Source organism: Aphelocoma coerulescens, chromosome 1 (genome assembly GCF_041296385.1).
Source record: "Aphelocoma coerulescens isolate FSJ_1873_10779 chromosome 1, UR_Acoe_1.0, whole genome shotgun sequence".
NCBI classification, from domain to species: Eukaryota; Metazoa; Chordata; class Aves; order Passeriformes; family Corvidae; genus Aphelocoma; species Aphelocoma coerulescens.
The window spans coordinates 120,279,224-120,405,804 of record NC_091013.1 but is presented as its reverse complement, the minus strand read 5'-3'; the positions used below and the strand labels follow the sequence as shown (position 1 = coordinate 120,405,804).

Genomic DNA, 126,581 nt, shown 5'->3' with positions numbered 1-126,581 from the left:
CCTCTGCCTCCCCTCCCCCACCCCCCTACACCCCCCCCCCCAACCCCCCCCCCCCCCTCTCCCCCCTAGCCCTCCCCTCCCTCCCCCCCGGCCCGGTCCCCCCCATCCCCCCCTCCCTTTCCCCCTACACGCCTCAACCCTGCCCTACCCCTCCATCCCCCCCCCCTCCTCCACCGTTCCTCCCCCCCCCCATCCCGCGTCCCCCCTGCCCCCTCACCCTGCTCCCCTTCCCCTCCCAATTTCCCCCACCTGCCCTCAATCCTCCCCCTCTGTCTCCCACCTTTCCTTCCACCTCCCCGTGTTCCTCTTCCCGCTTTCCCCCTCTGCACCTTGACCCCCCCCCCCACCTGTGCTCCGTCCTCGTCCTCCCCCCCCCTCCTTTCCTGTCCCCCCACCCCGCCTCTCCCTGCACACCCTGAACCCCCCACCTGCCCTCCTTCTTTGACCCCCTCTGCTCCCTTATTCCCGTCCTCTGTCCCGTCTTTCTCCCGCAGCCGCGGGGCTCGGGGCGCCGGAGAATAAAGCCCAGAGGGCCGGAGCCCGGCGCCCCTGCCCTCGCTGGAGCCCCACACGGGGCCGGACCCGCTCGGCGGGTCCCCTGTGCAAACAAGAACACCGCCGGGGCTCCGGCTTTCCACACACACACTGGGGATCCCCTCTTCAGGAGGGGGTCCCGGGGCGGGGGGGTGGGTTTCAGGGAGGGGGGTGTGTTGGGGTAGGGTGGGCCCCCTCCACCGGAGGAGGGGGTCCCGGGGGGGGGGGTGGGTGGGTTTCAGGGAGGGTGGTGGGTTGGGGTGGGCCCCCTCCAGAGGAGGGGATCCCGGGAGGGGTGGGTGGGTTTCGGGGAGGGTGGTGGGTTGGGGTGGGCCCCCTCCGGAGGAGGGGGGTCCCGGGGAGGGGTGGGTGGGGTGGGCCCCCTCCGGAGGAGGGGGTCCCGGGAGGGGGTCAGGGTGGGCCCCCTCCGGAGGAGGGGGTCCGGGGGAGGGGGGGTGGGGCGGAGGGGGGGACTTTCCCCCCCCCCTCCAGTCCCCGCCCCCCTCTCCCGGACCCCCTCCTCCGGACGGGGCTCCCCCCGGCCCCCCTCCCCGGGGACCCCCTCCTCCGGACCGGGGCCCCGGGGGGGGGGGGGGGGGAGGGAGGGGGGGGCGGGTGGGGTGGGGGGGCTCGACGGGAGGGGCTGTTGGTTTGGCCTGTGGTCTCTATGTCTGTTCATGCTGCAGAGTGACATGACCCCCTCTGCTTCCCCCCCACCCCACCCGCCCCCCCTCCCTCCCCCCCCGGGGCCCCGGGGGAGCCCCGTCCGGAGGAGGGGGTCCGGGAGAGGGGGGCGGGGACTGGAGGGGGGGAAAGTCCCCCCTCCGCCCCACCCCCCCTCCCCCGGACCCCCCTCCTCCGGAGGGGGCCCACCCTGACCCCCTCCCGGGACCCCCTCCTCCGGAGGGGGCCCACCCCCCCCCCACCCCCCCCCACCCCCCCCCACCCCCCCCCTCGGGACCCCCTCCTCCGGAGGGGGCCCACCCCCAACCCACCACCCTCCCTGAAACCCACCCCCCCCTCCCGGGACCCCCTCCTGAGGAGGGGATCCCCAGTGTGTGTGTGGAAAGCCGGAGCCCCGGCGGTGTTCTTGTTTGCACAGGGGACCCGCCGAGCGGGTCCGGCCCCGTGTGGGGCTCCAGCGAGGGCAGGGGCGCCGGGCTCCGGCCCTCTGGGCTTTATTCTCCGGCGCCCCGAGCCCCGCGGCTGCGGGAGAAAGACGGGACAGAGGACGGGAATAAGGGAGCAGAGGGGGTCAAAGAAGGAGGGCAGGTGGGGGGTTCGGGGTGTGCAGGGAGAGGCGGGGTGGGGGGACAGGAAAGGAGGGGGGGGAGGACGAGGACGGAGCACAGGTGGGGGGGGGGGTCAAGGTGCAGAGGGGGAAAGCGGGAACAGGAACACGGGGAGGTGGAAGGAATGAGATAGGGTAGGGAGAGGAGTCGGGGTGCGTTGGGGAGAACGAGGGGGGAAGGGAAAGGCCGGGTGAGGGCGAGGGATGATGGTCAGAGGAGGGGGAGAAGGGGAAGAGAGGGGAGTCGGGTTGGGGAGCGGGGTACGGAGAGGGGAGAAAGGAGGGCTGGGGGACAAAGGAGGGCTGGGGGGGTCGGGGATGCGCAGGGGAGCAGGGAGAGAGGGTGGGGGGCGCTGGGGAGAGGGCAGGAGGGGGGCTGGGAGGGAAAGGGAGGGTGTGGGGGAGAGAAAGAACTGGGGGGGTAGGAAAGAGGTGATAAGCGGGGGAAGAAGGAGGAGGATAGGGGCAGGAGAAAGAGGGGGAGGAAAGAGGGGGAGCCCGGCCCGGCGGCAGCCTCACCGACTTCTGAGCGCGCAAATGGCGGCGGGGGCGATTTCCGGGCCTTAAATCCCCTCGGCCCCGCCCCGCGCAGCCGCGCTGGGGCCCCGCGCACCTGTGCGGACCCCGCCCCGCGCACCTGAGCCGGATTAGGGGCCGCCCCTGAAGCCGCGCCCCCGCCGCCCCGCCCGGGACCGCCCCAGAGCCCCGGCCCCGCCCGGCCCCGGGGCCCGCCCTGCCCGGCACGGGGGCGGCTCCATCGCTCGGGGCCCCGCCTCTCTCTCCCGGGCCGGGCCCGCCCCGCGCACCGGGGCCGCTCCCGGGACCGGGGCTCCGGGTCCTGCCGGCGGCCGCTGCGGGTCCCGGGCGGCGCCGCCTCTTCCCCGGCGGGATTGGGGCTGGCATCGGGACCGGGAGGAGCCGCTCCGGGACGGGCGCTGGGGCCGAGCCCGGCGCTGCCGCTCCTGCTCCGGCCGGCTCTCCGCGGGGAGCCGGGGCTGTGCCAGCGCCCGGGCAGCCCCGGGATCCCGAGCCGGGCCCGACGCGCCGGGCCGGGCTCCGCTCAGCCCTGAGCCCCTCCCGGAGCCCGCCTTGGGCCCCACGACGCGGCCCCGGGCTCTGCCGCCAGCCCCGGACGCGGCGCTGAGTCGCTGCTCCCGAGCTCTGCGTGAGGCCGGGGAGCCCGGCTTCGGGCTGTGCCTAAGGCAGGACTCGGAGCTCAGGGACACAGACTCGCCCTGGCCCGAAGAGCCCGCTTTGAGCATCAAAACACGGCATTTAGGCTTTAATTCAGGTCCAGCAAAACGCAGCACTTCAGTTTCTCTTTGTGAGCCCAAACACACAGGACTCATTCTCTTCCTCAAGCCCTGAAAACAGGATTTAGTCACTGTTTCTGAGTCCCAGCTCTGGCCATACCAGCCTGCTCTCAGGACTCTTTAGATAGAGAAATGCTGTTAGCAAGGGTTCTCTTGCTATTTTCTAAGTCTGTGAGAGACTTCTCTCTCTCACAGAAGAGGTGGCAGGGAATGTAAACAACCAAACCACCACCTGCAACCTTGAAAAGTCTTGATAATGGTACAGTAGAAAAATATTTTGAGAGTGGATGTTTTAGGATTTTAGCCAATCACCCCCAAGGGGAGGCTGATCGTTTGTCCAATTAGACTATGAAGAAAAAAGTCTATAATAGAGTTTGTAAAATAATTAAAGAAATGAATCTTGCTGCACAATTCCTGCCTGCTGGATCTTCTCTCCTCCTCCTCCTCCCTGCGGCTGCGGGACACAGTGATATACCCTAGGGCCTCGGCCTGCGGTAATAGGACTCCACAATGCAGGATTTAGTCTCTGCTTTTAAGCTCTGCGCCTGCTTTTGAGCCCCCGAAACGCAGCACTGGGTCTCTTTTTGTGAGCCCAAAACCGCTCCTGTCCCTCGGGTTCGGAGCCCCCAGAAGTGCCCGGGGCCACAGCTGGACCCCAGCTGGGCACCAGCAGCTGCTCCCTCACCCCCCGTGGGATGGGGAAGAGACCAGAGACAAAATTCCAGCTCAGAACAGTTTAAGAATGGAAACCAAGACAAATACAACCATTTGAGATTAATGACAACACATAATAACAGTGAGAGCAACAAGAGCAGTGGTAACAATAATGAACAGGAGAGGGAGAAAAACCCCTCCACACCCCCCTCCCTTTAACATTATAAATCCAAAATTTAATCCAGAGCACCAGAATCTCCCACTGTGGGGGATTTCCATATTCCTGTTACTTTCTCTGTGTTCTGTCCTGGGGATTTGTGGACTGAGGGAGGCACTGGCTGCTCCTCTGGGCAAGGGGAAGGCCCCTGTGCTATTCCCATGAAGAGAACACCTGGAATTACTGCCCTGGGAGCCCAGTCCGGTCCTTCCAGTGACTGGGGGGCACCCAGAGGGTCTTTACATGAAATGAAAATGACATCCTGGTCCAGTGCATTGACAGCAGGATTGGACACTCCTGGCCAAGGTGACCAGTCCGTGGGAATCGCACCGGTGACCATCCAGGGGGGATTTTAAGTTGGATTCTTGCAGATTTCATCGTGCAGAAGCTCCAATTCTTTTTGGCACCTCTTGTTCAAATGTCTCCCCACTGGAAGAGGTCAATTAGTCTTTGTAATGACCTGACTGCCAGAGGCAGGGAAAAACAATCAGCGTTCCCTGAACGCCTCCATGACTTCCATGTCCACCTGCACCGAGTGGCCGATGGGCACGAGCTTGCCCAGAACAGGCTCAGAGATGGGGCTTTCAACCCAAACCATTCCATCATTCCATGACCTCCCCCGGTATTATTTTTGCACTGTTCCCTCTCAAATTTAAATTCCTAAATTTAAATGGTTTATTAAAGCAAGAATTTTTTAATTATTCAGGAATAAAAAGGGAAGCATCACACATACAAGAATCATTCCTACACCCACCAAACCATTCTTAACTGGAAGCCTATTCCCTCATCTCTGCCCTCGTTTTGCTTTCCTGGAAAACCCTGTGATCCCACAGTTTCTCCAAGAGATCTGCTGGGAGTACTGCAAGGTCTGCTCTGTCAGAGTGCCAGGGGGGTTTACAGCACTTGCTCCTCTGCATCTTCACCCTTTCATCAGCTTTCCCCTGGAACGGTGTTGTGGGAGAAGCTTGGAATTACCAGAAATGGATCAGGTTCACATTTTTTCCCCACCAGTTTTCATCTGGTTTGAAATTCCTGGAATGACCCTCAATTGTGCCCTGGAACAGTGCTGTGAAAGGATCAATCAGAAGAACAGCCTGAAAGGAGAAAACCACCTCCAGCAGCAGCCGGAATGATCCCATTTCTGTTCTTACCTGCTCCTGCCAGAGCTCCCAACAGCCATTCCCATTCCAAAACAAGAGCTATGGAAGACATTCCTGCTGTCTGTGAGGGTGAGGTGGCAGTTTTGGACGTTCTTTGCTGTGGAATCAGACAACAAACAGCATAAATAATCTTGGTGGTCTCTTCCAAGCCAAACCACCCCGTGATTCCATGCGTGGATCAGCACCTGACCCAACTCCATTCCAGAAACCTCCTCCCACTAACCCAGAACTTTCCTTTTTCCGCTCAACATCAGGGATTTGCTGCCAAGTGCCCCGGGCAGGGGACGCCTCAGCCTTCCATGGGACGCCTCAGCATTCCCTGGGGTGCCTCAGCATTCCCTGGGCTGCTGTTCCACGCCGATCCCGTGTCCAGCGCCGTTCCGGGCTGCAGTGCCGGGCTCTCCCCACAAGGCGGCAGCACCGGGAGCGAGCAGCCCCGGCCGGTCCCGCTGTCTCGGGGCAGCTGCGCCTTTAATCCGCCCGGAGCCGGCGGGGCCGTGAACACAGCGGGCAAAAACCCCACCGATCCCCTTTCTTTCACCCCCAGAGGCACAGGATCGCAGCATTCCCTGGGCTGGAAGGGACCCGCAGGGAGCATCGAGTCCAAATCCTGGTCCTGCACCCCAAGAATCCCACCCTGTGCCCGAGAGCCTTGTCCAGACCCAAACTCTGCCCCCAGGATCCTGAAAACACAGCGGGGCTGGGAGAAGGATGACAATGGAAGATTTTTTATATAGATCTCCTTGTACGATCGTTATATAATATCATTAGATCGCCCAGGAACCCATCCCTGTACCTGGAGAGCCAGAAGTGCACAAAATCCCAGCCCCTCCCAAGATGCAGCTCCTCACACCAAACCTTGGGAGAATCCCTGGTGCTTCCAACACCGCTGCAATCCCACCTGGAGCTGAGCTTACAGGGTGCTCTGCCTAATCCACATCCAAGCCTGGATAGCCCAAAGCCTGCAAGAAAAGAGGAGGCAAAGTGAAAAGGAGTGAGGGGGAAAACCCCAGAGTTTTAGGTTTTTCCCGAGTTTGCAACAGGATTGAAGGGCAGGATGGAGAGGTTTTGTGGAAAAGAAGTACCAAAGGCTGCTTCATTCCCAGCAATTAGCGCTGCTCAGGTTGAATCCAAGAGGCCCAATCCACCAGGTTTAAACAGGAGCGGCCGACAGGATGGGTTATGACACAGATCTGTGAAGCTGGAGCCTTCTTCCTTCTCCCGGGCTCTCCCAGAAATTCTCCATGTCCGGACGCGCTCCCGCTCTCCCCGCTGGGGAGGACGGACTTGGATAGCCCGGGTGACTGGTGAGCCTAAAACAATAAGTGATGCAGTGATCCAAGTGTTTTTCACAAGGAAATGACATATTCTCTGGACCTGGGATAACCCATATCCCATGGCCTTCTCCAGGAAGAGTCCCAGCTGGATATGGTCTCCCAGAAAGGATTCCATAGGGGCTCACCTTCTGCTTGGAGCTCGGCTGAATTCCTCAGCAATGCCAGGGAATGTTGCCATTGGAGGCTTTGGGCAGATTGGGCTCATTTGCCTTTTTAGGTTTTGTTACCGTCTCTCAGACTTCCCACTGGAATGTGGTCTCCAAGGAACATGTAAATCCCATTGGATTCCTACTCTTTCAGACAATTTTTTGTACCATTCCTGTACAAAACGAGGCCCCCTGTTAGGATGCTTTTCCCCACCGTTCCCCAGTAGTTTTATCTGCCAGTGCATTCCCTGTGTTGGTTGGGCTCTTCCCAGATCTCTGAGCTCCTTCACAAGGCAGGAGATCCATTTGGCCCAGGAACCGAACCCTCCCGAGGAATTGTCTGATGCCATCTCCACATTTCACAGCTGATCCTTGTGCTCAAAGGATCCCTCTTTCTTCCCTTCAGCCAATTCCAAGCCTCGCTGCCCCCAGCCGGGAACAGTCCCCAGGCCGATCCCTGCAGTCTTCCCTGCCAGGATCCTGCTCAGGAATCCATGGGCTACAAATTGAAGAATTAATTCTTCCCACCCCTGCCCAGTTCTAATTCCAAAGGATTTGGTGTCTGCCTTACCCGGCTGGAGCCTGCTTCCAACTCTGTTCTTGCTGCTTCTGCTGCTTTCCATTTCCCAGGAATTCCACCAACGGAGCGACAGCGTTTTCCACCTCCTCCTCCAGGATTCCCTCTGTCGTGTTCGGGTGCTGGAAGGATAGCAAAACCAGGGCCTCACTATCAGGAATTATATCCCCGGATTTGTTCCTTTCCAAATGTCACCTCTTCCCAACAAAGCACTGGCCATCCAAGGAATATAGAGAGCGATGTGCTGGCCACTGCTTACTCCTCTGGAATGTCAGAGCTTGGAAAAAAAGGGCAGTTGAGGCTTTTCCTGGTGCTGCCCATGAAGTGTATTTTACCTAAGTGCCTCTGCCCATGCCTTTGCCTGTATCCGCCAAAAATCCACCCGTTCATTCCCCAGCTGCTGCCTCCCTCTTTTCCTGGATCCAACAGAATTTTAACAGGTGAATATTCCCCTCTGGAAGAGCACCTTTCATTCCAAACCTAAGAACAAACAAATGAATCACTTTCCTTCGACCTTCCTTATTAGGATTCCACTGAGAGCAGTGGATGGAAAATGATCCTCTCCTGGTCCCTGCTGGATTCCTGGAGCAGGGATCCTTTCCCTCTTTCCCCCCACCCCCCGCAGTGCCCTCCTCCCCCTCCCGCCCCATCCCGCACCCTTTTCAGGCTTTGTTCCACAGCTTTTGCCTCCGGACCTCAGATCCTTTTGGTCTCCAGGAGCTCCCAGCAGCTCCACAGCCTTTCCTTTCCCATCCTGATCCTTTCTCCAGGAATGGAGCTGTGCATTGCAATTCCCTTCTCTTTTCTCCGACAATTCCCACCAACCCAGACCCAAAGCTGACACAAGGAACGCTCGGTGCCCACAAATCCAAATCCAGACCTGGCCATCCCTAAACCAGCAACTCCCGGACAATCTGCGTTCATTCCAACCTAACACTGAGGACTCACCTAAACCTTCAAAATTCCCAAGAAATATCCCGTTGCCTTCAGCTCCCAGGGGATTCTGCTTCGTGCCCACACGGATTTGGGACTTCCCTGAAAAACCCGTGCAGGGCACGCTGGAATCCCCGATCCCGTGAATCCGGGCAGTGTGCAAAGCTCGGTCCAGCCTGGGCCCCCAGAAATTTTTGCCAAATATCCCCCAAGTCCTCGGGACAACAGAACTCTCTGGTACTGCATTTTTGGCGTTGTAAAGCCTGGAATCACTTTATTCCTAGTGCTGGGCTCTGGATGTGGCCGAGAAAATCCCGGCCTCCACACAGACCCAGATTCCAAACTTTTTGATACATTTGAGCAAACCGAGAAATTCCCCTTCCCTGCTTCTTCTTAAGGGCATCCTTCTCTTCCCTTACCCGGCCTGCTCTCTCCCACTGGGCTGGGTTTTTCCCTTCCCATGCTAATTAGTCCCTACTTCTAGGAGCTTTAGGTACCTTTCTTCCCTGGCAGGGATTTCTTAACACAGCTACCGAGGCTTTGGGAGTCTTCTTTATCTTCTACTTTCTGGAAACACACCCTCTGATCCATAAATGCCACAATCCAGATGCCCAACTTCACCAAGACATCCTTTTCACCTAAAAACACTCACTCTCAACTCTTAGATCTTTTAAAGTTTTACCCCCGCAAAATTCCCCTGGTTTTCCACCGCTGAATTCCTCCGTCCTGATTCCAAGAATTTCTTGAATACCACGGGGCTTTTCTCAAGATTTACCCCCACAACCTTCCCTACGTGCCCACTGCTCACCACCTCATTTTTCCCTCAATGTCTTCGTTCTCCACCCCAGAGAGTTTGTCAAGTGTTGCCTCCAAAATGTTCCCCCTCTCTCCACTACTGAGTTCCCCATTTTGCCTTCAAAATATTCCTTCTGTCCCCTCCAGATTGCATCCACTTTTACCCCCAACATTTTACTTCCTCTACAATATTGATTAAACCTTTTCTACCCCAAAAATGTGCATTCCCTCCCTTAAACAGCACCTCAGCTTTTCCCTCAAAAATGCCCCAGAGAGAAACTCCGATTCAGCCCCCAAACTCCCATTTTCCTACACAAACAGTTCTTGTGGCCCCTCTCAATTCCCCCAGGCTTTCAGCTAAAGGAATAACTGGAAGCCTATTCCCTCATCTCTGCCCTCCTTTTGCTTTCCTGGAAAACCTTGCCATCCCACACTTTCTCCAAGAGATCTGCTGCGAGTACTGCAAGCTTTGCTCTGTCAGAGTGCCAGGGGGGTTTACAGCACTTGCTCCTCTGCATCTTCACCCTTTCATCAGCTTTCCCCTGGAACGGTGTTGTGGGAGAAGCTTGGAATTACCAGAAATGGATCGGGTTCACATTTTTTCCCCACCAGTTTTCATCTGGTTTGAAATTCCTGGAATGACCCTCAAATGTGCCCTAGAACAGTGCTGTGAAAGGATCAGTCAGAAGAACAGCCTGAAAGCAGAAAACCACCTCCAGCAGCAGCCGGAATGATCCCATTTCTGTTCTTACCTGCTCCTGCCAGAGCTCCCAACGGCCCTTCCCATTCCAAAACAAGAGCCATGCAAGACATTCCTGCTGTCTGTGAGGGTGAGGTGCCAGTTCTGGATGTTCTTTGCTGTGGAATCGGACAACAAACAGAGCGTAAATGATCTTGGTGGCTCTTCCCAGCCAAACCACCCCGTGATTCCTTGCGTGGATCAGCACCTGTCCCAACTCCATTCCAGAAACCTCCTCCCACTAACCCAGAACTTTCCTTTTTCTGCTCAACATCAGGGATTTGCTGCTGAGTGCCCCGGGCAGGGGACGCCTCAGCCTTCCCTGGGACGCCTCAGCATTCCCTGGGGTGCCTCAGCATTCCCTGGGCTGCTGTTCCACGCCGATCCCGTGTCCAGCGCCGTTCCGGGCTGCAGTGCCGGGCTCTCCCCACAAGGCGGCAGCACCGGGAGCGAGCAGCCCCGGCCGGTCCCGCTGTCTCGGGGCAGCTGCGCCTTTAACCCGCCCGGAGCCGGCGGGGCCGTGAACACAGCGGGCAAAAACCCCAGCGATCCCCTTTCTTTCACCCCCAGAGGCACAGGATCGCAGCATTCCCTGGGCTGGAAGGGACCCGCAGGGAGCATCGAGTCCAAATCCTGGTCCTGCACCCCAAGAATCCCACCCTGTGCCCGAGAGCCTTGTCCAGACCCAAACTCTGCCCCCAGGATCCTGAAAACACACCGGGGCTGGGAGAAGGGTAACAAGGGAGGATTTTTTTTATAGTTCTCCTTGTATGATCGTTATATAATCTTATTAGATAGTCCAGCAACCCATCCCTGGGCCGGGACCCCCACCCCTGTCCCGGGACACCCATCCCTGGGCCGGAATACCGATCCCCCGCGGCCCCCACCGTCCGCTCGGGACTGTCCTCGTTCCCCGCTCACCTCCGAGCCCGCAGCACCCGCCCGGTGCCCCCGGCCCGGCAGCGCTGCTCCCCGGACTCCCCGCCATTGCCGCGTCGGGCGAAGAAGGGCGGAAATTACCGGTACCACACCAATGTGGCGATGCGACCTTCTCAAGATGGCGGCGGTGGAGGACCCCGCTCCGTCTATTCGGCTGCCTGAATGCTCCCGCCTACCCCAGACGCCGCTGACCCCACAGTCGGTGTCCGCATAGCGGGAAACGCCTCAGAAAATTGCGTGCAAGCGCTGGGCTGGCGTCGGTGTCGGCGTCGCGTTCAGGCAGCCGAATAGACGCAGCTAGAGGGGGGCCTTCCCTGCCGCCATCTTGAGAAGGTCAGAAAACAGAGTAAACGACCGCCATCTTTAGTGTGGCGATGGTCTAACTTCCGGTTTTGGCCGCCATCTTGGGTGCTGGTAGAAGCCACTTCCGGTCGAGCCGCCATCTTTAGTGTGGCACGCACAAGGCCCCCGCCCCTCACAAGGGCTTCTGTCTATCCAGCTGCCTGAATCCGGCCCGGATTCCGACGCCGGCCCCGCGCTTTCCGCGCGATTTTCCGCCGTGGTCCCCGGTGCGAGGACACGGGTGGTGGAGTCACCGGCGCCGGAGGCGGGCGACGGCCCCGCGACCGGCGGCAGGCATCGGCGCGGACACCTCTCTCAGGGGCCTAGTGCGTCCGCCATCTTGAGTGTGGCGGAAGTGTCACCCACCCTCTGCAAGGTCCTGGCAGGTTCGAATAAAAACGCCACTTACGCCGTCCCGAAAGCGCCGAACTGCGCCTTCCTTTCCGAGCCGCCCCCTTGAGAGCGGCACGCGGGCGGCTCTATTCCGACCGTGCTCGCCCGGTGCTCCCCGCCCCGGCTCGCGCTGCGACCGCGCCTCTGCTGCCCGGCAAAACCGGCCCCGCCGGGCCGCCCCCCGCGCTGTCATTCGTCGCGGTCACCGCCCCGCACGGCGCCCGCTCCTTTGCAGCGCTCTGGCCCCGCTCATGCACGCCCGTGTCCCTTGGCGCTCCGAACCGTCCTTCGCCCCTCCCCTCCGCTGCCAGACGCGGCCCCGCTCGCTCCTTGCCCTTGCCACGCTCGGCAGCCACCGAGGCCGCCGCCCTCTCGGCTCCCCCGGCCCCGGGCGGCAGCAGCGCCGGGGCGCCGTGCCGGGGCCGGCAGTGCCGCGCTCTCGCCACCAGGCGGCAGCAGCGCCGCCCAGCTCAGCCCGGGGCCGGGCCGCGCTGCGGGGCACGGACAGAGCAGAGGCAAAAGCCGGCTCAGGGCGCTCTGCAGCTCCTGCAGCCCGAGCCTCTCGGCTCCTGGCGCCAGGCACTCGCTTCTTCCCTTCCTACAGAAAAACGCCGGCTCGTTATTCTCAAAACTTGCTCATCTCTAGTCCCAGCTTCTTATATTCCTACATGCAACAGAGTAGAGAGAGAGGGCTGGCTTATTTCAAAATGAATCTACATCTAAATCCATCGCCTTTGTCTATAGATGTAAAAACAAAGAACTTGACAGGTTTGGGGATTCCACACTGTCATACACACATCCCTCCCGGTGGACTTTCTGGCAGTTTTGGGCCCCTCTGGGGGAGGGCACCCAGCAATGGCCCCCCTCATTCCCCACTCACCTGCTCCTCCACTGCATCGTGGCTCTCCCAGGGACATTGGGGTGCCCCAAGTGACATTCAGAGCCCCCGAGTCTCCACCCCCGCCCCCAGCCTTTTTTCCTCACCCCCGAAGAAGGCACAAAACGGGACAAACTTTCATAAAAAAGCAGAACAGCACTTTAATAAAGCCATTTCCATGCATACATCCCCCAAAAAGGGGCTTGGCTGGAAACATGGGGAAGGCGCAGCAGAGGGATGGGGAAAGAGAGGGATGGGCAGCAGGACAGGGGGCCCTCAAGAGAAGGGCACCATGAGGGAGAGGGACCGAGCAGCCGATGCAGACAGGGACAGGCAAAAGGACAGTGAGAGGGACAAAGAAATACAGTCACACTGCAGCACAAAGGAAAAAGGAGAGCAAGAAAGAAGGAAAGAGAAAGATGCGGGCGGCGAGGGAGACAGAGAGAGACAGAACAGGGAGAGATATTGAGCAGAATTTATTCAATAAAGGTCAGTATCGATTTCTTAAAAGAACACCAGGACATCCCTATCACGGAACTCTGCTGTCTGCTTCAACTTCACAGCTGTAAGGGAACATTTCTCCCCCCTCTCCTCTCTGCGGTGTTTATTAAATAAAGAGTGAGTATTTATTTCTTAAAAGAAAAACAAGAGAGAGGAGGCAGTGAAAGGCAATGGCATGGGGAGCACACAGGACAAGAAAGCAACACAAAAGACACACTGGACAGAGAGAAGAAAAGAGCTGGAAAGTTGGATGCAAGAGTGAAAGAAAATCAGGAACAAATGCCAGGACTTTAATTAGAGAGTGTGGCTGACGAAAGTGCCAGTAAAGCACCGGCTCGAACAGAACCTGCTGCTGGCACGGCTCGGCCCGGCACTCACTAATTAACATCTGTCTCTCGGCAGGGCCATGAATCCCCTGCTGGAACAGGAGGGGAAAGCCGAGGGGATAATGCGCACCGGGGTTGGTGCCGCTCAGCCCTAATCCCAGCCCGTGGCGCCAGTGAACGCACCCCGATCTCCGAACCTTCTCTCAGGGAAATCTCGCCTTTACCCCTTCTCTTCCCCTCCCGGTATCTCTGTGTGCCCGGAACAAACACGAGGAGAGGTTTCTCTGTTGCAGGTTCTTTGGAAATCCTACACTGACTTTAAGAATGAGCAAGAAGAGCAGAAGACAACCAGGAAACTTTGCTGCCAACCAACATCAAACCCCTCGCACCGGAGAAGAACGAACAGCTCGTTTTTACGCGTCCAAATCCCTTCAATTTTCAGCATTGTCTGTTTCCCGGCCGGCACTGTGGGAACTGCTGCGCACGGCACCACGAGTAAAACGCTCTCGTGTTCAGAAGGCACAATTGCAGAGAACAGACAGCAAAGCCGTCTCAAGGCAATTTGGGCACACAAAACCCCCCTTTTTGCACCCTGAGCTTTCTGTTAAGCCACACCTGAAATTCCAAGTTTCTCCGTACTCTGCCCCAGTGCTTCTCTCTTCCGTCAGCACCATAGGCAGGACTGATTCCATACTCACAAACCCCCCTTGCCATGATTGGCGCTCTCTGCCCACCAAGGACACGGCACCGGGCAGGGACATTTCTCCCACTCCCCAGCAGAGACCTCCTCCCGCCACATCCAGGGAACTGCAGCCGCTCGGGGAACACCAACTTCGTCCTGGGCTGGGAACAGGACAGGGACAAGGAACACTTCGAAGTCATTCCCACCTCAACGCTGCCCAGACCTGGCAGAAAGCGCTTCCTACACCTCTCCTGGAATTCTCTTTCCCGGCCCTTCCAGCTTCGGAAGGCTTCTGTGGGAGCCTCAAGTTGCGGTGCAGCTCAGAACCTGCACGTACCTAAAGCAGCCCCACGGGAACACGAAGCTTCCCTCGGGCATTTCGTTTCTTTATCCCAAACATTCTCCCCACTCAGCCACAATCTAGAAAGAACAAAAGGGAAAAGAAGGAAGACCAATTAATTCTGACATAAGGAGTCTTGACTATCCCGACACACTGCCAGGTGAAAAAGCATCCCTGCCACTCTAACAAATCCCCCTGATACTGTCTCCATTCTGTATCAATTATTTAAATGTTGTATTAAGGAGCGTAAGGACACAATGCTTGGAATTCTCAAAAACGGCTCGGCCTGGCTACTCCAAGCACTTTCCCACCCGGGGAGCTGAGCTGTCCCACATTTAAACGCCACGTTTGATCCAAATCCCATAGAAATCTGATATTGTTTGGCTCCTGAGCTTTCCCAAAAGCTGTGCAGTCAAGCCTGGAAATCCTCACTGAAGCTTTGCCATGTCACATCGGGATTTACCCTTGGGAAAACCCCACTCTGAGCACTTGGGTTTCAAGAGGTTGCACCCAATGTTACAGACACAGAATTCCTGTGGGGTTTGGCATTTCCTGCACCTCCAAACACGTGAAAAGAAGGAAGTGCAGAGTCCCGAGGCTCCATTATTGCCATTCTCCTCACATCCCTTTCCTCAGCTGCACGTGGCTTTGTGCCTCCTCTGAAGGGCTGGAAAGGAATTTGGGAACCCCCCTCAGCTTCTTCGGTTTTCAGCTTTTTCTCTGAGCCGGCCCAAAAGGCAAAGAGGGAAAAAAACCAACCCAGAACTGCATGATTCTATGACCTCTCCCTGTATTAATTTTGCACTGTTCCCTCTCAAATTTAAATCCCCAAATTTAGACAATTTACTAAAGGAATAACTGGAAGCCTATTCCCTCATCTCTGCCCTCCTTTTGCTTCCCTGGAAAACCTTGCCATCCCACACTTTCTCCAAGAGATCTGCTGGGAGTACTGCAAGCTTTGCTCTGTCAGAGTGCCAGGGGGGTTTACAGCACTTGCTCCTCTGCATCTTCACCTTTTCATCAGGTTTCCTCTACAACAGTGTTGTGGGAGAAGCTTGGAATTACTAGAAATGGATCAGGTTCACATTTTTTCCCCACCAGTTTTCATCTGCTTTGAAATTCCTGGAATTACCCTCAAATGTGCCCTGGAACACTGCTGTGAAAGGATCAGTCAGAAGAACAGCCTGAAAGCAGAAAACCACCTCCAGCAGCAGCCGGAATGATCCCATTTCTGTTCTTACCTGGTCCTGCCAGAGCTCCCACCAGCCATTGCCATTCCTAAACAAGAGCTATGGAAAGCATTCCTGCTGTCCGTGAGGGTGAGGTGCCAGTTCTGGATGTTCTTTGCTGTGGAATCGGACAACAAACAGAGCGTAAATGATTTTGGTGGTCCCTTCCAAGCCAAACCACCCCGTGATTCCATGCGTGGATCAGCACCTGTCCCAACTCCATTCCAGAAACCTCCTCCCACTAACCCAGAACTTTCCTTTTTCCGCTCAACATCAGGGATTTGCTGCCGAGTGCCCCGGGCAGGGGACGCCTCAGCCTTCCCTGGGACCGCAGCGTTCCCTGGGACGCCTCAGCATTCCCTGGGATACCTCAGCATTCCCTGGGGTGCCTCAGCATTCCCTGGGCTGCTGTTCCACGCCGATCCCGTGTCCAGCGCCGTTCCGGGCTGCAGTGCCGGGCTCTCCCCACAAGGCGGCAGCACCGGGAGCGAGCAGCCCCGGCCGGTCCCGCTGTCTCGGGGCAGCTGCGCCTTTAACCCGCCCGGAGCCGGCGGGGCCGTGAACACAGCGGGCAAAAACCCCAGCGATCCCCTTTCTTTCACCCCCAGAGGCACAGGATCGCAGCATTCCCTGGGCTGGAAGGGACCCGCAGGGAGCATCGAGTCCACATCCTGGTCCTGCACTCCAAGAATCCCACCCTGTGCCCGAGAGCCTTGTCCAGACACAAACTCTGCCCCCAGGATCCTGAAAACACAGCGGGGCTGGGAGAAGGGTAACAAGGGAGGATTTTTTACATAGTTCTCCTTGTATGATCGTTATATAATCTTATTAGATAGCCCAGGAACCCATCCCTGTACCTGGACAGCCACCCCTGTACCTGGACAGCCACCTCTGTCCCAGGATAGCCACCCCTGTGCCGGGACACCCACCCCTGTACCAGGACACCCATCCCTGTCCCGGGACACCCTCCCTTTGCCAGGACACCCATCCCTGGGCCGGAGTACCGATCCCCCGCGGCCCCCACCGTCCGCTGGGGGCTGTCGCCGTTCCCCGCTCACCTCCGAGCCCGGAGCACCCGCCCGGTGCCCCCGGCCCGGCCGCGCTGCTCCCCGGGCTCCCCGCCATTGCCGCAGCCGTCAACAAAGGACGGAAGTCAGCGGTACCGCAGCAATATGGCGATCGGGCCAATGGCTATTCGACCTTCTCAAGATGGCGGCTGAGAAGGACCCCGCTCCGTCTATTCAACTGCCTGAATGTTCCTGGCTACCCCAGGCGCCGCTGACCCCACAGACGGTGTCCGCATAGCGGGAAACGTCTCAGAAAACTGCGCGGAAAGCGCGAAGTTGGCGTCGGCGTCGCGCTCAGGCAGTCGAATAGACGCACCTGGGGGGCATTCCCCGTCGCCATTTTGAGAAGGTCAAAAACAGCGTAAACGACCGCCATCTTTAGCGTGGCTGTGACGTAACTTTCGCCATTCGACGCCATCTTGGGTGCTGTCAGAAGCCACTTCCGGTTGAGCGGACATCTTTAGCGTGGGTTTGACGTAACTTCCGCCCTTTGACGCCATCTTGGGTGCTGTCAGAAGCCACTTCCGGTTGAACCGCCATCTTTAGTGTGGCGATGATCTAACTTCCGTTTCTCGGCGCCATCTTGGGTGCTGGCAGAAGCCACTTCCGGTCGAGCCGCCATCTTTAGTGTGGTACGCACAAGGCCCCCCCCCCCCCTCACAAGGGCTTCTGTCTATTCAGCTGCCTGAATCCGGCCCGGACTCCGACGGCGGCCCCGCGCTTTCCCCGCGATTTTCCGCGGTGGTCCCCGGTGCGAGGACACGGCTGGTGGGGTCAGCGGCGCCGGAGGCGGGCGACGGCCCCGCGACCGGCGGCAGGCATCGGTGGGGACACCTCTCCCAGGGGCCTATTGCGTCCGCCATCTTGAGTGTGGCGGAAGTGTCACCCACCCTCTGCAAGGTCCTGGCAGGTTCGAATAAAAACGCCACTTACGCCGTCCCGAAAGCGCCGAACTGCGCCTTCCTTTCCGAGCCGCCCCCTTGAGAGCGGCACGCGGGCGGCTCTATTCCGACCGTGCTCGCCCGGTGCTCCCCGCCCCGGGTTGCACTGTGACCGCGCCTCTGCTGCCCGGCAAAACCGGCCCCGCCGGGCCGCCCCCCGCGCTGTCATTCGTCGCGGTCACCGCCCCGCACGGCGCCCGCTCCTTTGCAGCGCTCTGGCCCCGCTCATGCACGCCCGTGTCCCTTGGCGCTCCGAAGCGTCCTTCGCCCCTCCCCTCCGCTGCCAGACGCGGCCCCGCTCGCTCCTTGCCCTTGCCACGCTCGGCAGCCACCGAGGCCGCCGCCCTCTCGGCTCCCCCGGCCCCGGGCGGCAGCAGCGCCGGGGCGCCGTGCCGGGGCCGGCAGTGCCGCGCTCTCGCCACCAGGCGGCAGCAGCGCCGCCCAGCTCAGCCCGGGGCCGGGCCGCGCTGCGGGGCACGGACAGAGCAGAGGCAAAAGCCGGCTCAGGGCGCTCTGCAGCTCCTGCAGCCCGAGCCTCTCGGCTCCTGGCGCCAGGCACTCGCTTCTTCCCTTCCTACAGAAAAACGCCGGCTCGTTATTCTCAAAACTTGCTCATCTCTAGTCCCAGCTTCTTATATTCCTATATGCAACAGAGTAGAGAGAGAGGGCTGGCTTATTTCAAAATGAATCTACATCTAAATTAGTAGCATTTGCCTATAGATGTAAAAATGAAGACCTTAACAGGTTTTGGTATTCTGCACACATCCCTCCCTGGGAGGAATGGTAAAAAGTTAAAAACAAATGAAATTTAAACAGTAAAAAAATTTGTTACAACGGCAGAAATTTAGAAACAAACAAAGAGGAAAAATACAAGAAACGAACAAATTTCTAAAGGTAGAAAGGTTGGAAGTTAAAAACAAAGGTAGAAACAAAAAAAATTAGAAACAAAGTTAGGTAGAAATTTAGAAACAAAGTCAAAAAGGCAAGTGTTGAGCTTTTGACAGGGTACCCTTCCTTCTCAGACCAGGGTGAAAGAGCAGAGGAGGCTGCTGTTCTGCTAAGTTCTTGATTTCACAGTCTCACAGCTGTCTTGAAGGCAGAGCTTGAATGGGGTTACATGATAAAGCCAAGCAGCAGCAGCAGGCAAAAACAGCTTCTTCTATATGCTCCATACACTATATTTTTTCTTACAGAAGCGTGGATTATATTTGTTAATTGACCAGTAAGATTAACACACAATACTAGTTTTCTTGTTCTTAAGCCATCCTGGTCTAATTCCAACAGTCGTAAGCCTCACACAAGTGTTACATCTGTGTTACACAGATTTGCATCTACAGTTTCTATCAGCTCTTAGTGTTTATGTGAACACTCCATCTAAAAAATGGCAACAGTGCCATTCAATCTAGATTTTGTCTAAAGTAAAGAATTCTGTGAAAAGGTAACACTGCTGAAGCAAGAGCTGTGTTGAAGATCTCTGCTACAGCTTTTTCATGACTAAGGCACTTGGCATCTATTTCTACTAAAAGTTAAAAATCCGTAGTTCTATTGCACTTTGCTGTGGCTTCATGGATGCCAGCTTGTCCAAAGGTTTCAATTCAAACCTAAGGCTTTGGCTTCCCTCTGGGCCTGAGGCCAGAGGAGCCTCCACTCTAAGAAGGTTAGAAACAAGGTTAGAAAGGTAAAAGTTAGAAAGCAAAAAATACATTTAGAAAGGCACAAAGTTAGAAATGTAGAGTGTTAGAAACAAACAAAGGCAGAAAGGTAGAAATGGGGAGAAAAACAAAGGTAGAAAGTTTCAAAGTTAGAAGCAAACAGAGGCAGAAAGGGACAAATCTAGCAAGTTAGAAACAAACAAAGGTAGAAAGTCAGAAAGGTAGAAATGAACAAAGGTAGAAAGTTGGAGAGGCAGAAAGTGCAGAGGCTGGCAGCAGCCATTCCAGCCTTAAGGAGAGCCCTGTGGAGAAGAGCAACTTGTTCCATTGATCTTCACTTCGAGAAGGGCCTTCTGCTCTCTTGGGAAAGATGCAGACCAGGCCATGACTCCAGCTAGAAGCAGCAGGTGGGAATGCTTTTCCTTCACCTCCCAGAAAGCTGGGAGCTTTCATGTTTGAGTCAGTGGCCTAAAAGGGGCAGAAAGTCTGCCCTGACAAGTGTGTGGGCATGGATCTGTTTGGTCTTGCCCTGTGCCCATTCCCAAAACTCTCTTCAAACTTGCCCAAAATAGCAACACAAAGCCTGGGGCAGATTGTGCCTGAAGAAAGAATGGTCTCTGTTTTTTTCCAAGCTGCTACAGAAACAAACTAAGGTAGAAAGGTAAAAATGAACAAAGGAAGGAAGGTGAGAAAGGTAGTTTGAAAGTGAGAGGCAGGCAGAGAGGCAGGCAGAGAGGCAGGCAAATAGAGAGAAAAAGGAATAGAGAAAGAGAAGAATAGGGTTTGAGAGAAAAAGAAATTGTGTTTAAAAGAGAATTAGTGTTGAAGAGAAAAAGAGCAACTGAGAACTAGAGTGACAGAGACATCCAGAAAGAGTTAAACAGTGAGAAAAAGAGAAAGAGTAAAAAGTCAAGTGAGGAATAGACTGAAAAGTAAAGCAAAGGAGAGTAGCAAAGCAAGAAATAGGGCAAAAAATTACTAAAGCACACCAAAGGAAGAGAGCAACCAAAAGGGGGGTGGGGGGGTATCTTTATTAGGGTTTCTTCAACTTTATTGAATAAGGGTTTTTTAGTTACACTTCAGCAAAGCAAGTGGAAACAACAATGTGCACAAGCACAAATCCAATCCATCTGCACACTGGTCAAAGTCCAATTGACATCCAGAGCAATACGTGCAAGTGCAGCGGCAAACACGAACACAGAGCAACACAAGCCAACCCCATCACAGTACAACCTAACAATTGTTCTATTTCTGGAAAATGTATGACATCTTATTGGTCCAGGAAACCCAAAACAACAGCAGCAGACAGAGAACAAAACACTCACCCACCACCCACCTCCTTCAGCTTCCACACAAACCCACCCTCGCTCTCGTCTCGAGAGCACCCCATGGGAAGGCGGTTCCCGGGAGCCCCAAAATCATCGCGCCTGACAAATGCCCAGCCCCGGCACGGTCAGCACCCAACCCCTGGCGATGAACGTCACCTCACAGAGCGGCCGGGGCCCAGATAAAAAAACCCAGCTGGGAGGGAAAAAAACCCCAGACAGCAGAGCTGGGTTGTTTTTACTCTAAGTTAAAAAGTAGCTGAAAAGCCTGAAAGGCAAAACTCACACCCACACAAGGTTAGAAGCATTCCACACACGCACTCTTCTCTCAGAGACCCCCGCTGCCAATATGGCTCAGAACAATGCTGATAAAGCATTGAGACATAAGAAAGCCCTGTGACACAGAAGACAACAGACACAACATCAACACAAACTACCTAACACAGACACAAGCTGAAACTGCCCAGCAGGTTCAAGTGACAGATCCAAGATTCCTAGTACAACATGAGCCAGAGGCCGATGATGCCAAAGGAAAGAAGACTCTATGGCAGCAGCATTTGACAGTGAAAGATAACTCCTTATGAGAAGTTAGTGCCAAAGCTGTTAAGACGATGCCTGAGAAGGTTGGAAGGCCTAGAGACCAAGGCCATGACTGCCAGGTGATAAAGGGATCCAATAGAGAACAACTCTGCCGGCAAAGGCCAAAGTGACACCGCAAAATGTGACTGACAAATGGCTGAGATGCACACATGCTATGCTCGGAAGCGCTCCAGGGTGGCTACGCCGATGAGCAGGTAAAACAGAGCGTGGCAATTGCGCCAGACCCAAAGGCAAGCTCCGAAGGCGAAAAGATCCACGACGACATGGAGACTCAAAGAAGATCAATGATGCAAAACTTAGGAGAACGCAGAGATGGGCTGGAACTGCTGACCAGCAAACACATAGGTGATGCTGAGGAGAAACCCTCTCCCTTTCGTTCCAATGGGCCCATCCCACTACACCCCTCTCCTCAGCTAACTTCAAATTGCCTCCTGCGATTCCCAAGGTTTTTCCCTTATCCCAACCACTGGTCCCAACACTTAGCTCGCTGAAGACAAGTGAAAAAACCCCATCCTGAACAGAAAAGAGTGCATCAGCACCATGGATATCGATACGTTCTTTGCAGTCCACTTCGGCGGCTGCAGAAGATGGAAAACGAGAAAATTCAGACTGTGACAACACATGCCAGAAGAGACCCCTTCCACAATGCTCCCCTCTCTCCTAACTGCCGAGGCTCATTGCTTACCTGCCGCTTCCAAACTTCAGCTCCACACCTGCTCACAGTACCTAAGACAACAAAACAGAAAATGTCACTAATCACCCTTGAGAAGAGCAATCCCCAGACTACTCCACACCACTGCCCTGGGCTCAGCTCATATCTTCATCCAACTCCGGAGGTGGCCGGGACAACACCTACAAAACAAAAAGGGACACGCTTAGCACGCTGCCACACACCGCTCGCCTATTAGTCACCCTGCCTAAATGCCGACTCACCTGCTCACCTCTGCTCCTTGGCACCCCTAGGGCAGCGGCAGCACCTGCAAAGCAACAAAGCAAAAAAGCCTGCTGAGAGACTGTGAAACCACAACCTCCCCACTCCAATTGAGGTACACTACCCCTCTACCTTAAGCTTGCACCCTCCTGGCCTCCAGCATCTGGGTCAGGCCATCTTGTGAGTGGATCACCTGAAATACACAAACAACAATGGATGCTTAGAACTGCACCAAAAATTGATACCTGAGCAATAACAACAGGTTCTGTCCACTGGTCACCGCTCACCTTGCTCCATTGACCTTGAATGCTGATATCTGGCATTACTTCCTAAAAACAGACAAAGAACAATGCTGGAACATAGCCACCACTTACCCTGCAAAGACAAACAGTGACTGATCTTCCTGTGGGAATCCCCTCACCTGGTACAGGGCGCTCTGCCACAGATTTAATCCATCTGCATCTGAAAGAAACTTATGACAAAAGTCAAAGTGCTGCATCATAACTTAACAGCTCCAAACATCTTGCATCAATCTAGAAATACCATCTTGAAGTCCAACTACACCCTACATCACAAATTTCAAGTCCGCAGCACACAACTCTCCCACTGATCACAAGCATAAGGCTGTTGACCAGGAGGTGTGGGATAACTGCAAAACTGTGGGCTGGACAAATTAACAGTATAGTTAGTTCTATTACACCTACACACCAGACTATGTGGCAGGGCAGAGCAGCCCCAGGCCAAATACACCCATTACACAGGAGATGACAAACAAGGGAATGCAAGGAGGAGAGAAAACCCTCAACAAGAACAACCGCAAGGAGTGAAAGAATGCAGAATGAGATGACCTAGGTGAGACTGATGGTGAGCCAACGAGGCTCGAAGAACCCTAGCAAAAAGATGCTAACAGAACAACTTATTCCAAGAACCGCAAAACTGCAAGGATGGATGCCCGAGAATCATACAGTCAGAATCCTCTACCTATCTTCGCATCTTACAAGCCCTAAGCTGCTATAAAGGATTATCGTGGTGCACAGCGGTTAATACAGCTCAGAACAAGACCATAAAAGACACCCAAATGAACACCTCTAAAGAGAGATGTAATTCTGATACATGTCCAAACTCACTAGTCAAAGGCTGGACAGTGTTGGTACCAGGCCAATAAATGCAGAGATCAGAGATGCTAAGGGTGATGCCCAGCATTTCCTATAAGCCCCTCGAAGGGGTAAGACAAAAGCCACAGAACACACCAAAGACACCACACACACTGGGACTGCTCTGCCCTGCACACCTCGGCACTGTGACCAAAAGCAAGACTGTCCCTTTATGTGGCCTAAGGGGCCCCTTCTTGGATATCCCCATCTCCAAAGCTGATTTAAAAATCCCTCCCAGCAAGCCTGACCCAGCACCCCCCTTTCATCCCCTCTGTGGGTCGTAACCCTCGACTTATCTCTTGGACAACTGGGGATGTAAATCTGCATCCAGCGCAAAAGAAGATTCCCGCCTCGCCACCTGGGAAGTTCATGCTGCTGCCAGGCTGTTCTCAGTCGGCTACAGTAAAGAGAACCAAACATCAGTGCATGAACTTATTGGCACATCGACCAAAACCCGACAATTGTGCTACTCTCCATCTCCTAAGAAGGCCCAGGTCCTTGGGCCACACACTTCGGCTGCGCTCCGAGGCCGCCGTCACAGGGTATACCTGGGTTAAGAGGGGACAAGGTGATGCAGCACTGCTGAAACTTGAGTGGACCCTCGCTGCTCCTCCCTCCCTCCCCGACTCACCGCAACTCCTCAGCCGTTGCTGAAGGCTACCCGGATGGTACCTTCTAAAGGAAAAGGTAAAGGCTTCATTGCAGAGTCCTGTAACACTTCTGGAGGGCTCACAGGGGCAGCAAGCCAGGTCTGTGGGCCAGCTGGCAAGGAGATTCAGCATAGTAAAAGTGGCCCACTAAAATACACAAACAACAACAGACTCTTAGAGCCACACCAGAACTTGGCACCCAAGGCATAACAACTCATTCTGTCCATCAGTTGCCACTCACCTCGCCCACTTGACCTTCACTGCTGATAACTGGCTTTACTTCCTAAAAATAAAGAAAAAGAACAATGCTGGAATATAGCCACCATTTACACCTCTCCTGAAAAGCCAAATAACAACAGACCTTCCCAGAGACAAAGGGGCAAAACAAAATGGAAAGGTGTGTACCCACATAGGCAGCTGTGAGACAATACCATGTTCAGAATGCTCCCTATATCCTTACAATATTACAAGCCCCAGAACATTACAACTCACAGCTAGAAACAATGGATGGCAATACAACGAGGAGCAAGGCTTCAAGAGACCTCTGACTCAATGTTTCCAAGATGCAATTCCAAGACATGGCTGAACCTGCCAGTAAAAGAACGAACTGTACCGGTGTCTTGCTGAGAAATGCAAATGTTAAGAATCTAGAGATGATGGCTGACACTTGCAATAAGGCCCATGAGGAAAAAAGGCAGAAATATCTGATCCAAAGGATCCCAAAGACACACTAGACAACACGAGATCGACTAGAACTGCTCTGCGCTGCATGCCCTACAGTTACAGTCAAAAGGAGAGCTGCTCCCTTTAGCTGTCTCAAAAAGCCCCTTTGAGGACATCCCTTTCCCCTCTGCTAATTTTTAAATATTTCCTGGGAATTTCCAACCTGCTACCTTGCTATTGCCCCATCTCCAGGTCATGGCCCCCAACATGACTCCACATTGCACACAAAATGAGTCCACCTCGGCCGTTTCAGAGAAAGATTGCTACATTAGCCTCTCAGCTTGCTACAATAAAGAAAATCAAAATGAATGCATGAGTTTAGTAGCACATGGGCCAAACCCCAACAATCCAGCTACTTGCTATCTCTTAAGTGCACCCAGGTCCTCAAGTGTCTAGCTTTGTCCCAAATCAAAGACTGGGGCCATGATCATGATGGACCCCTGCATTAGTAAGAGACAAACCAGCATTTCTGTGAGTGCAGTGGATGCATTCACATGCTTTAAAACACATAAAGACATAAACACATCTGCTATGCTGGTAGAAAAACCTTAGGGGGCCACCCAAATGGATACTGTTTCTCACTGTGCTGCCTTCAAAACCCCTCACAGTAATTCCTAACCCAGTACCCTGCTCTTATTCCCTGTCCCAATCACAATCCTTGACTTACCTATCAGAAGCCTGAATTTCAGACACCATCTTTGCTATGGGTAAGGTCTGTTTTGTGATACGATGAATCTGCTAAAAGAACTTAACGTTTTGTACTTGACACAATCTAGAATTTCAGGAACCTGGAACAGTCATTAAAAAAAACTAAGAACAGAAATGGAAATTACAAAAGCACCTTGCTGCCCCTAAACATCCAACCCAAAATTGTGAACTTAAATACTCCCTGTGCTGAATGTTATCTTCTTCACAATGTCTTCAAAGCTTCTACTACTTTAGTTACCAAAAGCATTTTCTGAAAAAAATCTGCAATAACCTGAAAGATTCCCTTCACTAACATAACATAAAAGCTCTTACCCCAGGCAGACCCAGAAAGGGAATAAGTTGCTTTGTTGAGGGCTGGAGTTAATATACCCCTGGCCGGGTCCACCTCTCATTCCCACAATGCCTGGGAAAAGGGAGGTGGCAAATCTCACTAGGTATAAAAGCTCTCAGAGGAAGTGTAGCTACTTGGTTCTTCTGACTTAAATTCAAGGTGAGTTAAATACTGAATAGAGAAGAAAGCTCTTTAGGGGAAAGAAATAACACCTTCTTTTTTGCTACAACTCTGTTATGCAAAAGGGCAGGGACTGGGTAAGAAATAAAACTTTATGTTTTAGTGGCATAGGTAGATAAGTGAGATAACTTGTTGTTAATTTGCCTAATTGGTCCTTAGTAGTATTGCCAAGTAGCACTGTGTATGTGGCTAAGGAGGGTGGAGAACAATAGTAGTTATATGAATGGTGTCACTTTCATAGGAGTTTCTAATTAGGGCTATATGCATTATAAATAAAAATAAGAAAAATAATAGATTCCTGGGTAGTATTAGAGCTATATATGTGCTAGGGTTGCTCCTATACAAGATATTTGATACTGGGACATGGGTAGAAGTGCCCTAAAATGCAGGTTTAAGCCCTTAAAATACCAAAAAAAGGGGATCTTCCTTCAATTGACCCCCTTAAAATGAGGGAACAGGGCGTGTTTGCCTCCACTTAGATGAATATAATGGCAAATAAATGGTTTCTCCCCTTTACTTTAATCCTCTAAGCTATTGAAATAAGAGGGGTGTCTTGGTTTGAAAAACAGGTGGCTGTTAAGGAAGGCAGGAGTCTCCCTTGGAATAGCAGATGTAACCCCCTTCCCTCGGAGTTATTGTAATTTTGAAATCAAAGGGCTTTCAGGTAAAGATGTGGGAAATAGGAATAACAGTTCTTTACTACTATATACCTATATGTGTATAGCCAGCTAAACAAACAACAAAAACTCTGGCAGTAACAGCAAACGATCACAAACCCAGTCCCAGCCTTCTCGGCTGTCACGCTATTTCCCCTCGGGTGCAGTTCCGCTCGCAGCCGGCTCCCGGTGAGCAGGGCAGGTGCGATGGTTCCCCCGCGGAACCAGGGGGAACCCGGGGGCGCTCCGGAGCGAGCTCGGGGAGCACGCGGCACCGGTGCCCTGGGATCCTGGGAAGGAATGGAACAAAAAAATTTTCACAAACCCCTGGGCAGCCGATCCCGGCGGTGTCCGGCCGGACTCTCAGGAACGGCAGGGACGACCACAAATCCCGGGTGGCTGACGAGATGTATCCAAACTGCCGAGCTGCGCTGGGAACCCCCCAGAGGCCTGGGCAGGCAGGGCGTGCAGGGCTACAGAGCAGCGAAGGGTCGAAGCCACGGCCCGGCTCCCAGCGGGGCAGGGAAGGCCGGCTTGGGATCCCGGGCCTTCTCTGGCAGAAGGAAAAGCAGCCGACGAAACACCTTCCCTCTCCGTCCCAACTCCAGGAACTGATCATCCACACACCCAGGTGAAACAAAAGAGTAGCCAGATGCACCCCTCCCCCAGAGGCTAGGTCCTTTGTCTTAAATGCCTAGCAATTTGTCCCCCTAGCAACACGAATGGAGAAGATTCCTTTAACAACAACAAAAAAAAAAAAAAAAAAAAAAAAACCAAACAAACAAACAAAAAAAAAATAGGAGAGCTCCTAAAACGCCAACAAGGGGTGTGCCTTACTTTAAATCTCTCAAATGCTGGAAAAAGAGGGATTTTTCCCCCTCAATTCAAACCCTTAAAAAGGAGGGACAATTGGGCTTCCCCCTCAATTTAAGCCTTAGGATGATGGAAGTGTGGCAGTTACCTTAATTCAAACTTATAAAATAGTATTATCAAGGTTTTCCTCTTAAATTTAAACTGGAAAGTAGGGATTCCCTGTCAACTGATATCTCGAACAGCACAGAAAACGTGGGGTTTCCTTCAACTGATATTATTAGAATCGCTGGGGAAGTAGATTCCCCCTCAAGTTGAACACTGATAATTATGGAAAAGGAAGTGTTTTCCCTCAATTTAAACCCCTTTTTTCCTAGTAACCCCTTTCTGGGGGCTCTGGGGAGGGACTGACAAGCTGAAAGGGGAAAAGTTGAAAGTTTCCCCCGGGACCCTACATGCTGCCCCACCTGCTCAGGTGCTGCCCCTTGGCAAAAGGGCTTTTCCCTGGGCTTTTTACTGAGGCGATGGTCTGTGCCCAGGTGCATTTGGCTGCTCCCCAGCCCCTGCTGGATGCTCCAGCCATTGTTCCTGGAGGGACACTTGGGATGCCTCCCCCAACCCCTCTCAACTAGCAGCTCCCTGCATAGGTATGCCCAGGAAACCACTGAAAGCAGCCTCTGGCAGGATTTGCTCCCTCCTCATCCTCACTGGTTGCACCTGGGGCTGCTGCACCTTGGGGTGGGAGGTGAGGTGTGGAAAGGTACTGCTGGTTGTTCCCTCCCCTGCATGGCCCATTGTCCACCCCTGAAACACCGGGATCCAGGCTTTCCTTTCTGTGGAAAAGGACCGACCTTTTCATTTGGGTACCTGTGGCCAAAATTGGGATTCTGTCTCAAACGTCCCTATGTCCTAAGTTTGTAATTACTGAAGAAATTCCCCACAGATCATAAGCAACTACTGGTAATTTTTCCTCTGTAACCATTACTGAATTGTGTTTCTGTGGAAGTGTTTGATGCACTCCTTAAGGGGTCAGGGGTTTAGCTGGGTTGTTTATGGCTAATCCTGACAGGCCCAGACTGAACCTGAGCACCCCCATTGCTGGTCCACCCTGAATTTCAGTGAAATAAATATTGATATCATTTATAAATACTCTCTCTGCCTGCTACTCAGTCTTTCCCCGTGCATCCAGGGAGCAGCTTTACTCTGCCCTTTGATCCCACCCGCAGCTCTCCGGCCCAAATGCCGGTCCTTGTGGACACAGTCTAAGCAGAAAACTACTGCGAGAGTTTGCTTTTGAAGTAAAATTCTTATTGCATCTGGCTTATAATTAAAATAAATACCTGTGTTGATGGTCATTGTGGGAAAGCTTTTCAGAGGAGAAAATATCCATTTTGGTATCACAGATCCCATTTTGACAGTATTTCATTCTTTTGGGTTTGGAAATCCTGCCTGTGTAAGACATCTAAAAGTTAGTGGTTTGCAATTTGATCTTTTGAAATTGAGTCATTCTGGTACTTTGGAACTTGGTTTTCTGGTATTTTGAGCCTGGGTTACTTTGGTATTATGGAACTTGCTGTTCTGGTATTTTAAAGCTGAGATTTTGAAACCTGGTTTTCTTGGGTATTTGGAAATTTGGTTTTCTATTACTTTGCAACTAGGTTATTCTGGTATTTTGGAACCTAGTTTTTTGTATGCTCTTGGGTTTTTTTGTAGTGGTGATTTGTTTTGTTTTGGTTTTTTTTGTGTGTGTGTGTATTTTTGTAACCCGGGGATTTGGTATTTTGTAACGTGTGATTGGCAGGGGTCTGGGACATCCTAGATGAGCCTCTTGGCTTCATTTGCCTTCTTCCAGTACAATTAACCTGGCACAGGAACTGTTAAATCACAGACTCTACAGTGAGATGCTTCCTGAAACAGAAATAAATTTCAGCTGCAGCAAAGCCCACGGCCACATTCAGAAACCCTTCAGCAAAGCTGCTGGAAAAGCAAAGGTGACATGAGGTGACCTTGGAGCTCCAGAGGACTAAGGCAAAGATAGGGAACCAGCAGACAGTGAACAGCTTCCACTGCTTCTCACTCCAGCCACTACTGCAATTGCAGCTTTCCTGGAATTTCATGTCCAGCGTGTGTCTCTTCCAAGCTCAACAGGTGAACAAACAGGTACTCCAGGATTTACTTCCTTTGAACTGCACAGATGCCACCATGAGGAACTGGAATCCAAAGGCAGATTTAAAAATGGTCCTTCCTCCTACTTGGCACTGTCTGTCTCCCCACTTTCTCCTTCCAGCAGGATGTGGGTGCTACTCCCTAGAGGGAAGAAAACCACCTTTAAATTCAATACCTTCCTGGAAAAAAAAAGGACACTGGGAGCCAGCAGCAATTCCTTGGTGCTTCTGCTCACAGCTATTTTCCTTCTACCAAGGTCATTCCTGTAGGATCTTATCTTGACAAATGTTTTTTTGGTACAGACTCACTGGAATTTAGCCTTGTAAAAAACATCTGGCAAGACTTAACATCAACCCATGTGATAAATGAGTGAATGATGAATGTTGTCTTTCGCATATTGGATTTTAACATTTTTAAGTGGTAATGTACTATGTAGAAATAGTGCTAAGGTAAAATGTACTTAAGTAGAAAGGAGATTAAGGTAAATTGTAACTTCAAAATAGTTGTAATATGTTAAGAAATGTAGTAATAAACACATGGTAATAAATGTCTTTTGAGTTGAGAAACTACGGAGCCAGGAACCAAGACCTCTCAGAGGAACAAAGAAGATAAACCGCATGTATCCCAGGAAGTCTGTTATCAAAACTTACACTTCCCAAGGAAACTGTCAGCTACAAATTAGGCTGGAGACTGGGGAGGCACCAGAGAGAGGGTGCCTGTTTTCAATGCTGACGGAAGAGAGCAGAGACCGGAGAGGGGGGGAAAGGTGAGTGAAGTGTAAATTACTTTCTGGACTTAATGAATATGCAACAGTTTGAGAGTACTTAAGCCCACAGTAAAATGAATGGAGGGCGCCTCCGGTAATATTGCCAAGCGCTCCAGCGCTGTGATATACCTTTGTTCTACTAATAAATGTTCAATATTATATTGCTAAAAATTCAGCTCATTAATTCTTCTTTCTCACCCAGAAGTTCCAATGCGGCAATGCACAACTGGGATTCCACCTACTGTACAAGCAGCGAGAAGCAGTGAAGAAACCAGGACCTTACAGGTGAATCAGCGGCACGTGTTCAGCCAAGAGCAGCAGCTCCACCGCGCGGCCGGGACACAGCGGCCCGACCGCTGCCTGCCGCCTCCCGCCCGTCCCCGGCGACGCTGACCCCACCACCCGTGCCCCCACACCGGGAAACGCCGCGGGAAATCGCGCTGAAAGCGCGAAGTCGGTGTCGGAGTCGGGTTCAGGCAGCCAAAACCACGCCTGAGACGCGGGCTCGTTCCGTGGTACCGCACCAAAGACGGCGGCTTGGCCGAAAGTGGCTCCTGCCAGCACCCAAGATGGCGGGGGCGGTCGAAAGTCACGTGATACCACACTACAGATGGCGGCATCCGCCCCTTTGGAATAGGGACAAAATGGTACCCGGAGGAACGTCACTCCTCAGAAAAGCGTCTATTTGGCTGCCTGAACCCGACCCCGACTCCAACGCAGCAGACCCCGCGGTTTTAGCGCGATTTTCTGCGCCGTTTCCCGGTGTGGGGACGCGGGTGGGGGGGTGAGTGGCACCGGGGGCGGGCGGGAGGCGTGCGGGCGGCGGGACCAGCTCTGTCCCGGCCACGCCGCGCGGCTCCTGCACAGGACCCCCCCCGGCGCAATCCGAGGCATCTCAGCGGGGCGCGGGGAGTGCAGGGGCTGTGGGGATGATGCAGCGGAAGCTGCAGGCGGTACCCGCAGGGGCGGGGCCCCGCGATAGGCGCTGCACCGGCGGCTGCGGTTCCGCCCCCGCCCGCCCCCGTGTCCGCCTGAGCGCGCCCCGTGGCGCGGAACGCGTGGGTCGCTCTCCTTCGGCTGCCTTGTTCCCGCTGTGCCACCGGCAGCTGCGCCAGGAACGGGGAAAATCCCCTTGGCTTGGGCAGCTCTGGAGTCTGCCTCCGCAGTAGAAAACTCCGTGCTCTTCACTAAGACCATGTTGAGCCATACGAGCGGCTGAGGGTACGGGTCTTGTTCAGCTGGAGAAGAGATTGAGCTGAGAACTCTTTAAGGGGTCTGCAGCTTCCTCCCGAGGCACAGCTCTGATGTCTGCTTTCTGTGACCAGTGATAGGACCCGAGGGAACGGCTGGAGCTGTGTCAGGGGAGGGTTAGGCTGGATATCGCAAGAAGGTTCTTCCCGCAGAGGGTGCTGGGCACTGGCCAGGCTCCCCAGGGAATGGGCACGGCCCCAAGGCTGCCAGAGCTCCAGGAACGTTTGGACAGCACTCTCAGGGATGCACAGGGTGGGATTGTTGGGGTGTCTGTGCAGGGCCAGGGGCGGGACTGATGATCCTTATGGGTCCCTTCCAACTCGGGATATTCCATGGTTCTATTCCACGACTGCTGTCGGGAAGACGCTGGCTCCAGCCGGCTCCCACGCGACCCGAGGCGATGTGAGTATCGCAGCTCTTTGCCCAGCGCGGTGACTCAGTGGTGGCTCGGTCTGCACGGCTGTTCCTGAGCCTGTCCCTTAGGTTTTGTTCCTCGTAATAATCCCGCAGCTGGGCTTACGGTTAGCTGCGCTCAAGGCGCGGCTCGGTTTGTTTAAACCACAGCTCCGTCCCACCGCGGCCCCAGTGCCCGCCCCCGTCCCCTCCCTTCCGGGGCGGGCGGCGCAGTGCGGAAGGACGCGGGGCCGGGAGGGAGCGGATCCCGCCGGCTCCGCGGCACCGGGCGGGGCGGGCGGACGGACGGACGGTGAGCGGGGGCTATCGTGGGGCCGGGGGGAGTCTCCTACGGGCTCGGGTGCCAGGCGCGATGGAGCGGGCGCTGCCAGGCGTGTCCCGCTGCGCTGTGTGGGAAGTTCCGGCCCGGCGGTGGGAGCCTCCTGGCTTGGCCGTGTCCGGAGCCCGCCCGGGCGCGGAGCGGTCGGGGAGAGGCCGGAGCGGGAAGTGCGTGTCCGCTCTGGAGGTCAGGGAGCTGCCGGGAAGGGAGGGCAGAAAGCCCCGCTCCAGGCGCTCCGGAGCAATCCTCCTTCGCTGCGTTTTCCCGAGCCTTAGCACGGAAAATTTGGCTGCTCTCGCATTTGTTTATGGTTTGTTGCAGTGTGCGAGTTTCGTGGGTTTTTATTAAGATCTCACTCGTGTGTCGCTGGCGGGCAGCGTCACCAGTACGACACTGCGATGTTTCAGCCGCCGCAGGGCAGGGTTTAAATCCAAACCAAACCCTGCTTTCGTTTAAAATGAAAAAAAAAAATTTAAAAAGCGCCGAAAATAGGTTGACATTTTTGAACGATCCTTTAAAACATCTTGATGGCTTCAGTGTTTAAAATATACTGACCTTCTGTACAAAGTCAGAATTAGTAAAATATATCTAAAAAAACCGGAAGGCTGCCCCTCTGCTTTTGGCATTAGTTTACCATGAAGGTGGTTGCTTCTCTTCCATATTGCTGGTAGCTGGAAAACCTTCTTTTCTTTTTCTATTTCCCTAAGAAGGAATTATATTTATTAAATATTGGGAAAGAAATTGCTTTAAACTAAAAGAGAGTAGGATTAGATTTAGATATATTCCCTGGGAAGGTGGTGAGGCCCTGGCACCGGGTGCCCAGAGAAGCTGTGGCTGCCCCTGGATCCCTGGAAGTGTCCAAGGCTAGGTTGGATGGGGCTTGGAGCAAGCTGGGATATTGGAATGTGACCCTGCCCAGGGGCAGGGGGTGGAACTGGATGAACTTTAAGGTCCCTTCCAACAGAAGCCAGTGTGGGATTCTGCAAAATTCTAGTTGTCTCCAAGAAGCTTTTAAATAAATCCATATTTTGAAAGGTGTTTCTCTGTGTAGTTCTGGTTTTGAAGCACTGTTATGTCATCTTTAGATAATCCCTGTATTTGTTTTGGAACGTAGCTAAACTAAGTCTCATGTGGTAGAAAGAGGGAGCGGAGGTTTTTGTTTTTGTTGAGCACACAAAATCCCTAGGAAAGGATGTGAGTCAAACCCGCTTTGCGGGAGGTGTCTGGAAGTACGGGGAAGTTTCACTAACATCATCTTGTGTTGGGCAGGGCTGCCTGTGATCGAGGCAAAATGGCTTTCAGTAAAGGATACCGTGTCTATCACAAGCTGGATCCACTTCCCTTCAGTGTGATCGTGGAAACCAGAAACAGAGAAGAATGTCTCATGTTTGAGTCTGGAGCTGTGGCTGTCCTCTGTAAGTCGATCTGTTTTGATAACTACGGTGTTAGAAAGGTGGCAGATTGACACTGTGAGCCATTTATTTGTGCAATGTAAAGAAGCAGCAGTTCTCTTTTCCTATTTGCTAATGGAGAGGCTTCTGATTTAAATGAGAAAAGGAAAAGAGACATTTTCTTATCTTCATCAGTTGAGAGAGAATTTTACACATTTAATTGCATTTTATTATGCATGTATGTTTTCATGTCCACTAAATTTTCTCATAATAGCTTCCAACAACATCTTATTTCTTTGTTTCTCAACAACCGCATTTTGAATACATGGGAATTCACTTACAAGCTAACTTGTGTTGCATTTCATAATAATAAATTCTATATTCTTAAATGTTATATCATATTTTGGTTTTATGTCATTTTGTATGATTTTTGGATGGCTTTTTGATTTTTGCTTTATTTTGTCCCTGTATTTTTTTAACCTAGGTCAAAAGTCTCTATTGATTTTTCTCGTAATAAAATGAGTAATATTTGGAGCAAGGCGTCTTGCACTGCAGAGTTATTTTTACATGTTCTAAGTGAAAAATGCAGGAGATATTTCCCTTAAATTCTTGGCCCTCCCTTTTTTCTTTGTTGGAGTACGCTAAAATGAGATGTGCAGAAGAGAACCATAAGGCCTGTACATAGGCTTTTAAAATACATAAAATGATGAAATATGTTTGTGTTCTTTAGGAAGTCAAAGCACCTTGTTGCACAGCATTCCTGAGCTTGATTTTGGCTCTTTTATAGAAAGTTTTCATACCATGAAAGTAGTTTTCTCTTTAGCCAGCACCTGTTAGAGGCCTGGCACTGACTGATGTGGTTGCTGCAGCTTATGTTGGTCCAGGTGAACAGTGGGTGCTCTTCTCCTATTTTTGAAATTCTCTTTTTTTTTCTGGCACGGTTTCTTCTTACTATGTCTTTAAGTAATCTCCTTGACTTTGGTAGCAGTATCCGTGTAAGGCACTGTTGTGTGGGTTGGGAATAAGTGTCCAGTCATAAAGGTAGTGAACAGGTTTAGTGCAAGCCATAAAATGTTTTGAAGATTTGTGGGAAAGGTTGTTTTAGCCTGTGTTCAGTAATTACAGAACTTGCATAAGCTACTTAAGGGCCAACAGATGAAAAATTACTTGTTCCTGAAGGTTATGCTCAGAAGGGGCAGTAAGTCACTTCTCGTGCTGGAATACACTGCAGGCACCTGGATAAACGTCCTTCCCTAAACATAAAACCCATGTTAAAGTTCTTGCCTTCTTCTCTGCCTTGTTACCAAGCAGAGGAAGCCAGACCTGAAGGAAATTTGAAAGCCTCTCTCCCCCTGGGTTCTGTACTTAGTGATAGCTGGTTATTAATCTGCAAAGCACTGTCCCTGGAATTCTAATTGGAAGGTTACACCATAGAAAATGTTCATACTCAGGTGGAAGTAGTCACTGAGTATTGTTTTCAGTAACCTTAATCAAGATACTGCTTACTCTTTCTCTGTCTGGTACATGGGCATAGTTTTCCAATGAATATTCAGCAGTGGCATTTTTCTTTAATTCCTTCTATTTTATTTCCATTGGATTCCCTAAATTCTTTAGGTTCTGATACTTTTCTTAATGGTTGTAAGATCACAATCTTAACTGACAGCAGGAAATGCCCAGAAGTTCCCTAGGTCAGGTTTTTTTCCTTCTCTTTTTCTGCTTGCTGTTCCCATCTGGTATCTGTTCTTTTCAATGTGTATTTAAAGGAGTACAATTATTAGTACCCAGGGAAGATCTGTGAATTGCTACTTCTCCGTCTCGCTAGTCATGTCACAGAATCCAGCCAGAAGATTCCAGTCTGTCGCTGTACAAACTTCCAGGTATTGGTACAGATAATAGACAAAGTTAATTAAATACTGTCCCTTGGGAAAGATTTCCCATGTTTGTAAAATCTGTGTGGATAGATAGAAAAATGGTCAGATGAAGTATATATCAGTTTAAATCCAGAACAGCGGCACTTTAAACTGTCAAAAACTTCTGAGTTTTGATGATGGTGCTACTGCTTTTTAGACTTCAAAAATTGACAATACTGACCTCAAAACTGTTAGACATTTTTCCAAATATTTTAATAAATACTGGAGATTAAATAAGGTGTTTATACCTGATCATAGTTCTTACCTGTATGTAGAATGTATAATGTATGCAGAGCCTAGTGAAATACACTTTAGCATTAAAACTGATTCATCTCACTTGGTTCTGAGAGCCTTAGTGAACTGCACCTCCTGGAATATCCACGTACAGAAACTTGTCTTTGAAGTGGGCTAACAGAAAGGAATGAAAGCTTATTGATCCTTTAAACGTCATCTTAAAGGAAGCACATCTGTCATTTTGCTGAAGAAAGGATAACTGCATTAACCTTCCTCCCCTGTGCCCTCGGTGAGGCACTGCAAGATGATTCAGAGGATTTAGTTCAGCCTTGGTAGGAAATGCTGCACAGCTCAGATGGTGGGTGATTTTCGGTCTGCGTGCCATGTGCTGTTCCAGTCAGCCAAGTTGGAGGGAAGCAGGGAAAAGGGTCGAAGGGATAGTTCAGAAGTGGTGGTTGTGTAGCTGTTCAGTCTGAACGTGGAAGCAGCCCAGGCCATGCTTCTGCTGGAAGTGTTCTGTGTGGATTGACTAATGTTGCTGTGACCAAAATACCTTAGCAACACTTTGCTTTCTTTTGTACATTCAACACCTCTTTGGTCAGCACGGCCCTGGTAGCTGGAGTCTGAGGGGATCCTTCTCAAAGCCTGGTGAGAGCACCTGGGTTTAAATGTCAGCAGCTTCACTGCTGATTTGTTTAGAATTGTTTAGAATTTAGAGGGAGGATGTCATAGATCTATTTTTCTTATATTCCATATGAAATAGGCAGTATATTTATTCTTTGAAATAGGACTCTCTGAGATGTCTTACCTGGAAAGATTTCCCTGACTGGGCAGGAGTGTGTTCTTTCTCCCTCTTCCTGCTGGTGAGTCATCCCAAAATGAGTGGGAAGCTGTCTTTACTCCTGTCGGCTGCCGTGGAGAACATTCTGTCTGGGAAAACACTGAGCCGTGAGCATGCCGAGCAGGAGCATCACGCACATCATTGGACTTTGGTGTCAGAGGAAAGCTGAGGAGAGAGTGGGTGGGAGCAGGAGGAGGCACAGTGCCCACCTGGCCTCTCTGGAGCTGAAGTAAGAGCGGTATTAACCTGTGTGCAGCAGGCACCCTGGTGCCATGGTTAGCAGTGCTACTCAGACCACTTCTTAGTAAGAAAGTTATTCCAGGAATTTAAATCAAGGTGATCTCACCAGGCCTTGAAAAGCAATCTCGTGGCGTCCCCTCATCCCCAGCATCCTGATGTGAGCCAGTGTGAGGGGTGTGTCAATAAAAGAGGTATCAAAACTAATTAAACAGTTCTTTGGTTGGTTAATTTAATAAATGAAAGGTGGCGACGCCATTCTGATTTTAATGTCACCTCTGTGGTAATATTTAGGTGTTAGCTTTAATTTAAATACCAAAAATTTCACTGTCCTAATTTGTCAAAATCCTTGAAAGCCTCAAAACCAGATTGTGTTAATAAATTTTTCAGATTTTTTTTCAGATTTTTCAGATTCTACATCTTTTCAAGTGACAGTAGTGTGGACTTTTTCTCGTCTAATGTAAGTGAGAAGTCTTGGATCTGAAGGAAATGCACATAATTTCAGGATTGGGGTTTTGTTCCCATCTCAGAGTCCCATATTCTACCCGGAAGCTGTAGCCACTAACTTGGAATGTGTTGTCTCATGGCAGCCTGGGAGCCCACCAAGAAGAGAACCCAACCGTAGAAAGCCTGCATGGTGACTTTTAATGTGATCTGAGCCTTTTAATTGTTAAAACTGGGAAACTGATTTCTGGATCTGGAATGAAGCAGGATACATGTTGAACCAGATTGTCCTGCAAACAGGATTGTTGATGGGGTTCCATTTGGGTCACCCTGGGAGGGTTGACATACTGCCTTCAAAATAATTGAATCGGTCACCTTTCTTAAATGACTCTGTGATTGATAAGGTGTGCTGATTACAGATGACATTTTTAAATGCTGTTATCTGTTAATCCTTAATAAATACTGACTTGAAATTTTGTTGTTTTTCTCTTGATACTGCAAATGGGGCTTTCTGGCTTTTTTCAGAGGTACATTACAAATGGATTTGAAAATCACTTCATAGGTGTTGTGGTTTTGTGGAGTTTTTTGTTACTTTGGTTTAGGTTTCTTAATATTGCTTGATAGTCATCATGAAAGCATAACATTTTTCCATTTTTGTAGGACTAAGGATAGGGGTCAGTAGGACTGGTGCCTTGAGCTTCTGGAGAGCAGACTTTGGCCTGTTGAGGAGACTGCATAGAGCCCCTTGGGAAGAGAATGGAAAGGAGTGTGGTGTAGCTATGTCTTCCTTATTTCATCTTGGTTTTCAGAAATTTCTAGTGCTTGTTCTCGGTGTTGTAACACTCCCGACCACTGAAAGTTCCTTGTTGTATGCTGCCCCGAAAGCAAAAGCCTGGAGTCGGTGAGCAAGGACCAGGGCAGGATGGAGGAAGGGATGCCATATTTGCCATTTTCCCCTGTGAATCTTGGCCTTAAGAAACAAATCGAGGTGGGAAAAGAGCAGGCAGTGTAAGATGGAAACACTTAGATGGTCACTGTGGAAAAGCTTGGAGTTCACACTGAATTAAGTCCAGTGTAACTGAAAACATGGCATAAAATGCTTTTGGTTGGTTCTTGGGCACTTTAAGAAAATAAGAATTCATTAGCCACGATAAGTTTCTCTATTTTTATTTGGTTGGTTGCTTTTGCAACCCTTTGCTGCTTTATTAGCCTTTGTTGGCCTTTCTTGTTGGTCTGAATTTGCAAAGCCCATGTTACTTCATTTACTTTGGGTGTTTACTTAGTAGGGCTTAATGAGGATATTCAGCATTCTCTGCAATGGAAAAAGAGAATAAATCCGTAGAAGACAGAAAAGGCATTGTTCTGACATGTCATTAAATCTCAGCAGGCACCTTTAAGAAAAATCCTGCAAGAGGTTTGAAACAAAACCTGATATTTCCATAATAGTTTCAAATATGGAGGAAGCTCACGGCAGCTTTTTGGTTATGGAAAGCTGAGTTTAGAAGAGTACACTGGCATCTTTAAACCCTTTCTAAAAAACAGATTGAAAGAATCAGGGTCTGAAGTTAAGAAGTTCTTTCCAGCCCAGTGGTTTTCTGGTTTAGAAAAATACGGTTTGGTGATGCTGACGAAATGTTTTTAGATTGGCTGCAGGTTCTTAACACTTACCCTGAGTGAGGACTTTGGAAATAAATCCTCCTGCTGCTATAACTCTTTTTTATTACATCTGTATTACAGTAATATTAGTGCAATAGGTATCAGTGCAATAAGGTAAAGAAACTTTTTAAAAATCCACTTACTGAAACATTGAATGGGGTTATCAAGCTGTGGTTAAATAATTGTTTGATCTATATTAAATTGTCTGATCCACTTCAGTAAAAGAGCTGGTGGAACAGAAGGGGTGGGCTTGTGCACAGGCAGGGCTATACTGAAATTAGGGAATACTTGTTAGGAAGAGAATTCTAAGCAAAAGAGTACTTTTTTTATTCTAAAGAAAATATAGGTTTTATTCTAAATGACATAGCTAGTGTGAGAGAGAGAGAGAGCACAGCAGAATGCCAGGGCAACAGGCATTTCAATTTACTCTTCTTCATGTCATATTCTGCAGTTTTTAGGGTCAAAGGGAAGTGGTGCTGATTCTCGGTACCCACAGAATCTTGATCCCTATAGATCCAGTGGCAAAGCTGAAATTGTCGGTCTTGCCCTTCTGGTGCAGTCTCGGTCACGAGAAGAAGCTCAGGATGGGTGGGATCCTGCTGCTCTCCAGCGTCTCTCAGCTGGCTCTGCAGCCAAGCTTGCGGGCCGGGCTGTTCTAGTGTTGATGAAAGGGCTAAAATGTACACTTTACTCCCAGGAGAGCAATGGCAGATACACTTCAATTTCTTCTACAATATGACAGGGTTGTTTTGGGTTTTTTTCCCAAAACTGTGAAAATTGTTGTCTTTCTAATTCATCTATGACATGGCTTTTAAATATCAGTTTTTGTGAACCTGAAAGAGTTTGGATTTGCTTGGAATGTATCTAAGATAGTTAAAATGCGCTTGTGATAATGTTTTTAGAGATAATACTGCCACATCATGGTTTTATTCTTGGAGAAAAAGGGTAATCTTTTCAGGAAAAAAGCAACATTTAGCACTAATTTTAATTGCAGGAGAGCATTCTCAGGCATCTTATTTGTCTGTGTTGTAGATCCTTTTTATAGGAGATGATGATGTTAAAAATGCCAGTGTACTTCTTTAATACCACTTGGAGTTTTTTGCAAGTCCTTTTTTTATTGCTTAAAGAGATAGCGTGATCATACTGTGTCATAGAATCACATCCTCATTTCCCATTATAAAGTGCCATATGCTCATACATTTTGATTTTTTTTTTTTTTTCCAGAAGCGTCACGTAAACACTGCTTTCGAAATCCCTCAGGTTTTCAGTTTGAAGTGGCTCGTTCTTGGTGCCATAGTATCGGGGCTTTTACATCAGCAAATCTTACTGTGGCTTTCTCTCCACAGCTTCTGCAGAAAAAGACACAATCAAGAATACATACTCCAAAGTCATGGATGCGTATGGCCTCTTGGGGGTGTTAAGATTAAACCTTGGTGAGTCAAATATGTAGAACTTGAATTTTTCATTTGGGGAAGAATACTGTGCTGCTCCTGTAAAACTGGATCTTTGCAACAGGAACCGGGCTTATTTTTTTCTATTTGGTTTTTTGTTTTGGTTTTTTCTTTGTAGAGTAACTTACAAGTTTGGAGCCCTCCCACAAATGAGGTAGTGGACAAAAATAACTTTTGGTTTTGCAATCCCTGTTCTTTGCAGTGTAGTTTCTCCTTTTCTTCTGTTGTACTTGGGAACATATTCTAGGTGTTGGTTCTTTTTGTACTTTTTTCAGGCAAACTGAGGTGGGCTTCCGTGCCTTTAGCACATAAATGAATCAACATCATACTATGCTAAGATCCATTCTCTTACCTGTGCCTTTCCTTGTTTTGCAGGAGACACACTGTTACATTATCTGGTTCTGGTAACAGGATGCATGTCTGTGGGAAAGATTCAGGACTCTGAAGTTTTCCGAGTTACTTCCACTGAGTTTGTGTCATTGCGAGTTGACCCAACAGATGAGGATCGTATTTCAGAAGTGCGCAAAGTGCTGAACTCCGGGAACTTTTATTTTGCATGGTCTGCAACTGGTGTCAGCTTAGACCTGAGTCTCAGTGCTCACCGCAGCATGCAGGAGCACAGTACTGACAATAGATTCTTTTGGTGAGTTCAGAGTTGGTTCAGCAGATGTTATGTAGAGTAATGAATCCTTCTACAAAGTAATGACTGGCAAGTTTTTGTCCTTGTCTTTCCCAGCTCTTACATGTACACTGTGGAACCCTTCTCCCACAAATCTTGAGGAGATAGAATAGCATTACTTGAACTCTTAAGGGCAGAAGTATGGTACTAATGACAGGATGTTTCTGTGACTGCTTTGAGTTTCTTAATTGGAAGACAGATTTTTTTACTGCTTATATTGTATTTTCATCTGAACATCTGCTGTAGTGTTTCAGTTTTGGTGCCTCTTAGTTCTTCATCAGTCGTGCCAGTTTCTTAAATGGGTGTGGTAATGAAGCGTCAAAGAAAAAAAAATACTGTTTTGTACATTCTGGATTCTAAAATGGTGGTATTTATAGGTAGGTTCCAAGGGGGTTTTCAACTTATGAAAGCACTTCAAGAGTTTTGTTACTCAGAAAATTGCTGATTTTATTGAGACGGCAGGTAGGCTCTGCTACAAAGTGCACTTTGCTTGGCTGCTGCACTCACTATTCTTTTACTGGATATTTTTGAATAAAGTATAAGTTTTCACATAAAGAGTTTTTGGTAGAAGGAATCCTGCTGTTTCTGCCAATCAACAGCTTAAATAATGCCAGTAATGCACACTGTCATGTCAGAAATTCTGGTCCCTTCAACCTTTGTTAAAAACACTCTGTGTGTCCAAGAACTTCAGAAGGGTGCTGAAGGCTTGGCTCTACACTGTTAGAACAGGTGAAAAGCTACATCCTTCCCTCTCTTCTGGCCAAAATACACCAAGCCAGCTCTGGCATATGAGCCAATGCTTCTCTAGTCTTTGCCGCTATTTCAGTCAGGTAGAGGAATCTGATCAAGTATAAGACAAAATTATGAAGGTAGAAAGTAAGCTCAGGTCTCTTGTAAACTTTGCTATTTCAGGGACATTTAAATGAGAGTTACATCACAAAACTATCACATGCCTATTTTCCTGTTCTTATTTGTGCTAGTAGATGTAAATTGTAAGGAGTTAGTAGTTGGCTTAACAGTTTGAGCTGGATTGTAATTCCTTCCACTTATTTGATGGTTGTTTTCTCCCTGATAGGAACCAGTCACTGCATTTACATCTGAAGCACTATGGTGTGAATTGTGATGACTGGTTGTTACGTCTCATGTGTGGAGGAGTGGAGATCAGGACAATTTATGCAGCTCACAAGCAGGCAAAGGCATGTCTCATTTCACGACTAAGCTGTGAACGGGCTGGCACCAGATTTAACGTCCGGGGAACAAATGATGATGGTCACGTTGCCAATTTCGTTGAAACAGAGCAGGTATGTTATGCTCCAGTGCCCATGGCTTGGCTGATGAGCCAGTATAAGCCTGCGTGTGGTTAGATTTTTTGCTCTAAATTGACAAATCTCAAGTCAAGCCTGACACCAGCAGATATTGGAATCGTTTCTTTGGTGCTAAATTAGGAAGCTAAGTAGGTTACATAACTTGATCATCTTGGTTTTTAGTGTGGCTTATGGTCAGGGCATGCCTGGGTCTGAGTTGCAGTAGCTTAAGAAGGTGCTGAACTCCTGTGGGTAGCCGTGCTTCCCCTGAGCCCCTTGAGCCGCATGGCAGCATGTGCTGCTTCTGGCCTGAGCTAATCTAAAGTAAAAGAAACGGGCAAAAGGGATTTTTGGCAAATACCAAAACACTGGTGTCTGGTGGCTCGGGAAAGATAAAAGCGTTCCACTTAGCACAGCTCCTCTGAAAGGCAGCTTGTAAAGCCGCTGTAATTCTGCTCCCTTGGATTTCATAGCTCTGCCCTCATTATACAGAAATGGGAGAACCTGCTAAATCTTTCTTTGCTGGCCTTCCTTGGCTCACTTTCCATGATAACCTATTCCCGAGGGGTTGTTCCTGCAGCCGTATTCATGCTTCTAGGTTTCTTTGGCTGACTCACTGACTCCTTCCAGAACCCAGGTGACTGAAGGAGGGCTTTGTCCAGGAAGAGCTCTGCTTCTACACCTCCAGTTTAAGGAGTTTAGTCAGAACGCTCTTGTTACACTTTCTCTGCCCGAGTTTCCTGGTGTGCCAATGTCACTGAGTGGCTGTGGCGTGTTATTCCACTTCAGGTGTCCTTTCCTGGATACTTCATGGACAGTGATATGTTGGTTTCTGATGCAGGAAATCTGTGCAAGTGTTCTGAGTAGGCTGCATGGTGATTTTCTGTGCATTGGTGTTTATTTTAACTGTTCCTGCAGGAAAGTCTTGCCAAGTTATTTAAAACATCTTACTCCTAGTGCAGAAGTTACTCAAGCCCAAATAATAAAAGCTGTATTTCCTTACACGTTGTGAATTGTGATTCTGCAAGGGAGCGTGAGAGCGATGGAACTTTTTGTAGGAATTGTTCAGAGAGGATGAAGACAAGTCTCGGAAACGCAGTATTTTAGCTTGTAGTGTGGAATGTGTAATACGTAAATATTTTATTTGCTCCACGTTTAGTTAAGGCTAAGAGGTCTAAAATCTTACACTGTGATAATTACTAATACTATGCTTTACTTCCCTTAACAGGTGATATATTTAGATGACTCTGTGTCATCTTTCATACAGATTCGAGGATCTGTTCCATTATTCTGGGAACAGCCAGGGCTGCAGGTAAGCAGGAGATAGATTTAATTATACAGATAATTCTTATTCGTGTCCTTTTAAACATCATCTTCTAGCCTTTGGGCTCTTCTTCACAGTTGCCTGTGAGGGTGAGGTGATTCTTTGGGAGCACGTTGGTGCTGTTGTGACTCACCAAGCCTGCTCTTCTCAAATCCAAAAGTTGCTTTGCAAAAAGAATGTCCATTCTTTTTTCCATGTCTTCTCTTTGAAGTTCTGACTTTTTCCCTCTTTTAAATGGATTATCTAAGGGTGTCCAAAGACTGTTTTCTTCTGAGTTGTTCTTGAGAAGAAGTCTTTTCAAGAAGTCAATAAGGATCAAGACCTACTGTAGTAGATTTTCATCACAATTTTCTTGAAAGAGGGACTGGTTCAGCAGCTACTACGATGACTCATTTTTTACAGGAAGGGTTAAAAAAAAGTTTGTGCCTTACAGGGACTCTAGGTTCTTTAGACATACCAGTATTTTGCAATAGAACTGCTGAAACGTTTACATGCCTTTTATTTAAAATTACAATTTAATGTCATCTCGGTGTCGTAGGTGGGATCCCATCGTGTCAGGATGTCAAGGGGTTTCGAGGCGAATGCACCAGCTTTTGACAGGTGAAAAATGTCTAAAGCTTTTGTTAATGCACTGCAAACCTCTCATAAGTTCTCCTGCATCACAGAGATGGGATACGTTATTCCAAAGGGGAGGCTTTGTCTGTACAAAAGTGGGATTCAGCAAAGCTGGGAACTGCCTGGGGATTGCTTATGCCTTTGAATGCTTCATTGGAAAGTGTGAATAAAATTTATATTGAATACTTTGCAACATCTCGCTCAGTGTTGCAGGTGTTGCTGTTCATTTTCTGCATGCCAGAAGATGACTGTGGAATTTTTCTTCTGTTAACAGGCATTTCCAAACCCTTAAAAATTTATATGGCAAGCAAATTATTGTAAATTTACTTGGGGCAAAAGAAGGGGAGCACATGCTCAGCAAAGCTTTCCAGGTGAGTGTGACAGTTCTTTCGCTGTACATATCCTTGGAATTTGCTTGTTTGCAATGAAGCTTTTACATAGCGTTTGGAACCAAATCCCAGGTATGCTGTGCTCTGGGAGCTAAGATTGGATTTATCATAACAGCACTGCTTAAGATACATGATGTGAAATGAATTGTTAAAAGCTCTCTACATGATTCCTCTTTGATTCTGTTCAGATTGGTTACTGTACTGAAAAACTACTAACAGCAACATAGACAGTGTTGAGGGATTTTAAGTTATTTTCATATTTCATGCTTACTAGTGTCTTATTGAGAACATAAGTCTTTTTTACCCTATAAAATTGATGAATAAATACATTATACTTTATGATATTTAATGCTGTGATATTTCTTTTAAGGATATTTCTTTTGGAATAAATGGGTAAATCCCTTAATATTCTTTTAAAAACACAATCTGTCACCTTAAACATGGATGCTGCTTTGTGATTAGCAGGAAATGTTGGTTCAGGAGATGTTAACTATAAGTGGCCGCTTTCATTAAATCCCACTGGTTAGTTTAAAAGACAACGTCGGAACACTCTTGTTACGCTTTCTCTGCCTGAACCTTGCAGTTCATAAATACCAACCATTTGAGGAGCTCTGTCTGAAGCCAGAGAACATGGCAGTAGCCATCCTTCTCCCTTTTCCCTCTGTGTTGTAGTGATTGAATAGCTTGGGGCATTCACTGGGCTATTTCCTGTATCCAGCCCTCCTGGTAGGATACAGGAGGGTTCCCAGATGTGCATCGATACACAGGGCTTTGCCAACACTGTCTGAGCACTTAAGGGTTTTTCAGGAAATATTAGGGAAAGCTTTGCTCAAGCCACTCTCCACAGCAACCTAAATAATTTGGGTGGGTTTTTTATCAGTAGTAGTTGTTGAAGTGTTTACTTAATCCCCATTGCTGATAGGCATGTCAGTGACTGTTGGTGAAAAGGGGTTTCACTGAAACAACCTTGTGCAGGTGAAAGCATTTGACGGCAGAAGAGGCTGTGGGCTGCCTTGGTGACCCCTGGGGTAGTAAGGGAAAAACCTGACTTTGTGACAAGGGAAACAAAAATACACATGGAATGTTAATCAGTTCTGAGTGATTTGTTTCAATGGTGGTAAAAATGGTTTCATTTTACCTAATAGAAAGCAAATAAAACAACTTTAAAAATATTTGTAGTCTTTTGTTTAGCTCCTACTTCTGTATGTTGAGGTACTGGTATATTTATACTTTTTTTTTCTGTTTACAATGCCAGAGCCATTTGAAAGCATCTGAACATTCAGCTGATATCAAAATGGTGAACTTTGACTATCATCAAATGGTTAAAGGTGGAAAGGCAGAAAAACTACACAGTGTGCTTAAACCTCAAGTCCAGAAATTCTTAGAGTGTGGATTTTTTTATTTTGATGGAAAGGAAGTGAAAAGGTTTGTGTGTATAACTTCCGTACATTTCCTCAGATTAAACTGTGGTGCTGGGATGTGTTTCACCCCTCAGCAAGAAGATAAGAGAAAGAATGTTGCTTCTGTTATTGTGGTTTTAGTGTATCCTGGATGATGCTTAACAGCTGAAATATGAGTCACTTATTTTACTCTGGTAAGATCTTGTTTCATTCTGTGTATGCTCTAAAAATTTTCAAGGAAGATCTCTGTGAGACATTCAAGGAGCAAGAATTAATTTCAGGCCTTTGACCTCACAATTTTGTGAAAATGGTCAATTGTCCTTTTTCTGGCGAGCAGCCACATGGGATTAATGACTATTTTTCTACCTTCCTGTATAACATGCTGAGTATTCCCCTCAGTGATGGAACATACCGTTTTCTGTGTGTTGTGAATGTTCGTGTTCAGGGCAGTGTTTTTGACTTGCACCTGGATCCCGTGCTTGAGAGATTCCTTTCTCTCAAGGCAGGATTGAGATGCATGTTTCCTGCTCTGCTCTGTACTTGTTCCTGATTCCTGGAGCAAAGGCTGTGCTTATCTTGACAGGAAAAGAGAAGCAGGGCAAGAAATAGGCAACATTCCTTCTCTTCTCCCTTCCACACCCTTCCTCCTTTTAACTCGTGCGGAGCAAAGTGCTGAGTGAGGTTCTCCCTGAGAAAGAGTTGCTGAATGATGAGGGGATGAGCTCCAAACAGCTTTAAAAGTGGCATGTGTTTTTTTATTGGGCGATTCAAATAATGCCATCATAAATCAAAATGCAACAGACTGAAAGCAAAACAAAAAATGGTGGCTTGTGACAGCTCAAAGACTTGTGTTTATAAAATATACAGTTAAAATGCTTGTGAGTTCATGGACCGTCTCTTTTGGGAAATGTCAGGCTTTTTGCTTTGTACTTCAAATCAAATGCAGAGATAGTAATGCCAAAGGAAAAAAAAAAAGTCTTGAAGAAAGTTCTTCAGAACTTGCTGCAGCTTGTGGTTAGTTCTCCAAGTAAAGGTGCTGAAACCATACTGACCTTGACGCACGAAGTGGGTAGTGGGAGTGACAAAAGTAAGGGATAAGTGTGTGTCCTTGGGAGAGTCACTGGAATTTTGTACTCCTGGCTGAGCAAGCAGCACATGGATGCTGATTGACATGATCCTTTTGAGAGGTTTCTAGCAGGAGTTAACTGGGCTTCTCCCAAAGGAAGTGGAGCAGTTCTGAGTGCCTGAGGGCCTCAAACATCACTTGAGCTAAAGGGGAGAGGCTTGTTTTTAATTTTTGTGAGCAAGTAATGAGGAGTTGGAATTGGCTTTAGTTATATCACAAATTCTTGTTACTTTTAGTTAAACAAATTTGATAGCTGTTTCAGTAATTTTTTTTCCATTTTTGTTGTAACTTAAGAGTTACTTCTCTCTGAGGTTCTTTGTAAGTGTGTTAGTTGAATTGTTTGAAAAGAAAACTTAATCCTGCATAACACTTAAACCAACCAAGCAAGGAGGATTGGGAGAAACTGAAGCAGAAGGACTACTGTTATTTGCAGAAAATGCCTGAGCTGTGTTGAGTGAGCACTTGAAGATCACCCTCTGTTGCTGACACGTTTTTAAATATCCTTGTGGGGCAGGAATGTCGCACTGACAATGCCCTGATTTACTGCTCTGGTTCAGATCTCCCTGTTCCTGCCTCTGTTGAGGAGATGTGTGTTAGATGAGTTGTTTCAGTTGTTTTCCCTCTCCCGTTGTCCTTGGCACAGATCCCAGAGCGGCACTGTCAGGACCAACTGCTTGGACTGTCTGGATAGAACAAACAGTGTGCAGGCCTTCTTTGGCTTGGAGGTAGGAAACTCACATCCAGCTGCTGTTTCTGGGGTACTTAGGCTGTAAAAGTAGTGTCACATTCCCTAGGAAAGGTGAATGAACTTTTCATGGGTGAATTTGTAGAGTGAGATGCTCTGACTTCTGAGAGAAGACTTTCAGCATGTTTGAAAGTGAAAAAGTATGGGTGCTGTAAGGCCAAACCTAGAAAAGTCATGATTCTTCTGTTTTCTGAATTTTAGTTATTTAAAATGCTCTTTTTAAGAGGAATTTCTGTGAGAGTTGTACAAGGCATTGGTTGTAAAACAGACATATCTGATTCTGGAATATGTAGTGCTTGGCTGCTGCATTAACACAAGCTTTCTATGGCATAAGAATAAATCTTTCTACACTCTTGATGTGTGGAGTACTTACACGTCAAACTTAGCTTTGTAGGTCTGTTTTTTCCTTTCTCACCCTTCTAAGAACTGGATAAAGATAACTTTTTAAACCCATTGTGCCAGATTTTTCAGCAATGAGAATTAAAATATGATTTCAGCTAAAGTATGAGAGCTAAAAGCATAAAACTAATTAATAAGAAGGGAAATGGTTAATCCTGAAGAACTGCTTACTTAATTTTAAAATTCTATTAAATGAGATATATGAATTCTTATTTTATTTAGTACAGTTAGATACTTAAAATAACAGTACTGAACTCTGGATGACCCCCTGAAATAAGAGCAAGCACCCAATTTCTAAAACGTCTTGCTTATTTCTTCCTGTTTTTGTCTTGTAAGTTTCCTTTTGTATCTTTCGTTGATTCCTGTCCAGCCTTCAGAATTTTGCTTTCGTGTGTCCATTCTTGCTGTCAGACACCCTGAGGTTTTAAAGATTTTTGAAAGCTCTTGAAAATAGCTTTTGTGTTTAGTTTGGTGAACTTTAAGATGAAAATATGTACAAATCCGCTAGATAATTATTTTCCTTTTTTACTACCTATCTTCAAAAGAAAATGAGGTGTTGGTGCTAATTACATGTATGATGCAGCCTTTCAAGCGTGATATGGTGACAGTTTGCTTGGAATGATGCATATAAACCCAAGATTTGTGGAGTTTTATGCATATATGCTGAAAAATAGGATGTGCCTTTTAACAAATATATTTAAAGATTTTTTTTTTTTTTTGCTGATGTTGTCTTCACCTGTTGCAGATGCTGACAAAACAGCTGGAGGTATTAGGATTAGCTGAGAAGCCTCAGTTAGTTACTCGCTTTCAGGAAGTTTTCCGATCCATGTGGTCTGTGAATGGTGATTCTGTCAGTAAAATTTATGCTGGAACTGGAGCCCTTGAAGGAAAGGCCAAGGTAAAGTACATCCTTTCAAATGTTTTAGCAGTGTTCACTCTGGGTTTTAATAAATTCTGCCATTAATATAGCAATGGTGAGATTCTCTCTTTAAAAAATGTGTTCTTTGTAATCCTAAAACAATCCCAAACAAAAGGCAACCAACCGAAAAAATTAACTTCAAATGGTTGGTTCTGTTGATAAGCAGGTCACGTTCCTGTACATCCCTTCCTAGGCGTGCTCCTGCCTCCCAGATAACACCATTCTGTGTAAAGGATAAGGCTCAAATCTTCCATTTCTTTAGAACATAGTTTGGAAAAGTGTGTATTCAAATCGGCTTTAGTTTCTTTTGATCCTTTTCACGTGTCTCTCTGTGCCTCTGCTGTTATTTCATTCACTGTATCTCCTTTTCAAGTGTGTTTGATATGATGTTGTTTGTGTTTTTAGTGTTTAATAGTGTTAATGCTAAACAAGTTGTAGCTGGTGGGTTTTGTTTGAATGTTTGTCCAGCTTTTTCTTTTTAGTTCTGCAGTTACTGAAAAAAACCACAAATTTCGTTTCTACCCTGCTTTCTAACGCTGTGACAATTCTGTGTTCCATGACAGTGTAATGTTTCTCTTCAGCTTGTTTTGTCTTGGTTGATGCCTGGGTTGTTCCCATGTTCTAATGCTGTCTTTTGGGTTTTTTTCCTCAAAATGTTGCTTTTTTGTTTCCCTAATCCTGTCCCTTGCCAAGTGATACGTGTCAAGACAAACAAATGTTGGACTGTAGCAATTTTTGCCTTTAGTTACTTCAAAAACATCTTTTCACACTGTTCTTTCTGCTGAAGAATGTGCTGCTTTTCATTCCATGTTACAGCCGATGTACCCATAGCCAACTGTTTTGGATTTTCCATCATTTGTTCATTCACACTGTGCCAGGGTCCTTCTCTGCTCATGTAGGAGGTATCACAGCAAAACACATAAGAACAAAAGAGCTCAGATAAACTTGTTGCTTATTCTGCCCCTTGACTGATGCATACAAGACTTCTTCATTTGGGAATTGCTTGTATTTTACTATAGAGTGGAATTTGGTTCAAGATGTTTAGTTTTATTTTCTCACAAAAATGTCACCCAGACTGCCAGGAAAACAGCAGTAAGTATTTTATGGAGTGTCTCCCCTTGTCTTGACTTTCCCATTCAACCTTCTTCATTCCTTTTCCTAAATTAATAGTTTTCTATTTCATCTAGTTCATTTGGCTATTTTTTTTTTTTTTTTACTTTTAAAAATGCATTTAATGTATTTACATTTCCATTTTTAATGTTTAAAACATAGAGTAGATGTCCTGGTTCCAGACTGTTAAACCACGACAGTACATTTACTCTGCTGTCTTTAGAATAATGCTGGATCCCTGCCCCGGGACACCTCTAATTAGTACCACATCTCATAAATCAGACCCAGCATCTCTGACACAAGTCCTTTCTATTCAAAGAGGATGTTTAATGCTTGCAAAGCCATACAATACTTGCTCTTGTTTCAATGCACATGATGCAGTATGTTTTTGAGTACTCTCAGTATATACTTCAAAATGCAGTTTTTAAATTGCATTCTCGTTTCTCAGATGAAAAGTTTGATACTTGAAATTGTTCCATTTCTTACTTGTCAGTTTGATTCTTCAAAGCCCATGGGTACTTAGAAGTAAAATTGCAGAAATTTCACATAGGAGAAAATTATTTTAACCCTAAACATGTTAGTATACATTTCTATACTGAAAACCAGTTCTTTTTAAAGTATTTCAATGCTTGTTACATCTAACTCCTTACCTGCTCTTTTTTTTGCTTTCTCTGGGTTCCTTTCAATTAATTGCCTGATATGTGAATGGTGAGTGTGGTTTTGGATCATCAGTTGTATGTTGTCTGCCAGGAAGGGAGCACATCCTATCAAAATCCTGTTGCAGTAGGGTGCTCTCTGCACCTCATCCCCATTGTCTGCCAAAGTCGTGGTGTCAATTTACTTCCACTTAGCCTTGCCAAAAGAGTAGCTTCTGTCTTGTCTAGCACAAGTCATAGAACTAAATCCTATGGTAGTTTTATTAAGCTTTTGCCTTCTTTTCACATGCATTTAATAGGCTTTCATGGACAATGCAAGCTGTAAACTTGGGAGTATTTTTTTATAATGACACAATCCCATGCAGCATCCCTGATGGATCACAGTCTGTATTTCATGTACCTGCAGTAGTGTGTGTTTACAGACACCTCACAGGCAAAGTACATGCAACAGCATGTGTAATCAGAATGGTGCTTTTGTGTGCCCACGTCAACACTGTGAGGTTTGGAATTGAGTATGAGGCTGCATTACATGTTAGTTACGTTATCCTTTAGGTCTGTGTGACCCTCGGGTACATCTGCAGCAGCAGCACATTTTTCTGGAGACTCTTGTTTAGCCCAGCTGTGGACACTGTTCCTCTGCAGTGCGAATTAGTCAGGCCAGAGTGTGCGGAGACGGTGTCCGGGTGTGTCTGTAGCCATGGATTAGTGTCTGTGTTCCTTCTGGGATACTGCATGAGACTTTGCATGTTATTTCAACAAGGGGTTTTAAGTCGAAGCTCTCTCTGTTTTTTTTAACATGGTTATTCCAGAATGTGACTTCCGAACTCCTATGTGCATAAACATATACATTCATGTATCATGGCATTTGGACTTGAGCGCTTGCTCATCTCTCACTATTTGGGAAAAAGCCCAAAATCCCTGTCGTGGTCTAAACATAGCACTGTATCAAATTAATTTTTAAAGACCATGGGTTTAGGAAAAAAAAAAAATTCCCCTCCCTGCAGTATTTTATTTTATTTAGTTTAATTTAAATCTGCTTGTTAGATACCCCTTGTAGGTGTTACTGTGTTGTTTACCATTTGGGGGGGGGGGAAGCACATGTAGCACAGTAGGCTCAGACAACTTGATTTAACACTTAAAGAAGAAAATTACCTTAGCCCTTAAAATCATTAACACAGTTTACATATATGTGACTGAATATTGCCAATGTATTATGAGCAGTGTCCAACATAAAATATTTTATACGTGTTCCTCTCTAACAGGCTGGAAAGCTGAAGGATGGTGCTCGTTCTGTGACCAGAACGATCCAAAATAACTTTTTTGATAGCTCCAAGCAGGAGGCCATTGATGTTTTGTTATTGGGAAATACCCTAAATAGTGATTTAGCAGATAAAGCACGGGCTCTCTTAACCACCAGCAGTTTACGCGGTATGTGTCTTTCAGGATTTTAATCTCTGATAACTATTTGGTGTAAAAAAAGCTGTATAGAGTTTGTTTTCAAAGCACTGTTGGAAAGTATAAATGCTATTTTATGTTTTCTTGGCTTACTAAAAGACGAAAGTTACTTCTGCTTTACTAATAGTGGCAAACTAATGTGCTGCAGAAATTTCTTTACCTGTGTATGATTTGCAGGTGAAGTTCTGCATCAAAACCAGAGATATTTTGATGAGAAACTCTGCTTGTGCAGAGCAGCCACATGAGTCTTGAGGGTTTGGTACCAGGAAGGTGGTTCCCCTCCTGAGAACAGGGTACTGAACCAGAATCCTACATCCCCAAAGAGATATGTAGCCTCTGTGGTCCCCCGGACTGCAGTCAATCCCATCTTCGGCAGGTCTGGTGGACAAGAAGACAGTGGCTCAGTTGTAGGGCTGCGTTCAGTCCTCTCCTGGGACATAAAAAATACAGGAGCTTGTATTTGGGCAAAGAAGGAACTTAAATTTGAGTCTTGTTTCCAAGATCCCGAGTAATAATGTTCTGGGTTACTGCAATTTTTAGGGGTTAATAACGTTCTTAAATTTTCCTTTTCATTTTTTTTTCCTTCCCCCTGACCCATCTCAACCTAGAATGAGGAAGAGCATGTCAAAGCGTCAGTGAAAATCTCTGTCTCTAGAAGCAAATCATTGCCTAGTTGTAGTCTTCATCTCGAGAGTCCACACCTTCATCTGATGTGGAATCTGAGTGGTTTTGTCCCATTTGTTTAGCACAAGGTTTCGTGTTATTGTAACTTTTCTTATATCTGAAACCTGCTAAATTGACCTTACCTCAAAATTAGATAAAATTTGTTTTCATTTCTTCTCACTTTTCCTGCGAATGTGAGCTACCCTTTCCACGTTGGCAGCTCCTGACAGCTGAGGAGCGTTAATCCCTCTTCCCTGAGATGTCTCTGCATTCTCTGCTAGGTGTCAAGTTAACTAGTGGGGTACTTCAACATGTGTGAATCCATTATTAATAAAGAAGGAAAAGAGAATTTGCTAATCCTGTTGTGAAACACTGTAGATTTTGCAGCATAAAACGTGCTTTAACTGATGCAAATGGTTATGTGTAATAAACTGTGTATTAACAGCATGTTTTCTCACACACTGCTGGAAAATCCTGAAAAGCAATGACTTATTTGACTAATCTTTTCTTGTTTCCCTCTTACTGCATCCGTAGTTTCAGAGCAATCATTACAATCAGGTATAGTATAGTACAGTAAAATAAGCTGTAAATACCTGACTAGCAGTCGTTGTCCTCTGGCTTTTCTTGTGTCTGTGTAATATTTGGCTGTGGGCTCACATTTTCCTGGTGGTGTTTGGATCTGACATTCCTGTGTCGTAACATCCTTTAATCCAAGAAAGTGAGAATCGAGGAGCTGAAAAATGTTGCAGTTGAACTTGGGTGCAAGTTAGGAAATGAGGTAACCAATTTGCAGGGGTTTATTTTTGCAAATGCTCTGGCCGTAAAGGAATTTGCCTTTTTATTTGGAAGCTTCTGTATTTTTTGCTTTGTTTAGGGTAAGAGGTAAAATTCTTCAGTACAATTCTTTATTTCATCTTAATTGCTGCTAGAAGGCTCCACATGCACGTATTCGTGCAGGAAACTAGTCAGCTGTGCAGCACCTCGTGTTCTTGTTCCCAGAACACATTATTTAAAATAAAATATTTCTAATGCTCTTCTATTCACATTTTATTGTGTGTTGAGCAAATTTAAATGGCCTTTACATGTGCCAATTTTGCTTTTCCTATATGTGTTTTACTCTACCTACTTAACTCTTAGAGAGTATCTAAAGAATGAAATCTGAGTCACAAGTAATGTCTGTCTGAAATTGAGTGATTCACTGGCATTTTGTCAGTGTAACCAAGTGTTTATTGGAATGACCGGCCACACTCTCACTGAGGGTATTACCTTCCAACTCCGAAAGAGGAGTCAACTATTTTTATTCATTTATAAATCATTATTGTTATTCTTATATTTTTATTATTTATTAGAATACCTATTTTTGTAAGATTTATAAATCAACTGGTTTTTAGCATTTCAGGGTATCACCTGGATACAAATTACATATATTGAAATATTCCTACAGGAATTTGGATGTAGCAGTAAAACAGTTCCATCAAGTTCAGTTGCATGGAATATCCCAAACAGAATTTTAAATTAACGTTCCCTTTGTAGAACTGATTTCCGAATTTCTGCTTGCCTAGTAAGAGCAGCAGCCGAAGTATTTTTGCTTCAGAATAACAGAAAATGTAACTGATTGGATTTCTGATGTTGGAGAGTGAGGCACAATTTAGCTGAAGAGATAAATAACTAGAAATATGTAGAAAAATCATGGTCTCAGGAGCCCTGAAAAGCACTTGGTTCACTCGATATTTTGGAAAGCAGTAGAAATTTTTCTTTTTGATTACTCTAATTTATAAAAAGAGTCATTCTACAATTTAGGAAGACTGCTAGTTTAAAGATATCAATTTTTTGTTTGTAATAAGCTTGTTGTCAGTTCAGTTCTAAAGTTAGAGTCTAACCCGGTAAGGCTTTTCACATTAGGGTCTCATAACAACATCAGGAGTTAAATAGGCAATAATTCAGTTTTGCAGCTTTTCTTAAAGGCTTCTGTGTAGCAACTGAATGATTTGGAGTAACTAAAAGGAAGCTGAAATCTACTAAATTTTCAAAAGAGAAAGAAGGAACCAGAGATGAGAAACCACCAAGCTCTGCTATTCAACTTGCTTAGAGTGCTGCAAAGGCTCATCTCTGCAGGCCTGCACAGCTGCCTACGACACCAGTTTGGGTTCCTGGGGTTCAGCCAGCCCTTTGGATGATTTGGGTTCTTGGATGTGTTGTGGTGACAGCATTTCTGGGATTGTTTTCCCTTCAGTGGCCGGGTGCTGAGGTAGCTCCTGTCCTTGATGCTCTGTGGCCTTTTGGGCATGTGCTGCAGTTCCTGGCTGGAGTCACCTGGGGTGTGGGTCAGAAGCAGATGTGGTATTTGGCTCTTGCCTGAAGGGCTCAAGTATCCTGTTGGCTCCTTACTGTCTTCTAGACTGCATTTCCCTGTATTTTCATGAGGAAAGCATGATCCCAAGTATGATCTGCTTGGAGCACCCCAAGGAGACACCAACCAGTTCACTGTCTTTTCTGTGTGATTGGCCCGTTTATGGGTGTATGATTTGTTCAGCAGGGAAAGAGTTCACAGCCAACACAGTATATTTTCCCCTCTTGCTTCCAGTTTTTGTCAAACCCAATAGGGAGAGAGAATACCTGATTTTTGTTTTAACCAGGTAGCCAAGATGATAAACTTAGAAAGAATAACTGAAAAGACAACAGCAGCTCACTAATCATCTTATTTCAGGGATTTAAATGAAAATACTGTTTCCAGTAACTGAGTATTTTTCTAGACAGTGACAAGTGAAGGGAAGAATTCCATCTAATATTGTTTATGTTGTTCTTTTGGAGTCTGATAACCATGAGAACGTTCAAAATAGGTAAATTAATATCACTTAGGTAAAGTACCTGACCATTGAACCAGCTTTTTTCTTTCTGTGTTTCTCACAATGTCCCGTACAGATGGATTGTTCCTCTCTCTCCATCTGGCAGATAAAAACAAGGCACAGGTAAAGGCTGATGGGACAGAGAAGTGAGTTTAATTATTTTAAATCCCAGCCTACTGTCCTCACTAAAGCAACTCTTTAGGAATTCAACTGACCTAAAAATAATTGAGATTTGTGGTTTAAATAGGCATACTGTGATATGATGAAATAATGTACCTTCTCTATTTTGTTACTTGTAGTGTATCAGCCACTTTTACACTTCCAAAAATGAATATATCTGCAAGTTGGCTCTGTAACAGAGATTGGATTTCATAAATTTAATCTGTGAAAATGCGGTAGATACCCTTGTTGGTATATACGAAAAATTATGGTTTCCTTAGAGAGTCACAGATGAGGTGAAAGAACAACAGATATTTGTAAAACATGGAGATTGTTTCCTTCATGTATTATTTCTCTCTATATAATTTTGAACAAATCGCTGCTGTTTTTCAGTCAGTGTCTTACCCACACAAGTAATGTGTCTCTAAAGGTATTTTGCCCTGGGAAAGCTGCATTCCATGTGCTTTCACAGTTTAACTTTGTGCACTTACTTTGGAAAGATCTCACTGCCGAGTTTTCTGAAGAATCATTCACTATGAAAATAATGTCTTTTCAAATGTTTTTGCAGCATCTGTAAAAGTACTGAAGAGCATGTGTGAGAACTTCTACAAGTATGCAAAACCAAAAAAAATCCGAGTCTGCGTTGGGACGTGGAACGTCAATGGGGGGAAGCAGTTTCGAAGTATTGCCTTCAGAAATCAAACCCTCACTGACTGGCTTCTGGATGCACCAAAGTTGGCTGGGATCCATGAATTCCAAGGTAGGATTTGTGTTCTGTCATGAGTTTTTCTTGAAAACTCTCATTTTTCTAAGTAGATCACAAACATCGAAACAGATATCACAGAATTGTAAAATTGTGTAGGAAGGGACCTTAAAGATCCAGTCTCAACCCCTGCCATGGGCAAGGACACCTTCCACTGGCCCAGGTTGCTCCGAGCCCCGTCCAACCTGGTCTTGGACACTTCCAGGGATGGGACAGCCGCAGGTTTTCTGGGCAGCCTAGGGCCTCCCCACCCTCACAGGGAGGAATTTTTTCCCAAATAAGGAATTTCTTTCTTAAAATGAATATGTATGTGAGGTCTTCATTCTTAAGTTAATTGGAAACAAGAATTAACTCTTTCTGTATTTACCTCGAGATCGCAAAAGCAAACCTGTGGACATATTTGCCATTGGATTTGAAGAAATGGTGGAGTTAAATGCAGGAAACATTGTGAACGCCAGGTGGGTGATCCAATCCACACAGTACTAGTTTGGCTGATAATCACCTTTTTTAAGTCACATGTTATTTAAAATTTTGGTTTCTCCCGTGCTTACAGTATTCTGCAGTTCCTGTGTTTTGTATTGCTGGGAACAACAAATCCCGTGAAAATCTTCTCAAAAGCACGTGTTGTTGGTATGCTGTTCTGTATCAGATTGTGATCTGTTTAAAGGAAGGCTTCCTTCCACACTGTTAGTTTTCACTGCCATTCCATATATTGCACGGATATGTTATTGTGGAGTTGGGATTTTTCACTCCTAGCAGACTGGGTCATGGAAATACATTTTTCTCAGTGGTGGGTGATACCAATGATAAATGTGTGTGTAGTCCTAGCACCATATTCCCTTTGTCCATTGTTTTCTCTGCCTGTTTTGCATTATTTCCTGGTGTTAGGGAAGGTTTAACTCATTGGGAAGAGCACCTGAAGCCTATAATGCTGTAGCCTTTGTGTGGATTTTTGTCTTTTGGGTACCAATTGTCAGCCTGTCATGCCCTGATTTCACCGTACATGTAGTTAATGCTGTTTCCAGGCCTGATATTTTTCATTTCTGTCCAGTGCTGGCTCTGAAAGCCATAGTCTGTTAGGTCTCTAAGGATGTTTCTTCTTGATCTGAGACTGTGGACACCTGTTTTATTGATTGAGCTCTAGGCTGGGAAGTAACTCCCTAAAACAATTCTTAGGTTTTGCTCCTCTAGTCTAGGCTCATAAATACAGGAAAGATAGCCATGGCTCCTAAAGTTGTCTGTGGTGTTGGGAAAAGTGAGGCAGCATTTGTAGAGGCTGAATGTGAAACAATTACGTCATGACAGTCTAGAACCTGTGTCTCTGCTGGGGAGGGATTTGAGCGCCATTCGCAACTTGGCTTTGGTTTACTTCCTCAAGGTTTACTTGAGGTTCTTGAATGTAGTTTAGTCAGCTCAATCACCAGCTAGAAACCTGCTCAGTTTTGTTTATTTCGAACCTGGTGTTTTTAATCTCACTGCCAGCACCACCAATCAGAAGCTCTGGGCTGCTGAGCTGCAGAAGACCATCTCCAGAGATTACAAGTACGTGCTGCTGGCTTCAGAGCAGCTGGTGGGCGTCTGCCTCTTCGTGTTCATCAGGCCCCAGCATGCTCCCTTTATCAGGTCAGTGAGCACAGCTGGCTCCAGCTTGGGTCACCGTCAGCTTGCTTTCTGTTGCAGGATAACACCTAAATGCCCTCAGAGCCATGTGGGGCTCTAAAAGAGCTGTTCCACCTTCTGGTGAAGTAGTTGTTTAAGTTCTTTTATCTTAGTTTTTAAATGCCTCATTGGTTGCCCAGGGAGCTTGAAAAGCTGAGGTTTTATCCTGTTACTGCTCAGTGGCTGTTGGAACACGTTAAAACTAGCCCTGTGGCTGGAAGAACGATGTGTCCCTCCCAGCCCACTGTCACACTCAGAGCTGTCTATGCCAGGTTACTGGAAGGTTTAATAGTTGTTTCACTATTTCAGGGACGTTGCTGTTGATACTGTCAAGACTGGCATGGGAGGAGCCACTGGGAACAAAGGTGCAGTGGCCATTCGGATGCTGTTCCATACCTCCAGTCTTTGCTTTGTGTGTAGTCATTTTGCTGCAGGGCAATCCCAAGTCAAGGAGAGAAATGAAGACTTTGTAGAAATATCTCGCAAGCTTGGTTTTCCGATGGTAAGCACAGTGTTCAAATTCCATAACAAATGAGAAGTGAAGTGCTTGGAGCTCCAGAAGTGTCATCCTAAAGCTCCATTTGTATTTTCTCCCCTCCCCAGATTCCTGTGGAAATCAGATTTCCTTGGGTTAGAGATCTCAGAGATAATTGAGTTCCCACAATGTTCAGCAAAATAGAAGACTGCAGAAAGAATAGACCTTTCCAGTGTAATGATGGAGATGATGGAACATGAGTGGACTTGCATTTGAAATCAAGGACTTAGCATAGGAAAGAGACCTTGTAGATCCTTGACATGCGGTAGAACTTTTGTAGGCCCAGGAGACAATCACCTATGAGAAAAAAATCGCTGGGAAACAGCCCTGTTCTTAGTACACAGGAGTGATTCTATGCCGTGTTCTCATAAACACCAAGTTGAAGATTCTAGCAGTGCAACAAAATGCTTCCTTGAGACTTAAAGCTGTTTTAAATTTTGTCATCAAACTGTTGTTTGTTAATTTCTGTGGCACTGTGCAGGAGTCTTACATCTTATTTTACAGGGGTTTTTTATTTCCTAAATTTGTCCCCACTGTCGTGTTTCAGTTTTCCTAGCAAGTACCGTATCCAACTGTTCCTAAATGCTGCTATTTCAAGCTGCCAGTGTATCTGCTTGGTTTTACTTATGGGCAGTGAAAAAATCAAAACAAAGGGGGATGTAAAAGTTCTAACTCTAAACCCTGGAATTATACATGCTTCACAGCTAAAAACTGAATTTCTGAATCTGGAAGTAGTAAATTTGTCACTCGGTTGTTTTTAACTCCAGTGTGTGCTGCTGTTGTATAGGGAAGGATGCTCTTTTCCCATGACTATATTTTTTGGTGTGGGGACTTCAATTATCGAATAGATTTGCCCAATGAGGAGGTGAAGGACCTAATACGACAACAGAACTGGGATCCCCTCATAGCAGGAGACCAGCTTATCAATCAAAAAAACTCTGGACAGGTATGTTCAAATGTCACCATGCTTGAGAATACTTCATTTTTCCTACTGGTTTTAGTAATTCTATGATGTTCCTGTAAATCTCTATCCTCAGCATGGAGTTTTCTAATTACCATATTTTTCTTTTTATCAGATGCAACTATTTTAAAAGAATATTTGTCATGTGTGGCAATGTTACTCTTTAGTTCAATTGTAATAAGTCTAATGCTGTTACTGTTGGGAATAGTCCAAATGGCAGCCTTCTTATTTGCAAAGAAAAAACAGTAACAAAGTCTGAAGAAAGCTACAGCTTTTAGATTTGTAGGGTTTCTTGTTCTCTCTTTGCAGCTCTGTGTGGGAAGGCTGGAGATGGTAAAAGGAGCGACAGTCCTCTATTGTTGGTTCAGTCTGCTCGCCAGCGCTTTGATCACAAGCAGTGCTTTTGCTGGTTTAGAGTTCCCTTCCATTTGTGCTGGTATCTTGTGCACCAGAACAGGAGGCAAAACACTGGATATTTTTATTCTCTTTCGTTTTGGTTTTTTTTTTTGGTAACAGCTGTTTCCTAGAGAAAGCAAGATGTACGTTCACATGGGCAGACGGCATTGATTGTCTGTTAAGTGGATCAGAACAAGAGGTGTAAAGGTTTTGGAGACACCTCCAGCAGTTATAAAGCTGGAGAAATCTATGGAAGCTACCAGAATATGAAAAGGACTCCTGCCTGGGGAGCAGGAATAGCATTGCACTGTTGGGGTGATATTCCATGATTTAGAAGCTGCTGGCTGGGTAGAAGCAGCTCCCTGGGGGAGCTCCATGGCTGTGGCAGATTCACCCCTATACCTGCTGCTCAGGAAAGGTGTTTACATAGCAACTTGCTCCGTAAAAGTAGGTTAGAAAATAATTACTGAAGGCAAACAAATTAATTGTCTCAGAAGTTGTGGAACTCCTCGCATTCTGACATTGATCTTCTGACGTTGGCTTTCAAATTCACTGGATTTCAAATTGTATTTCTGACAAGAAAAGCAGGTTAGCCTGTCACTTGATGCAGATTCGACTGTAAGATCCAAGTTAGATTTCTATTTTACAGATCTCTGAAGTGAAGGAAAGCTGCTCATACAAGGTTGAACTCAAGAATGGAGCTGGCTGAGTTAGCTAAAGGGTTTTATCTTGTGTCCAGTTTAAACACTTAATGACTGAGAAGCTCACTTTGAATACATTGAATGTATTAAGGACTCCATTTTTTCCTTTTTTTTTTTTTTTTTTTTTTTAACCTCCTACTTATTTGAGGGGGCATCTTGTGTCAACTTCTCCCTGGAAGTGTTCAAGGCCAGGTTGCGTGGCACCCTGAGCAACCTGGTCTAGTGACCCCATGGCAAGGGGTTGGAACTGGATGATCTTTAGGGTCTCTTCCAACCCAAACCAGGGTGTGAGTCTGTGAATTTGCGAGAACATTTGACATGTTCAGATAGATAAAATATAAACCTTAATCCCCAACTTTTGCTGACACAGGAACATCTAAGCACCAGATTAAAATGCCGTGTTAAAACATGGGTGTTCTGGGTGACCTCCAGTTGGTAATGACATTGAAGGAACAGTAGGTTGCTTGTGGGCCTGGGCTTAAAGATGTAACTGCCGGCATACTTCTGTTCATTGGTGATTGTCTGGGTCACTATTTAGTCATAGTGTCAAATGTTTTAAGGTAGATAAAATGTGGAGAAGAATCCATATTAACAAATAACAGGTTTTTTTGTTTTGTTTTGAGGTGTTTATACAGGTTCTCAGTGTTAGAATAGAGAATTCTGATTCGTTTCAAGCTGTTTCCCATCTGTTTCTGTCTTCTGTTGCTTACAGATTTTTAGGGGATTTCTGGAAGGGAAAATCAATTTTGCCCCTACATACAAATATGATCTGTTCTCTGATGACTATGACACCAGTGAAAAGTGTCGCACACCAGCGTGGACAGATCGGATCCTTTGGAGGAGAAGAAAATGGCCGTTTGACAGATCAGGTTTGAGGGTTTCCTTCAATTGTTTAAAATGCTCTTTAAGTGACTTAGAGGATCCATTTAGTGATGTTAACAGTGCCGGTGATGCTGAGCTCCTGTCCCTGACTTGTTAGGAGACAGAACACTTGTAACAGACCTTCAGTAAATGCAGTGAGGCTGAACAAAGGGCCATGAATCAGATCCCAATTACTGTCATTTGAGGACTGCAAAAGGAACTTGGGGTGGGGAGGGGGGTTCTGTAGGAGGCACTCAATTTGGATTTACTTCCTATGTTTTTGCTTTTTACAAGTAGCACATCCTTTCAATCTCTGTATTTTTCCTCTTTTGTTTTCACTGCTGATTGTAGCTGAAGACCTGGATCTCCTGAATGCAAGTTTTCACAGTGACAGTAATGTCCCTTATACGTGGAATCCTGGCACTTTGTTGCACTACGGAAGAGCAGAGCTGAAAACATCTGATCACAGGTTCCAGTTTAATTTTATACATTACTTCCTAAGATTTAATCTTTGTGCTGTGTATTTTGTTGCTCAGATCCCCTGCTGATAGGATTTTCTTGTCTGTTTTTTCCAAGGCCTGTGGTTGCACTGATTGACATCGACATATTTGAAATTGAAGCAGAAGAGAGACAAAAAGTGTATAAGGAGGTGATTGCAATGCAAGGACCACCTGATGGTACTGTGATGGTCTCCATCAGAAGTTCTTCAGCAGAAGAAAACTATTTTGATGATAACTTGATTGATGATCTTCTTCAAAAATTTGCAAGCTATGGTGAAGTTATTCTTATAAGGTTAAAAAAGAACTTCTTACTTTTAATCTCTACTTAGAAAATCATGGAATGTTTTGGGTTGAAAGGGATCATCCAGTCACACTTGCTGCCATGGGGACACCTTCCACTAGACCAGGTTGCTGCGACCTGGCCTCAGACACTTCCAGGAATGGGGCAGCCACAGCTTCTCTGGGCAGCCTGTGCCAGGGCCTCCCCACCCTCACAGGAAAGAATTTCTTCCCAGTATCCCATCTTACTCCCCCTCCTTGTCCTATCTGGACTTGGAACTGCTGGAGCAAGTCCAAAGTACATCTTCACTGTTCCCACCAATATCCTGAAAACAGTTACTTCCTTAGATGATCTCTTTCATTTTTAACATTTGGATTTGAACTTAAATGTCTTTAGAATTCATTTTACATACCTGTATGTGTCTCAGTTTTCAGACATGATTCTCCCAGGTACTCTTATTTTTGAGAAGTTCATATAAATTTTGTATTCTAGAATTAGGTTAGTAGTTTCAAATGAACTGAAAATGAGGGTGTTGCATTTTCACTAAGCTGGTAATTGCACTATTAAGTGTTGTGATACTTTGCTGGTTATTGTTTCCAATGAATTTTGCAGGTTTGTGGAAGACAAGATGTGGGTAACATTTTTGGAAGGAAGCTCTGCTTTGAATGTTATGAATTTGAATGGCATTGAGGTAACGTAAACATGACTGAACCTTTGTATAGCAAGAGAAAATCCAGGTTTTTTAAGTCTTCTTGTGTGGACTGGATTTTTTGTTTGTCTTTAATTCTTAGAAGTTTTTTCTGTTCTGTACTAGACTGTTGCATCTTTTTTTTTTTTTTTTTGATAGCCTCATACCAGTATATTGAGTTTCGAAAGCCATATAAAAGAAGTATCAAACTCAATTTATTTTTAGGAGAAGTACTGTTAGACAAATCAAGATCTCCTACTGAGGGGTACCTTCATCAAATGAGGGGTGTTTTTTAAGATTTAAAAAAACCTGAGTCCAGTTTCTAGAATGAACCAGTTTAACATATTCATAGCCTGCAGTTACTAAAAACTTAGCACTTCTCTACTGCAAACTCTGAAAAATGTCAAAATTTCAGCTCGCATGGATTTCTATGGGGCCAGGATTTAATCTTTGTGAAAATTTAACTTCTGATGTTCAAATTTTTACTCGTCTGTGGCTGGTAGACTTGGAACGTGTGATGTTTACACATGGATCCTTGGATGTGCTGAGGTGTCACTGGCAGGCTCAGAAAGGAAGGGGGCGCAGGGTAGAATGTCAGTTTGCAGAATGAAGACCTGCTCTGTGCCAGCCTCTAAAAATGACTTTATTCATGTTGTTTATAAGCAAGTCGGTTTTTCATTATGAAGAATAGTGTTTCTGTCAGAGTAAAGAAACCGGAAGCTTCCTGATGAATTGAAAAAGAGAACCATAGGAGATGAGTTGTTAGTTTTTCTACAAAAAAAAAAATTAAATGGTGGTAATGAACAGTTTAAACTACATAAATGTAGTTACTTACCAAAATGAAGTGAAAAGCAGAATGATTTTTGTTTAGTTGCAGGAATTCTGATAACCTTATTTGTGATATTTTCAGGAATTTTTTTTTCATTTTAAATCTAAAATGCTGAGCTTTAATATTCCTACTCTTAAAAACTTCTATTTTGTGCATACCTTTTTTGGCAATTCAGCTACAAGGAAGGATTATAAACATTAACTTGAAAAATCCAGATTGGATCATAAGTTTGGAAGATGAAATGAATCTAGAGAAGATTAATATTGGGCTGCCTTCATCAACAAGCTCCACTTTGCTTTGTGAAGATGCTGAGGTTACTGCAGACTATGATATGGAAGGTTTGTTGAGATAAAGCACTCCTTATTTTGAAATGCTTACAGTCCTAAATAATGTGGTTAATTTAATGCATATATAAATACCTAACAAGTTTATGCCCATCTAAAACAGATTAGAAATCACATTATTTCCAACAGTATCTTGACAATCTGCTTCACTCTCATCTACATTTAAATATATTCTTAATTGACAGCTTACTCTTCAAAAGCACATCCACGTTGAGCCTTTTTTTCAACACCATTCCACCTTTTGCAAGTAGAAGTTATCAGAAATAGCAGATATCTTGCAATCCCCTGCCCAACCTTGTGAAGAACAAGTGAAGCTTTCCATATTGCAAACCAAGGAAATAACCTGTAAAGCTGATTGTTTCTTAGATTAATCAATTTCACAGTTGCCACTGTATATATTATGCATTTGACGTATTTTCAGCTGTTTTGAATACATATGCATTCTTCATGTGTAATTTTGGGATGCAAGAATCATACTTTGGTTGCTGAGCTAATTCCTTGGAACTCTGGGGCTTTTTTTGCATGAAATCCCATGCCCAGAATCAGTTTTTACGTACTTTTCTTTTCTGGGGCTTGTTCTTCAGGAGACATCGATGACTACAGTGCTGAAGTAGAAGAAATCCTTCCTCAGCACCTACAGCCAGCATCAAGTACAGGGCTTGGAACCTCGCCGAGCTCTTCCCCACGTTCCAGCCCCTGCCAGTCCCCAACGCTGTCGGACGGACCCGCGCTCCCGGTGAGACCCAGCCGAGCCCCAGGAAAAACTCCAGGACCACCTGTTTCCACACATGGTGTGTATTGCATGGCTCCACTGCCTCTGGAACTCCTACACACAAGTTCTGTTGCGAAGTGTCTGTAGAATCCTGGTTCACTCCAGTCATGCTCCCAGAATACAGACCCTTGCAACCCTTGCTCTTGTCAGCTCCAAGATATAAACTGTAATCAGCACATTTGTAAATTGGGACCACCATAAGAAAACTTCTGTTTAAACACAGCCTTTTTTTAAATGATGAAGTGAACCTGTGAACACAATGATGGTGTTTGGAATGGCTTCTAATTGAGTTTATTTTAACTGCCCAAATGCCTTGAGAATTCCGTTTGTAGCACTTTTTTCCAGAGAACGTAGTTCACAGATAGGGGTCAAAATCAAAGTTTGAGATGCTGCAATTGGTAAGATTGTTCAGGATTTCATGAAAAGCATAAATTTATTAAAACACACGAGACAAAAATTTTGGTTTAGGAAATCTGCTTCTTTTCATCAGTGGTTCATTCCTCGTTTTCCCTCTCTCAAAAACTTCTGGATCGTTGTTTCCAAGGCTGGGGACTGCCTGTCCTCTCTGTGAGAAGAACTTGCTATTAGAAAAGCTTTGCTGGGATTAGAATGTCCAAGAGATTAATTTTTGTGTTGTTGTCTGTCATATCCTTCAGCTGAATTCCAGATTGGTGCCCAGCAGAAGGAGCCTCCCCAGAGCCTGGAGCCAAAGCGTCCTCCGCCTCCTCGCCCCGTCGCTCCTCCTGCACGTCCTGCTCCTCCACAACGGCCACCTCCACCCTCAGGTAATGTGGGGGCCTTTTCAGGTACTCAGGAAGATTTGTTTTCAAGTCTGTGTGATGAACTTGAAAAGTGCAAACCCAAACTGCATATTACACTTGGGGCTCACTGTTTTTTAACTGAAATGTTAAATTGGTACATTTAAAAGCAATAACAGTATGAGAAATAATGGCATATTTACCATTTAAATATTGTTAGTTGGATAAGTTTATAAAAACTTATTTTCAGTTTTAAAAATGTGAAGTTTTACAGCAGATTTTACTCAACATTTTCATTTTTTATGGCATCTAATTTGAACTAAAATAGGAATAAACTTGTGCATTCATTGATTCATTGGTGTTCCTTTTGGCATCAGTCTATATGCGTTTTATCATGTCCAAGTTTTTAATGTAGTCTTCATTTGGATCATCTGACGATGTGAACAATTGAGCACTAAGAGAAACGGGATATTCAGAAGCATTTGAGCAGCTTAGTTAATAACAAACTGACCCTTGTGATTTTTAACTTTCTCATTCTTTTTCTTCCCTCCTACTATATTGATATTTTTCATTATTGCTGCATTCATTTCTTAAATACTGTCAGGCGGTAGGAGTCCTGCACCTGCTAGAAAAGAATTTGGAGGTAATGCTTTTAATTGTTTTTGAATATGACTGCATAGCAAAACTGCTGTGGGGATCTGTTCTGGCAATACTTAACGTGATGATTTCCAAAGGTATAAAAATGGGCCATTCTCCAAGTTACAGAATTGGATAATTCATGAATGTCAATATCATTTCTTTCTTCCCCCTCTGAGCTATGTTTGACTTTTCAGTGAAATAGTATTTCTCCAGAAGTTGGTGTTTTAAAGTCAGAGGTGAAAGTTGTTCCACATTTTTATTACTTTGTCCTGGGTGAATACATTTAGCTATCTTTCCTGTAAAGTGCTTCTTCATAGTAGTCTTTGTCCTTCTCTGTCATATGTTTTGCTGATCTGCTTGGACTTAATTCAGTTCATCAATACATGAGAGAGGATGAGAATTGTTAGTGGCTCTGAAATACTTCCAGGCACTGCCCCTCAGTTGGTAGGAAAGAGGGTTTTTTGACAAAATGCTTGAAAAGTTTTGAGAAATCTCAGAAAATACATAAACTATTTTAATTTTACATTGTCTGTTAACTATCAGCTAACTTTGGTGTCAGGCAAAAATGCACTTGGCTCTCAGATACTGGTGAGACAAGGAGTTTTCATGCCAAAAGTGTAATATTTCAAATGAGTTAAAATGCAGAAGCTTTAGAAAGCAGTTGATAGACCACACTCAGTGTAGCTGAGATTTAATTGTGTTCTTCAGTCCTGTGTAGTCTTCTGTGCACTGACACAATCCTGTTTGCCTAGTTTGTCTCAATTGTGCAAAGACTAGTCATCTTCTTTTACCCTCTTCCCCAACATAGCTTTCCATAGAGTTGTAACTTGCATAAAACTTGCTTTTTATGCAATCATTTGAGACTGGAGTGTATTTTTTCATGTATTACTCCAACCTAAAGCTCTTCACTTTTTTTCTGCTCTTCATTTTCCACTCATGGTGCACATGTATAAGTATGAATACTTTGCTTCTCAGGGGTATCTGAGCTCAGCTCTGAACAAGGTAGCACAGGGCTGGAACCAAAATAAATGTCCTTATGGGTTACTTTAGTGGGGAAAAGGCACCTGTTTCTCTTCCCTAGAAGGAAGGCTCCTAAAGCTCTGTGAAAATATCCCTGTACAGTATGTAAGTGGATCAGACTTTGGGTTTAGACTTCCATAGCACGTGCAAAGGGACATTGATTGTGTCTTTAAAATGTTCTGCCTTTTAAATATTACTTTTTCCCCTCACATGTTTTGACCTTTTTTCCTCCAAGTGCTTCAGTCCCTTCAATGCCTATGGCACTTTTTCTAATGGCTCAGTATGCTTTGAAGATGAGAGGAGGATTTGGGCATCTAAGTGTTTTAATTTGCTCATATTTTGTATCAGGAGCAACTCAGAATTCAGGTGAACAAGGCTCTGCACTCGTTGCAGGGCTTTACAAAGTGTAGACCTTTTGTATGCTAGTAAAAAAAAATTTTACTGAGGGTTCCATAAGCTCCAGTTGTTTTTAGTTAAAAATTAAAATGTTGCATTCTGTTTACACAAGATATTTCTAATACATTACAGATTAAATTTTCAGATAACATTAAAAACTATAAAGGCTGCTAATTTTCAATTGAAGTTAATAAACCAGGACAATAACATTTGTGGGTTTTTTTTTCCTTTAATACTAGTAGTCAGAGTTTTCCTGATTGTTGTGGTAAAGGTTTTATCATCAGTTTAAACTATTTTTCATTGTCTGTAAGATTAAAATATTCCTCTGCTGCCCATTGTGATAGTATTATTGCAGCACGACAATTTTGCTTTATTACTGTTGAAGAGTATTATGAATGAGTAAAATCTCAGGTATTTACCCTCTGTGCTGTTTCTCTCCCATGTAGTGAATATTTTTAAACTTGCCAAATCATCATGCCCAGGGATCTTGCTCTCTCCATCTGGTGCCCCAACGTAGGAACGTGTCCCTGTGTCTCCCTTCTGCTGAAAGGAGCTGGCTGTAGTCATCATCCTGCATGAAACAAGAGCCAGTGGAATGTTCTTGGGCAGTGCCCTGCCCCTGTGCAGCTTCACTGCTGCTTCTCTCAGAGACGTTCATGGTCACAAACTTGTGATGGGAATTGGCAGAGGCTGGATCTCAGCCAGAAGAGATAACACATGCTAGGATTTAGCATCTTTGAAACAGATGATCAGCCAAAGCAGAGCTCTGACATCTCTGGAGACAGTCCCATTTCAACCTCATGTGCAGCCTTCACTCTGCCCACTCTGTGACAGAACTCACAGATCACAGCTCCTGAGCAGATCCCACACATGGGCACATGGTGAGAAAGCAGGAGGCTGTGTCATAGCTAAGGGATGCCTTCAGTATTTCTCTCATGTCTATGTCCTGCCATGTTTTTCCATATAGTTTTAGGAACCCAGTATATGCTTGATGATATTGCAGAAATAAAATAATTCATCATGGTTATGCATGTTTGAAAATCTTCTCTCAATCTGAACTGTTAAACCAATTGATACAGCTGTCCCAGGTGCACAGTGCTGCGTGGAGGCAATTTAGTGATACAGTTCTGCAGGATACAATACATTCTACAAAGTGGGAAGCATTGCTTGCATCAGATTGCTTATTCAGATGTACCGTGGCAGAAACAGACTACTCAGTGTTCTGAGTGACAGGGATCAGGCTTAATGTCACAGGGTGTAAGTGCCGTGCTCGTTTATTCCCTCATGTTTGAGTACCGGTCTGTGCTCTGCTTTATGAGAGGTTCAAGACAGGCATGTCAGATCACACTGGATAGCCAAAGGTTTGTGGAGAGTGAACATTTTGAAGAAATTAAATTCTCTTTCAGCTGTAATGTAGAATTAAAATAATAGATGTTACTAAACACAATGGTACTTGCTGATTTGTAATTCCCACTGGTCTGGTTCCCCATGCTGCTGCAGTTATTTCCTACAGGTGACTGTAATCTATCTAGACCAGAGTTAAAGTGTGTAAAGCTGTCTTGTGGCAGTGTTCTTTCTGGTTTTTCTTTCTCAATCTACTGCTTTTCTTATGCAATGTACAGCTTCTCTTCTTTCTCTGAAAAGGTCTTGGAGCTCCTCCCAGTCCTGGGGTAGCTAGGAGAGAAGTAGAAGGTAACATAATGATTTTTGTATTCTATAAATGGGTTTCTAATTTAACACCTGAGCAATATTATTACCCTTTTGATACTAAAGGTGGTTCCATGAAGGTCTTTGTCATGTAGGCTCTTTCTTCTTTTATTTAGTGTAGCTTTCACACAGCCAAGTTGCTTCCTGGTTTTCAATGATGGTGGGAATTGTTACAGAAGGCATTTATGAAAAACTAAGTGAAAACTTAGAGTGCCCTAATCCAGAAGGCTTTTAAGGCTGACCCTCAGAGGAGGCTGTAGCTGACTGGTCATCAGAGTGACTGTTATACCTGTAACTAAGTCAGGAATCTAGGGACCCTGGCTTTTCATAAAGAGCTACATCTTCTGGGGAGAGAAACTTCCATTTAAACCATTTGGTTTGTAATTTAAAATGTTGCCTCTTTCTAAAGAGCACGATGTAGGTATTTTGATTCTGATAGCCAGCTGTGTGTAACACGGTTATGAGGAGCATTTCTCTTGCACCATTCTGGTTGGAGTACATGGGGCTTTTGCTGGATGGGTCGTGCTTTAGCCATGCCAGCAGACTCACAGGCTTGGGTTTCTTCCTCATCCTTCAGGAATGCATCCTTCACAGCAAATAGCAATACAAGTCCTAGTAGAGTCACTGGCAGGGTTTCCTCCTCTATGCTGCAATTAATTTTGGCCACATTGCTGGTTCATTTTTCTAAATTGGCAAAATCACTCTATGCCTACAATATTTGAGGTTGGAAGGCACCTTTGGTGGTTATCCACTCCAGCTTCCTGCTCCAAGGAGGGTAAACCGGCACCAGGGTGCTCAGAGTGGGAGCTGCATCACTGAGAACAGTACCCAGAAACCCATTCTGACTGATTCCAGGGCAGTCTGATAGCTGGGAGCTGATTTGATAAATGGTGTGATGCACCACAGAGTTCCTTCAACTTACTGTCACTGACATGGTGACTTTGCCTTCCTGGGAAATAAGCAGCAGAGGCACAAGCCAGAATCCTGAACCTCTCTGCCTGTTAAAAATTGTGCACTTGTCTGAGCTAAAGCTAATTTTTTCATCTCTTGCACTTCCCAGTTTGAATATTGCATCTGAGGTTGTCATCAGTATGGCCATGGGTGAAAGCTGGTGCTCTAACAGATTTATCTCATAAACGCAGAGAGTGGGGTCAGGAAGTGTTACATCAGTTCCCTTTGTTTTAACCACTGCTGGTAGAACATCTACAGAATACACCACAAAAAAAAACAACTTTAGGCATAACTGAGAGCAGAGGGTACCTGTACAAGTGGGTGTCTTTAGCTTGCAACAAATAGGATGTGATTTGAATAATTTGTAATAAAAAGGGTCAAATGACTTCATGTGTGCCGTGGGTAAGAGTGTGTTAGTGACAGCTTGTGGGTATGTAATAACTTTTGAAAAAATCACTGGTATCTCCTTGCTTCCATTCTCAGTAGTAGTAATGTGACATCGCCATCTAATACCTATTTGTGGCTTATCTAACACAGATAATCTACTTTTTTTTCCATGCTTCAAAGCACAAAAAAGCCCTGGAACACAAAGAAAAGATAACTTAGGTAATAGATACATGCTTTGTACTAATTACGATACAGACAGAAGTTGATTTTTAAATAAGTGCTAAGTCAGTTATCTCTACTATCTGTTACAGCTCGTAATCAGCCTCCACATTCAGCGGGTACAACCAGACCGGTAGGTATTGCTTTCAAGTCATTTTCCTGCTGCGTGTCTGCTCTTTATTACATCAAGGTGTCTGTAAGTCATAACAGACGTTAGAAATCTGCAAAATTGGCTGGTCAGTTTACAGCTTCTCTAAGTTAATTACCTCAGCAATTCCTGTCTACGGGGGTAAAAAAGCAGCATATATGTATATGTATATATATATATATACACACACTGGATGTAACTTGATTGTTTTGCACTCTGCAATCACATAATAGGCTCCTAGGTAGACATTTGACATCTCCTTTCAAATAACTGCGAAGTTACTCTTTTTATTGTACATTCTTACTGATTGGTGTGATAAAATGCATTCTCTTCTGTACTGGAACGTAGATTGTGACAGTAGTTAATTGGTTACAGGCCAGATGGATTACATAAATGCGTGACATCTTATGATTACTTGGTGTGTTATGGAATTTTGTACCGTGTTAAAGATTAATTTTCATAAAGGTCTTCATGTAAAAATGAAACATTCAACTGTTTCAACAAATACTAGTTCTGCATTTCATTCCTTTATTTGTGGAACTGAACTGAAGGAAGGGAATGAAGGAATTTATGGGCATTCAAATGCTTCACTCCATGCAGGGAATCAAGAGATGGAAGATATCTGCCTAATTTTTCTTAACAGTAGCAAGTAGGAGCCTTGCGAGAGGGAAGAGGAAAATGTTTTAATAGGTACAGGTCTTCTTAAAGAATTACGGAGAAATGGGATTGTTTGGTGATAATTTTTTGACTTTGCAGCGTATTCCAGTATTGGAACTGCTGGAAACTACTGTTGAAAGTCTCCATTGAAATAAATTTTACTGATTGATTTTTCTTAAAGAGATTGATTCTCACAGTGAACAATTCGTGATCTTGGGTCTTTCTTTATTTTCCCGGAAGTGTAAAACGGCCTCTTCTAAAATTTGGATAAAGAAAAACTGGTGTGTATATATATATAGGAAAGAATGTATTCATTTATCACTGTGTGCTTCCCTTTTTTTCCATTTTTTTCTCCTCATAATGTGGAGCTAGCACAGGATTTGCCATTTTTAAATCAGAAGAAAATCTGATGTACAGAAGAGTCTTCACCAGTGTCTTGGAACTGGCATAAGAGCAGCATTTTTTTGTCCATATTATCAAAACAGAAAGTGCAAAACAAACCAAAAAAGGCTCCAAAACCCAAAAAACCCAAACATAATAGAAGGCCTGAAAAAACATCTAAGATGCCTTAGCTCAACCCTTGTTTGGATTTCCTATCTAACATTCCAGGACTTGAAGGGAGCTACAAGAGAAATGGAGAAAGAGGAACTGTTTCTGAGGGTCTGGAGTGCCAGGACAAGGGAGAATGGTTTCAAACTGACAGAGGGCAGGGTTAGATGGGATATTGGGAAGGAATTCTTCCCTGTGAGGGTGGGGAGGCCCTGGCGCAGGGTGCCCAGAGCAGCTGTGGCTGCCCCTGGATCGCTGGAAGTGTCCAAGGTCAGATTGGATGGGGCTTGGAGCAGCCTGGGCTAGTGGAAGGTGTCCCTGCCCGTGGCAGGAACTGGATGGGTTTTAAGGTCCCTCCCAACTCTAACCACTCGTGGATTCTAGGAATGTTTCTTTCCTTTGTCTCAGGTAATTTTTGGGTTTCATTTCAAGAATTTCAGGACCAGGGACAGTAGCTGCAGTGGGTGCTGCTTCCCACTGAGGGATCCTGAGGGCTGGTTTATACTTTCTTTCTTTCCTGTTCCTGTTTGATTTTTTTTTTTTTAATACATTTTGGTGTATAATCCAATCATCTTCCTGCCTACTATCAGAGTATTCAAAGAAATAACAAAACAGATCTTGGCAATCTCAGACCAGACAGGAATTTCTGAGATCAGGTGGCTGAAAGAGTTTGGAACATTGGTAAATGGACTCGGCCAAGTATAAGGAGTCGAATGATATACAAAGTCAGAGACATGTATCTAGTAAAACTAAGATCACAAATCACACCTTTTTTATAGTGGGAACGTTTCTTTGCTTGTTTCTAATTAATTTGCGCAATAGGATTTGCTCTGAAAACCATTCCTAGAACGTCTTCTGGTACACAACATTTTACAGGGAACAAATCTTACAAACTATCTCATCTTACAGTCTTTTTGCCCTTGAACTCTGGCATTTTTATCCCAGGGCCTTTTATTCAGCTTTCAGTGTGGTGTGTGTAATTTACTCTTCTTCAACTGTAATCTGGAATACCTTCCTGTGTCTCTTTAAGTACTGATATAGACTTTTAAATTTACGTTCTGAACATACTAACTTCTATTCCATCAACTTTAGGGAGACTTCAGCCTTCAGATGAGGCAGAATGTGTTTCATTAATAGTGCTTGTTGAGAAACAGGAGACCTCCAAATAAAGTAGTTGCTCGTTGGTTTTGTTGCTTACAACAATTCACAGACTTAGGTAAATTATCTTATTAATACTAGCAAAATAGTAACTGTTTCTAACATCGTTGCACAGGTAAATATTTCTATGAAGTTGAAAATGGTTGTAAAAATCCTTTGCTTTGAATTGAACCATCATCGTGTTTTGAAAATACATTCTTTGTTTTTGCCTGTGCATAAAAAAATTGGTTCAGTAGCTGTTACCAAAGAATTTATTTTTCACAGAATCCTGATTATCCTGAATCATTTAGCAGTAGATGACTAGAGATCCAAAGTAGAACTAAAATACTTTTTTTTTCACCAACTTTCCTGTCAGACTGTTCCTCCTCGAGCTGGAGTTATCAGCGCCCCACAAAGCCATGTCCGTCCCTCGGGGGCAAGGCCAGCACCTGAAACTCAGACCAAACCAGTCGAACCACCAAGGGGTAAGTTTCCTTTAGAAGTTAAATATAAATGTCACTATTCAGTCAAGAGCTATGGTCTGTGGTTTGAATGCTTTGTTTTCAACAGGTGTCTCCACTTTTCACTAGAAATTGAGATTCTTGAGTGTAATAACATTTCACAGTTTGTGTTAAGCATCCAGAAGTATTGCAGACCCTTTCTAGATGCTGATCTCAAGATCATGTGAGATCTTGACCCACAGATTTCACGGTAGCAGAGAAACTCTGCAAAGATGGTTTTGGTCTGAGCATGCCGGTGTGTGCCATTGTGGCTACTGATGACCAGACACTCTATGCACTGGTTGTTGATTTGGAATAGCTTTTATATCTGACTCTCAAAGCAGCTTCCTAAACTTACAGTTTAAAAAAACCCTTTATCTTTATAAACATATCAATACGCATTTTATAAAAGTGACTTCCAAAATACTTTTTGATACAACTGAAGTACATTTATGAGTGACGTGGCTTCTGGTTCTCTGTTTTGTGTAAAATCACAGCATGGTTTGTGTTGGAAGGGACCTTGAAGATAATTTAATTCCAAGCCCCTGCCTGTGGGCAGGGACATTTTCCACTATTCCAGCTTGCTCCAAGCCCCATCTATCCTGGCCTTGGACACTTCCAGGGTTCCAGGAGCAGCCACAGCTTTGCTGGGCAACCTGTGCCAGGGCCGCCCCACCCTCACAGGGAAGAATTTCTTCCTTAGATCCCATCTAACTCTGCCCTCTGCCAGCTTAAACTTTAGTAACAATTTTTAATGGAGATCTGCTGAGTTTTTGATGGTTTCTAGTCTTGTTGCCAAGATCACCTGCTGTTCTTACTGCCCCTTCCTCTGCAGTTCGCTCTGGTGCTTCCCCATCCTGCCATCCTTCAGATTTGTTACAATTAGTTACCCTGAAAATCACTGGAAATGTACTTCCAGGCTCACCATTGCTTCCTGAACCGCTAAAGCCTCAGGCTGCTGGACCTGCTCAGCCCAGCGCTCCCGTGCTCAGGATGCAGGAGCCCCTGATCCCTGTGGCACCGCATCCGTCTCAGGCAAGTGCCCCACAAAGTCTGGAGCCCCCCCAGCCGCCGCCCCGTAGCCGCTCATCTCACAGTTTGCCTTCTGAACCTGCTCCTTCCCAGCAGCAAGTAAGTAAAAAAAAAAAACCCTCGTAGATACATTCTTTCACTATGTAAGTTAACACAGCTTGTACTGAATGCTGCAGACTTGTGAGGAACCCTTAAAGCAAACACAGAAACAAAAATAAGGGTCCAAAGATTGGATTCAATGGTCATGGGGCCCTAGGAGAGTACTAATTGCTTATGTATTGTCCATGAATAACGTCTTAAATACTAAACATTGAATTAAGGATTTCTTATGATGGGCTTACAACTTATGGACAGCTCATTCTTAAAATTATGTTGTCATTTGGCAACTTTGAATGGAAAAACACTCAATCTAAAAAATTAAATTTTATAATGATATGTGCATGACAAGCTGTATAGTAAGTAGCTAGCACAGGTTTTAAATAGTTACTGCATGATGTGGTGCTTTATGTTGGTGATCATTCATTATTTATCACTGTATGATAAATAAATGAATAAATTAAATCAATATATTAATAAATACTTAAGACAAATAGAATTCTCCCCATTCCCCAGTGTCAGTTAAAATATAGAAACCTATCCAAATAATGTGAAAAATTCATACAGCAACATTAACATTGTGTTCTCTGGGACCATTTAGACTGTTAAAATAAAAAACCACCAATTTTTCCTAGGAAAAGCCATAGTTTCTTACTACTGCTTAAAAATGCAGATGCAGGTTTTCAGTGCTGCTCAGGTTTTTCCTTATGCCTACGTCTGAAGCCATTTTTTTGCTACAGCAGTTAATGCCTATTTTGTACCACAGGGAAGCAGCCAAATTCAGTCCTCAGTGAGCTGATTTTTGAATTCAAATTGAAAAATATCTTTAAATGCTTTTCCTTTCTTTCTCCTGAACCTCTTTCTTTGCCTGTGAACTGCTTTTCATTTTGGAAATTTAGACAAAAAAAATGCACTTTTTGAGGAAAGGTCTTTAAAGAAATACAAGGTCTTTTGAGAGGTAGTGAATTCCAAGCCCATCCTTCTGTGCAAATCTTGATTGTAATACTGAAGAACCTAAATCTCTCCTTATAAAAACAATTGCTTGTACAGTGTGAATATTCAGGACTCTGTTTGCATCCATACATTGAAAAAGAGAATTAGTTACTGTAAATAGATCGTCTTTATTGTAAAGAAAGCAGATTCTAGTTTTTCATAGAATGAGAGGCATTATGGTTTTTTCGGCTTGCAAAACAGTTACTACAGATGAGGGATCATACCAACACAGCTCCCAGAATGAGAGCTATGGGTTTTTCATGTTAACAGGTTACTAGAATGAGACCATGCCTGCTCAGATCCTTATCATTCGTCTCCAAAAAGTAGCACAATCAGCTGCACAATGAATGTCTGTATGGAAATATCATTAGAATGGACTTGAGTTGGATTTTTTTTATGACTCTTAATGGTCAAGCTTACAGTAGAATGCAACAGAAATTGAAAATTTTGTGTAGTGTGTGTAGTAAATACTTGTGGTTTGTGTTCATGGCTCAAAAAATGGCTTTGTGAAAACTTCTGAAAGTATTTTTAACATGAGGTTGCTTTGTTTCTTGGATTTTCTTCCTAACTTTCTTTCCTTTGATGTCTGTTTCTCTTTCACAAGCAGGAGCAACCGTCAGGGTAACAGGTATCTGACTATTTACCAACCTTGTATGTGGTCTCCATCTATTCAAGCAGAAAAGATGTATGAATGATGTTTTCATACATCTGCAGTCCCATCCCCGTTAAAAACCACCTGTCTGCATTCATGGATTGACTGTCATACCATAGTTTGCTTTTTCCTTTCATAATGCGTTTAAAAATGAGACTGCATTTATTAGTGCCAGAGAAACTATTTTGCATCATCATCTTTTGTGAAACAATTGGACCCTCACCTGTGTTGCTTACTCAGTGCTGAACCTCCTGGTCTCGGTCTGTTTGGGGAAAAAAAGATCAGCGTTGGCAATAAATGTCCTCTTGAAAGCAAATAAATCCTGATGCTATTGCACTGTCAAAATATTTTTCAAACTAAACCCCATATTTCACATTTCTCAGGGAACAGAGAACTTACTATGACCCAAAGTAAAATAAACTGTTTGTTACAATTCTAAAAGCATTTGGTTCCAGAATTACTGAGAACAAATTTTTACCTAGAATAAGGAGCAATTTGGATTCATAGTTTCTTTGGGATCTTGTGCTTTTAAATGGCCACAGAATTTAACCAGCTGGTGCCAGGCTGCATTTGATTTCTATTCCTTCTACAGTTCAATTTTTCACATTTTCCCTTAAGTTACTCAGTGCCTTTGTTTTAATATTATTTTGCAAAAGACTTCAACTATAGATGGCCATTTCAACTGTTTGGGTATATTAAGTTTATCTGTTGAAATCATAAAATCTTCTTGTAACATTTGAATTCTTAGAAGCTGTTTTAACTTCAGCTTAATTCATTTGATAAGGGGGAAGTTCCAAACTCTGTTCTGTCGGTGTGCGTACTGAACAAAGTAGGTACTCCACCTTTTTGGACAGTTCATACAAGGTAAAAAAGTTGCATTGTTGTTTGAAGCAATGTATAAAAACAGGAATATTTTGGTTTTAAAAGCTGAGAAATTAGGTGGAGAAAATGATCTTCTCCAAGGGTAACTTGTTATTTTAAATGTGAAACCAGTGATTGTCCCTTTCCATGCCAAGAAGTGCTGGAGATGCCTACGGATGCCTGTCTACATAGAAATGTCTGACTGCATATTCTAATAACACTAATGTTTCCTTTCATTGTGGTGCTTTAATGCTGCTTGTAACATCAGTATGATAAATTCCCAAACAATGTAACCTGGAGCTTTTCATTTCATAGTTGTGCTGGGCTATCCCTTGTTTACTGTACAGTAGCATTTCCCGAACATTTTCTTACCCAACTTTCACTTAGTGTTTTTTGCTGGGATTGTGACCTGCAGGAAGCAGGTTCCAGCTGCATCAGCCGCTGAGGGGAGGAAGTGGTGTTTAACAACTTACAGGCTTTTTGTTAGGCAGGGGGTTCAGGCTGTTGTTTCTGTTCTAGTTAAAGCAAAATTGGGTTGAAGTTTCAGCTGACGAGTGAGAATGGGGGAGGTAGGAATAACCCAGAACCAGCTGTGATTCCTGAGCACGTTGTTTCCTTTGCAGCTGAATCCCAACGGGACATGCATCACTAACCCTGAACCCCAGCTCAACAGTGACCCTTTTGAAGACCTGTCATTACAGCTGCTCGTGTCCAAGATGCAGACATCTGTCCGAACATCACCTGCTCCAACCTTAAACCACAAGGAGTTGATACAGTTGCCTTCAGCAACACAAACAAGTGCTGATAATTCGAAAACTGTAAATTGCATGCCAGCAATGCCTCCTATTCCAACCTTTCACTCATCCCAGGAGCATCAGCACAGCTCTCCAAATCCATTTATTACTGGGCTGAACTGCTCAAATCCATTCACTGAAAGAGCTCCTAACGCTGGGAACCCATTTAGGACAGAAGTGCGGGAGTCTGGGATAACCTCACAGGTACTGGTAGGACCTTCTGCTTCCCACCCATTCCCTTCTCTGCCCCCCCCCAGCTGTAACACAAGCAAGCCTGTATTTCCTGTAGATGTGACTGAAAACACATTTTGCTTGCGAAGTAAATCTCTCAAGGTAGAAAACATACAGCCCAAAGGGTGGGTGACATTTGATGAGGACGAGAACTTCAACATGAAGCTGAAGCCATCTGCGAGTGTTCCGGATTTTAAGCGACTCGGCTCCAGGAAGTCAGCTGGATGCCCAAGTTTGCTGGGAACTGAACAGAAGACTTTCCTTGGTTCAGACTTTAACTTTGATGGTGACTGGAATAAAAGTTCTACTGATTGCTTCTGTACAATGCCAGCAAGAAAACCACCTGCACCCCCTGTACCATCCAGAGCAACCAGCAACAGGTCCCCCGCAGACCCCTTCCCCTCCCCGGCACCCAAGGTGTCACCAACTCATGATTTTACAGAAAGATAGATGGTCAGAGATACATGAGGTAATATTTGTTGCTACATTTATCCAGTAGAATAATTGGGCATTTGAGATTATTCTGTGTGCAATAATTAATTGTTAAATGCACTGAAACTTAACTCTGCTCATAAACAGCCACTTCTGCTTGTGTATAAATTTTGAATGTGTATATATGGTGGAGCACAAAAAATTGTCTGAAGTTTATTAAAATCCCGATGTAATAGTATTTGAATAGACAAAAAGAGAAGGGTGAGCTACTGTCTCACTAAAATCTATCAATCCTGGACATAGATTTTGCTTAGGGAGCTCTTTCATTTCTGTTCCCCTTTGTGGAATTTCACAAGAAGAGGCTCCCTGCTGGTAGCCTCCCCCCCTCCCTTTTGACTGTTTTGTTAGTTGATATTTATAAGTATTTACCAAAGAGCTGCCAAAGTTTATTGAGATTTGAATGTTGACAAGTATTGTTTAGAAGCTGTTTAATTTATAACAGAGGCTATGGATATTTGTGAAGCTTATATTTGAATTTGAGGCACAACAAAAATAGTTTACTTTCAGAATAGAAACAAAACTTTGCATATTAATATATTCAATTACTCTCCTGCGTCAGTACATTTCAGTTATTAAATCCTATTGTGACATACACTCACTAGCACTAATTCAGAATAATTGTTCCATATCTTCCATTTATTCATTACTATTTTAACTATGCTTCTTTTTTTTTCCCACAAATTGGAAACAGCTGATACAGCAAGCTTTTCCTCAATCTCTGGAAAAAAAATCCCCTTGGCTTCTGAGATACAAAGCAGTATTTACCAGTTGCAGCCTATGTAGCGTGCCAGCCAGGGGGTGAAACAACACACTTGGATTGTATTTAGAGTAGTGAAACACCCCAGGGCAGCACGCTTTTTACATCCTCAAATGCTCTCACAGTATGATCCATGAAATAATCCACTATTCCTTCGGACAGCCCCTGGTCAGCCACGAGCTGCAGCCGCCTAGAGGAGTGACAGTGAGTTTTCTATTGCGCTTTTTTCCGTTCAGGTCATTCAAGTTGTACATTTGGAACAGCAGTGGTACTACTTGTGCTTCAGTGTGTGAGTTACCTTGTTTTATGCTGTTGCTGCAAACATCTGTGTGGTTGATGTTTTGGTATATTCTTACATTAGCAAACCAAATTGGGGGGGGAACTTTTGCTAGTGGGAGTCACGTGATCAGTATGTTGTCAAATATTTAATTGCAGTGATTAAAAACTATCTGTCTGAACTGTACCTGGTGTGCGGCACCTCTGCACTTCACAGGACTGTGGGGACCGCGGGGAATGCTCCAGAATTCCAGTATCTGTATAAATATACATATATATATATATATGAGCTGTAGTAAGGTGCTGCCATGTGTGGATGGGGGCAATGAGCAGCAGTAGACGCTGTGAAAACACAGAGGATGGAGGTGGGACCCACTCCCCACGTGTCCCTGGACTCTGTTCCCGGTGTTCCCTGTCCCGGTCCCACTCACCTGTCCATGGCTGTTTCCCCTGGGACACCCAGGTATGCGTGAAATATTCCTGCCCTTATGATCCCAGTGGTTCCTCTCTGTCTGTGCCCCTGTGTTACCAAATCCTCTAAAATTGTCAGGATAAATAAAGCCCTCTAAGACCGTCTTTTTAGTGTCAGTGAGTCAGGCATTACTTTATTCTTGGCCAGGGGATGTGTGGCTGACAAAATTCCAGCCTCCACACAGACCCTGACACAGAACTTTTGCACTTACTGATACATTTTAGTAAACAAAGACGTTAATTTATTGGTTCTAAATTACATAATTATCTTTCATTCATTAGTAATCTGTCCTTTAATGGTTATTGATTTCTCACTTCTTATGCTAATTAGTCCATATTTTTAGTCTTTTTCTATATTTCCCTTTAGTAGGGAATTTCCAATGCTGAGTCTTTACCTGGTAGTTTCTGCAGTGTCCTTGTGATCCATAAATTCTGCATTCTAAATGTCCAACCTCACCACTCCCTCTTTCTCTCCCGGGCTTTGTTCATTGGAGCATATCAGAGTTAGTTTCTCGAAACTGAATGTTTCAGTACTTTTCCCAAGCTGTTGCCACAAAAATAGCTTATGACAATTTTTCTAAATGCTGGCTGAGAGTAATTTAAGAATAGTCCGCTATTTGTAATTTATATACGTGTAGGTGATGATTAATTAAAATAATTAATTTAAGCGGCAATTAAACTCCTTAACTGCAATTATTGAGACGTTCTAGTGTTTCCAACACCGGGCCGGGCGCGCGAGCCCTTCAAGCGGCTCCCGTGCCCTCACGGGGTGGCCGGAAGCGGAAGCGGCCGCGGGACCGGCGGAGGCGCCGTTGCGGTGGCGGCGTCTCCGGAGCGTCCCGGCGGATCCCGAAGGATCCTGGTGCTGCCGGCGGGGGCGGCAGCGGCCCCACCGCGCTCTCAGGGCGTCCCGAAGCGCCGGGAGCGGCCGGTCCCCGCGTTCCCTCCCTGCCTCCGGTATCCAAGGACTCGGCTCCGTTGCTGAGGGGCCGCCCCGCCCCGGCCATGGTGCGGCTGCATGTGAAGCGCGGCGGTGAGAGCCAGTTTCTTCTGGAGACGCCGGGCAGCGCCCGCCTGGCCGAGCTGGCGCCGCTCGCCGCCCGCATCCACAACGGGCGGCTGAAGGTGCAGCGCCTGTGCTCAGGTACCGCTGGGGGGCCGCGGGGGGCGGGAACGGCCCTCAGGAGCCGCCCGGGCAGCGGGAACGCGCCGCCTCCGCACTTAACGGGGCCGTGATCGCACAGTGCCACCGCATGTGAATTCCCGCCTTTGGTATTTTAGTGAGGGCACTGCACAGCGCTGAAAATTCTCTCGCTGTGTGTGCCGGCAGCGGCTGCTTAAGTCACGGAATCGCGGAATGGTTTGGACTGGGAGGGACCTGGAAGCTCATGCAGTCCCACCCCCTGCCGTCGACAGGGACATCTTCCACTATCCCAAGGTTGCTCCAAGCCCCATCCAACCTGAACTTGGACGCTTCCAGGGATCCAGGGGCAGCCACAGCTTCTCTGGGCAACCTGTGCCAGGGCCTCCCCACCCTTACAGGGAAGAATTTCTTCTTCCTGATATCCGATCTAACCCTGCCCTCTGTCAGTTTGAAGCCATTCCCCCTTGTCCTGTCACTCCAGACCCCTGTCCAAAGTCCTCCTTCAGGGCACTGTGAAGTGCTCCCTTATGACCAGCAGTCCCCCAACAGGTGTGTGAGGTTACATTGGCCACCACATGCATCCCCTGACATGCAATGGAGTCTGTGATGTGTCTGAATTAGCACTGAGTTCACTTCTGAGGCAGCCTTAAAAAACCTTTCCTGCCCCACCGTAGGGCTGTCAGAGCAGAGATTCCTGTCAGGTGAGCCTGACCTGGGGGTGCAGTTGACCCACACCTGCTGTGCACCAGCCACAGTGTTTGTGGGGTGTCTGAGGCCCTACTGAGGCTGCTCTGAAATTTAAAAAATCTGACTAGGGAAATACCAAAAAGAAAAGGTTTATGGCTAGAAAGTACCATGCGGGTTTGCGTCCCTGCACATGTCATTTGTTATGTTGTTTTATGGGTATGTGAAATGTATACATTTCAACATTATTACAGCATCCGTATCTATATGTGTGTTTATAGCCCTCATTATTTATTCCCTGTACTTACTTGTTGAAAAACTGAAAGCTAGGGGCACAGTTTACCTGCACGTACATCGTGTGAAAGCCTTTTGGAAATGGACTATAGTAACAGAGACTTTTAATCTCGTTCTCTAAACACTCTAAAGAGATGGAGGAGCTAGCAGAGCATGGTATTTCCTTGCCATACAATATGCAAGGACTGGCAGATGAGCAGATCAAAGAGCTGAAGTTAAAGGATGAGTGGGCAGAGAAGTGTGTCCCAAGCGGTGGAAGCATCTTCAGGAAGGATGAAATGGGGCGAAGAAATGGATTTGGTAAGTCAAATGTAAATGCTTGCTTCTCTCCCTTCAGACACAGATAATCTGTAATATAACAGGGAACAACAAATCCCTAATTCTGGAATGGGATAGCCAAACTAATGGTCATACACACAGGAATTCTGTCTTGGGTTACAACCTGGGGTAATGCTGATTTACAAGCCTAAAGAGCAGTATCTCTCTTCAGCACATAAACAATCACCAGGAGCAAGTTTGACTGTTCCGGTTTAGTTTACTCTCCCCATTTGTAAATGTATACTTGAGAACTGGTTTTCTCCGGGGACTCCAAGATACATTAACAAGTTGTTTTTCTAATATTTCTCCTTTTCTCTCATTGCCTGGGGCTCAGATTCACTGAACATGTGTTTGTAAGTGGGAGGACAGCCTTATGATATTGATGAAGTTGGAGTATTGAACAGTGTGTATATGTAAGCCAAACCGAGTACTGTCAAATGATGCACTTAAGTGGGACATAAGCTGGGAATGAGTATGCTTTAGCTGTATTTTTGTTTTTGAGGACAGGCTTGTTATAGCAACTAAAACAGGTAACTGTGATATGAAATGTACAGTGTATTTGCAAAACTGTCTTTGCTATTAGATTGAGATTTTAATTAGAACAAAACACAACTGCAAGCTGTTACGCCCACTTAAAGCACATCTGCTAGTACAGCCCACAACAGGCCAGCAGGGAAGGAGCCTTGGTTTATGTTGTGGAGGGTATGGGATTATGTTTGTTGCTTTCTACTTAGTACCTGTGTCCCAAATGAAGTTCCAAGTCATAGAACCATGGAATCACAGGATGGTTTGGGTTGGAGAGGACCTTAAAGCTCATCCTGTTCCAGTCCGCTGCCATGGGCAAGGACACTTTCCACTAGACCACACTGCTCCAAGGCCTGTCCAACCTGGCCTTGGACACTTCCAGGGGTCCAGGGGCAAATACCAGTCACATATCTCTGGGGAAAAGTGAGTTTGTTTGTCCTGTGAAAAATACTGCTTGTTTCTTAAGTTAGTAAGAAGTACAGGAATGAACTATCCAACTGGCAAATAGGCTGTAGCGTAGTGGTGTTTCTCCTGCTTTACAATTTCATACTGTTTCGTTTGCTCACAGTGGGGTCTGGACAGGTTGTGTGCTTGGTTTCTTGGCAGTAAGTGTAGACTATGAAATATGTATCTTACTTTTAGCTCCAAATGAAAAAATGCAGCAAGTTATAAAGAAGACAATAGAGGAAGCCAAGGCATTAATCTCTAAGGTAAGTTTCCTCAAGTGGTGTGTGGGGCTTTCCTAAAAAGTGCTGTGGAGCTGGGCATCTTAAGTGAAACCAGACTTTTCAGTGCAAGGACTGACAGTTGTTGAGAAATGCCATGAAGTGAATAGCATAATAAAATCTGACATTTTGGTTAATGATTTTCTTTGAGGCTTTTGGTGAGTGGTTCAACAGGTTAAGGAATCAGATACTAAACTCCAAGGGAATGCTGGCAACCTAGCCCGTGTGGAATGATTAAAGCACGTTCACCCAAAGAACGCATCCACACAATTTGCTATCGATACGTTCTTTGGGTGAATGCTTGTCATGCTTTCTGGTGAAAAATTAACTGCATTCTGTGCTGTTCTTGGAGTTCATGAAGTTTTTTGACTTTTATGTGTAATTAATTGAAAAATGTGTTCTAATCTCTTAGATTATCACAGAATCACAGATGATTTGGTTTGGAAGGGGCTTGAAAGGTCATTCAGTCCCACCCCATTGCCATGGTTAGGGATGCCCTTCCACTAGACCAGGTTGCTCAGAGCTCAATCCAGCCTGGCCTTGAACACTTCCAGGGATGGGGCAGGGATTAGGCCTTGGTTTGACAAGCACTTGGACTCATGCTCAGTCCTGCTGAGTGTGTGCGTTCAAAGACAAGCACAAGGTTTGCCCTGATGGCATGGTGCTCTCAGGTATTCAAATTCACATTACTAGGTCTGTAGGTGCTCTGTGTTGTGTTTCAGCTTTTGTAGTAGGACTTTGCAACACAAATTTAGTAATTTGTGAATGGAGTTAAGGATAGTTTGGGAAGTGGTTTATTTGGTTCACCACTTGATAAAGACAAAAGAGAAGAAATGTGCCTGTGTATTTGTGGTTGCACTGGCCAGTTAGCCAGATCAAGAACGTCCACAAGGAGGCAACATTCCCTTACCCTAGTACTTAAGAAACTCTTAAATCTATTGGGAAGAACTTAATTTCTTCTCTTCCAGATGTGTCATGTTTCTTCTTTATCCGTGCAGTAGGATTTAGAATGATCTCAAGTACTTGGTCTTATGTGTCTCTGCATGAGCTGTGCAATTTGCCAAGCTTTACACTTCTCATGTGTGCTTTACTTTTTTCTCAAGTTTTAAGCCCCTTCTCTATCCCTTGCTTTAATTCTGCTGGCTTGAATCATGTTCATGAGTCACAAGTGCTTGGAGCCAAAGCATTCCTGTCTGGTATCTGTGGTCATATGTGTCCTGGTTTGAGTCCTGTGTCCCACAGGCCGTTGTTTCCTGCACAATTTAGTGAAGATGTCCTTTTTTTGTTTCCTCCCCCATCCCATGTAAGCAGGCTAAACAGAGGCACCAAAGGTGAGAGATGTACTCCTGAGTCAGTATTCCAATGAGGAAATTTGCACTCCTAATATCTTTGGGCAGCCTGTTAGCTCTGCTCAGATATCCCATCACTGAACCTTTGAACTGGGCACAAAGCAAAGTCTCTCTGCAGGTTTGTTTGTATTGCCAATGATCCTTGTCTGTATTTCAGAAACAAGTTCAGGCCAATGTGTGTGTTAATATGGAGACGGTGAAAGATGCGTTGGAGCAGCTCCGAGGGGCTGTGATGATTGTGTATCCAATGGGATTGCCTCCACATGATCCAATTAGGATGGAGTTCGAAGATAAAGAAGACTTGTCAGGAACTCATGTATGCAGTGATGTATTCCCTTTATATGTAGTCCCTGAGTTAAACATGGGCTATGCTGTTCTTCATCATATCAGTGAAGGCTGTTTTCACCTCCAATATGGAGAATTTGTTGCCCAAAATGTTTCTATTAGACCAAGATTGAATGGAATATAAATAAAAATGCCATAGATGAGTATGAGGAGAAAGATCTAGAAGTAGAGTGTAAAATTACACTTCATGTAAGGAATTCCAGAATGATTTTTTTTTTTTTTCCCAGAAAAAAAAATCTGGTTTTGGAAAATAGAAAGCAAGAAACAACACTCCCCAACTCTTCACCTTATTTATTTTGTCACAGGCTGGAACCGAAGTTATAAAAGAATCGGAAGCACAGCTGTGGTGGGCAGGAAAGCAGTTGGAAGAAACAAAGTTGCTCTCTGACTACGTAGGCAAAAATGAGAAAACAACCATCATTGTCAAGATCCAGAAAGTGAGTATTGCTTGGAGATTTCTCTACAAGTTCCTCACCCTTGGTTGTCTGTTCTCTGTGGGAGAGAACTATCCCTAGGAATATAAAATGGATTAGATTAGTTCCAGCTTGAGCATCTTAAAACTGTACATCTATTTTATGGTTTGAATGGATTATACTCTTGGGTTTTTCTTCAGTAATTCTTTAGCCTGTCAGTCATGTACTATAGTTGCTACTTCTTGCTCCATAGTGTTTTTGTCAGGTACAAAGAGGTATTTAAAGAATAGATGAAATACAAACTGAAAAGTTTTATGGCCAATCTTGCCACCTGCAGGTTCTGCAGTGCATCCCTGAGAGGGGGTAAGTCAGGTGATTTATGTGTTTGTCACTTAGAAGATCAGAATTGCTTTCTCTTTCCTCTCAGGGTCACTGGAAAATGGTGTGGCATCTCAGTAGCCACTAAAGTCTGGGGTCCCAGGAATGTTGTCTGTTTAATTAGCTGAAGGAACCGCTCAAAGAATGCGGTGCAGTACAGGAGTTTCTCTCTGCCTAAACTGCCTCAGACCCTGTTCATTCTTGAGAGCATCCACTATCTCCGTGCAAGATGCTGTGTTTGCAGTTGCTGACAGCAGGTGTTTTCTGCTTGGTCCATCATTTCTTCCAGGAGCCCAGTAGCCTGGATAAGCAATTTCCTTTTATATGTAGTGGTTTGTAACTCCCGTACTTCCCTGCCTTACTGAGTGCTAAGCCATCCTGTGTCTGTATTAGCAGGGGCGCTAAAGATATGGGCACATCCTGAAATGTCTAGAGTGACATTAAAACAGATGTATTATGTCTTTTAGAGTGGAAACTTAAGTAAAATAGACTCAATCCTGGTGGCATGTTCCACTGATGTCCACAAAATTGACAGCATGATTCAGATACAGAGATGAAAAAATAAACCTCACTTGAAAAAACAACCCTTACTTCCCTGCAAGAGTAGTGAGGCCCTGGCACAGGTTTCCCAGAGAAGCTGTGGCTGCCCCTGGATCTCTGGAAGTGTCCAAGGCCAGGTTGGACAGGGCTTGGAGCAATCTGGGCTAGTGGAAAGTGTCCCTGCCCATGGCAGGGGCTTGGAATTAAATGATCTTCAACGTCCCTTCCAACCCAAACCGTTCTGGGATTCTATGAATGCAGAAGCAGTTTCTCAGCATTTATTTTCCTGTCCTGAGGGACTTTATTAAATTTGACAATCCAGTTGTCTGAAGAAAGGTTTTTGATGTCTTTGTGTAGCAGCTTCTCCTTTGTATCACAAATGCCATCGGCAACGTTTACAATTTCCCTTCCAGAAAGGACAAGGAGCTCCAGGGCGGGAGCCTGTGATCAGTCATGAGGAGCAAAAAGAGATGATGCTGTACTACTACAGGAAGCAGGAGGAGCTGAAGGTAAGTGTTCTTTTGGAGCCTGAGAGCTGAGCTGCTCCGATAGAGCTCAGGCTGTGTCCCTCACCACCTCCCTCCCCTCTCTGCCACAGAAACTGGAGGAGGAGGACGACGACTCATTTCTAAATGCTGAGTGGGCAGACAACCATGCTCTGAAAAGGCAATTTCACGGTGTAAAAGACATCAAATGGGGTCCAAGATGAAGCTCTGCAAACCCCTTCTTAAGCTGCTCAGTTGATGCTCTTGTTTGCAGCAAAGACTTGTTTTGTGTGTGGTAGATTCTTCTGACAGCAGCTGAAATTTTCACTTCTGTGGCCTTAGGTGTTCAATAAATGTTCATATTTCTCTGTGACTGCAGCAGCACTTTCCTCTGCAAAGAATTGAACCAATTCTCTTGAAGTTTGGTATTTTATTAGAAACTTGTAATTTGGATATGGAAGTGTCAATCTATTTCATAGATAATAGGTCTAGTAAATATGCACTGGAATGTTTGGTGGTGTTCAGTGGTCTTTTTACTCTCTTCTCATTCTTACTGTTAGATGGTGTGCTCTGGAGAAGGTAATTTATTTTACAGGAAATGAGCTTCCCCCAACTAATCCAGGGAGAATGAAGGTTTTTTATGTGCTTGTTCACATTTCAACATAGCTGTTTCCAAACCATCATTTTGAAATGAGGTAGCCTCTTAATAATTGTTTAAAGGAAGTGTTTTTGTATAAACACAAGTAACATCCTTGTGGACTGCTTCATTTTCATTATTTGCATTTAGTTTTTATTGCTGGTATATAGAGGTTGAAAGAAATTTGTATACAAAAGTGAGCATCATTTGCAGGTAGATTGAATAAATAAACCCAAGTTTAATAGGACCAGATCTCTAAGATGGAAGTAAAAAAATCATCACTTTCCATATTAGTATGGTTGAAGAGACACAGATCAAGTTAAAAGTTGAGTGTTTGCTGAACTCGCAGCTTGAAGACTGGATGCAGAAAAGATAAGTAATGCCATTCAGTGAATTATTAATGGTGGTTTTACTTAAATCGCTGATTTTTTTATTTTTAGGGAAGTTTTGTGTCTGGTAGTTTTTCTTGAATCTCAACTTTACAGTAACGTGGCTTTTTACAACAAGAAAAATCAGCTTTTCTGAGTTGCAAAACTTCAAATATTTTTTATTTAAAATTTATTTGGAATTATTTCACATGGCAAAAAAGTTTTCTAACAAAACACTTGTTCTACCACTTCCTAAGAGGAAAATCAGTGTCCTGGAGCTTATAATATTCTCATCTCCTCTCTGAAAGCAAGGGAAAAGAAGGCGTAGGAAATATTTGACAGAGATTCTGCACTCCTTTGACTGCTGTTCTCTGCTCTAATTGGTGCTGGTTTTTTATTTGGCTGAGCAAACTTTCCGTAGCATTGATGCTTTTTGGAGTTCCCACAACAGTGTTTGTTGATCTGCTGGATTCATTTATTGTGACTGAAATTGAATGGACTCACTGGACAAAGATTAAAGAGTACAGGAGCCCAGGAAAGCCTATAGATATTTAACTATGCAAGGAGATAATGAGATAGAAACACCACACGTAGGTTTGCAAATTTGTGAGTGTTTTGTCTTTCTTTTAAACCACTTATTTCTAGAAGTTTAAGCCACGCCCTTCTAGAGGGAAAATCCATTCTCTCTCAGAGGAGATACACAGCAGAATATTGCTAAACCTTTTGTTTTGTGGCCTTATCACCATCCTGATGAGTGGAAATGGTTTCCACACCTGGTTTCATTCCTTTTCTCCTTTTCACGGTTTTGCTTTCCCACATTGCTCTGTTCTCTGCCTCACCCATGATTCTGGATAAATAAAAAGGACTTATTTGTTGCTTCCTGCAACCTCACCCAGCATTCCTGGCGACAAACTCGAGACTATTTTCAAGGCAGGAGTGAGGAGTTCAAACAGCTACACTAGCATTGCATGTTGCCTTCCAGCAAGTTCAGATATTGATGCTGGGTCATAATCATTTCCAGATGTGTGTCGTGCCCACAGCCTTGTGTGGGGCCCAAACCAAATAGTCCAAACAACTTGCAAGCTCTCCTTTGCAGTATTTTCTCCTTAGGTTGCTCTCCTGGGAAATTGCAGGGATTTTACTGCTGAAACTCCATCCCACTGCCAGCCTTGAGTGTCCTTCCCATAGCATCACTGCTGCTGCCCCATGGCACCCTCCTTGTGGATACATCAGCCCTCAGCCTAGAGGGGGAGTAGATTCCAGCTATGGCACTTCAGCTGCTGGCTTTTTCAGGGCTTGGGACAGGTAAGTGCATACCTCATTAATTTTCTGTTTTCTCTACTGGATACTTTTTCTGCAGAGGGTGTTGTTTCAGAAAGATCCAAATAATTCAATGTCTGTTTATCAGGTTTTCTCATGTTTTTTTTTCATTCTGACTTTCAGACTGCTGTGAACAGTGAATATTTTGGAATGAGGTGAACCACTAATTGACAGCTTTCCCCAATTAGACTTGGAAAGTTTATGCAAAAAGAATAAAATAGCAACCCAAATTCAGACTATAAATAGTTCAGTCAGAGGAACAGATCCTGAGTGAAGCTTGACCTCCCAGCCTGGAGCAAAAGCTGTTTCCTCTGCCCTGCTGACTTGCTCGTGGAGCTGGGGTTTGGACATGATTTGTCACTACGTTGGAGGATCCATTTAAATGAGTACGCATTATTAAGCACTGCACTTCTTTTTCCTCAAAACACATTCCCAGTGGCTGGGAAATGGGAAGCAGCTGGGAAATCTTGGGAAGCAGCTGCTTCTCTGGCACCTGCAGGAATTTTTTACTGTCTGCCCACAGCATGTGGTGGCAGGCAGGGAGGAAAATCAGGAGGGGATCAGGTCTGTTAAATCACTATTTCAATACGAAAGGTCTTTTTCCTCCGAGGCTGTAAAAGCAAGGAGAGGAATGGGAGTTGGGAAAAGTTAAACGTTTTGCCCCAAGGAAGGGACTAACTTCCGAGTTTGCAAACTGGTTTCTGCTGATCTGCTGCACTGCAGTTGTTTTGTCACCAGGAATGTAGACCCTGGTTTCATCTGGGAATCCCAAGGAGGGCTATCAGATGGGTGGTTGTGTGGATGAAGTGAACAAAACAGGGAGAGGACCTGTGTGCCCAGTGGCAGGAGCAAAGGCATTGGGCACAAAATGAAACACAGGAGGGTCCCTCTGAACATCAGGGAACACTTTGTCACTGTGTGGATGGCCGAGCACTGGCACAGCTTGCCCAGAAAGGTTGTGGAGTCCCGTCCTTGGTTGGACCAGGTGTTCTCCAGCGGGTCACCCCTAGGGCACACTGACTTTACCTAGCCTTGGGCAAAGTGAAGTCGGAAGGAAAGATAATTCCCAGCTTTTGTTAGGATGGCAGCTTCTGACATCCGAGGCTTTCCAATAAAAATGAGGGAAGAAAATGCATAAATTTTAGTGGCTATAAGCATTAACTGTCAGACAGATAACTTCCAGAAAAGATCCAGCTGGGTGTCAAGTGGCCTATGGGCCTCAGGCTCTCCAGGAGGGAGTTTCACCAGGACTCAGAGTTCTGGGTAGCCCACCAGAGCAGGGGGCCCTGGAGCCCCTGCCCTCAGCCTGCTCCAGGTCAGAGCCCAGCCCGCTCCAGTAAAAGAGGAGGATCAGGTTTTTTTCACTAGTATGGTCTGTCAGCAGAGGGAATTGTTGGGATGTAGATCAGTCCCTTCGTATCTGACCAGGAAATGGGTGGCACCTGCCCCATGAGTCAGGAGGAAGGAGCCAGCTCTGGCCCAGAGCCCTCCCCAAAGGCAAACTTGCGTTCTTCCACCCTCAGAACCAAGGCATGGGCTTCTCCAAACCAACACCTATCAATGTCGTGCATAGCACAGCTTATGACGACTTCCTACTGGAAAGGGGAGAGCAGTGTCCCAGAGGGAATGCAGCCAGGCTCCTGGACTGTGCCTGGCCTCTCCTGCAGTTTCCCAGTGCTCTGGATGACCTCAACCCTCTGTCCATCTCCTTAGCCTCTCTTCCTTCCGCTGATAGGATGCTAATTGGTGGTGAGATTTTTCCAGTTGAGCACAGACAGGATTGTGCCTTAGTCATCTGAGCAAGCTCCCTTCCTCCCTTTAAAGTTTTTCCAGGCTTAATTCGACTTTGTATCAGTAGGAAATGACAAGTCATGTCACTGTTTTCTTTCCAAGTGTTTCATACTACACTCTACCTGGACACACAGCATCTCAGTGGGGAAGCACAATGAACCCATGAAGTATTACCAATAGGAAGTGACATTTTTCCTCCTTTTGTTCAGTAAATTCCCTGTGGGCTGCAGCTAAAATATTGGAGACGTTTTTAAGACAGGAAGGCTGTTGTGGTTTCAGCTTAGATACATTACTGATTTCATTTTCTGTCCAACTGAAACCAAATCTGTCTAGTCTAAAAATTTTCAAGTGAAGATTGCGAACTGATAAAAAATCCTGAGAACATGACCTGTGTTCAAGTGCTGGCTCTAGCCCTGCTTTAGGATCAGAAAAATCAGTGTTTCCCTTAAGTGTTCTTAGCATGGGCCAGTCAGGAGTCTTTTATGAAAGCAGCAGCTTGTCATTCACAGATTTGCCAGCACAGATAGCAGCTGGAGCACACCTCAGGCAGGTCTGTTCTGATGGCTGAATACATCTGCTTAAATATTTTCCACCTTTTTTGATATTCCTGAATATGGATTTGGCAGTTGATCCCAAATTACAGTGAAAAGTAATCTGTAGCATGAATTAAAACTGTGGAGTGTTTTTCACAGAAGGATTTATAGATAGTCAAGGGTATGAAACCCTCTTTTTATTGCATATATTTCTTTTTATTTTACAAATATTATATTCACTGATACAAATGTTCCTTCACAGAAGGTACATTCTTTTTTTTTTTAAGGGATAGGGTGTCATCCAAAATAAGCCATTTATTGTTCATTAATATAAAATGTATTCATATTTCTAGGAGGTGTCATATCCAAACCGCTGTTCATCCAAATTTCCTGTATGATCTGCTCCCTGCGTTCAATCCTTTCGGCCAGTTCTGCTGCCTCTGCTGAGTTATAACCTGAGTAAGAAGGTCTGTAAAGTCCGTCTGTTTCACCCTGGGTGTTTGAAAGGGAGGAATCCTCCCCCTCCTCTTCCTCCTCCTCCTGTTCACTGCTTTCGTAGGCTCTGGCACTCTCTGGCACCAGCTGATCCCTCTTTCTGTGCAATTTCCGGATGTCACTAGCACACGACATGCGGATCACCAAGGCACACAGCGTGAAGAATAATCCTACACAAACACTGGACACAAACAGGAGAGCGGCTCTTTCGGGGTGATCTGCAGGCAAGAAAGCCAGGGCTTAATCACTTTATAAACTGCCAAGGCTGGCTACAGACCCCCAGCTGCCATTCCCGCAGTGTTCCATAGCCATAAAGCATCCAAACCTCCCAACACTCACAGCCCAACCCTGCCAGCTCTGCCTCTCCAAACTGCTGGGCAAAAATGCAGCTTGGTTATAACATCGTAAAATAACAACATGACCCCAACCCTTTACGACCAGCTCACTGCTGTTGTCAGCCAGCTACCAGAACTCTGCACACCTTTTTTGGTTTTTCCAGCCATCCTGCCAAAACAGGCCTTACCCTCACAAACAGGGCTCATGAGAAGAGTGACTGTGGGCTCAGCAGGGCCTTGGCAGCATCTCCAGGCCAGGGTGAGTAGGTAGCACTTTTCTTCCTTTGCACTTAGTGTTGCTAAGTCATGAAACGTGCTTTGTCGCACAGCAGAGACGGCTTGGGTTTGGGATGGCTTCCTTCCTTTTCCTTCCTTCCTTCCTCCCTCCCTCCCTCCCTCCCTCCCCTTGACAATCTGTGTATGTATGCAGCCCAACATTTCCAAAGACAGGTGTTTCCAATGCTCTCACAGGTCAGGGCCAGGTGTACAAAACTACTGAACATCCAACAGTCCCCATTGAAAATATTAATTTAAAAATATATTGGCTGCAGTTGCTTAGAGAGTTTGAATCCTCCAAGGCAGGAAATATTCCCTAAATATCAATTATGCTGGGATTGTCCCATCAACAAGACTCTGATTATATTGTAATAATATCATTACCATAAACGTGGGATTACTAGTTGTAACCTTCGTATTTGGTCCTCCCTTTTCCCATAATGCCATGATCTGGTGAGCCAAACAGTATCAGCCTCATTTTCCTACCTCTAATGTATGCAAATGTAGCCAAGTAGTTAGAGCTAACAATAGTTCCATCTTTCTTCGGAAGTCTTGATTCCCTTGGATCAAGGTTGACACCTGTGACACGAGGAGGTAAGGTAAATTCAATGAATCTACTAAACTCATATTCACCCAGTAACTTTCCAGCTAATGAGTCCACCCAAAACACAGGCAGGCCAGTGCTGTGCTGAAGGAGCTGCAGAACACTTGACCAAACAATGGTTGATAGGTTGAATAAAGTATAATGAACAAATTATTGAAAATATCAAACATCTAGAAAATGGCAAGTTCATTTAAAAGAGCCTATTGCCAAGTGAAACCCCTTGTGCCTATTCCCATTGGGTTTTCTGAAATAATTTTACTTCATGAAGCTTCACAGTTCTCCAATGGCCTTCCCAGCCCAACCATGCCATGTGCTCCTGTTACTGGGGATAGTGTACACACATCAGCGTCATCCTTAACTTTGTGGCCTTTGAAAAGAGCAGGTGTTGGCAGAACTTGTAAAAGATTCTTCACCTTGAAACAACTACAATTTCACTTTTGCTCTTCCCAGCATGCTGGCTCTGGGCAGGTCACTGTTCCTGCAGTGTTGCTGTGACTGCAGGACTGTGCTCACATCCCACTCCCAGCCTGTCCCCCTGCTCTCCAACAGGAAGAGCAGCTCTTTCAGCAGGGTTTCCACTACTTAATCCCAAACCCTGATTCTGTGGTGGTACATACCATCGTTCTGTTTGATGGAAGACTTGTTATCGGGGACCAGGGGGTTGACAGCCGTGAGGATAAGTTTCGGAACTGCAGAGACAAAAGACAAATTCTGTTCTGTTAGTTTTAAGAACCTTCTCCCCAGTTAATTACAAATCCCACTGCTAACTCTGGGTTTATTAACTGGGTTTCTGACAGTGTTATTGAAGGTTGGACTCGATCTTGGAGACCTTTTCCGACCTTAATGATTGTATGGTTCTTGCAAAGTCAGGGCAGCTCTGGGCCTGTGACTGGATTTACACACACCAGCCTGCTCCAGGAACATCCATGCAACTCCATACAGCCTGGCAACCTGCCCCTTGTTTTCAGCCCCTCAAGGGTGTGCCAACCAGTGGATGGAGACAAAATTGGCCTCTAACTTCAGCATAAATTGGGCTACAGCCAGGTGCTAGGTTGCATCTAGATACTGGGTTTGGATGAGGATAATTCACTGTAATTCTAAGATAAATGTTAAAAGTCTTGCATGATGTCATTTGCGAAGCCTCTGAGTTGCTGAGGAGGAAAGGGGGGAGGATGGGAATAAATGAGCTGCATCTCTCTCATTTCATTAATTTATTCCCTTGATAAGTGTTTACAGTCTTCTTCAAATAGAAGAACTACAAGCAGGTGCATTGTACAGACATTGATGGTTCACATATTCTGTGTTGGATGAATGGGCCCTTCTGACACCCAGATCTTGGCACCTGTTCCTGTACTATGTGAAGCCAGATTGATTGATTTTCAGACTGATTGTGAGAGAAAAAAAGGAAGAAATTTCAAGTATGACACTCACCTCTATCCCACATAGAAATATTTGCCAAGAAACAGTGTTGAGAGAATTAAATGGAACAGAGGTTTGCAGCTTAAACAGACGCTGAGGTTTGCAGCTTAGCATAGTTTTCATTTGGAAAACAACTAAAAATAGCACTTCTTTGTGAGCATAACTTTTCTTTCCTTGTGGGCTCAAAGTCAGAGCTGTTTCCTTTCCTCATGAAGGAATACTTTTGGGACTCTTGGCTCCTGTTTGCAGTGGAAGGCCAACAGATACAGGGGTAAATAAGCTCATTTCTATTTTGTCTTGAACCTCATGGTAGTTTATAGCTGTTTTCCTGTGGCAGAATACTTTCCTTGGTGTGTGGGGCAGACAGGGAGCAGGATTGTTTCCAGCCTGCAGTCTGCATTTGCAGGCCTGGCTGTTCTGCACAACATGCCTGTGTTGTGAACAATGTCCTGGGAGGATGCTCAGTCTCCAGCGCCGATGCAGGACCTAGAGCTCCTGTCGCATGGCCTGGGACTCCTTCACCTGTGCTGGTGTCCCTCCTGCTCCCCCTGCAGGGGGAGCTCCCCAAGGCTTTGCTTGCTCTTCTTCCCCTCTACCATTCAAATGTTTATTGTAGGGGAATGTTTAATTCAAAATTGCATGGACAGAAAGAGCTCCTGGCTCCTTGCAGTGCTCATTTTCATTACGGTGCCTTTCAGACACAAGGACCTTAATTAGGATAGGCTACATCAAGTTGCTGAACAGAACAGCTGCTACCAGCATGAGGAATTCTTATTAAGATAATCACATCTGTACTACAACTTGTGCCAGCACTGCTTTGGCAAGTAGGAGTCAGTCACCTCCTGCAGGCTGCCAAAGGCAGCACACAAAGGGACTCTGGCATCCAGGGAGTGCGGATCCTCGTGGGACCACAGGAGCCGTGTTTCCTGAGAGAGGATTCCATGATCCTGAAGCGCGGGCTCACCAAGAGCCACCTTGCGCAGACAGGAGATGATGCTGAGCAGATCACTGGGGGCACTGAGGCTTCAAGAAACTAGCACCTCTTGGCTCCTGCCATGTTTTTATACTGTCAGGAATGAACTGCAAATGTAAAAATGCAGCCAGACTCACTACCCCTAAATGGCTGCTGACCGCTGGGTGTGGCAGCATGGGTTTTTTTCACGTTCCTGACTATGATAGAAATACTTTGAAGTGTGACACAGCCCTGAGAACAAAAGTGCTCTGGTCTGCTGAGTTCCTGTCATTACAGGGGCAGGTCTATTTGCATTATCTTGGGAAGCATCAGACTAGCAGGCATCTTCTAGTGAGGAGAATGAATGTAAAATTTTGTGATTCTGGAATATGCCAAATTCTTCCCATGTTGATTAGATGATCTGTAAAATAATCAGATCTGCAAATCATTGGCTAGTGCTTCACATTGCACAGCCCAGTAAGATTTGGCAGAAGAAAAAAATCTTCCAAATGTGCCAGCAGCACAAAAGAACACTATTTGTTACCCACATGTTTTTGCAAAACCTCATCCCTAAATAACAGCATGCATAACTCCATAACGCTGCTTTTCTGATACACAGATGTGCAAAGAGGAATGACTTGTTGTAGTTATGCTCATGCTAACCAGAGAGAATTACATTAACTCATTCATAAAGGCAGCTGCACAATAATCTAATGTATTGGTGCAATTGGCAGATTCCTGTATCTCTCCAGTAATAGGAAGCTGAATTACTGCACCGCCTTTCACAGCTGACAACCAATGCTTGGGGAGACTGAAAATCTCTCAGGGCTCATTTTCCTCTGATCTTCAGGTAGAGGTGATCTAGCCATCAATCCTACACTGCTGTTCTCAAAAGCATGTCTCGGGTAACCTGTGCCCTTTGACCACTACTCACTAGGGATGCAGCCAAGGGACTTTGCAGTATGTAGCTGTAGAGCTGCTCCTAACAAAGTATTTTAGGGAATTCTGCTCGCCTCTTATGAAAATATATTAGTCTATAGCAAACAATATGAAAAGCTGTTCCCTCTTGTCTGAGGAATGAGCTGAAGTATGTTTCAATCCTGCAAGGGATGTATAACCTCAAATCTTTACTTTTCATAAACCTTCACTTCCCTTTCCATGAAAAGGGAAACCCCTCTGTGAGGGAGAAGCTGTAGATGTGCTCACATGAATCAGGTTTCAGGACTGGGCTTGTACACAGTGCTTCAATTATGCTGGACTGTTTTACCTGCACTGATGCCAGGCAATGCCAGGTTATTTTTCCTAGCTCTGTTGCAGGTGAATTCTGTGGAACTGACTCTTATCTGGATAGTCTTTCTCAAAAATATTGAACTGCATACTTAATATTTTATTGTAGGTTCCATTTTTTGTAGCAAAAACCCCTTAAGTCCAGAGTCTTTGTTAGGTGCCGCTGTGCCCAGGGGATTGTTCACATATTGTGTGTGTCTGTGTCACAAACTTCCTATGTCAAAGGGAAGTGGGTATTTAGGAAGGCTCAGTGCCCGTATGTGGACACGCGTGTGTCTTTGCAAGCAGAAATGAGGGCTTGAAAATGATTGTGCATTTGCTCTTACCACATGCATAGCTGACATTAAGGTATTTTGTCACTCCAGGTAGGCATGGACTTCCAAAATCCCGGCTAGTGACAATGATTTTGCATCTCTGCTTCCCATAACACCTTTTTGATAACACTTCCAGCGCAGTGTAAGACAAACAGTCTGAAAGAAAAACACATACAATAAATATACAACTCTGGTGTTAGCTGAAATGAGAGCTGCTGGATGCAAGACTAGAGATACAAGTCTGCATCTCATCTCAGGCATAACTTTGCCTAAGCAGGATTTCAGCATTAAATATTAAGATTTGTCAATGCAAGGAAGTCAGCTGCAATAAAAATGTGAACTTGCAGCAAGTTAACTCTCCCATGTTGCCGTCCAGGTGCATACTAAGGCTGCAGGAAGAGTCCTGTCGAGCTGCAAACAGGTGCCCAGTATAAGGTCTCGATGTACCATTCAGGATGTCTTGGAAACAATAAGCACATCCAAATCGCTCTCTATCTATTCCATCTCAAATCAAGAGAGATGAAATGCTGTTTCCAAGTCTGTCTCTCAGCCCTGGGTTACTGAGATGAGTTGACCGGACACCCAAGTTCAGTTCAAGTCAGGTGAGATCAATTTTTATGTGCTGCAACAGCTTAGGCTGCAGGGAAGTTCAGGGTATTAAAAAGCAGCTTTTGATTTACAGTGAAGGGGTCAAAATGGGCTCAATATTTAACCAGGGAAGCATGTGGCTTCCAAAAATGGGTTTTGCACTGGAGCTGAAATTATTTGACTGGGAAAGTGTGTGAGTCACATTCTGCTTTAAAAAAAAAGAACATCTCTAAATGTGGTTAAGTTCTCTGTATCCACATGTGCTAAACTCCAAGCCACAAAGCAAGAAACACCCTGTAGTTTTGGTTTGTAAATAGAAAGGATGCAGAATGGACAAGTCTGGATCAAGTAATACTTCTCTGAATCTTTCTGCATCACTGCACACACTGTGGCTTTCTGTGTAGGACAGATATGTCTCGCTCCAGGCTTCTGGGGCGAGGGCACTGTAGAGGTCTGAAACATATTTCTCTGGACATTAAAACAGTCCCTCTTCCTGCAATAAAGGATGGCACCCAGTCAGCTGCCAACTGCTGAAGCTCATTTGTGCCTCTTTAGGGGAAGGACAAACACTGTTTGCAAAGACACTCCAAAGGTTCCCCAAATCTGTTTGGAAAGAAGAGAAGGTTTGAGACTGAGTTCTTGACATTTAATGTGTGAAAATGGGGCAGATTTGTGGTTTTTAGAGTTAACTCCCTGAATAAGCACTGAGTAAGTCATATACATGGGCAGAGTCATCAGGAGATATTGGGCTCATCCGTCTGGCAAAGGGCTCGTGGGTTACTTAGGACATGGATTTTAGGAGACAGCTCTTCCTTTGACTTTTCAGAGACCTAAAATCCCCATACCTGTGTTTCCCAAGAGACTGCTGGAAGGCAGGGAAGAGCTGACCTAAAGCAGTGGGTAGTTCTGATTAAGTAACTCAGCAGTTTTAATTTCCCTCCCTGGCAATTTCAGATAAGTAAAGATATATTTAGATGGACATTTTAGGCAGCCAATAGCTTACTTTGGCAAGTACAAAACCAACTGGAGAATATCAGGAGGAATTACCGGGTGACTCATGAATGGATGGATTGGGAGCACAGCAGCAAACTGAATTATGTTTTCTACAGAATTTTCTTTTATAAGGCTCATGCCTTATGAAAACAGGAAGATGCTGTGCTGATGGTTTTCTACATATTCAGTGATATGGCAAGTGTGTGTTTCATTTCAGCTTTGGTAGGCATTTGCTCATGTTTCTGTGGGACTTAATAGCTTCTTATCATCTCTATCCATGTTGGATTTGGCTCCTGTACCAGTCATATGCCTGCAGGTTCTTGGCAGGCCAGTTTTTGGAGAACCTTCCAAGGCTTGCCTGGTGTCACAGGTGAGTGAATGCAAACTGTAGCTGGTTTCTTCTGCAGGACAGGACAGACGTTACCGGGAAAGACTTAAAACATTAAAAAAACCTATTTAAAACTTCCTGCCTTCTAAAAAGATTTTGGGTTTTAGTGGTTCAATCCAAAATCCTGTCTGGTTTATATGCATCCTTGCTACCTTCCCAGTAGTTCTCCCAGCAGCTATGATGGGAATAACTTGAATAACTTCTCCTTCACCCTCCTCCTGGTGAAACACCTTATTCCAGTGACTGAATGAGGAGAGGTCAGTGCTGTGTTTGGAGTAAAGGAATTCCATGGAATGGCCCCAGAGAAACCATTAATTGGGAGATGAACATAAATATGCAATGTGGCTTCTTTCTGGCTAAGTGCTGTTCGATCTGCACAGATATCCCTGGGGCTTGTTAGACTGGTACTGTACATTTTCAATAACCTGCTTCTGGAAAGGCACGTTCCCAGAGTGCTGAAAGGCTGGTGGCATCCAGCGGTGGCGGACAAGGCAGCAATGTGTGGCTGGGAAAACACTCCATTCTCCATGCCTTTCTCCCGAAGTTGGTTGTTCCACACCAAGACTGTCGGTGGATCTTTTGTACCAGACACTGCTATGGATGGCACAGGGACACGGGTGTCAAGACGACGTTCTTAATGCAGTAATAAACTATCCAATCTGACTGCAGCTATTTAACAGTTGGAGTACAAAGCCTTGTTTCTGCAGGAAAGGCTCTTTCAGCTCCCTAATTAGCTTTGTTTGGGAAAGTTTTGGCATGCAAATGACATGCCATAAATCATGCAGGCTTTAATGAGAAGTAATTTGTCTTCTGGTTTCTAAAACTTCTCTCAATTCAGACAGGAGGAGCTTTCCCTCCCTTTCTTTCCACCCTGCCACACAAGACCTGCAGGTGATGGAGCATCTTGTGCCAGGCTCCAGGGACAGCATCCTGTCCCACCCTCTCCAAACGTTTCCAGCTGCTTTCATCCCCAACTGCTCCTTATGCCGCTTTATGTGTCCTGGGCTGTGTTCACCCACAGAAGAATAAGGAGCTCGCTTTTAAAATCAAAGCAAAGAAATGCTTTGGTTTTAAACTGAAAGCAAAGATTTCACACCTTCAAATCAGGATGCCTTGTGCTTTGTGGAGCCCAAATATCAGCTGTGGGGACAAGAACTGACAGGGGGAAGCTATGGAGTTCGGAGCAAGCTAAGGCTGCAGGATCCTAAAGAAAGTTGCTGAAATAATATGGTAATTTATGCAAGAGCATGGCACGCAAGGTCCTGCCTATGCATCAGAAAAGGGCCACTTGAACTGCTGATTCCAGCAGAAACACACAATGTGATCAGCAGCACTTTTGTACAAAAAAAACCACCAAACTTGGTCTCTCTTTCCTCCTTGCACATGCATGTGCAGAGTGGGGGATCCATCGCACCAAACACCAAGGGCAAGAGACAAGTGGGGCTCTCCACTTCCTGGCAGCAGGAACCAGAATCCCTGCTCCTGCATGTGCACATGCAGGAGTTCCTTGGCTCCTTTTAGACTTGGGGGCCAAGTGTACTTTTCCAAACCTTTCACAAATTTGAGCCATGAAAAAATAGACCCAAGAAACTCCTGATCTGCTGGTAAAGAAAACATTACTGGATGAAGTGATGTGTGTCTCAGAGTGCTCCAAGCAACTTCCACCAGACAAATCTGATCTTCCCTGTTCATCTCAGAAGAAAGTTACTTGGACTCTAAAAGTGGTGGCTGGTCTTTTTTTCCCTTCAGTTGCTCCTCATCCTGCCACTGCTCTGAAAACCTCTCCTTTTAAGGGAGTTTGCTGGGGCCAAGGGGTGCAATGGCTCCTACTGGCACCTCTTGAGGCCCAAAGCACCTACTAAGCTTCTCCATTTTCTCAGGCTTACACAGGCAAGGACCTTTTCATATCTGGTGTCTGCACACGGAGAGAGCTGACTTAAGGGGTTTTGTGGTAGAAGGAAAACGGAACTATTTTATCCTTACTTTTGCATCCACAAAATTGATTTGACTCCTGTCTCCCACGCCCAAAGTGCCAAGGCTGTGAGGAAACATTTCCAGATCTGCCTACAGCTGCTTGTGCCATCGCTGCTGTTACTTCTGATCTCAAGAGACATTCCCAAAGGACTGGCTCACACCAGGCAGAGAGTACATCTCTTAGTAAGAGACAGAAACCAAAAGCTTTTCGGTCAGTGAATAAGAGATGTAAGGCCCTTTGAATTGGCTGCAATATCCAAACAAACAAACAAAAAAGAATCACAGCATCATAGAATCCTGTTACATTAAAAAATCATGACACCTAGTTGGACTGGAAGGAAGCTACAGGATGTTGAAAATCCCTCTTCCTTGACTTGCTCACCCTTTCCTCTTAGCTGAATTCCACTGGGAAGAGGAGACTACAACAAAGCCTAACCCCAGGGTATGTCATGGCTGGCACAGTGCAAGCTGTGATGAGAGTTGGTGAATTCTCCACCTCCCCTCTCAACCCTCCAAAAGTGGGGCCAGATAAAAGGGCTGCACTGTAAGGAACCCCACCTTCCAGCAATGAGAACCATGGCAGGGGTGTAATTCAGGGCTGTGTTGGTCCCTGGTGCTTGAGGAAATGCACAGCTGACCAGGCAATGTGCATCCAGAGGAATTTCTGGGAAGGATATTGCAGTGTTCTAGCTTGCAAGTTGAACCTAGGGACAACCCACTACCAAGATCTCTTTCAAGTATTTTCATGTATTAACAAGAGTAATTTATTATTTGAGAGGTATTTGTTGACCTGAATCTTCCTGGTGCTCTCTATGGTAACCTGTTTTGGCACAATTCTTTAACAACTTCTGGCCAATAAATTTTCTATTTCCTCATGCACATGTTAGTACAAATATGAAAAGAGATAATGGGTCAGAAAAGGCAACAAGTCGCACAGGAACAAACTGCTATAGTTTCCTGCTTTGGTGCTTGGCACAGTGGATTCCTCTAGGCAGAACCATCTGCTACAAAACCACACCCAGAATTTTCTTGTGAAGTTTTTGATAGTCTTAGTAAAGCAGAGAGGTTGCTTGCTGGAAGTTCTGTGCAGTCTTAACAGTGCTAGGCATTTGGACAGCTTCAGAAGCTGATTTTTACTATTAAACTGGCTCAGAAAACCAGTTGCATGAGTAGGTACTCATGCTAGATGTGGAGGTGAGGGTCAGGATCCTACAAGTGCTCAAGGCCACACAGATATCTCCCATAGCAGAGATGGATTTATATACTTTATTTCCTATATGGAGAAGAGCTTTTTGCCAAAGAATTGTCATGTTTTCCTGGGTTCCCTTTGAAGCAAAGCTCTGAAAATCTGTTAGCTGATTTGACAGGTGGTTCACAGAAAAGCAGTGCTTGAGAACACATCTGTCCCAACCCAAAGCTGCTGTTTGTCATTGCTATCACACATATCAGCAGGTAGCCAAGATCTCGAGGTGCATCCAATTCAATACCCAGTACACCTGACAGGACCATATCAAGTATGGAAAGATGCAAAGCTTTTGAGCTCACCAGAGACTTTCTATGCCTGTCATTAGGACCTTCAGATGACTTCTCTTCTGCGAAGCGCTAAAAAAATCACCTCACAGTTTCTCTGTGAGGCAGTGAAAGAACTGGAAAGGCTTGAGCGCTGCCTTTAGGCTGAGTTGCACCCATGCGAGCAGAAACAGCAATGGATGTGTTTTGGAGCCAATTTAGCTTTTGGTATAAACATAAATAGGTACACAGACTCTGATTTGAGAAGGAAGAGCTGTCTTAAGTCATTACATTCAAATTACCATTGTTTTCCCGGAGAGAAAGGTACACAGTCACTGCAGAAATCTAATCGTGCACTCATATCTGTAGGTGCTTAAATAACCACATAAATAAGATTCAGGCTCGAGACAGATAGATCTGGAGTCAATTGGATCTGGCTCCTAAGTGCCAAGTCTTTTGTGATAACTGAGTGTGAACTCCCATGCTACACGGGCTTTTGGAAATTCTACTGCCTGCAGAAGGTCACTGGTACCACACAGGAAGAGGCCAAGCACATCCATTAAGTAGTAGGAAATCTATACAAGGATCTACCTTCTGTAGATCTGATTTGTATTTGTCTCAGGTTTTATGCTCTCTCCTATCACTGGTGTCTTAGGCTGCTTTATAGAGCACAAAACCAGTGTCAGCCAGGGTGTTGCTGCATAGGTGCTTGTAAACAGGGGCCACAGCAGAGCTTGTTGCATTTGCAAATTCTTTCTCTTTATCGTGGGAGACTTTATCCAGTAGGAAAGGTTTGCAGAATTCTGATCTGTGAACTGTGAGTGCTGACATCAGAGGCAAGGGAGTAATTTTGAGAGGTCAGTGAAGTGCAAGGTACGAGTGCGGTGGCAGCCTCTCTCGATCAGCTGAGACATCTGTGCCCTGACTTGTGTCACCCGTTAATGCCACCATTGTAAGGGGTGTGGGGGCCTGCCAGAGACCTGCTAAAATGTTTCCTCTGCAGAACAGACGGGCACAGCTAAGTCTATGTGAAGGCCCGAGAGAGCCGATGTGAAACACAGACACGGCAATATTAAATAGATTCTTGTCTAAGAACAGATTGCAATTTTCAGCCAATAAATTTTTAATAGTATCTATGTAACTAAATAGAAACATTGGCTTGCAGAAAAAGGGCTCTTAAGATTAATTATTGATCTCTTCTTGATGTTTTGAGAGATGCTTCTCATAGATGACACTTAAAGCATGTTTCTTAGGAGCAACGTTAAGCCTTTGCACAGGGCTGTCATCAGTCATGCAAGCCCTTCCCTTTGTAGTACTCATCTCATGCTGGCCTTCTCCATGGCATGACAAGTTACCATCATGCCTTCAGTGTCACCACTGAACATATTATTCAGTGTAGTACTATGTATGTAGGACATTCCTGACTTGGTGCCAGAGAGAAGTCCCAAGTATGTTTAACTTTCTGATGTGCCACCACAGCCTTGGAGTCTAGCCATACAACAGCATCTAAAGCAACAGCCCTGCCTCATGGACCCTCTCCTTACAGTCTGCAGCTAAGGCAGGGAATATCTGGCAAAAACAGGTATCAGAGAAGAAGGAGCAGTAAGACACAGTATCATGACACTTGTGTCACCTGGTCATTGTCAGAAGCTGGAGGAAGCAGAGGCAAACAGTGGATATTTAGTATGTGTCACCTAAATTCAAGACAGACAAGAGAACTAGTTTTTGATGCTAATCATACTACGGACTGATTAGCTGTATGAAAGTTTATTACTTTGCTTCATTTATTACTCTATGTTCCTCCCTCTTACTGGGCAGTTTGTTTGAGTTTCAGAAATAATCTCTCTCACATTTCAACCACCGATGCTTTCAAAACACCATTGCTCTTGCATCTGAAGTTTCTCCCCACCTGTGTCCCCTCTTCCTTGTGCTCCTGCCTGGAGAAGGTCCCTCAACGATGCCCAAACGTACCAAAGGGGGGTGTGTGCTCCGCCTTTGTTGAGCAGACGCTCTCCTCATGTGCCCATCTGCCGTAGGTGGCTGAGTAGATGATAAGGAACTTGGATTCCTGACAGTGGAGCTTCAGTTCCTGGTTTTCACATGCTGATTTGGTTTTGTATTCAGCTAAAGTAGAAGCAAACAGCAATAATAGCATGAGGCAATTTATTTAGCTGCACTGTTAATAGCAAATAGCAGCAGGACAGAAACCAGCTTTCCTGCAAATGCTGTTGTAAGTGACATGTGGCACCTGTACAGCCAGACACAGAGTCAAGAGCAGAGTGCTTCCCCAAATGAGTTGCTCCCAAGTGACTAGAGCCTGTGGCTGCTTGTTGAACAGAATAAAAAACCCTAACTTTTGCCAATCTCCTCTCCCAGTGGAATAGCCTCCTTGGTTTCCTGGCTTGCTTTCCTGCTCAGTAAGAGAAGCTTCATCTTTCCCTTTTGTCTCTCCTCAGGACACTGTTGCATTCTACGCGTGTCTCAGCTGCCTCTGCACACTCATCAATCACGGGCAGGGCTGGCACTGCTCAGTGACAGCACTGGGCAAGAGGGACAGACAGTGGGAGGACAAAGGCCAGGATGGGGTTCCCATCCCAAGGCAGACAGTGCTCTCAGCTCTATTTGCACAGCTCCACCAAGGTCAGTTGGTTTCTCTGGGCGGCACCTTCAAGCAGGGGCTCATCTGAAAGTTTGGCTGGCGAAGTGATGTGAATTAGGACCCTGAGAAAAATCCCCCCCTCCCTTGCTCAGCTGGCACAGGCACCCTGGCAGCACCCTCAGCAGAGATGGGGAAGGCACTGAGGTCATCTTCATGGCTTATCACTCCTAGGGAAACCCTTTAAATCTGCTGCCTGGCCAACAAGGCTGTTCCTGGCCTAAGCAGCCGCTCTGTCCGTGACATTTTACCTTCTTGAGTCTTTCTGGTTGAGCTGTGTTGCCAAACCTTTTTACGGCAGATAAAGCCAGGGAGAAGAGTTTATTCTCCTCCGATTTTTTTGTCCTCAAAAATGTGGAAACAGGAAAAGGAGATTCCTGAGCTGAGCAGAAGAAAAGGGAGACCTTATTGTTAGCGAGTGATGTCCCTCTGAGTGGAGGGTGGATGCTGGTTCTTGGGGAACTGGAGAGAGAAAAACCTATCTTCTCAACATTATTGTTTCATCCAAAACAGAACAGATAAAACAACGGGTTAATGTTCTTGGTAACAGTCCTGTTTCTTCCGTTTGAGCTCATCAACAGCTACAAGCTTAAGTCTAAAAAATTGTGATTTTGAAAAATACTTGACCTGCTGCAGGTTGTGACTTCTGCAGAAGCACCTGCCGTACTGTGCACCAATAAATAGGTCGAAAACCTGGGGTCTCTGCCCAAGGACTGACAGCCTAAAGCTGAGCTCTGAGTCTGCCTGGCTGTGCTGGAGGGGCTGTGGAAGTACATATAACCCCAAGTGGTATCAGAAAAGGAGAAGAGCCCAAGATAAACCTCTGCAGGGGTACGGCAACAATAATTCTAAATAGATGAAAAGCTAAGGGATTTAGGCAATTGCTTAAGTGCCCACTTGAAGGCAAGGAGACTGCAAAATATATTTGAAGTTATCCTGAAGTGATTTCCTGAGTAAGGATGTTTTCCACTGCCAAGACTAACAATATTGGTATCTTACCTACAAATATAAATTTCCTGTCACAAGAAATCATGTAATTTGCCCTGGAATTGGACTATTTCTCAATCCTGAAGGCAGCATATGCTGTTAAATGCACTTTTGACCAGCTTTTAAAAAATTCAAATCACAGAAAATACTATATACTCAAAGAAGCTCATCTCCCATGGGAAAAAATATTAAGCAGCTTCCAAAAGTAATAAACAGGATCCAAATTCACTTTTAATTAGTAAAAAGAGATTTCTAATGACACAGACACTGCTATGACATTCAAATCCACCTACTATTAATAATGGACTAATTGCAATATGCAAAATGGCTTAAACTATTGATATAATAAAACAGATCATGAAAATTTTAAATTTCAGGCTTTTTTTCCCCTAACGATTGGCCCTGTGTATCTCCCTGAGAGTTTGTGAGTCAGTGCTTTGCCAAAGGTAACATCTGCCTACTCCATCTTTCTGCTGACTTCCACTTTCCAGTGTGAGATTGCCCTTCAGTTTGCTTGCCACCTACTCCTGTTCTACCACTGATGTGTATCTTAGTGCTCTGATCAAAGAAAACCCCCTTAGTGCTGTCTCCTTTGCTTGTGGGTTGGTATTTCTGAGTTGGCTGGTGAACTTACCCGTAAATCATCATTCAGCTGTTTTCTTTGGGACCCATTTCAGCCACTCTGGGGATTCACTGCCAGACGAGCTGAGCCCCCAGGCTACTGGAGCTTGTTCTCATATACCACAGCAACAAGGAGAACGATTAAAACCCACCAATAAAGGAAACCTCATGAGGATTGTCTTAATCGTTCTTCCATTTTCTCATGTTTACAAAGTGGATTCTCTTTGAGGTAAGATTTATTCCTTCATATACCAGCATCGAATACCTGCACAGAGCACAGGTGATTCTACAATAAAAGCCTCTAACCAAGTCAGCACGTGTATCTTCTGGCCATTATTCCATAAGCAGGAGGTATTTTTGAATCTTTGAAAGCTTTAGGCCCAGCTCCTTAAGTATTTTTGCATATTGCTTCCTAGGATACCTTCCTCATCATTTGGATCCTTAGCCCCAAGCATCTGGTTTTGCTGTTCAGCTCTTTCTAATACGACATCATCATTGCTATCTCACTAAAAATAATTTCCAAAACATTTATCCTTTCTAGTCTGATGTCTGACACCTGCCCCTGCCAAACTACGCTGGTCATTAAATTGGCAGCCAGCACCCTGAAGCTGCAAACACAATGGAGAGCTAAGGTAAAGTAGAAAAGAACAATTTGTTATCAATCCAAGAGCCCCAAAACTTCACATGGATTTATGCAAAGCCTTGTGCAGTGGCATTTTAACCAAAACAAGCAACAAAACATGCAGAAAAACACATTTGCCTGATAAAGATTACTTACTAGGTTTGCATTTAAAGGAGACAAGGAGGAATTTAGTGGTCCCTGGACACAGATCAGGCCCAAAAACCCGACTATTGACAAGGAGTTGGCAGGATCTCAGGTTTTGGCATTCATCCAGTACTTTCTAGAACAATGGGCAAAAAGGATAGTCTTGACAACAAGGTATGAAGCTATACAGCAGTGAAAACACTTAGTTGTATTTTGTTCTACACAGGAGAGAAATCACAACTTTTTGGCTATAAATGTGCAAGAAACGTCTGTATCATTGGATCTAGGCCATAGCTCCACTGGAATTGGAGTCATGGCCAACTTTATGGGAACACATTCATCACAGCCATGCTCATGGCAAGTTAGGATGTTACCAACTTGCTGTTGTTTGTCACTTTTCCCTCTGCCCCTGGGGAGGTTGGCCAAATTCCCCTGGGTGCCACCAAAGCCTCGATGGTGCAGAGCCCAGAGCAAGTGGGGACACACTAAGCCCCCAGCTGTCTCACTGACATGCTTGAGGCACTCGTACACTCCAGAGCACATTTATGGGAGTGCAATGTCCAGGAGAAGCATGGCAACTCTAAAAGGTGTCTTTTTAACCACTTCTTCTTGATCTACTTACATGTACCTTAACATGCCCTGTAATCATCTTCACTTGAAAGAGTTCTGACTGATGACAAGCACAACCCAAGCTTTAAGCCATGTGTAGTACCTCCTGCTTAAGGGATGCTTCCTTCTTGCTTGCAGTTACACACATGACCAGATATTTGCTTGACTTGCCACGAGCAAATTTCAGAACTGGTTTGATTGGATAGCACAGATATGCAAGTCTATCCTCAGCCTCCTTGTCTTGTTTTGTGGGGGTGTTTTTTTATGCTGTTCTAAGGCCATATCTACTCCAAATTTATTGGCCCAGCAATATATCCTTGTTCTTACTGTACGGCTTCCCTGGGAGTGGGAACAGAGGAGGACAACAAACAGGCCAGCAGTGCTATACACAAAGTGTCACTTTGTCTCTCTCCCCATCTGGCAAAAGGACTGAGTGCTCCTCCTGCTCACACTGGTGCTCCCACTCCAGCTGTGCTCTTGGAACTGTAGCTGCAGAAAATATTAAGACATTGCCAGGGCAAGTCTGTGTCCAGTTTTTAACACAGTCACAAGCCAAAGCACCTAAAAACACCCAGTTTAAATGCAGCAGTGTATTTAGGAAATTCTTGTTCACCTCCAAAACTCAGTTAAGAGAGGGCGTTTCTGTCATTGTTTTTGGATAGTCTGTGTGGTTGTGCACAGGATTCATGATGTTTAAAATCACAGCAGGCTGTAACAAGGAGGGTGTTTTCTCCAGTTACTCCACTCTTAACAGGAGTAACTAATATACTATTCTGATAGTTTTAGGTAGTCCCTCAAAATCTGTGGGAATTTTTGCTTTGTTTCTCATCAGAAGAGGTCTTAGTCATACCAAGAGACCAAATCACAAATTTACCACTGCAATGGCACAAGCTGCATTCCTATTTCCAGGCTGAGAGAGTTGGCAGTGGCCGGATCTCTGTTGTCATCACTGGAAACCTTCCCTCCCAAGCAGCAATGACACACATTGGCAGCACACTGCAGTGATCCTACAGCTCCCATTGTCAGAGGAAAAGGACATGCATCCAACACTTTTTGAGCATTAAATGCACTCTGAAGGGTTTAAAAGGGAAGGAAAGTACAGCAGACTTAATTTTATCAGTCAATTCTCCTTTTACAGAGTTGCAAGTCAAACAAATAACTCCTCCTAAGTTGGGATAGTTCTGGAAGGGACCAGTGAAACAATTACATCTTAAGTAAATGGAGATAGCTGTCCCCTACTGAGTCACCTTCTGTTTGCACCTGAGCTGAATCATCTCCTGAGCATCTGTTTGTGTTTTCTCCTGCCTAATGTAAACAGCAGTCCCATTTTCTCTCACGTTGCTGTGCAAAAGCACGCAGCCACAAAAGCATACAATGATACTCAAAATAGTACCGGGCAGTTACTGTCTCTAGCCAGATCCAGCTTTGCAGTGGTCCCTCTAACAGGAGGTCTCTGTAATACGTGCCTATGATGCTTCCTCCTAGCTACAGGGCATCATCTTGCCTGCCTGTGCAGACTGCAGATCCACTTCCAAAGGGAAGGGGAGGAGGGATGAGGTCACTGGTGCTCTTTTCTAAGAAATCAGTTTACAAGATGTGTCCCTTCTCCTTAACAGAACTGGAACTTCCTGAGATGCACAGCATTTGTATCTCACACACTGATGGCCCTGACAAAATGCTTTCATGCCTTTGACCAGCCACAGTGCCCGAATGATGATGGTAGTTCATACAAGAGTTACCCCATGCTGTGTTTATTATATTCAGGGGGGAAAACTGCCTCACAAAGGCACTCACAAGCCCAAAATAATCATTGGTGCCACTTTGCTGCAGACAGTAATATAACATCAAGGACGCATCTGGCCTGCTGGTTTTGGTGGAGAGATGTACTTTCACATGGCCCATAGGTCATGTCTGGAATGTCCTCAAAAATTGCAGTACATCATGGATGAGCCACACTTCTAAAATTGCCCTAATACTGTTTCTGGAGAGAGGATATTACTGCCAAACCACTTCATAATACCCTTCAGCTCAGAAAGGGTGGAAACAGACATTCCCTGATGCCAAGAAGGAACGTGTAGTCTACAGACACAAATGTTGCAAACTTCATCAGAGCTTCTGTAGAGCATTTACAACAGTTTAGCCGACAGAACATATTCAGATTCCACTGACTGCTCATTTTTGCAATGATTTACTGAATTTGGAACAACACTGGGTATTTTTCACTATGATGAAACAAGCCTTTGACAGCAGTTTAAGTCAGACCTTGTTACAATAGTTTCTACAGCAGAAAGTAATAATTGATGAAGTATAAATCATTTTAAGCTATACTGAAGCAGGCCCAGCAAACAAACTGTAGGGTGTTGCTGATACAAATCAGGTAGTCACAGAAATGCAGGCATCTGCAGAAATGCTTGGGATTTGCTGTTTAGCTGTTGCTGTGCCTTTTCAGTGAGGGAGGACAGGCATGGAACAGTGCCAACCAGGGATGTCATCTTATTCACTGGATTTGTAACCCAGCTCTGTCCAATGCTTGTGTCCTCCCCTGGGGTCAAGCAGAGCCTGTGTGATAGATTAAGACTGGTCAACTCAGTTATGACCAGCCCTTGAATGGAAAGGAGCTGACTATTTTAGGGAACTTTAAAAATGGGGTTTCCAAAGCAAGGCTCATCACAACGGAAGGCAATCTTCAAAGCTCTCACAATCCTATGGTAATACTCTGCTGTCCAGACAAATCCTTCCAGCTGTAGCTTTTTTGGTGGTAAACTGCCATAGGTACAGTGTCATCTCATTCAAGGTTGAGAATACTTGCACAGAAACGGCAGGGAAACTGTCAAAAACATTCTGTACCTTGAGAACCTTTACAACGTGTGGTACCTGCAAAGAGGTGGGTGCCACGCAGTTCCTGGGTTCTGTCATCCTGGTTTCAGGCTCCCAAGTACTGCACATGTGGGGGTCCTGCCCATAAAATGCTGACTGAACACTGATGGTTGAGTGCCGAGGGCAGTGCAGGCTCAGGTGCTGCCCATCGCAGGCATAGGCGGTGTGATTCTGCAGGAGCTTCGTTAGGTAACCTAGAAAATATTCAGCTCTGTTACAACTAGCACAGGAAATTACAAGCTCGTTAGATAATAAGAAAACCACAATCAGTTTCCGGAAAGGGCATTGTAATCAAGGTTATACATCTGGCCCGCAGCCACCCGGTTCTCTGAATGGGTCACCCCTTACATGCTCTTAGCACTCCGGGCTGGAAAACACGAGGTCTCGTGGCAGGGAGTCCGAGCCCTCCCAGCACTCCAGCAGCAGCAGGATGTGTTGTACGGACAATACGTGGGCTCAGGCCCTTGCCAGTCATGGCTGCTCACGATCCCAGGGCATGTCTGCAGCAGTCAGAAGGGTATTACTGGGTTTTGTGGGCCAGGTTCTTGTATTCCATCTGCCTAAGGTACTCCTTATACCTCTTGTTAAAAGGTTGTGCTGCACTTTTGGGCTCGTGGGCAGTTGTGTTTCACAAACTCTTAAGTAAAAAGGAGAACAAAAACCTCTCACATTTTCTTGTGGGAACATTTTCTTATTGTGGCTGAATCAGGCGCTTTTTTGTATCATTAAAACAAAAATTCATTTTCTCAAAGAAAATACTGAGAAAGAGTTCACTCCTTTTAATTAATTAAAATTTACCCTTTAAATAAAATGTGCCATTTAATTTTCACACTTCTGCCTTTCATAAACTTTCCCCAAAGACAAGCAATTTTCAAAAAGGTTTTTAAATAGAAACTTTAGTACTCCAAGCAAAAGATAGGAAAATCATAGAATCATAGAATGGTTTGGGTTGGAGAGTTCCTTAAAGATCACCCAGTTCCAACCCGCCTGCCACCTTCCACTAGAACAGGTTGCTCAGAGCTCCATCCAGTCTGGCCTTGAACACTTCCAGGGATGGGTCAAATATTTCAGTTCTCTGGCATCTTTTCCAGCTCCAGCTGTGCATCTGGATAACGAAAATCAGGTTCCCTATCAGTTATTAAGTCTGGAGGAAGGAGAAGCCGGCTCCATTGTTACCTAGGTCCAGAGCCCAGGGGAGGACGGGAGTCAGGCGGATGCACCTTCCAGCACAGCAGAGCTGTAGGCGAGTTCCCCACCTCACTGACCTCAGTCTGAGCACTGGCACTGGAGCTGGGATGGAAGAAGTTTCATGCCTTGCATTTGCAGTCTGGATCTCAAGGAGACCAGTCCAGCAGCAATCCCCACAGCTTCTCACAGGTTAAAAAGAATAACCAAACCCACTACCAAATCCATCCCCTACATTTTCTGTGTAATTGAGATCACAAATAATTGAAGTTCCCTGCCAGAGCCCCTCCTCTCAGCCTGCTCCTGAGACATGCTGAGTGCTGCCAGAAAAATGGGCCAGATGCCCAGTTGCACCCAAGTGACTTCGCTATGGCCAGTGCTGCAGAGGGGCCTCCTGTGGCATTTGCTGAACGCCTTGCCATCACCATTGTGGCATAAAGGGCCACAGTGTCAGAGTATTCAGCCCTACATGAGTTGTGGGCACTCAACACCCTCAAAGATAGGACCCAATGTTTTTAATCATTTCAGTTCTTCAGGTTTTAAGTTACGTGGGGCCAAGAGTGCTGTATACAAAACAGTCCAGTATTCCCTAAAGAATATCAGCTATGCTGCGATTTGGATGAGTTCCCTGGCATCTTAACTGCTACTTTGATCCTGCAAATTCCTAATCCAGCATCTAAGCACCTTTCTTCAACAATTGCAACTATTCAATCCTTTAAAAAAATGTCTTTATAAAAAGCTTGCTCTGGTTCTGTACGAGCAATAGGGTTCACTTGTAAAAATGACATTAAATGGACTGGTGAAAATAAGACATCTTGCTCTCCAGCCTTCCAAGCAGCTTAAACATGACTCTGCTGTTACTAAAATCCTTGTGTATTTGCACACAATAAAGGATAAAAATAGTAATGGAAATTGCTGAAACCTAATGTTCTCTGATAACAGGAGTGGTGACGTAGTATCTAAATTGCTCATCTCACATGGTAGACCACGTACACCTGCATTTTTCATTACTGCACACACAGACACACGTGGAGCAGTCAGTCCTTTGCAGCTCACAGCCCATGCTGAGGAACAATTCCCACTCCAAAAGTCATAATTTCCTCTTATCCTTCTCTGAAAAACTCCAGGTTCTTTCCTGTCCTCATGCTGGCCCTCTCCTCGTAATGGGGCACTGCCTGCCCTGCACTCAGCAGTTTTCTCAGCAGCTGCTGCTTCTCCTCCTTTCCTGAGCAGTCTGACCTTGTAGTCACCCTGGTAGAAGCTTCACCTTCTTGAGACCGTGAGTATCTCTCTGTTGTGTACTGACTTCTGTCCAGAAACACATTTTCCCAGATGGAGCAAGTTCAGCCAAACAAGAGTGTAAAGTTGGGGGGAAATCCAGTGTGATCTCTACAAGTAATGACAGCCATAATGATCAGGAGTGAGGGCATTGTGAGGGTTGGACTCTTCCTAGGGCAGCTTCCTGTCTTTTCCTTTTGTGTTTACTTCATCAGTATCTGTTAGTTGTGAATTTGGGGAAAACATTTTTTAGTGTCTAAACATGGGAGCTGGAGGCTGTTCCTGGACTACAGCAGACCTCCAAGTCCTGGTCCCCTGCCTGTCAGGGAAGCCCTCACAAGCTCCTTGATGGCCAAGGCGATTCCCTTTCCCTGAAGAGCAGGGCAGAGGGATGGCTGGAGCACAGCCAGCATGGATGGAGTGAGGTCACAGTTCTGTGTGCACTTGGGCTGGGCAATCAGAAGACTTGTGAGTTAACGGGGTTTCTTACCCTGAGCAAAGAGAATCATAACCAGACCCTATAAGAACCTTAGATGACTTAATGTTTTAAACCTAATGTTGTTTTTCTTTCATTGTTTTTTGAGTTGGGTAATGGAGGGGGAGATGGTGTCCAGCTGCAGCAGTCACTTTTCCAAGTGTCATTCTGCAATGAGGAGGACTGTAACGTTTCTCTTTTTCCAGAAATAATAAATATCACTCTTTAAAACAATATGAAACTATACTAAAAAAGTTAACTACCATGAGAATTGTCTAAATTAGAAAACCTTGGCAATACTGCCATGTCCCAACAACATCTCTACACCTCTGTGTGAAAGCCCCTCTAGGCACTTTCCCATTTATCTAGGGCACACATTCATAAGCAATGTATAGGGTGCTCTGCATATGGAATCATGTATGAGACGTTAGAGACTGGCTCAGAAGTTAAGCCTAAAGCACACAGGAACAAAAAGATCCCATTGATTTGGAGGCCAGAAGGTATCATCCCACCCAACTGTCTGCCTAACCCAGACTACTCACTCATTGTAATCTTTTACTGAGACTCAAAACACCAGTGCAGAATCCAAGCATAATCCTTTCTTCCAGAATTAGCCAAATTAGTCACAGCATCCACTCTGTTGACAAAGAACTTCAGCTAAAAAAACCATAGCACCAGAGAACCACACAAAACACTGAGGCTGAGCAGCTGAACAAAGCTTTAAGCTTTAGTTTTTACTGAAAAGGAGGACTGATAAACAATCAAAAAAATTACTGACAAAAATAACTGGCATAGGAGAATAAACAGATACTTCTTTGTGTGAAAAAGAATTCTTTAAGAGGTTATAGCGTCTCATATGTAACCAATTGCTCCTGGCACAATCACTTTGAATAGCAGCAATAAGGGTAGCAGTGGACCTGAAGGTACAGAAAGAATTTTTTTTCACTCAAAACCTCTGAAAATCTGGGAACTTGGAAAGTTCTGTATATGTTCAGTTCAGCTTGTCTGCCCTGGCACGAGGTCCCCAGATGGAAGGATCAAGAAGAAGAGCATTTCAGGCTGTGAGCCCAATGCCCAGCACACACTAAAAGCAATCTCAGCATTGGCTCAGGTAATGTCTTTTGGGTAAGAGAGCAGCTTTGCAATGCAGTATTTTTAGAGGCTGAGGCTGCGTAGTCCACAAGGTATGAGGGTCCTCAGAATTGGGCCTTCATACACAGATTTAGTAACATCAGTTCCTGTGCATTGTTCAATTTAGTTTAATTAGCATAGAAATTTGCTGGATCACTTTAAAGACATACCAATCTATTTTAGATCAAAATAAATCCAAATAGCACGCGTATTGTTGTGGGAGTCCCAAAAGGCTAGTCCATCTGGTAAATCTCCATCAGCTCCCACAGTGATGTGAAGAATTGTGCCAACACTCATTAAAAATACACAAGCCAGATTGGTGAGTTTGAAGGAAGAGATTTCATGCAGTGATAACAGAATTGTTAATAAACTCTACTATAAACACCATTAGAAGCACAACTCTGATATTGATTGGTGTTGGGGATCCAGCTGCAGTACTTCTCCAGCAATATTTTCTCCGTTGTTTTGTGAAGGAAGCATTGAGAAATTAACTCCTGAGTTTCAATCCCCATCCCATCTGCCATACCCTCTGGTGGTCTCCAGAGGCAGCTATGCCACAGATCATGCTATGCCAGAGTTATTCTGTCCACAGGGACTAGGATCTGCCTCTTCACCTTGGCTGTCTGCAAATTCTGCCTGTGGCAGCTGGTTTTTAGGACTAGTAATCGCGGAGGGCAAAATGTTACCCAGGAAAGACACTGTTTCTAAAATTCATGACACTATGTTACTTGCTTCATCATTTTATTCTTTTTTATCTAAGTGCCTTGTAAATATCCTGTTTGACTCATTCTAGCCACACTCCATGTCTTTGATCAGTAAAAAATACACTTAGGCAGAAGCATTGTTTATTCTTTTTGCTGTTCAGAAATTAGCACAACAGTTTTACTCAGCAGATGCACATTAAAATCTGTAACTCCTTAATATATGCTTTCTTGCATAGTCACCAATCTGATTTAATTTCCCTCCATGGCTTGTTTTTTTCAGTGTGCTTTTTTCCACTGTTCCTCTCAACCCTTGCTCTCTTTGCTAGTGACTACCATCCTACTGACTTCAACCTTTCACTTGTACTGCAGAGATAGCATAAAAGGTTGGTTTTCTGTGCAAGGAAAATGTTTTTCATATAATCACTCTATTTTTTGTATTATCTAAATCTTTTTTTATGCGAGGATAGCTGTTTACTTGGAAAAACTAGGGATAATCTAGTTTCTCTAATAAGATAGTGACCACAAAACCCCATTCCATTTCCAAATGCCTACTTTGGTTTCAGAGCACCCAAAGCTGTTGCTTTTCTTCTTCTTTTTTCAGTCCTTGAGAGCTGTCAGTTGCCCATTTCTAAAGGAGATGAAGCTTATGAGATCCTGACCTCTGTCCATCTGCCATTCCCTTATTCAATTCAACACCTTTTAAGCTTAATGGCCGGTTTCAAACCTGAAGGGCGCGGGGCTCGAAGAAATAAAGTTCCTACAAGTTTCATGGAAATTGAAGCCTGAGCTGCCACTTTCAACTCAGTCTCAATGGCTAATGCTGCAAGTGAATTGGCAGCTGGAGAGACAGGATGGTTATCCTGGAGAGCCATCAGCCTGATGCCAATGCAGCAATTTGTTACCACTGGCCTTACTGAGAGACAAAGGATTAAGTCTGAAAGAAAATGCTTCATTTAGTAGTGAGGATGCTTTTGGGATAGTATGGCAATCAAAGCAGTGATTGAGACATCGTCAGGTTTTTCATGAACTGCTTTATCCACATGTATGCTTTCCTGAGGAGGTTGTCTTCATTTTTTTCCCCTCGTGGATCGTAACATGAATCATAACCGTCTTACTGAATCTAATTATCACTGTGTCTTAAATCTGAGGGTCAAATTAAGCAAGAGTTTGGTTCCACCTAAGCCAGAGAGAAGGCCAGGTAACCAGCAGATAATTCAACGCAAAACCTCATTCACACCCAGTTTAGGCAGGGTTTCTTCAGAGAGCAGCAGCACACACAGGAAGCCAAGTCGTGAACTCTTCCTAGAAAAACAAAGCCAAGCCGTCATGAATAAAGAACAGGCCTGTAACTTTTTGGTTACAGTTTCTCCAGGAAGCACACAACCTCTTCCTCCCTGTGCTACTCGGCTCAGACTTGCAGTTAAGTGAGTTACATTTTTGCAGAGTGGGAAAGCCCATGAATCCTGCACTCACACACCACATGCCTGTTCTCTGTTCCTCACATCCTCCCACGGGCGTTCTCTGTCCTTCAGATCTACGCTTCCACATTCCCTTGTGTTGTCTCCTAGGAGTGATGCCTGGTTTATTGTATCCCAATGGCTTTCTGAGGAAACTGGAGAGATCCCTATGCACTACTGTTTTCTCACTCGCTTTCTGTTTTTATTTCCTTCTTGTGTCAGGAAGAGGCAAGTTGTTCTTGATCCCCGAAATCTTGGGTCTGCAGTAAACACCACCCTACAGTCAGTTATGCTTCTCTCAGCTGTTCCATGAAGTCAGAAGGGCGAACATGTGTCCCAGGACCTAATATGGAACTACTGCAGTAGAAAAGGAAGATTTTCTCCATCCCATCTAAAGAAGCTGACAAGAGGCATGGGTTACGGGTGACTTTAAGGCTCTTTTCTGCCCTTGCCAAAAATCCTCCGTTTAACTGGAGACAGAGTAGCCTCTTCTAGTGCCATTAACAAGAAGTAACAAGAGAAAGGCTCTGTGGGCAGCAACTGTTTCTGGAGACCGAATGAGAGACTCTTTATGCCCTAAGACAAAACACTTGTAATGTTCCCAAAGACTGCAAGTAGGAGAACCCTGGTGACTAGAGGAAAATATTTCTCTGAAAACTCAGATTTATGAACATGAACCTCCATGTTCATGTTCCCCAAGAGAGCCACGGGGCTGTTCATTGCCAGCTCAGAAAACAAAACACAGGTTTTGTTTTGCAAACAGAACTTTGACTCAAACTCTGCTTTTTTTTTTTTTTTTTTTTGGTAAGCCCACTTATATTTGACATTCAGAAAACAATCAGAAAATCTGAAAAAATCAGAAAAAATCAGTAAAAATCAGAAATCTGGCAGCTCACATCTGCAGTGCTATGATGGTTTATAGTACAGTAAGTCCAAGCTAGAAAAGCACAAATACACTCCCCACTTCACTCTCAGCGCTTGATGATTTTCTTTACAACAACGTTTCTTTGTCTTCAACTCAGTTCTAGACTGAAGAAATGAAAAGTCAAAAACCTGCAAAAATTCTGAAAGAATAATTCTTGTCTTCCCATCCAAGATTAAATACAATGAAGAAAAATAAACAGATATTTGTGGGTTGAGACCCTCATCCAAAGCCCAGTGAAATCCTTGGGAATCCTTCCAGTGACCATAGGCTTTCAATTAGGTCTTATATAGTGAGTGATGTTTTAAAATTAATTCTAAATTAAGAGCCAAACCTCACTGGTATTTAATTTTTTGCCAGAAGCCACACAATAGACCTTTGAAGCAAACTCTTGAAATGCCTAGAAATTCATATTAAATGACTCACCAATGTTGGACAAATAAGGCACAACCACGCCTCCTTCTGCTCTTCGGTTCCCTTAAGACACTATTTTCTCTGTGTTGGGTAATATATCAAAATATTTCAATTTTAGTTGTAGATTATGGCTGGCAGATGACAGAATTGTGGTAAGTGGTGACTGATCAGACAGTGCCTTCTCTGTCTGGGGACACTTCCAACAAAAGCTGAGTATTTATTTGGAACAAGTCTGTAACCCCTTTCTTTAATAAAGTTTAGGCTGGAAGCTCTGCCTTACTGGGAAGGATAGCAGCAGCAGATGGAACAGGAAGGCAGGGGGGAGCTAATCCCTGCTATTTATTTTTAATAAAAATAGCATATGGTGTGTCAGGTGCCAGCAATCTGCCCAGAGAGGACAGAGAGAGTTCTGCCCCAAACTTCCTGCCCCAAAGCTGTGAGAATCTGACAGACTCAAACATGGTGGTCTCTGAGTGGTGGAGCCCAGGGACAAGTTTTGTGTCTTGTGTCTGAATTCCCCAACATCTGTAGGGGCAAGAGCGTCACGCTACCCCTTAACTCATTTCGGGAGAGCTTTGGGGGCAGCATCCCTTCTTGAGGATATGAAGACCTAGCTTACTGTAACTGTAAAGGTCTCACAAAATCTGTAAGAACTTGACAGGAGCAAAGCTTTTGCTTCTCTAACAAGGATAACTAAATCTCATCAGAGGATTTAACAAAAAATATTAGCAAATCTAAAATGTGGTTTCATAAGTCAAACTTCCTCAGAAAGGCAAAAAGAACTGCAGGGACAGGCCTGAAACAAAACCTTGGGTCTCAGCACCATGATCTAAGCTAAAATCTCAGTTCTGACACATGCCTCTTTGTTCCACAGAACAAATCCCAGACCAGAGCCCTCTTCACTCGGAGAAACTTTGAACCTGACTTTGAGGTTTAACTCACATATTACTGAAATGAAACACATTTCTAAAATTAAATGTTTTTCTTTAAATAAAGCAATGAACACTTTCACTTGACTTTTACAAGGCAGTATAGAGAAGATGCATTATTGCATCACTCCTGCTAGCACTTCTTTAAATATCCTGGTTGAAGGACACGCTGCAATTGCCACAGTGAGTCAAAAGAAATGACTCAAGGAAATTTATATAGGCTTTTATCTCGCCAACACAAGGCCAACAAAAAAACCTCTGCATCATTGTGGTTGGTAGTGATTGATCCTGCCACGTTACTACAAACAAAGCATTTGCTCAAAGCGTTTGTTTGCTTTCCGTTTACCTGGGGGAATCTGGGATGGGTGAATGCCACAGAACTTAATGGAAACTTTTAATGCAGAAAGGTCACAGGAGCAGATTATATTTCTTGGGTGAACTGGTTTGCTTTTTCATTAGATCCACTTGTTTCTATGGTTGGGTCAGGAGACCAAGTCTATGGAGTTAAGGTGATGCACAGTTCTGTCTGAACTGTTTTGGAAGAAAAGACAGAAAAGTTGACACCAGAGGACAGAGATTAAAAGGTTCTCCCTAAGCAGCGGCTGCTTTCTGTTCACATCCAGAAAGTCATTCCTCACCCCAGTTATGCAATCACAATTACTTCATTTTTAGTCTTCAGTTATAGCCACATTTCTTGGAAGCTGCCCAGAAAACCTGGCTGGGACTCAGGTAAAGAAAGGAAGACTGACTGGTGGGTGAGCCAAGGAGGTGCGGTCAAGCCTGAGCTCAGAGCAGCAAGGAGAACAGAAAAAGAAGGAGGCATAAAAAAAGGGTGAATGGGTGTTCCTCAGTGTTGCCAGAGAGAAGGAGTTTGTTCCCAGATGGAGAAGGGGTCAGTTGACTTTGTCAACAGACAGGGAAGAGGTGGGAGGAGCTGTGGGGATAGGATGGAGAGCTGAGGCCTTTTCCCACTGCCAGCATGGAGAGCAAGAGGATGAGAGGGGATGAGGAGCAGTGATCCCTGCTGTGGGAAAGGTACCCTCAAAATGCCACCATCTCCAGCCAAGCCAGCTCTCCCTCAGCAGCTGGGCTTTCTATGGCACCGGAACACCTACAGTGTGAAATACTGTAAAGAAGTTTGCTGATTTTGCCAGCTCTTATTTCACCTGTTTTGAGAACCAGTCCTTGAACATAGAGGAGTTGTGAGGAAATGGCTGTCATGAGGCCCTGATGTCCTGAAAAACGGCCCTTCTGACAGTCTCCTGGGAGCCCAGAGTATTCAGGATTTTAGTTCCCAGAGACTGGAGAACTAGCAAAATTCACAGCAGCCCCCTGGAACGGGACCTGATCCAAAACATGAAAGCTGCAAGTGATCACTGAGAAAATAAAGATATATTTTAGTTAAAAGATGTGTTTTGAAGAACGGGCATGAGGGGAAGAAAATTCTCTAGTTGTAGGATCACTCTTATATTCATGAAGATGTAAGGAAAGGACTGTGGATTAAATCTCTCTTCTTCCAAACCTTCAGCTTGCAGTTTAAATTTGGGCATGAATACTTGGATTCCACTTTGAAAAATTATTTACACAGAGGACTGCAGACCTCAGAGCACACCTCCGCTTTCAGTAACCAATGAAACTAATAAGTATAGATTCATAGAATCATTAAGGTTGGAAAAGACCTGCAAGATCATCAAGTCCAACCTTTAAATTCCTTGTTTGTTTCTCCAAACTTCTAGAGAAACATAGATTATGCAGATTTTTATCGTGTCAGCATTACTTCCAATAAGAGACACGATTGAGTTGTTCTCACAGAGTTAAATTTTGAACTGCTGGTGGTGTCTTTATTTCAGAACATTTTTCTTCCCTAGCAAATACCAATCCACAAAATTTATTGCACAGTGAAGAAATGCCTCTCTAAAAAAAAAAAGAAATAGAGCAAGAAATTTTTTTCTCACAGTTAAAAGCTGGACAGATGAGAGCAAGAACCTGCAGCTCTAGACAGAAGAAAGGATATAGACCACAAATACAAGTCAAACTTATAAATAGAGTAATAATAACCCTTCACTATACACTGCTCCCAGCTCCCCTTTCCCAAACATCAAACAGATCCCACGAGGGTGCATCTTTGGGTTGTTACAAGCCAACAGTGAGGTCTGGTGATGAACAAATGGGCTCTGAGCAGGGTGGAACTGCTGGCACGATTTAACACTTGCATTAAGGGAACAACAGAGATTACATGGGCAGGTGTTGGAACCTGGCAGCAGTCTAGGAAGGAACTCTGGAAAGCTGTCAGAATGGTGGGCAGAGGAGGAGAGAGGAAAAGAGTTTGGGCTGTGGGGTAGAGGCCTGATTGCACTTGGCAGCTGCAGGGCACTGCCCCTTTAAACGAGACAGATTTGTGGCCACGAATATTCAGCAGAGTTTAGGAAAATCGAGTCGCTGTTCCTGCCGAGGGAGGGAGCAAATACGGGAAACAAGCAACTCTACAAATTCATCTCGAAGCTGCTGTTAAGGAGCTTGTAGGTCTTCCACAGTATTAAACAGCCTGGGGATGGCACTGCAGGGTGTCGTCTCGCCTCTGGCTGCTCCTGGTCCACAGTACCTGCTTTTGAAGCAGCTAAAAACTTCTCCCTATGCTCTGGATACATTTTTTTTAAAGGTTCCAGTAACATTTTGATCTCTTCTGTTATTCTGGATTAGATCTCCATGTTAAAAGTAAAATGCGAGCAGAATTTGTTCAGGCCTGGGAACTTCCCAGTCTGGTAAGAACTCTGGAATCTGCTTTTCTTTTCTATGTCTTATTTACTGAAATGTCTGCATGTCATGCTTAATATTGGTCTCTGGGGTGAGGTAGCTTTTTTTCTCTGATCATTTTACCTATTTGGAAAGCTCAGTGCACAATGAATACTGAAGACAGCTGTACTTCTGAAATTAATCTTGGATAACCTTATCTAAATAACATCATTTGAAAAATGAACAGACTTTTGTGAGAGGAACTTTCCTAGATAAGGGAATAATTTTTAACTCAGTGGCTAGTTGAAAGGGAAAATTTCAACATTTGTTTTATGTTATTGTGGAGAACCACCATGTGATTCCAAAACTAACATCCCAAACCAGCAGTTAAGCAAAAAAAAAAAAAAAAAAAAAAAAAAAAAACCAAAAAAAAAAAAACCAAAAAACCACAAACCACACCAAAGAATGAGACAGCAAGCATTTAAAAGCCTTTTACATGTGAAAGGAATTGAATATGAGAAATGTAGCTTATCCAAGTACGTAATTCTGGTCTTTACATTTCATGGCTGCTTGCTTAGAAATTTTCAGGCTTGTGGAGCCAAACACAATTTTAAAAATTACAAACTGTATTTTTCTGTTGCTGGGAAAATAGTTTCTACAGAGCTATGACCAGCATTTTGAACTGTATCAACATGAACTACATTAAAATGCATAACAACACATTTTGGCTATTAATTATATATTAACTTTGTTGCAGTGCACTCAACTGGCTTTTGGGAAGTTCTGCTCTGTTCAATACGGGTAAGGTTTGCTTTCTGCCCTAGAGGCAGTTCCTTAAGCTTCCAACTGCCAGGAATATGCTGTGCTCACTGTGATACATAGGAAGGAGAGAAGCAGCTCTTCTAAATAACTTTCTAACAGCAGTGGGATGCCCTGGAGCACTAGAAAAGGTACAAGAGTGCAGTTTTCACAAACAAAGAACAGAGATTGCTTCCTCATCTTGATGGAAACGAGGATATTTTCCCAGTTCCTCCAGTCACTTCACTTTGCGCTGACGCAGCACCCTCCCAAGGATCACGTCTGTGATTTCTGGGTGACAGCTGGTGCCTGTGCTCGCTGCGAAGGGACTCCCCTCATACCGGTGCTACGAGGCTTCCCTCCTAGCAGAGGGAAGTGCAGCACTTGTTCGCTCCCTCAGGGCCCGACTCCAAGTCTCCAGGAGAAAGTGGGAACCTTTCCAGGGACTTCCACGCACTTTTGGTCAGGCCCTGGCCGATCCACGCACAGCGTTCTCACCGCGCAGCGACTGCTCAGCTCCTCGTGTCCCTTCCCACCTGGCCCCTCTGGAAAGCCTTAAACCTCTCCTCCTCCCTGCCTTCTTCAGGGCTCATCCGACCTGCGCTCCCCGGGGTGCAGGCCCGGGACACGGCCCCGCAGAGGGGATACGGAACACGGAGCGCTCCGGGGAATGCGCGGCTCCGTGCGGCGCTCCGGCCGGGAGCCCGCGGCCCCTGCCCTGGATGTGGCGGGTCCCCGCGGGGCATCGCGGGGAGCTGGCAGCCCCCGCCAGACCCTGCCCGCGGCGTGCCCGCCTCCGCCCGGCCCCTCGGAGCCCCGCAGCCGCCCGCAGCCCGGAGCCCGTCACTCGGTGCCCGCCCCGTACCTGAGAAGTCGGCGAGCGCCGCGACCTCCGCTCCGCACACAAGGACCACGCAGGACAGGAGGCGGAGGAGCCGCCCGGGCTCTACCTGTGCGCGGCGTGAGAGCTGCCCCGCATCCCCGTCCCTCATGGTGCGGGAGAGGGCGGCTCGGGGCGGGGGGGCAGCCCCGCCGCTTCACATGGTGCAGCCGCTCCCGGCTGGCGGTGCGGCCCCCCCGGGCCGCCGGGCGCCCTCGGGGCTGCCCTTGCCCCGCGCGGGAGAAGAAGGAGGAGGAGGAGAAGGGGGAGAAGGAGGGCGAGGGCGGAGCAGCCCTGCCAGCGGCCGCGGCGGGAGCGGGTCCAGCCGGCGCGGGCACTCGGGACGCGGGGGCGGCGGGGAAGGGACGGGAAGGGACGCGGGCTCCCGGCGGCGCCGTGGCGGGCACTGCCCTCGGCGCACATCGTGCGGCCGGGCTGACTCAGACCCGGCTGCACCTCGCCCGCCCTCCCCGGCTCTCCCCACCCCTCTCCGGGCAGTTCGCGCCTCCCTCCTGGTCAAGAGGCTGGATTTCACCGTCTCCCCCCTCATTCTTGCTTGGCAATGGTTGGAGGACTGTCACGGACTTAACACACACACCGCGACTCATGTGGCCACATTTCCCCGCTTGTGTTTTTCCCCAGACAGGTGCAAGGTGCTCCCCATCACTCCCTGTCCCCGCAGCCCAACTTCCCTGCTTTCCCTACTGCAGACGTCGTCGCCCCTCCTGCCAGACCCTTGTGCCGTTCCTGCCCTTCTTACACCTCGGCTCACGGGTCTCTGAGGGAACCCCGGTGGGAGCTAGGCCGGGCAGGATCTCTGGATGAGGGATTTCAGTGGGCAAGCAGCACTGACTCTTCCATGTTGCAAAAGGACTCTCTCTGTTTCCTCACTCTGATGGTGTGTGACACCATCTTACTGCAGCCCCGCAGTTTTACGACTCTACTTCAGCATGCCTTGAGTTTGAAGTGTGTAGGCTTGGCTTAAAGTTTTCACTGCAAAGTGAGGAAACATCTTGAAGTTAAACTTTGAGAGAGTTCAAGTTGTTCCCTGAAATCTTTTGTGATATGGAAAAGTGAACCAGTGAGAAGTTCAAACAAATTGTCATTGCAACCTGCTAAACTACCTTCAAATATAATTTGGTGCTTTTTTTATGATATGAGAGACTCAAGGGAATATATCAGGACACTCATTTCCTAGTTCCTATAAGAGCTCTCCCCAGGAAAGAGAGCTTAGAACTAACA

The 126,581-nt window shown here is 45.3% G+C and overlaps 3 protein-coding genes across 10 annotated transcripts; 2 read left to right on the top strand and 1 right to left on the bottom strand.

The window, feature by feature from the left end:
• Window positions 1-25,554: 25,554 nt before the first annotated feature.
• SYNJ1 (synaptojanin 1) lies at window positions 25,555-80,650 on the top strand. Of its 5 annotated transcripts, XM_069027224.1 has the most exons (33): window positions 25,555-25,566; window positions 28,906-29,985; window positions 30,188-30,270; window positions 33,239-33,384; window positions 40,029-40,115; window positions 40,509-40,776; window positions 41,888-42,113; window positions 43,345-43,428; window positions 43,979-44,040; window positions 44,330-44,426; window positions 45,700-45,869; window positions 47,614-47,695; window positions 48,860-49,012; window positions 52,062-52,227; window positions 56,491-56,682; window positions 57,059-57,143; window positions 58,168-58,308; window positions 58,654-58,846; window positions 59,667-59,825; window positions 61,650-61,806; window positions 62,150-62,267; window positions 62,375-62,590; window positions 63,191-63,269; window positions 64,271-64,433; window positions 65,024-65,230; window positions 65,868-65,996; window positions 66,574-66,612; window positions 69,669-69,716; window positions 71,250-71,288; window positions 71,381-71,421; window positions 74,156-74,264; window positions 75,199-75,410; window positions 78,537-80,650. In XM_069027224.1, exons 4-33 carry the CDS (start codon window positions 33,261-33,263, stop codon window positions 79,386-79,388), a joined length of 4,698 nt encoding a protein of 1,565 aa, XP_068883325.1. In that variant the 5' UTR covers window positions 25,555-25,566; window positions 28,906-29,985; window positions 30,188-30,270; window positions 33,239-33,260; the 3' UTR covers window positions 79,389-80,650. The 5 variants fall into 5 exon arrangements, with proteins under 5 accessions (XP_068883325.1, XP_068883315.1, XP_068883340.1 ...); XM_069027214.1 differs by lacking the exon at window positions 25,555-25,566 and having other exon boundaries at window positions 28,402-29,985; XM_069027239.1 differs by lacking the exons at window positions 25,555-25,566; window positions 66,574-66,612 and having other exon boundaries at window positions 28,402-29,985.
• Window positions 80,651-81,719: 1,069 nt separating this feature from the next.
• On the top strand, window positions 81,720-88,646 carry CFAP298 (cilia and flagella associated protein 298). The gene is made up of 7 exons (XM_069027204.1): window positions 81,720-82,078; window positions 83,189-83,356; window positions 84,542-84,609; window positions 86,131-86,289; window positions 86,624-86,755; window positions 88,063-88,158; window positions 88,248-88,646. Exons 1-7 carry the CDS (start codon window positions 81,940-81,942, stop codon window positions 88,356-88,358), a joined length of 873 nt encoding a protein of 290 aa, XP_068883305.1. The 5' UTR covers window positions 81,720-81,939; the 3' UTR covers window positions 88,359-88,646.
• A 100-nt stretch (window positions 88,647-88,746) lies between these two features.
• EVA1C (eva-1 homolog C) lies at window positions 88,747-125,746 on the bottom strand. 4 transcript variants are annotated; one of them, XM_069027169.1, is made up of 8 exons: window positions 125,325-125,745; window positions 112,404-112,627; window positions 108,960-109,083; window positions 105,889-106,041; window positions 98,478-98,621; window positions 95,111-95,182; window positions 94,376-94,468; window positions 88,747-93,496 (listed from the first exon to the last, which is right to left on the bottom strand). In XM_069027169.1, the coding sequence occupies exons 1-8, from the start codon at window positions 125,449-125,451 to the stop codon at window positions 93,099-93,101; spliced, it is 1,335 nt and encodes a 444-aa protein (XP_068883270.1). In that variant the 5' UTR covers window positions 125,452-125,745; the 3' UTR covers window positions 88,747-93,098. The 4 variants fall into 4 exon arrangements, with proteins under 4 accessions (XP_068883270.1, XP_068883279.1, XP_068883284.1 ...); XM_069027178.1 differs by having other exon boundaries at window positions 112,431-112,627; window positions 125,325-125,744; XM_069027183.1 differs by lacking the exon at window positions 98,478-98,621 and having other exon boundaries at window positions 125,325-125,746.
• Between the last annotated feature and the right edge of the window lie 835 nt (window positions 125,747-126,581).

Excerpts from the sequence above, each read along its gene's own strand:
- SYNJ1 (XM_069027224.1), top strand. The coding sequence starts at position 33,261 with ATGGCTTTCAGTAAAGGATACCGTGTCTATCACAAGCTGGATCCACTT. Across the intron at positions 44,427-45,699 it reads TGCTCAGCAAAGCTTTCCAG|AGCCATTTGAAAGCATCTGA; the intron begins GTGAGTGTGACA and ends TTACAATGCCAG. Across the intron at positions 66,613-69,668 it reads TGCTAGAAAAGAATTTGGAG|GTCTTGGAGCTCCTCCCAGT; the intron begins GTAATGCTTTTA and ends TTCTCTGAAAAG.
- CFAP298 (XM_069027204.1), top strand. The coding sequence starts at position 81,940 with ATGGTGCGGCTGCATGTGAAGCGCGGCGGTGAGAGCCAGTTTCTTCTG. Across the intron at positions 83,357-84,541 it reads GGGGCGAAGAAATGGATTTG|CTCCAAATGAAAAAATGCAG; the intron begins GTAAGTCAAATG and ends TCTTACTTTTAG. Across the intron at positions 84,610-86,130 it reads CCAAGGCATTAATCTCTAAG|AAACAAGTTCAGGCCAATGT; the intron begins GTAAGTTTCCTC and ends TCTGTATTTCAG.
- EVA1C (XM_069027169.1), bottom strand. The coding sequence starts at position 125,451 with ATGAGGGACGGGGATGCGGGGCAGCTCTCACGCCGCGCACAGGTAGAG. Across the intron at positions 109,084-112,403 it reads ACGTTGTAAAGGTTCTCAAG|AAAGTACTGGATGAATGCCA; the intron begins GTACAGAATGTT and ends CCATTGTTCTAG. Across the intron at positions 106,042-108,959 it reads CTCCTTTAAATGCAAACCTA|CTGAATACAAAACCAAATCA; the intron begins GTAAGTAATCTT and ends CTTCTACTTTAG.